The sequence below is a fragment of the Diadema setosum genome, chromosome 8, assembly GCF_964275005.1.
Source record: "Diadema setosum chromosome 8, eeDiaSeto1, whole genome shotgun sequence".
Taxonomy (NCBI): domain Eukaryota; kingdom Metazoa; phylum Echinodermata; class Echinoidea; order Diadematoida; family Diadematidae; genus Diadema; species Diadema setosum.
In genome coordinates, this window is record NC_092692.1 from 26,958,807 (window position 1) to 27,067,629 (window position 108,823).

At 39.8% G+C, this 108,823-nt stretch overlaps 4 protein-coding genes across 4 annotated transcripts; 1 reads left to right on the forward strand and 3 right to left on the reverse strand.

The window, feature by feature from the left end:
- Positions 1-7,596: 7,596 nt before the first annotated feature.
- On the reverse strand, positions 7,597-14,421 carry LOC140231526 (ragulator complex protein LAMTOR2-like). The gene is made up of 4 exons (XM_072311660.1): positions 14,239-14,421; positions 12,800-12,962; positions 11,927-12,016; positions 7,597-10,783 (listed from the first exon to the last, which is right to left on the reverse strand). Exons 1-4 carry the CDS (start codon positions 14,304-14,306, stop codon positions 10,727-10,729), a joined length of 378 nt encoding a protein of 125 aa, XP_072167761.1. The 5' UTR covers positions 14,307-14,421; the 3' UTR covers positions 7,597-10,726.
- A 191-nt stretch (positions 14,422-14,612) lies between these two features.
- On the forward strand, positions 14,613-27,641 carry LOC140231529 (protein ecdysoneless homolog). The gene is made up of 14 exons (XM_072311663.1): positions 14,613-14,817; positions 15,577-15,691; positions 15,966-16,053; positions 17,181-17,359; positions 17,836-17,977; positions 18,306-18,356; positions 19,086-19,214; positions 20,436-20,591; positions 21,226-21,311; positions 22,216-22,337; positions 23,358-23,651; positions 24,225-24,305; positions 24,852-25,030; positions 25,325-27,641. The coding sequence occupies exons 1-14, from the start codon at positions 14,613-14,615 to the stop codon at positions 25,622-25,624; spliced, it is 2,127 nt and encodes a 708-aa protein (XP_072167764.1). The 3' UTR covers positions 25,625-27,641.
- A 34-nt stretch (positions 27,642-27,675) lies between these two features.
- Positions 27,676-32,661, reverse strand: LOC140231872 (uncharacterized). The gene is made up of 3 exons (XM_072312022.1): positions 32,118-32,661; positions 30,037-30,239; positions 27,676-29,551 (listed from the first exon to the last, which is right to left on the reverse strand). The coding sequence occupies exons 1-3, from the start codon at positions 32,512-32,514 to the stop codon at positions 28,049-28,051; spliced, it is 2,103 nt and encodes a 700-aa protein (XP_072168123.1). The 5' UTR covers positions 32,515-32,661; the 3' UTR covers positions 27,676-28,048.
- Positions 32,662-38,620: 5,959 nt separating this feature from the next.
- LOC140231482 (ankyrin-repeat and fibronectin type III domain-containing 1-like) lies at positions 38,621-106,791 on the reverse strand. The gene is made up of 23 exons (XM_072311614.1): positions 106,496-106,791; positions 85,600-85,724; positions 82,951-83,090; positions 81,235-81,336; positions 78,162-78,388; positions 75,596-75,778; positions 74,229-74,362; positions 72,901-72,979; positions 70,354-70,467; positions 67,255-67,352; positions 58,443-58,533; positions 54,641-54,754; positions 54,163-54,265; positions 47,763-47,895; positions 46,589-46,801; positions 45,839-45,958; positions 45,033-45,239; positions 44,590-44,739; positions 44,035-44,155; positions 43,280-43,446; positions 42,387-42,555; positions 41,872-42,038; positions 38,621-41,493 (listed from the first exon to the last, which is right to left on the reverse strand). Exons 1-23 carry the CDS (start codon positions 106,656-106,658, stop codon positions 41,212-41,214), a joined length of 3,402 nt encoding a protein of 1,133 aa, XP_072167715.1. The 5' UTR covers positions 106,659-106,791; the 3' UTR covers positions 38,621-41,211.
- Positions 106,792-108,823: the final 2,032 nt, after the last annotated feature.

The following is a 108,823-nucleotide window of genomic DNA, read 5'->3' on the forward strand; positions in this document are numbered from 1 at the left end:
CGCCCGTTGCTAGGAGACGGATACCCCATTTGATGGGATAGATAGTTGTTGTCATGAAATATTAAGGAAGGAATTATGTTTTTTAGCATTTTTCTAAAAAGATACGGAATTTGGTTATAATGTTCTTTTCCATACATCTAATATGCATTTACAAATAACATTTGAAATTTCCTAAAATTATCCCCCAAACATAGCTATTATCATGTGAAAACGGCTTTCCAATACACCGATTCCTTTAAAAGTTACACGACATTAAAGGGGATAAGGTTCAATAGGTTTTACAGCAATATTTAAGGGTTATAATGTCTCCGCGCGCAATTGCGTAGGTTCTGTATGTGGGGTTTGTTGTAGATCACTGCTATCTATTGATCAAATCTCATCGAAATCGGCGAAGAAAGAAAGAAAAATTACACTTTCTATTTCTTATATGAAATAAAAAAAATTTTTTTTTCTATTCTGTGTTACCAAACTCAATCCATTCAGCTTCCCATATGAACAGTTTCTTGTCTTTTTGGATTCCCTCCAAAATCACAACTTATCTGATATTAAAAAGTTAAAGAAAAAATTTTGACGTGACAGTTTCCTCTTATTGGAAGATTAAAGTGAAAAAAAAGAAGAATCTTATGCTAAAAGCCCTAAGAAATAAAGAACTTGTTAAATGGCCTTTCAGAGCTTAAAATGAAACATGGCTATCTTATTTTTTCATAACAAAATAAAGGGAAGTATCTGTGTAGTTCATGTCGGCCCATACTGGGTTACTATTCTTCAGAAATGGTCCCCGTGCACCCCCCCCCCCAAAAAAAAAAAATCTACGATGTGTTCGAAGATCGTCAGAACCTGTATTTTGCGAATCTGCTTGTCGCCAGCGGAAAAAAGGGTTGCGCGTGCGTCTAATTTGCATACTTCTAAGATGGCCGCCGCCCGTTGCTAGGATATGGATTATTTTTGAATAACTTTAGTTAAGAATATCAAATTACCATAAAAATTGTATCATATTAAAGAGAATTAGATTTCCTACAAGTTAATACCCCGTTTTATGTAATAAATAGTTGTTGTTATGAAATACTAAGGAAGGAAGGATTTTTTTAATACATTTTCCCCAAGAAATACAGATTTCAGTAATGTTTTTTCCATACATTTAATTTCTGTTTACAAATAACATCGGAATTTTCCTTAAGTTAAACCCCATAAATAAGTATTATTCTGTGAAAGCGGCTATTCAATACACCAATTTCTTAAAAAGTTACACGACATTAAAGGGAAAAGGTTCAATACGGTTATACAGAAATTTAAGGGTAATGTCGACGGCCGCACTTGCGTAACGCGTGTAATACTATAATAATCATTGCAAGTGTGAGACCCTATCACTTCTTACATCCAAATTATTGATTAAATATCATTAAATCTTGTGGAATATGAAAACAAATTAAATTTTTTATTCGCTATCACCTTTGATCTACTCAGCTTCACTTTTAGTTTACGTCTTTTTTCATCAAATAGAATGAAGGCCTTACGAGAGGTGTAATTTCATGACGGCCGAAACGGGCTTACCTGGATAGGGGTTTCCAACATATCGATATTAATCAAACTTCTCTTCATCAACTCTCATTCTTCTGATCATCTTCACACACATACTCACACCTCCAGTATCGCACACAGGCATTCATGCAGGGGAAATGAGCTCAGTCATGAATTTCGTGAATTTATTCAATACGCCATTAATGCATTCATGGAACATCAAACTCGAATGCTTTATTTAGATGTCGAAATAAGAGTTACATGTATACCGCACAAGCGAAATATTTCTCACCATGCTCTAGCATGAAATCAATTTATTTTTTTTAAGATAAGATCGCACATACGTGTTCTCATTCTTTGGTGGTTCGCCTGATGGTTTTTAAACATATTGCTCATACGTTTATTGCCAAGAAACTAATAGATAGATTACAAATACCAAGGAATGGCATTGATAAAAACGAATAGTTGCAAGTCAAATCCAGTCGCTTTCAAATTCTGTGTTTTTTTTTTTATAAAAAATGATTTCATGCACTTAACTTTATTACATGGGTTGATTTAAATGCAATACAAACTTGGTTGTTAAATCCGTTAGGAGTGACTAATAATCAATATTATACAAAAATGAGAGAGAGAAAAAAAAAATGTTATGGTTAAGTAGACCTTAATGCATGGATCTATAAAACATGAGGGAAATGTCTGAGGGAACATTAACTATGCATGCGTGTATGTATGTATGTGTGCATGTATATACTATAACTATGTATATATAATATATCTATATCTATCTATATATATATATATATATATATATATATATATATATATATATATCACGTTTATATTTATGCAGGTTTGTATACTTTTGTGTTGTGTGTGTTTGTGTTCAAGGATGTATGTGTATGACTAATGTGTTAAACATTAGACATATTCAGAGTGTAAATGTTTAACCACAACGAATACAATATTTTCATGTTTTCCGCAGAAATTAGTTGCTAAAATGATTTGAAGTGTATCTGCTATAGGCGCATCTGACGTGCAATCCACTTTTAGAGCGCATGTAAGTTCCGCTGGAATAACATTTTAACTCATGCATGAATTAAATGCACCATCCAATGTTTTCAGATATCCATGCCCTACTCGTCCGCCGGTCCTTTTTAGATAGAGTAACTATAAATGTGCATTATTGATACCCAAAAGATTATTGACATTGCACGTTAAACACTTTCACTAGGTTGCCATTGTCGCGAGTCTCGATATGCTAATACTTGTATACTATCTACCACAAATCGATTCTTAGTCTACGAGTGACCGTGGTGATCTTATCATGGCTTATCACATCTTGAGGTCTATGGTGGTAATCGTGTTGATCGTAGAAGAATTATTGGACTGTTCGAAAAATTACTACGATCAACACAATGTCTTTGACTGACATCAAGATTTGATTATCTGATGATCAGCACGATTAGTCCCCGAGTAAGACCACGACTTCGGGCGAATCGAGAAAGTGGACCCAGCTTAGTGAATTCCACGAGAGTGGTAACGCACCATAAGGATAATCAACACGACAGTTTCAATACCGTACATATCAATATTTACATATCTTCAAAGATTACTTCACCTATGTAATCTAGATTCTTTTGTATGCCTCCGCCAAGAAGTGGTGCCGGAGGCATTATGTTTTCGGGTTGTCCGTCCTTCCGTCCGTCCTTCTCTCCGTCCGTAATGAATTTTGCGGACAGCGTAACAAAACAAAAAACAAAAAACCCCTGAAATTTGGCATGTTGTATATTGGGGGTGAAATTCTGCCTATCAACTTTTGGGTGCACATGCTCAAGGTCAAAAGTCAAAAGGTCGAGGTCAAATGCTTGAAATTTCACTATTTCCCTCATATCTCTGCAATGCCTAAAGATATTTTCTTGAAACTTAGTGTATACAGGTATTACCCAATTAAAATTCACTGGTAAAAGTTTGGGGTGATAAGGTTAAGGTCAAATGTGAAAAGGTCAAGTGAAAATGTTAAAATTTTACTTTTTTTTCTCTGTATCTTGGATATTGTTCAAGGTATCTTCATGGAGCATAGTATATATTATGCATGTACTGACTGGAAGTGATTATCTAGGGAATTTGGGGTTCATGGGGTCAAAGGTCAAGGGCAACACTTCAAAATTTTACTATTTCCCTCATATTTATGCAATGCCAGCAGGACTTTTTTTTAAAACTTGGTGTATGCATGTATAACCCAAAATAGAGATTCTCTGGCAATTTCTTTTTTTTTTTGCCAAAAAGGTCAAAGATCAAAGATCAAGAGAAAGTGCTGAACTTGCTTCTTCCTCCATGTCTCGGAAGTGGCTCATGGCATCTTGAAACTTAGTACATATTTATGCATGTTCTGCCTGACAGTGATTCTCTTATGAATTTTAGGGTCAAAGGCCAGATGAAAATGGTAACAATTTTCTACACAATACAAAAATTGCACTTTTTCTCCATACCTTGAAAATTACTTAATGCATAAACTTATGAAAGGGCCAAAGTCAAGTTAAAGTCCTAAAATCCCCAAATACATGCTCTCCTATTCATCCAATTAGACCTAGGTCAAGGAAGGTGACCATTTTGAATTTTGAATGGAAACAATGTCATTATCGTTTTCAAATTCCCAGTAACAGGGCATTTAATCTTGTTGCTTTCGCGTGGCCTTTCTTTCTATAATATACAAGAAGTAAATTTGTTATTGCTTTCAGCAATAACAAATTTGGGCCCGTTTATCTATATCATGACGAACCTCCGGAATAACGAACCTTTGGGAAAAAAAAATGAACCTTCGGAATAATAAACTGTGACCAATATTGTTATATTATACAAGCTACATCTATTAACCTACTATATTACTACTTTCACTCTTTGAAAGGAAACACGCCAACAACCAACGACACAACAGGAATGGAAACAATGTCATTATCGTTTTCAAATTCCCAGTAACAGGGCATTTAATCTTGTTACTTTCGCGTGGCCTTTCTTTCTATAATATACAAGAAGTAAATTTGTTATTGCTTTCAGCAATAACTAATTTGGGCCCGTTTATCTATATCATGACGAACCTCCGGAATAACGAACCTTTGGGGAAAAAATGAACCTTCGGAATGATAAACTGTGACCAATATTGTTATATCATCCTGTACAAGCTTTAACGCCGACATCTATTAACCTACTACTACTTTCACTCTTTGAAAGGAAACACGCCAACAACCAACGACACAACAGGAATGGAAACAATGTCATTATTGTTTTCAAATTCCCAGTAACAGAGCATTAATCTTGTTACTTTCGCGTGGCCATTCTTTCTATAATATACAAGAAGTAAATTTGTTATTGCTTTCAGCCGGCAGCATAGCTTTCGATGGTTTGTGATATCATTAGAATTAAAACATTGAGCTCTCCATAGCTGACAATTGTAAAGTAGTAGCCCGCCAAAGTTGGATTACCTTTTTTTGATACGCACTGTATAACCTGAAAAAAAAAAACAGATTTATTGGGTTTTTATCAATTGTACATTATAGCCACTCATATAATGATGTATTGTTTGAGTTAGTCTTCGTATACACCACTTAATTACCAACTGCTAATAATAGTCGTAATCTTCGTTGTAATATTAAACTAGAAATGTCGCTATGACGACTGGTATGCCTCCGCCATAATGCATGATTCTCCTAATAGGTCTATAGTACATGTGGACAATGTGTGATTACATTTTCACAAAATTGGCAAAATATTATAATGGCATGTTTGTCACAAATGTGTTGAATGGTCACCTTCCTTGACCTAGGTTTAATTGGATGAATAGGAGAGCATGTATTTCACTTGATCTTTGACCTTTGACCTATCGTAGATTTTTTTTTGGGGGGGGGGGGGGTGCACGGGGACCATTTCTGAAGAATTTATGATGTAACCCAGTATGGGCCGACATGAACTACACAGATATTTCCCTTCATTTTGTTATGAAAAAATAAGATAGCCATGTTTCATTTTAAACTCTGAAAGGCCATTTAACAAGTTCTTTATTTCTTAGGGCTTTTAGCATAAGATTCTTCTTTTTTTTTTCACTTTAATCTTCCAATAAGAAGAAACTGTCACGTAAATATTTTTTCTTTAACTTTTTAATATCAGATAAGTTGTGATTAATTTCACGTTCTTGGAGGGAATCTAAAAAGACAAGAAACTGTTCATATGGGAAGCTGAATGGATTGAGTTTGGTAACACAGAATAGAAAAAAACATTTTTATTTCATATAAGGAATAGAAAGTGTAATTTTTTTTTCTTTCTTCGCCGATTTCGATGAGATTTGATCAATAGATAGCAGTGATCTACAACAAACCCCACATACAGAACCTACGCAATTGCGCGCGGAGACATTATAACCCTTAGATATTGCTGTAAAACCTATTGAACCATATCCCCTTTAATGTCGTGTAACTTTTAAAGGAATTGATGTATTAGAAAGCCGTTTTCACATGATAATAGCTATGTTTGGGGGATAATTATAGGAAAATTCAAATGTTATTTGTAAATGCATATTAAATGTATGGAAAAGAACATTATAACCAAATTCCGGATCTTTTTAGAAAAATGCTAAAAAACATAATTCCTTCCTTAATATTTCATGACAACATCTTTTTATCCCATCAAATGGGGTATCAGCTTTTATGAAATTTAATTCTCTTCAAAATGATACCATTTTTATGGTAATTTGTTATTCCTAACTAAAGTTATTCAAAAATAATCCGTCTCCTAGCAACGGGCGGCGCCCATCTTAGAAATATGCAAATTAGACGCGCGCGCAACCTTTTTTTCCACTGGCGACAACCGGATTCGGAAAATACAGGTTCTGACGATCTTCGAACATATCGTAGAATTTTGTTTTAAGGGGGGGGGGGGGGTGGTGAACGGGGACCCTTTCTGGCTGCTAGACTAGTAGAGGGTGCACTTTTTTCGACGACGTCGTTATGTACAGGTGGGAGCCTGGGCTCTCCTCGAATACAGGTCACGTGAATTTAATCAGGTAAGGTGAATTGACTTCGGCAGTACCATGACAGCAAAATTGATGCATAATTTACGTACATTCCTTTCAAATTTTGTATTAGTAATCATCCTATTTTTTTTTTTTATTTTTAGGGGGGAGGTGTTGTCAGCATAAAAACTGATACATTTTATATCATGAGCAAAACTCCAAGAAATGAGCGAAAAGTGTACACTCAACATGATCAAAATTTGATCCGTTTGCCCAGTACCATTATCTTATAGAATTACTCAATGCTTTCCCTTTTAAAAGAATCGCATAGTTTTGGTCGAGACCTAATGTCAGGTTTATAACATTTTTTTTTTTTTTTTTTTTTTTTGGGGGGGGGGGGGTGAGACGAGAAACCTCTCGTGAAATATGAAAGAGTGTGTAATTTCAAGGATTCAACGTTTACTAGTATTTGATGAAAATTGGTCTTGAAATGGCCGAGATATCCAAAAAAGCGATCCTAATAAAATTGACAGGCCACGACTTTCATTAGGATCTCCTTGTTTTCTGATATCTCAGTCATTTCAAAACCAATTTTCATCAAATAAACTTTTGATTCTCCTTAGAATTGTACGCTCTTTAACATTTCATAGAGTGGTTTCTGAATATCTCGCAAAACGCTACAAGCTGAATCCTCACCTCAACCAATTCAAAGAAAGAGTAATTCAATTAAGCAACCTTCACTTTGCTGCTCTGTTTACCTTATTGGAGATTTCATTTTCATCAACTGTTTGGATATTTCCAGTTTGGTACGAATATACTGAGCAAGTTGTTTTGAAGAGCTAAAAATCCATTATCTGTCTACTCTTTGTCCGAATTTCGTTGTCATAGATATCAGAATGAATAAAACAGTTCAACACTTTCACTGAAGCAAAAGGATAAAGCATCACACACACACACACACACACACACACACACACACACACACACACACACAAGCATAATGAAGGCACAACTCCACAAAGCAATTGTTCACAGTAATACTCTACAAAGTAATACATGTTCATTTATGCATAGTATAAAGGTATTACCTTTTAATTTGTTTCATAATCTGTCACGTCACAAACACATGTTGGACATGCCATCAAGAACAATGGCAAAAAACAAAACACAAAGGATTATGTCTACGTACTAGAAAGCACAATGTTTGAAAAACAGACAAACATCATCTTCAAATATATATTTCCTGACTTTTAGTTTTATGACTCACTCACCCTCTCCCAAATACATAATTAAATGCCCCTGGTTGTACATTTCATGCATACATGTGATGAATGTAAATATAAACATCACTTGAACTCCAATCTACAGTGAGCATGAAGTAGGGATCTAACAGCACAGGTTTCTACATACACATTTTATCAATAAAGGAAACCTCTCATGCATATTCCACTTTGGGGCATTGCTTTCCCAAGACACACTGGATAAAACAGTCAACCTTGTGATGACTACATAGAAAAAAACAAACAAACTAGAAGAACAAACAATGCAACGAGAACATTGCGTTATATTCAACACAATAAGCAATTCATATGATTCATAAGCACATTTATGGATTTAACATCTTATTCTGGACCCCTCTGGAGCCTTGAGCTGTTCAGTTAAAAAAAAAAAAAAATCCTGTCTAGGCTAAACATGATCTCTACAATCATGATTCTGATTTATACACAAAGCTTGGATGCATTTTAGTTACAACCCAGCCATCTACTTGTCTGGGAAGTAGACAGTCAACTGATGGTAAAGGAACATCATCCAAATTGATTTCACCTGAATCAAGTATCTACTGGACACAACAGATTCAACATGCACAAGGGTGACTATGTTCCATCTTGAATTTCAGTCAAGGTGAATGAAAATAATACATTCGGCTTTGCTTCGTATTTTGTCATAATACAAGTACCATGAGCACATACAAAAGAAACTTGCTGATCACTTTGCAATGACCATTCTCAGGTTGTGAACATGTTGTCCACATTGAGCCAGATGATAAACATATCATCAGCAAGCAGTTCTAGGGCCTGTTTAACCCACGGAGGACGAGTCCTGAGTATTCTCGAACACGTATCTATGGGAAATGCGTGTTGTAGCAAAATCAGTCTGTCCTCAATGGGTTAACAATAAACAAATTTCATGACAATAGTGGAAAAAACTTGGAACAATTGCAGCCACCACAGGTAAATTATGAAACTGATCATTTATTCTGTAGACATTTTAGCTGCTGCTGCAATCACTGTCAATTCCACTTGTTGCAAAGTGTTTTTGCAAACTAGGCCCCTGGTTCTGTAGGGACGTACAGAGGGTATAGCAGAGACTTTTTCATTCTACCTCAGCAGAAAAAATGCAGAATCTTTGCTACGAGCCTCTTAGCATCATGATACAGTGCATACAGCCCATTTCTTAGTATTTTCCCGTAACAAAGCAAAAGGCATTTAAACGATATTGCCAGGTAGGACTTTGCTTTTGCTCTATAACAGATACACCACTTAAAATATATATCGCAACTATTTTCCATCTCAAAAAATCCTACAGACTCCACAATTGGGCAACATGTGTACAATCTTTTGCCTGGTTGACACTCTGCAATGATACATCACTAGATGCAATTATGCAATGTAGATTGATATATTGCTGACTCCCGCATGCGCTCAGTCATAACGACCGTGCATGAAATGCCCAACAACATAGCCAGTTCATAACTACTGTACGTTCATGATTTAGCTGCGGCCGATGCTCTGAGACCCTAACTGTAAACACCATGCTGCTCAATATTCCCCGTGCCACTAAAAGTACATGGATGTCACTGATAAGTGATCACACCTATTCAAATAACCCTTCTTTGAGGAATTTTTTTTAAAAATATTTTCTAATACTGTATCTGGAACTAAATTGAGATTCATGATTACATGTAGTAGATAATGGAAATGCACAGATTTCATACTTTCATACCATAATGCAGAATTCTGACTTTGAACTTTGCCCATTGCCTACCATGGCCACATGACATAGTTAGCTCTCAAGAAACTACAGAAGTCTGCAATTCTTCTATTAAAGCCATGCGGTACCAGTATTGCAGGTGGTAAAGCAACCTACTGTATACCGTTTAAAACAACATTGAGTAATCAATTATCACTGGTAAAATTTCAGGAGAATTTCAAAGGGGAAAGGGAGACATACACCAGCAGGATTACCTGCAGAATGTTCAATATGTGGAGCAAAAGATAGTGTCTGCAAGACTCTGCAAATCAGTCGACTCCTGTTTTAACAAAGTCCTTGGGACCAGCAGTTTTCTTTTGTTATGTTGGTATTTTCATCGTAACCAAACAAACAAACAAACAATGAAAAATATAGAGCAGTTGATGTTGGAGTCTGAATATTTACTTCGTTGTAACTGGAATTTTGTCATGACTGAGTTTGTTATAATGGGAGTGCACAGTACCTGTATTCATGTATTTCAAGTCAAGTCAACTTGTGTATTTTCCAGTCAAGACAGAGTGTCTGATAATTTCCACATTCATTGAAGTGGTGCTGATTCAGAATAACTGGAGTCCACTTTGGGTTGAACTGGCTAAAGCTCCAGGACAGGCCAGCGTCCAACAAACAACTGAAGTGGAAGATACAAAACTTTGATGGCAAATGCAAGTACAATACAAACATCACAACAAAAGTGAAAACCAACCGAAAGAGGTCCAAATCACTAACTCATCCACTCACATGTTGATCTTTAAAACTCTACTGCTGTTCAAGACTTACATCCAGAAGATTATTTTGCACCCAAAAATATATGTAGTGGTTTTATATACAAAGCACTGTATGGGTTGTTTTTCTTTTCTGTTATCACAAAAGCAAAGTACTTATGTCACATTCTTATTGTATAAGCTGTTATTTTCGCAAGGGTGTAATTTTCACGAATTTCGCGAATCACTGTTGGACCGCAAAGTCAACAACACATGAAAATGCCGCCATGCACTGGGATTATAGTGCACTTAGGACATCTTTAGGTGTCAGTTTGCGAAAACAAAATCTTGCAAAAAAGACTGTGACCACCTCATTCGCGAAAATATCTGTACGCAGAAATAACAGCTTATACAGCATAATATACAAAAAAAAAAAGAAAGAATAAAAATAAAAAATGAGAATTTCAGCCTCTGGCTATGTTGCGGCAACTGTTTGTAGAGGTTCTTGGAGGTACTCTGCTAGGGCTGTGATCTGTGAGGAGGAGGCAGAAATAAGATTATAAGATTATATTAATTAAGTATGAAAACACCATTTCAATCATACACTACTCAAAGTCCTCACTCATTCACATTATTCTCTGCAAAAGAATAAAAAAAAAAAATTAAAGTATATTCATAGAGATAATAGAATCAATCTCCTGACTTGCCCTTATACTTCATTATCAATCAAGTCATCAAGGGCCGTGTTTGATTAATAGAAAAACAATCTTCCTAAGGAAAAAAAAATGCCCCAATCTAAGAAATAATTCCATAGTATTATCCAAGACCAAGATGACAAACTTCGGGCATCTCTCATTCCAAAACAGCTGCACAGTTTGATGTGATACACTGTATCTTGGCTGCTGACTCTTAACCCAGCATGGGCACAACTTCAAGTTCTCTATCTCTTCTTACATGTTAAATTAATTTTGCTTTTTGGTATGAAAATTCTGTCACAATTTCACGGGAGGACCTTTTGATGATTTTACCTAGGACTATAAACTGATTGTCATGGACACTAACTGCAGTATATATCACTATATGTAGAGAGAATCATAAAGAGTATGAAATTCATACAAGTGTGATGCACTTCATACAAGTGTGATGCAGACTGTTAACCTGTTAACCATACTTGAGAATCAGCTGCCCCTGTACTGCACATACAAAACTGGCAAAAACAAAAACAAAATTGCCCTCTCAAAAATACTAGATGAATTGCACTCCTAAGCGTTTCCTATACACACTTTGGTCATACCACTCAACTGTTTATTAACACCCCCCCCCCCACACACGACCTCCCCCCCCCCCTAAAAAAAAAAAGGAAAAAAGAAGAAGAAATAAACCAGATTTTATACATATTCTAGCAAAACTGGTTACTGAAAAACCAGAAACATTCATGGCATGAAACTTTGCGCATGGCCACTGGCATCAATGCATCATGTAGACAACAACTTTTGTGAATCTTGGCTCCTGGCGAAAGTGTCATACACAAGACAATTTTTAGTTTTGCAGTATACATTGTTTCTCACCATTTAAGATGAGAAAACCTATTTCTCTTTTTTTCTTTGTTTCTTGCAACCATTGTTCTTTGGTAAATATCAAACTGTGAAATCAAGTAATTAATACGCTTGGGTACCTTCTTCTTCAGCATGCCGAATCCTACAGATGACTCTGCATGGATGCAGAGCAGCAAATTGGCAACCTTGGTGATGGCAACTCTTCCATTCTAAGTCAGTGCAGGAAGAGAAAAGTAGGTAAAAATTTGTGATACTTCATCACTTTATCAACCCATAGATTAGTTGTAGACACATTCCAGTTTTATCTTGCAATATTAAAGACTGAATTGCTTATTTCCAGGCAACATATCCAAGATGTAATCAAGAAAATAATGAAGTTTTAAAAGATAATGATGATATACATTGTAGGATAATGTTCTCATTTGGCTGCTAACTCGTCACAAACTTTCATGTTATAATTGACATCATGATCCGTACATTTCCATTCGGGAATAACATGACCCTGTAAGAAATCAATAACATACACAGTGAAAAGGGGTCTCAATTGATATTTACAATTCATGTTTGATAAAGAAAAGTGGCAGATTCGATGAGAGCGGATATGTTCCCATTCATTTACCTTTAATGTACACATTATGTAAGTAGATCATCCCTGGTATACTTACCAAATCTTAAGAACAAAACTTGAAAAATTTTGATACAAGGAGCAATAGCAAATTGATATCTATATCCAAGTGCCCAAACGAAAATTTGCATTAGAAATGATAAAACAAAACAACATGATGTATGCTACCTAATTAATGTGCAGTGCTGGAAAAACTCTATTATTCTGTCTCTTTAGATAACAGACTGCTCATTAAGGAAAATATTTTATGTTAGATGTGACACTGGAACTTAGAATTAGTTTTCAGATTTTGAATGACTTTGATGCAAAGGACAATACAGCAATCACATCTAGACGACATATTGTAGAAATAGTCAGCATTTCTTACTTCACAGTCCATTAGAACCAGTTTCAGGGAATCTTCTGAAAAGGCCACCTTGCCGTTCTTCTCGTACGCCGCCCAGATGTTGCTGGCTATGGCCGCTGTGACTCTCGCATCTTTGTCGCCGTACCCAGAGTAGGCCAAAAGGGAGCCCTCATTGTTCAGAAGTCTACAGAAACATTAAAACAATATGATGGGATGACTGTCAGGGTAGAATTTGTGCACATTAAAACAAAGAAAAACATGAATTAACTGAACTGACAAATGCAGAAGTAATTGAGTCAGAATTCTACTGGCATAGTAGCGTTTGATAATGTCTGCAAATCTGAGTATATTAGACAACAAAAATTGTGAATTTAACACAGAGTTTGAATATACATGTACATTGACATTTGAAGTCAGAATGATTGAATGCAGTACGAAAAAACATACAGTGTATGAGAGATGTGATATTGTTGTTGTTGTTATTAAGAAACTGCATGGATACTTTCAATGCTATGGGTGTTCATGAATTGTACACTTTCATTGCATTTCGTATAAATACATTGTATGCCTAAAAAATGTTGTCTTGCTGGCACTTCATGGCTCAGCAGAACTATACATCACAAAACTGTGATTTTTTTTTTCCTTAGTTTAAACGACATTGATTTGTGAGATGGGAAATCACAAAACTGTTGAGGCTAGATAGAAAGGGCTTATAGTCTCTTCTTATTTTGTCACTGTGAATCTCAAATCCAACCCCTTTGTGACATTGTCTTACTGACATGTCCCAATTTGCAACAACAGACAAAAACACACACTCTGAAAGGATGTAGAGTCTATGGATGGTGTAATCATGATTTATGATAACTATCAATCAAGTTGATGATGTTCTGAAATATCCTTTGATTTGAAACAAAGGAAGTTTACGTACATACTCGTACTGTACCGACTTAACGTTAATTCAAGAATAATCGTATCTCTTCTCGAATTAGGAAAAATATCCTCATCTTTTCAGAGATAATTCTATTTAATGATAGAATAACTTAGATCAGGAAGAAAGAAAATTAATCGATGAAACAGAAAGTCAAGGTCAACATTGGTCATGAGTCAAGTGAGTGAAAGTTGTCCGTAAGAGACTAAGACTAAGAGGACACTGGGCATTTTAATTATATGGAAAGTGACAAATCCAAACTCGATGCAAAAAAGTCAACCAAAATTGAAACACTTTTGAACTGATTGAGCGGCTGACATCGGCATGTAGATCAACATGTTGGGAGTTAGTCAAAACCTATGTAGACATTCTTTAGCTAGTGCAGTGCCCATGGAATTCATATCAATTGCAAGACTGCAGCTGCAATTTAGTCAAAAACAGTTTTGTCCTTGATCCTGGTTGGACCAATAATGCAATGCCAATGGGGACGTTGATACTCTGCAGCTCTGTCTAAAGAATAAATTGGACTCACAGAGAACTTTGTACACCTCCTGTGTTGGCTTGGCTCAGAACCTGGGTAAGTGCCTTAGGTTTTAACATCCTGGCAAATAGATGGAAGCTCTTTTAATCACAAGCTTTTTGGAAACAGGTACGATTTCGGCTGTTCTCGACGCTCCGCCGCAACAACGTAACTGAACAGTGCAGTGTTGATTCCGAGAAGATCGGTCAGCTGTCTACGTACAGTTATGCATGTGGGTAATGCAATGTGAATGTACACACCGAACGGTGAAGGTGTCATGTGATACATAGAGACTGATACCCTTTTATTGTGCTGGTACAGTATAGACTTCATTTAATTTCTACAAGCGATAAAGGTTACCATACATTTGTTGTGCAGGCTTTGACATGGAGTCCGTAAATCACGTGCGAAACGTAGTGGAATACGATTTATTTCCAAACGTCACCTTTCAGGGAGCTAGAGAAGATGACATTAGGTCACAACTAGAAGAACTCAGGGTGCAGCTCATTACACACATATCTCCTCTTCTTGTCGACTATATTTGGCAGAGAGATCAATTTAATCTCACTCCTGTCATTCCAACAGGAGGCGGTGAGTAGCTCAGTCCCATATATTGAGTTTCATGACCAGCCCTGAAACGGCTTACAAATAGATTTATACAATCTAATTTACTGCAACTTGATTTTGTTTAAATTTACCCGTAAATTACTTTACGTTATCTTAATGTAAAGTTTAATCGTTAAGTTAGTGAGCAAAACATGCTTAATATACCAGTCGTCTGTGTACTGTACATTTCGCATTCTATCATGTTTAGGTTACACATTGAATCAGTAAGACAGCAGTATTTACAACACCGGTTAACGTGGTTAATTTTACACCCTCCATGCAATCTGATGGGTGCATGCCATTTTAACAGTGTGTGTGTGTGCGTGTGTTTTAACTCTAATCTTTTTTTCAAAATGTTGAAGAAAATTTGATGCTGATGCTGTAAAATCTGCTTGTATGCTGTAGCGTAGCTTCTCCCAGCCTAGGCAAGCAAGCCTAGGCTATAATCCGTCGTGGTAAAATGACTTTGACTGTTTGAGGATTTTTATGTTAGCACACTTCACTTGTCTAATATGAAATGACAATTCCAAAAAGATATAGTGAGCCTTTTTTTTATCAGAATGCTGCCCAGAGGATCCATGATCACTCAGTAGAGATTTCACTGTTTGTTTATTGCTGTTTTCTTTTCTTTTTTTATATTCATACTTGTGCATGAGGAAAAAGTGAATTAATGTAGGGCAGTTTGGACTACAGCTGTACATGTTGATTTGTTGCTGATAATCTTTACTTCTGTTTGGCTTCCAGATTGTCCACCCCACTTGCATGGTGTTACAGACTTTGGAGATAATGTGGATGATGAATGGGTCATAGTGTACTTCTTGGCTCAACTCACAGCCTCATTTCCTGGATTAGTTGCATGGTGAGCTCTATACCAGGTGGAAAAAGTGTCTATTTCATTTGTGGTATGTTCAATGCAGAAAACTGAATAAATTTGAATTGAACATGTGAACACATGTATTGATATATTTTAAACAAATATACATGTATGCCAGTAAGTAAACTTTTTGAACTCATTTTGAGCAGTTGACTCATTTATTCATGTAGTGGCTAAATCGTTTGAGGTTTTTTTTTTAAGTCTGCAGACAGAACTCTATCTTAACTGACACCCCTCTTATTCCCACTGATGTTCACAGCGTCCAAGACAATGATGGTGATTTTCTGCTTATTGAGGCAGCCTACCACCTCCCAAAGTGGCTGGAACCAGAGACTAGCATCAACAGGGTAACACGCAGACTTCAGGCATTATAGTTTTTACACAGTTTTTGTTTTTCATAGATCAGATTAGAATATGCTTTAAAACTTTGCTTTCCTTTTAGAATTCTACAGGAGAATTTATAAAAGAAATGAAAGCAATAGGTTTTTGTGATCAAGTATGGCATTAAGTTGAATGTTTCTGTGTTTTTCATGTTTTCAAGTGTAAAATCTTCAAGTTTTTCATATATCTGAATTTTGTTTTACACAGTTTCAAGATACTCAGATTTTAACCAAATAAATTAAAAAAAGAATTATCTCAGTAAAGTACAAAGGAGCTAAATTGTGGAATTTGTTAAGCACGAAACTGAAAAACCGTTAACACACTGATTTTTTTTTTTATGACTCAGTTTAAGCAGCTTATTCTTAATGAAGTTTATTATATATTAATGAATTTTATTATATATTAATGAATAATGAAAATTGTGCAATTATTTGTAAACCTTTAACAGTCATTCTGCATGTTTTTTTTGTTTTTATTGTATTGTATTGTATTGTTTTAGTGTTTCGTGTTTCTATGATAATGTGTTGTTAATCTTGTAGCGGCCTCTGATTTCAGTTCTGTTTTTAGGTACATTTTGGCATACATGTTTCATTCAAAACTGTGATTTTAAACTATATATATTGTAAAGGAAATCTCCATTTCCAAGCCCTAGGCTTTTGCATGATTTCCTCTTTCGACTCACACATCTCTGTAAATATTTTGAATGTGATTTTATGAAATGAATAAATTGAATTGAATTGAAATTGAAATACTCAACAAACTTTGGGCAATTTTTCTCAAAAGCAGTTATCTTGACAAATCTGTCCTTGCCTTGATTTGATGAGCTGAAAAAAAGAAGACTTTTTGTTTTTATTTCATTCTTTATTTTCAAATGTGACTTATTTTCCATAAGAATACAAATTTTCACAAAATTTTGCCCAGCATGAAATGTCAGTGTATTGCATCGCTCAGTCTAAGAATGAGCATTGCTTTTTCATCATTTCTTTGCAAGTACTCAATTCCTGGCCATTGTTACAGTTTAGAAGTGCTTCATGATTTGATTTCAGTGGTGCAGTCCATATTTGTTTGTTTGTTTGTTTTTTCCTGCCAACAGGTGTTCATCTACGATGGCTCCCTCCACATCATCCCCAAGCCAAACAATCCGGCCGAGTTGGCCTTCCTCCCAGCAGGAGTCCCCACCAAGTCCCATGCAGTTCAGACTGTGAGACACCACTCCCAGAGAACACTGGCTAATTCTGCCATCAGGGAAGCAGTCAGCGAGAGAATAAGAGGGTACATGCTAGGATTGTTTTAACACTGTTTTTAACACCATACTGTAAAGTTGTAATTTTCGTGTATAGATATTTTCGCAAATGAGGAGGTCACAAACGTATTCGCGAGATGTCGTTATCGCAATTTGACACCGAGTCTATCATAAGCACACTAATGCCTGTTCAAATTTAATATGATCAATAGCAGGTGGCAGTATTTTTGAGTGTTGTTAAAGTTGTGACCCAACAGTGATTTGCAAAATTCACAAAAATTAAACCCTTGTGAATATAACAGCTTTTACACTAATTTAGGATATTTTCTAGAATAAGAATCAGAATACTTTGTTGGAGATATAAGATGTTACATCTGTGGAAGTTATAGTAAACTGACATCTAATTTAGTGTAGGTGATGTTAGTTACACAGGAAAATATTGTTTCATGGTAGCTTTTAAAGTAAACAATTTTTTTTTCATTTTTTTTTTTGTTTGTTTGTGCAGTTTTCCAGGAAAGATACATTCAAACTTCCACCACACCCACTGCCTGGTCCCTGCCAAATTGGCCACAGTTCTTGGCCACCAGCCAGCCTTAGTGGCCCCAGCAGTGGACGCCTTCTACCAGAGAGACCCACTTGATCTGAAGGTGAGAAACATATTTGACCTGTCCATTGTATGAATAACTTGTCATTGTCATCACTCTTAACCACCAAGAACTATTGAATATTAAATTAGTAGATATTTTGATAGGCAAGGGCTTTGCTTGACTTCTCTCTCTCCCTCTCTCTCTCTCTCACCCATTGTTCTGGTTTGTTTGGCTGATGTGTGCTTTGTGTGCAGCGTGTATCAATCATGAGGTGATCAGATCGTGGTCATGTTTGTTATAATCTTGTTGTGATCATTGTAAGATCATGTTTTGACCCTGTTGGGATCTTATGATCATGCTGTGTTGCATCTTGTATTGACCTTTTTAGGCTTGCAGAGTGATGAAGCACTTTCCTCCACAAGACCTTGTGATGACGTCGGTGAGTCACTCGATTGTTTCCAACCCTTGTTTCTTGGACCAGGTCATTATCAAATATTCATGATCATATCTCAAACTGGCACTGATTTTGTATACAAGCATGCTATCAGTGGTAGCCACAGAGTTACTGCATGATATACTCCTCACTGCTTTAATGGAGAATGTCCAAGAAAGTGGTTGCATCAATGAGTTTGAGGAAACATTTGAATAAAATAGAATGACGCTGACTGCTGGCATAGAGATTCAGAATAACGATGTCGGTGGTAAGGTGTATTTCAAGTTTATCATTTAATATCAATATAATTGTCTGTTTATAATATACGGCTAACAGATTCAGGACTAATGCAGAGTGTTATTTTTGTATGAAATAGGCAGTCAGTACAGGCAACATCAACATGGACAGACAGATATATCACACAAGATGTAATGATACTTAGAATCCTTAGGGACTTGGTTATAAACATGTACATATTCTGTGCTCCTTTCCCCATCTTCCTGTTTTATCTATCCAGTTGAGAGATATGAGAGATAGGTTATCCCCAAACTCAATTATGGAATTGCTGGTATTCAGTGGTAAAAAGACTTTGCAGTAGTGTCACCCACATTTTTGTTTTGGTTCCATAAATTATGTCGATTTGCCCTGTATATGCAGTTTTTCTTGAAGAATCATATGAATATCTCCCACTTGACAGTTAACAAAACTTGCCTTCAACTTCTTTCCAAAAACTAGCTGAAGTTTACCAGATGCCTCTATGCCCAACTGTCACAACAACACTTCACCCCAGATCGCCGAAGTGGGTGGAAGCTACCCCCCTCATCCAGTCCGAAGTTCAGATCAGCAGAACTTGGCATGAAACTGGTAAACTTGAATATGTTTTCTCTTGTTTGAATGTTTCTTCAGTGTTGCCAGATATTCTTGTGAATTTGATTCTAATTCCTGTGATCCTTACTCCATGTATGTATTGTATGTATGAGTGCCAAGTGTTGGAGCTCTACATCATTTGTGACCGTGCACCTCAAAACGAACATAAAGTCGCACACACTGATTTTGCGCGAGGACTGAAAATAAGTGAAATGGGTCAACCTAACCGAACTTGACTTTTTCATATTTTCTGAAAGAGCGGGTCTTCCTTTACATTATGCTAAAATTTGGTATCATAAAACGGGCAGGAAAGTGTGTTTTTTTAGCAGTTATCTCGAACATTTTTTTCTAAAATAGTGTGATTAGGTGTGTCTTTAGAATCCCTTTTTCATTTCTGAAAAACCTTGTCCACACTCTTCACTTTCAACTCTAATAACTTTTGAAAGGATAGTGCTACTGCTTTGAAAGTGGGCATTAATTATGGACAGAATGTGTTAATGAGGCGTGCTTAATTTCAGTTTAATCTGATAATCCCTTCATTGTTGTTACTCTGGTGGTTTACTTCCTGTTTTTTGTCCCATTCATCGCACAGCCAGCACGGTTTGGTAAAGATTAAGCGCTTGAATAGACACTGTACTTCAGAGCCTCTTTTCTCAGTTCACACTTTTCCTGAGTTTGTGCTTTCTTTCCAATATTTAGATAGGTTAGGACAGTCCATTTGATTTGAGTTAAACATTATTTTAAAGCTTAAAGTCTGCTCTTTCAGAATATGGTCTTCACTAAAAATTCATGTCTGGCGACTTTTTGTTTGTTTTGAGGTGCAGGGTCACATTTGCAAATTGAAGAGATTCATTTTATCTTGAAAGACAGAAAGAGAATTAGCATCATGCAAGAACTGATTTGATGTGATGTGTATATAAAGACACTCTTTGTTACAGATATTATAGCTAAGTTTCTTCAAGAAATGACAGTGATGGCTTTGAGTGTACTGTAGCTACGAGAGAAGTTAGTCTTTTTTGTCCATCAGATTTAAGAATGAAATGTTCAAACTTTCAAAAAAATATGTGAGAAATAGGGTATAAAATTGGGCAGAAAGATATAAAATATGAAAATATTACTAAATTGCGGATAGTGAGTATACTGATCTCCATAAACTGTGCAATTCTTCCTTATCAGTCACCAACAATCTCTCTTTTGTTTCTGCATTTTGTACCTAAGGCCCATGGATTTGAGATCCTATGTGCAAATGGTCACCAAGGCAAAAAGGCAGAGGTCAGTGGGTCAAAGGTTATGACCCCTGACCCAGATGATGTGGCAAGTGGAGTGAGGTGGGAGAGATTTCTGAAGAGTCTGAGGGAGAAAGGATTTTTCAGGGTGAGTAATGGTGCTTTTCATGGATGCTTTGTCCTAGATAAGATTAGGTAATGATATGCAGCAAATCTCTTTTTATATTGTGCAATTTCAGGCAAGTTATACTCTTATTTGAGAATCAGTAGTGAGAAAGGAAGAGAGACGGAGACAGAGAAATACTAAGACCAACAAATAGTTATACATACATATCCTTGAAAGTCCTGAAGTAGAATTATGGAAAGTCAGAGAAATAATGAAAATGTTGACTTGAGATTTTTGATATTCATTGTAATGCGTGAATCTAGATTTGATGCAGATTTAAAGCTGCTGGTGGCAACTCACAGATCCAGGATTCTACAAGAAATCAGTGGTATGTAGAGTTCTTTGGGAAAAAAAACCCAGATCAGCGAATGGAGGATCACTTTGCAAGATTTTGTTCTCATTAATCGTCAGGACTGGCAGTTTTCTTTCCATATTTTTTTATACATCGAAATTTTTTGATAACCAAAAGGAATTTTGCATCATAGAATTTTCTGATAATGATTTTGTGACCTGAATTTTTACTTTGTTGTAAAGAAATTTCACCGTAATCATGTTCAATGTAACAGAAGTGCCCTGTAGTGTAATGTGGACTGGCTACTTCTTGTTTTGACTGCAGGGGGAACTAGAGGGATCCAAATTACACAGAGAACTTTTGAAATCTGCCAAGAGGTTCTATGCAGAGACTTCAACAGCTCAGTCAAAGTAAGTTATATTATTGTTTTCATGGATATTGGTATTCTGCTCATTTACATGTTATAAACTGAATTGCATCTTTGTTGTAATGGCTTTGTATGAATGTATTTTTGTTTTTTAAGTACATGGATGTTTTTGTTCACTGAACACTGCACATGGACATAATATAGTCGGATGCGTTTCATGTCCTCACACAGTGTGTGCACCATCTTTACTCCCTTTTGGTATGCTATTTTGATGGTCTCAAACCTACAACCTGTGTGATGAAGGGTGGCTTTGTGGTGGATGTTGTTTTACAAATCACATCATAGCTTGATGCACTTGTGTTGTAGCAACATTGATGCATTGAAAGTTCTATTTATGCTATGGGCACACCACTTTCTGCAAAGGGCCTCCATTAGTAACAGTTCACAAAATCTTGCTTAACTGCTAAAAAGCCTTTAAGCAGGATGAATTCTTTTATTCCTTGTTGTAAATCAGAGTATCATGCCACTACCTAGTCTTTCCTAGATATGTTGTTGTAGAGTGTATATTTGGAAAAATTTTCATGGCTTTTGTGTTTGAACTTGAACTTGTATAAAAGAGCTTGACAAGCCATAATACCATAATGCTATACTGCTATGTTAAAAAAAAAATGTTAAAAATGACAATATACCTATGAAATAGAGCATGCATATTTATATTTATTCATAGGTATAGGAGTGAAATGAAGTGATGAGGTTAGTTCAAATTACAATCGTGTTCTAGCATAGGGGATTGACCTCCTTTGGCCTCCAGAGGGCCAGCCAGTCCCGGCTTTTGCAATGATAGTTATGACACCAGAGGTGAGTGAGGATTAATTACACCCCTGTAAATGGCCGGTTGCTGAATGGATTTCACTGCACTGCTCACTTGCTTTTCTTGTTTGGTGTAGCGACCAACCTGCATCATCGTCATGGCGAGAGCCAGCTCAACAGGTCTTCAACATCCTCGGGACTGTTCCCTGTGATCTCCAGAGGCTCAAGGAGCAGGAACGAAACCTCCCTCCTCCTGACAGTAAGAACCTGTTCCCTCCTGTTTGGTGTTTGTAGCTGTGTATTGGTTTAAAACTTGTCGCACAGTAATAACAAACTTTGTTTTGTTTTGTTTTGTTTGTTTTTTCAAATTCATAGGATAATGAGAAAATAGCATTTCTTAATGCTCTTTGGTGGAATTGTAACCACATCAGAAGTAGATTTTTATTTGACAGATGTGCAATGGAGACCTGTGACTCTTGCAGTTAGGAGGGACTAACACAGGTTTCCCTTGCACAAGGTTAAAAAAGATATGTTGTGTGTGCCTAGATTAAATTTGTATTCATTTGCAAAGATATGATATAGATTGCTTCTGAGAAAAGATTTTGAGCTGAAGGAAACATCAAAACCTTTGTGGAAAGTCAACTTAAGTCGTTCTTATGTGCATTGAAAAAGATCAAGTCGGGCAGGGATGAATATCTTCGGAATGCATGCAGTTAAACCAATGTCAGGAAAACTGAATGTAATAATTGGAGAATGCCACACAGAGATGAGAGATACTGTATTTATGCCACATATATATTTCTTGGGGTTGTCATATTCGTGAATTTTGTGATTAGGGTGCTACTCACAAATCAACAACACACAAAAAATGCTAATTCTGATCCTGACTTGTATGCGATGTGCAGGCATACACATTCCAACATACAGTACACAGTACTACATGAACAAGATGTTCACAACAATACAGTTGTACTACATGATCGCAAGTTCAACCACTTGTGAAATTGTGAGGAAGTCAGGATTCATGAAAAATTAGACTCGCTAGATACATGGCATATACAGTAGTCCTTGTCTGTGTATAGTAACCCTTGTGGATTCAGAAGGGAGTCATTTCACTGCAAACTGAACAGAAATCACACTGTGTCAATGCAATGCTTTAGTTTTTAAAACTGCAATATCCAGTTAAAATTAGAACCTACTATTCAACGGTCTCTTCCGTTGATCACAGCCCGTTGTGCCTTTGAATGCGACACTCACCATGATCTCTATTTCTTTGAAGGTGATAGCTGGATGGAACTCAGTGTTGAAGAGCTTGATGCAATGATTGCAAAGGCTTCTGGGAAGGAAGAGGCTGCATCGTCTGCTCGTGGCAGTGGAGCATCGATGAGGCATGACACCGAAGCCGATGTCAGTGCAGATGTTGACTTTGATCCGGGTAGAGTCACTGAGAGCCTGAAGTCCTTCGTCGATGCGATGTCTGGCTTGAAAGGCGCAGAGTTTCCCGCGGGAGCTGGAAACGGCAACATCGACTTCGATGCCAACGAGTTTGAGCGGGCCATGCGGAATATATTGGGTGAGAATCTACATTGTTTTAACAAACAAGAATACAGTTAAATGAAAGCAAGATATTATTCAGAGGGGTGAAGATTCAGGTGTGAGTTTCTTCAATTTGTCTCCCTCTACAAATGAAATTTGTTAAGATCGCAGAATGATGTGATAATTCCCTGTGTCACAAATTTGATTTTGAATTGTCAGATGTGGTTTCACCTCTTTCTTTCCTGCCATTCTTGTAAACATGTAAGAAAATAAAATTGTGCCTAACAAATACACTTCACCAGTCTGTAAGATTTTGTTTTTTCATGATGAGAGCTTGAGATATATTTGTAAGGTGTAAATCATGTGACAGCGTACAAGTTATGGCACCATTTAGAGACTTTGCAGAAAACATTTTCATAAAAAAACATGACAGAAATAGAATGTTGTTAGTACGATGTAGGAGATTTCATGTGAGAGCAGCTATGACACTGCATAAATATTTGTAAGGAAAACATGTGCAGCAAGATTGACTGTTAAGTGTCATTTAGTGATCATAACTGACAATGTACCTATGAAGATCTCCTATTTCTCTCGCTGTGTTTGGATCTCTCTCTAGACTTCCGGGATGTGGGTCGGCAGGAGGATGACTCGGACTCTGATCTGATGAGCGACAAAGATTACCAGATGGGAGGTAGGACTCTTTCATCTCTACCACCGTTTCATTATTTGTGGTGATAAGGGGAGCTGAGAATTGGCTTTAAACCATGAAGTTGGCCGAATTAAGCTTCAGAGAAAAAGTTGCTGGGACACCAAACATCATTTTGGCAATGCTATAGTTTGAAGAAAGAATCAAATTTGATTACAGAATCAAGTAGAAAAGAGAGAGAGAGAGAGAGAGAGAGAGAGAGAGAGAGTACCATAAGAGAATAAGGTTAAGTGAAAGACATTCGATTTAAAAATCATGTACAGGGAAAGAGTATGTGTAATGAAAGGAATACTCAAAACTGAATGCTCCCAAAGCCAGTGACAAACATTCTTTGTGGTGGGAAAATAAATTGGTGAATATGTTCAGAACTCATCCTCATTATCTCATAGTGCATGTAAGGTTAAGATGCCAGAGATTATGGTAGACTATGGTAATTACATCAGCAAAAAAACAAAACAAAAAAAAACCAAAAAAAAAAAAAAACTAAGTTCACGATAAAATTGTTGCACCATTCTCTCTTCCACAATCCAGCAGACAGTGATGATGATGATGGGGATGACGACGATGACGACGAAGCTGAGAATGATGATTATGGTGGTGAGGACGATGAGAAGATCAGAGAGCTGATGGAACAGATGGACCGGGAGCTGGCCAGGACGGAGGTTGGACAGAGCTTTGAGAAGGAGCCAGTGGCCACTGGAGACTCTGAGGTATGGGATGTACACTTTCCTTTGCTTGCTGAATTGTAACTGTGTGTCTCATCATAGATGAAGATAATGATGATCAAAATGATATCAGTAGTTTACAGTTATATGCAATGATGTAGGCAACCCTGAAGATTGCTGTGAGGAACATAAAATTCTGCAATTATCAGCCCACAAACTAAATGTGCACATATACATGAAGTGATATATTGAGATTAAGTTGGAAAGAAATGCCTTTGTTTAAACAACAAAGTTCCATGTTACTAATTTTATCAACTTTCTCTCCCCCTCCTTCTTCAGCCCCTGCAATCAAGAATGGATCAAGCCGGCCAAGCACTGGGCAATGCAGATGCTGCGGGACCATCCCACTCTTTTACAGGGAGGAGAGAAAGGCATAAGGAGGAGGAAGTGGAGGATAAAGATGAAGAGACAGATGGTGATGCTGATGATGCATATAGACCAGTAGAAGTTGACCTCAACCTGTTGAAGAACATTCTAGAGTCGTACAGCTCCCAGCAGGGTCTCGCTGGCCCCGCCTCCAACATTCTCCACTCCATGGGGGTGCGTGTCCCGATGAATGCTGACGAGGGCGACAGGTGACGGTGAAGAAGCCCTAACATCCACCTGGTGGAAATACTTCAAAAGAGAGCTATGCTTCTTTGCAGAAACTAAGAAATGGGTCTGCATCTCACAGGAGATATGCTTTGCTGACTGTAAAATCCCCATTGCAGAATTTGCACAAGTACAGGAGCCACAGTGCATTGCCAAGAAGGATTAGAAATTATTATAAAATGGGTTTTAGAATCTCTGCAACCTGATTGGTCGATTGTCATGCATTGATTTTTACTGATCCACACTGAGCCATGCGTCCGGTAAAATCTGAACACATGGCTCAAATCTTGTATAGTATTGTAGGTGTACCAGACACCTGATTGGAAAAAAGGTTGTATTTCATGAATTAATACGGGCCAATTTTGTAACATAGTGATGCACAGGCACATTTCATGGATCAGTGAGAATTGGATGCTCTTGTTTAACTTTGTAACAGTCTAAAACCCACTCGCTGCTCTCGTGGGTTTAAACAGTTCCAAAGTTAAACTCACACTTCCAATTCTCACAGATCCACTCTGTCCTGTGCATCATTTGTATACGAACAGATGACAAGATCTGTTGTTATTCTGAGGGTCGTGGTGATGATGAAAAACTAGCAATTGTGAAAAACAAACCAAAAAGAAACAAGCTAATAACTTGGCTTGCCACTACAAAGGAGATTGTATTTAATTGCCAAGAGTCTGGGTCAGTATCTTGGTAGAAACCTTTTTGTTAAGTGTCTTTACAATAATACTGTCAAAATTGTTGTGATTTTAAAAAGTTATAATTATTTGAAAGACTCTCAAGTCTTATTTTCTTTAAGTAATTTCACTGGCAACATTCAAATTTTTCTGTTTACAAGCTTTCTTTAGATTTCTTGTATGGACATACCCTAACCTTAGATGCAAATAAGCTTGGCATTTCAAGGTACATGCCTGATGTAGGTATCTTATCACATCAAGAATGGTAGCTTTGCCTGGTTCCATGGCTTTTTCTTTACTGGGGTTTTGTGGGTTTGTTTGTTTTTGTGTAGGAACAGAAATGTCAAGAAGCTCAGACCATGCACTGATATGAGTTGTCAGGTTCATTTAGCCCCTCTTAGAGGAATGGAAACATAACAAGAGTGTCTACAACACAGACAACATCAGACACTTTTATTTTTTTCTTCTCCTGCCCCTCCTTCTACTCCTCTTCTTCCTCCTCCTCCTCCTCCTCATCCTTCTTCTTCCTCCTTTATTATTATCTTAGTAGCTGGCTCCTCTTTTCAGACTGCATGTATTCCAGCACCAACTGGTTCATAAAATCTGATAATAGCAATCCCCTTGACAGCAGCATAACCAAGACCCAGGGAAATTCTTTGTTGTTGATGCAGTCTGTCTAGAATCAAGGAATGTATGTGGATAACTACCCTTAGTAGGGAATCCTTTGATCTGAATTGTAACAGGTGACTGCACACATTATTCATGTACTAGAGTACTCTCAGAATACTAGGAATGGGTAAGCATGAAATTGTGATCCAACAAGTGTGTGAAAATATCTAATTTTTTTCTCAGCATTGTTACTTGATTTTGCCTCCCCATTCTCCTGGTGTACTGGAAATAAGTTACTAGTCTGTGGATAAGGGATGGGTTGAGATCAAGCCTCACTCTTTCAGAAACAAAAATTGCTAACCACAGTTTTCATTCAGTAGTGTAACTTATCCGTGAAGAGCTTGACCAAAAGAAGTGAAAAAAAAAAGGACAACCCTGTGATATATGACATATGAGCAATACTGTACATCCATACTAACATTTCTCTGTAGCAAGTTTTTCAATGAATCAAGTGAAAGAATGAGAGTTCATATACATGTACAGTAGTTCAGTTGAATACATCGAGTACGGATGCATTTAGTGCTGATCTAGCTTTTGGATCATGTTTTACAATTTCTGTCATATTCATCACATGCTTCTATGATTGCTGAAGACCAGTCGTGGATGTTCTTTCATTCATTAAAAAAAAAAAAAAGTGAATGAAAAATGAATAAATAAACTGCAATGACAAGCAATGAAAGCGTAGCTGACAAGCTCTATTGAGTGTTTATTTGTTGCTTTCACATTGTTTTAGTGTGGTGATTCCTGTAGATAAGAGAGTGTGTCCAGATGTGCACATACCATATCAACATCTGCTTAAAACGTTTTGGTGAAAATGCAGCTACTGTAAGATCTAATTAAAGAAATATCAACTGGAATCTACATGGATTATTCCCACGTTTACCTTATCGATTTTTTCACTAAAACAAACCAGGCAAATGATGCCTACAAACAGTAAATATCAACCAAGTTTGTTGTAGAAAATATGACGGAAGTGCCATAAAATCCCAGATTCGCCATCTGACTAATTATTTTGTTATGTTTAATAATGTTACGGTAGTCAAACCAGTCAGCGGGATAGATGCTATTTTTCTAGCGTGAATTCATCCGTCTTGTACTGCCACTTCATGAACCCACCGGCGGGAATTTTATTGATGGTGATACTAGTGATCGTCTTGTATCCTCCAAACGTGGTTATCTGCTCCTTTCTGATGATGAATTCTCTCGTGCTCATCTGGCACTGGTGCCTAAAGCTCGACACGGTGTCGGCGAACCCCGCTGGGAATTTGGGCGTGGCTTCCTGAGAGGGGGAGGGCGTGTCCTCCACCACGTCAGCGAATCGGAGTCGGCGAACCTCGCTGTGCTTCGTGACGAAAGGGAGAGGGCTGGTCGCGCGCGTCACCAACTGCAGACATTGCTCACACTGTGCGCTCTTGGTACCATGCAGCGGACAGACGGATTGGGAAGCACTAGAGCCAGTAGTGGTGGTGGTGGAGCTACATGTTGGTTGGTCCGCTAGAAACTTGCCAAGGACGTAGTCCTTGTCAGTCCCCTGCATATCAAGTTTTCGCATGATTTCCTTCGGAGTGGGCTCTTTTTGCTTGCGCTTCTTTTTCTTGCGTCGACGCACCTGGCGCACTTTCTCCAAGCTCCAGTTAATGAAAAGTTTCTTGGTGTCAAACTTTGCGTTGCCTGCAGTGGATCTGGGCTGGGATAAACACGGTGCGACCCGCTGCACGACATTGATGTACTCCAGGTTAGGCGAAAACGTGAGTTGCCGCTTTGAGTCGCCTCGCTGTAAATCCGTTTTTTCTGCGTCTTGCGAACGTTTGTCCTTCTCTTTCGTAGCGTGATTGCGGTGGTTAGGGTTAGCGTTGCCATTGTTAGGGCTAGCAAGACAGCTGCGTAATGGAGACGGGCTATCACCGCGCTTATCGAGCGCGGACATCAACTCGTCTTTTCGTGCCGTGGGTGTAATGGACGGGAGACACAGCGGTTGGGACCGCGTTCCAAGCGACGCGCGAACCACCTGCAGTGACGATTTGTAGCCTGAGGATTTAGACGAGTCCCGCGTAAAATAGACGGCGCTGCAGGGCATGCATTGTGTGCTGGCTCGCCGACGTTGGAGGCACTTTCCTTCCACGGTCATTTCGTCATCATCGTACGACTTTATACCGAGTGTGAAGCGGTTGCGTAGAACCAGCGGGAGGCTGTAGTAGCTGGATGGATACTTTGGAGCGACATTTCGCGGGCTACCCTGCAACGAAAGCTCTTTCCGTCGCTTTAGCATCGTCTGGGTCGGGACCAGCGACGGTGTTGGCGAGTTTGGCGGGTTCACGGGCGTGGCCGGTGTCGCGCGCGTCATCCTGCTCGAGTCGCCTAGTGCTGTCTGTCGCTGGTCCGGGGTCCAGCCGAAGTCGAGCGGGGTGTCGGGCGACTCGCCCGTCAGCTTGAGGTAGCTCTCGTTCTTCTCAGCTAGTGTGTTGATGCCTACATTAGACCCATGGTGGCGATAGATGACGTCACTCAACTCCTGCAGACTCGCCGCGTAGTACGTGAATGTTATCTTCACCGTTTCAGCTCCATCCTAGTGGGAGAAAGTAGATGATTCAGGTATAGACGTAATCTACCTTTAAGTCTACAGAAGCTTGACTCATTAACTTATAAGAGAGAAGACAAGCTATCCTTGTAGAGATCAATCATGTTGGATGTTGCTTCATGGAAATCATTAGAACAAATCAAAGAGACTTGATTTTCAACCAAGCAGATTCTGTCTATTCATACGAGTTTACACTATGAGCTTTGCGATAGCATACATTAAGGCGCCAAGTAGACGACAGAAGCTGACAATAGAGCAAATCAAATAATATTTCATTATGATATATGAAATTGAGAGTTAAATTATAATGATAAGTCATGATTTACTGGGAGCTAATGTATTCTACTAACATATCGTATAATAATGAAATAGATTTTCTGATTACATACACTTTCAGGGCACGTAGGGTACTTGTTTCGATTAACGTGAATTTGTCTTTGTCGGTTTGTTAGTGAGAAGCATAGGCCTATTACCTTGTCGTCGGCGTTCTTTGGGCGAGTTGACGGTGTCGTCGCGACGTTGCGGCGGTAGACATCGGTGACGAAGGAGAAGACTTTCCGTTCCGTCAGCAGTGAGTAATAGGCGAAGAGCAGACTGTCGAGTAGGGCGCCCTCTGTAACTCGTATGGAACTGAATTTACGCCAGGCCACCGAATGTACGAACGGCCAAAAATTCTCTAAGGTCGAGGAAAAGATAATGCAAAAAAACAAAACAACAACAACAACAAAACAAAACAAACAAACAAACAAACAAACAAACAAAAACGAGAACCGTGAGTAAACACGTCTTTTAGAATTTATAGAATTTTGTTTTAATCATATATATTATATCGCTCTCCCTTTGTAGAAGTACAAGTTACGTAACCTCCTGGCTCTGACATGTCACCTGACGTCCCCAGAGACTCCAACCCTAAGCACCTTCTGATCTGGAGATTCTCCCGCCCGAAACCCTTAGCAAACGGGAGATTCCAGCTTGATGTGCGCGAAGGGCACATCACGAGCGCGAAGTTCCTTGCGGTCTAGGGTTCTAGATGCTCTCTCGCGCTATCTAAGGTTTATTTTTCAACATACAATGAAATTAAGTAAGAAATCATTTCAAGCAGGAGAAATTAAATCTCAAGCGGGAGAACGGGAGATTCTGCTAAAATGGGCTTTCGGCGGGAGATCTGCCGTCGAAAGCGGGAGAGTTGGAGTCTCTGCGTCCCCCTGATTTTTACCCGTCGAATCACTGTTCGCTGGCCTCACATGGGAATATCATCAAAAAATTACGATGCTAAAAGAACATCCCGTGGTAGGCACCCTGTATAGAATGATTCTTAACTCACAAACGCTAAATACAATTATATATCCTCAGCTGTTTTTGTCTATTTCGTTTGTTTGTTTGTGTTTTTTTTCTTCTGTAAGTGTGCATACAGGATGGGGGGGGGGGGGGGGAATCCCACTCTCTTCGTGTTACGACGAAGTGTTGATGCCAATAATCGCCTAAAACGAGGATGTAAACAAAGTAAAATCCAAATGGCAATGATTGATGGTCGTGAATTCCGAGGTTTGTCATTCTGGAACACAATATTTGTGTACTTGATGCATGGTTCGTTAATCGCGAACACAATATTTGTATACATGGTGGTTCCCGAACGCGTACAATATGCGTATACCTGGGGATAATACCGATCACAAAAGTCGTATCCCCGGTTGTTTGCCAATCCCAAACTCAATTTTCGCATTTCTGTCGGTGTGTTAATCTCGAACTGATTATTCGTATACCTAGTAATTCGTTGATACCGAAAGCAATGTTAGTGTTCTGGTACCCGGGAGGGGGTCGTTCAAACCGAAAATAAAAAAAGGGTGTATCAGGATATTTGCTGCATTCATCCGAATTTTTGTTATTACGAAGGTTCGTCATTCCGACGATCCGTTATTTTGAAGGTGTGGGGTTTTTTTTCCCCGAAAATGACAGTGTTTTGAATAACCAAGGATAACAAAATAAGCCATGGGTTGCGGAATGTTTTTTTTTTTTTTTTTTTTTTTGTGGTGGTGGTGGAGGGGCGTTGCTGGCCGATGGGGTCGAGGGTATGATGTAGACAAACGGCGTTGTCGACGTTTTTTTTCCTCAAAAAAGGAGGGTGTTTTTATTTTTATCGTCATTTAGGGATCCTCTGTCACGAAAGAGATTTTTGTTTGTTTGTTTGTTTTTAACGTAATAGGTTTTTCACATTCACTTACCGGTATACTGCAATCATGACATGCAAATGTTGTGAATGCAATTAATTCTGATAACTGTTTATGTAAGTGAATCCCTTATTGTGTTTCAGGAAAGTCTTATTTTGTCGTTATTTTCCAACTAGAAGTGCAAGGAAGCATTTATTCAAAACGCCATTTAGGGTATTGTACTTGGTATCATTACGAATTACGCCAGTTAGGATCCATTTCTAATGTGTCTTGATGCAGGTGGAGAACACAATCATGCCATTGTCTGAGAGCGACCCCCTCCTTGGATATGTGCAGTGCAGGTAGGCTACATGTATGATTCATATTTTGTGAAAATGAGACCATACCTTCGTTGAGAGTCTTGCTGGACTGGAGATCATCCATGTCGAACCTCTCCCCCCACACGAGCGAGGCAGGGGGAGCCACGCCCTTATACCGGTCGTTCTTCAGTCGCTTCAGGTCATCTTCTAGGTTGCCCGTCTGGTAGAGTTTATGGTTGACGCTGAACATGACGCGCTTGGGCCGACTTCGCAGATACACGCACGCCTTTTTGTAGAGTACTTCACGATCCCCCTCCTCCTCCTTCTCCTCCACATCCGGGCGGCTAGCCGGGTCGGCTTCCAGTACTTGCGGTATTCCCCTGGATATTTCCATGCGCTGCCTGACATTGTGGTGCCGAGTCGTGCTGCAGCCAGTAAAACTCCGGACTTTACGCGGAGATGCGGGATGAATGAGCGATGCCATAGGCAGCTATCCCCTCAATTTACTGTTTAATTTCTTATTGTTTCCCATGCTCTATTATTCAGTCAAATATTGTTCTTTTTGCTTCATGAAATACGAGTTTTCATTTTTGTGTATACATTGATATAAAATTGTATCGTCTACAGTGAAAGCACGCTGCCGCCCTAGTGCGTAACACATGCACTGTTATTGACGGATTATTTCCATAGAAGCCAATGGCAGGTGCGCGCGTCCCCATTGTCTGGCAGAACTGACGTCATGAATAGGATTCGCGCTATCAGCATAAGATGTAGAAGGGTTACCGATGGCACTGTTTCGTAAAAATATGACTAATTACTGTATAAGGTGGTGACGTGATCCTGATTAGATGATTGCCTAAGAGCAATCATGTCATTCATATTGCCTAAATACCTAGCCGGTATTCCTTATGACCGGTACTAAAGACGCTGCTAACGACCGCTTGGAAATACAATTGCACAGAAAACGTGACTTTGTTCATTCAGTGGCTTGACGTAATCTTCAAATGCCTGGACAATTAGTCCACCATAGAAGATTGGCCCACAGTGTTGAATACGTATGATATACTGGCAAAAATTTAATTTTCGGCCGAAAGTATCTGTGGTCGAGTTGTCTCCCTACCTGTTTGGTTTATTTCCAGGGTGACGATCGTCTGCGCTCGGCGGCATCGCCTGTTTTATATGGCACTGTGTATGGTTTGGAGCTGTTGCTGCTGGCAGTGGCGTATCTGGGGGGGGGGGGGGCAGAAAACCAAAACAAAACATGATGATGACGCGGACAAAATGACAATGTTTATTGTGTTCACACAAAAATTCCATGTTCTGTGAGCTGAAATACAACAATTTTCGGCTCGCTCGCTGCGCTCGCTCGCCAAAATTTATATAAAAAAGAAGGTAAGAACAAAACGTGATGATGACAAAATGACAGTGTCTATTGTGTTCACACATGTTATTTTATATCTAGCAGGCAAAATGTTTCACGGAGCAGCGGCTGCAATTTCTTTCGTTCTGAAGTGATCGCCAATTGGATCAAAAGAAGGCGCCAACAGGGGGGGGGGGGCGCAAAAAACCCAAATCAAACAAGATGATAACAAAACGTAATGATGACGCGGAAATATACAAATTTCGGCTCACTCGCTCGTACTAATTTAGAGTATTTTTTCAAGTCCTCAGTTTGTTGGTATAAATCGTTATCTATAAGGCCATCACTATATCTTGATTAGAATTGTAAGATTCAATAAGCAAAAAATGACAAGAGTTTCATGATTTGTAAGCTGAAATACAAAAATTTTCGGCTCGCTCGCTACGCTCGCTCGCCAAAATTTGTAAAAAAAAAAGAGAAGAAGATAAGTGCAAAACGTGACGATGACGCGGACAAAATGATAAAGTCTATTGTTTTCACTTATGTCATTTTATATTTAGCAGGCAAAATGTTAAACGGAGCAGCGACTGCAATTTCATTCGTTCTGAAGCGATCGCCGATTGGATCAAAAGAGGACGCCAACGGTTTCGAACATACGGGGGAGGGGGGCGCAAAAAAAAAAATCAAAAAAGATAAGAAAAAACGTAATGATGACGCAGAAATATACAAATTTCGGCTCACTCGCTCGTACTAATTTAGAGTATTTTTCAAGTCCTCAGTTTGTCGGTATAAATCGTTATCTATAAGGTCGTCACTATAATTATGAGATTTAATAAGCAAAAAAATTACAAGAATTCCATGTTTTGTAAGCTGAAATACAAAAATTTTCGGCGCGCTCGCTGCGCTCGCTCGCCAAAATTTATATATATAAAAAGATAAGAACAATACGTGATGATGACGAGGACATATACAAATTTCAGCTCACTCGCGCGCACTAATTTAGAGTATTTTTTAAAGTCCTCAGTTTTTTGGTATAAATCGTTATCTATAAGGCCGTCACTATATCTTGATTAGAATTGTAAGATTTGGTAAGCAAAAAATGACAAGAATTCCATATTTGTAAGCTGAAATACAAAAATTTTCGGCTCGCTCGCTGCGCTCGCTCGCCATAATCTATCAAAATTCATTACATTTAAATCACCCTCAAAAGATCCCTTTTAAGTGCTTGAAAAAGCATCATGTGGACTTAAAGTCCCTACCGGGATGGGGATGGGGTTGAACACTTTTTCAGAAATTAGGGGCGCAATTTTCGTGCTTGCCCCGGGCGCCGTTTTCCCCAGATACGCCACTGGCTGCTGGTCACTGGAAATTCTGAACAGCAAAGGTATAATCATGTCGCATTTATCAAATGACAAGGATCCATATCACCATTAAAAAAAATAGTGCATTACTTCGTAGGGCGTTAGTAAGGATTACCCACCCTCTGTAACATTGGGACAGTCAAGAACATACTCGCGGCTCTGCCTCGTATGTTTTAGACTGTTCTAAAGTTACTGTCGGGTCGATAATTCTTGCTGACGCCCTCTATAGTGTTTGCTTGTTTGTTTGTTTGTTTGTTTGTTTGTGTTTGTGTTAATTTTTTTTTTTTTTTGGGGGGGGGGGGTATATTATAAAATGTCATACCTTACTCCTTCGTATGGTATCATGGAACTTCACTATTTGTTTGACTCTTCTCTCTTAAATTCAAGTATAAATTGCATTCTCCTGATGCAGGCTGGTGGCCCACATGAAATTCAGTAATTGTGTTTGTTTATCTTCTTTTTCATATCACAGACAATGTTATGATACTGCAAAGGTGCTTGGAATGATATTATGATAACGTATCTCAATAACAAAATGGAAGTTTTTCAACTGAATTCATTGTAATGTTCCTGCATCTGTCTTCCTGCAAATATTATTTTATTCAATTGTTGATATATTGATGAACTAGCTTGTGTTCGTTACTTATCTTTATATCTGAATTCTCCTACATGTTTGCTTCGGTGTAAAACTTTTAAAACTTTAAAAATTTACTAATGCCTCGTAAAAAAAAAAAAAAACAAACAAAGACAAAAACAAACAAACAAACAAACAAGAGACCAGGGCTCTTGTGCTCATCTGAGTATCACAAGTTCACCTTTCACGCAATGTTGTAGACTCTGAAACTACTACAGTATATAGTATAAACTTATCTCTGTCACTTTTGGTTCTAGAGAAGATTTTAAAAGATTCCTGAATTTATTTACTCATTATCTTTTCTTCTTTTTTTTTGGGGGGGGGGGGGGGGAGGAGGAGGGATGGGTTTTGCCCTCCTAGGGGCTCCAGGGAGAGCACGGTGCCCATTTGAACAATTGAGGTCCTGTCCCACCAGCGATGCTATCTGCCAAGACTGGTGAAAATCCGTCATGGGGTTTTCAAGAAGATGAAAATGTAAGATTTAGGCCCCAATTTGAAATGAAAACGTTTATGCAAGACGCACAACACACAATGGATGACACACAATGCACGCCGGATGAAGAGCTCATGTGAGCTAAAAACCAACCAATCAACAAACAAACCACATCATATCAATCACCTCTGATTGTCAGTCTGTCCGTCTGTCTACCATACACCAGGGGCCCGTTTCATAAAACTTGTCATCAGTGACAACTGCCACATTCCTATGACAAATTTGTTCTCAGCCAGTGAGAAGCAAGGATTTCAGTAGCTTGTCATATCTGTGACAACTTGTCACTGATGACAAGTTTTATGAAACGGAGCCCCAGGAATCACACACAGCTGCTATTCTGCCTCAGTGAGAGACCACAGTGAAAGACAGTAATACGGTGGCCACTAATTCATTTTCAATTGTATGTGATTTATTCCAATGTGATATTATAAATAGTAAATCTTCCTCAGTATTTACAATGTTGTCCATGCACACCAGATAATAATTGTACTGCATGATATGTACAATCCAGGAAAACGTTCTTCCGATCTGTGAAGAGGGATTATGTACATGATCTAAATTCCAATAATTCATAAAAAATGAGAGAAAAACACAATCATAATACATTGGCAGTCTTGGCTATTGTTATAATTTATCACATCTGTGTGGTGTCTAGTTTTCTGAGCACTCCAATTGAAGATGAGCAAAAAACGTAAGACTTTGAATAAGAACTGCAGGTCTGTCACAACCTGACATATTTCTGACATGACACGTACACACATACACACAAACACACACATACATACATACATACATACATACACAGACACACATACATAGCTGGCAACCACGGTAGGGTAGTAGGTAGGATGTTCACTGTTTCACACACTGAGATAAATACATCAGAGAACACAATAACTTTGGTCTCTTGCCATTTGACCACCATCTCCTAGCTGAACGAGGGCGTTGGTGCCCGCCAGAGAGGACATAACGAAAAAAAGATGTTTTTCTACGTCTCTTCTCTCTGCTTATCTACACTTTCTTCATATCGTAGAGTGCTATTTCACTTGGTTTCAAGTGGAAGATGCTACAATTGCAGAACGTCGTTACATGGAGAGGGGGGAAACATTTCAGCCACTTTACACGTTGATTGATGAAAGAACATAGACGATATACTATGATTACACATGACCATACCTTTCTGCTTGTGCATAAAGACAGCAGTGTAGTGGAAACAAAGGAATAAATACATATATTGCAAAAAGAAGGTATTTTGAATATTGACTGCATTCATTGCACATAATGCCACACCGAGCAGGTAAGAATCTAAAAAGTTCTGGTTGTTGAAGTATTTCCAGCAAGATGCAGGACAAGAGGTAAGGTAAGATCTAAATTGTATGAATATCACCCTGTAACTACAAGATGAACCTAAGAGAGCAGTTCATTATAGAATTACTTGCACACACAGCCACCATAATGGCATCTTCAGTGGTTGATTGATATACAGAATGCAGAAGGATTTAAATGTTTATTCTTGTTTTCTTTACATTACTGCCAAATTGCTCTACATCTGACACAAAGACACAAAGTAACGGGTGCGAGTCTCTTTCAAAAAGTCTTAGATGGTTGGTGAATTTGCTGAACAAAACCAAACTAATTGCAGCTAAGTGGGAAAATGTTTTCCCCTTCACTGTATTAACTTGTTTGTTTTTTAAAACCTTGTTTAATTTACATAAACTAAACATCACCTAACAAACCTTTAGAAACTCTTTATGATGGGTTTAGGATGAAACATCTACTGCAAATCGACAGTGACATTAAAATTGTGGTGACCTTATTTCTCTGTTGTTGTTTTTTTTTTTCAAAATAAATTGCAGAGTGTGAAGGTAGCAAATTAGTATAACATGCTGCTTCTTTCATCACCTACTGATGAGATACAACCTATCACAATTTGTAAATCGTGCCAGTAAATAACGATAGAAGTAGACGAACACTTCTTGTCGACAAGTTTTGCAAAATTTAAAGCTTTTAAATTGTCATGCAGATTGTTTTTTTTTTTTTTAACAATTTGAGCGCCCTCGTACCTAAGCTTTGCCGCTGAAAAAAAACCCCAAGACAAACTGAATTAAAAGAAAAGAAAAGCATGTTAAAATGACCACTGTTCATCACTCATGTCCACCATCCTGCAATGAAATGAGGTAGATTATCCTTATAAAGTGTCAAAGCGTACAATCTCAAAATGTGCCAATAAGGAAGGTATCTACGCAGTAACAGAATACGCAGTTTCCACAGTTGAGCACTTTACTACTGCTGTGATGTTCAGATCATTTATACATGGCATTCCTGTCAATCAGATCAATTGTGATTGCTAACAGAAGGGATTATTTATCCTTTTTTTCAGTTAGTAAATTTAAGTAACAGATGGTGGTAGTTAAGTGAGGCATGATGATAAGGTATCTTGAACAATAACTTTTTTTCTTTCAGACTCAATGCAAAATAAAGCTGATATTACTGTTGACATGGGTCACAACAGTACTTCACTTTTCAAGGTCCAATTCAACTCTACAAACACAACATGAAACATCTGACTTTGGCACAGAATAACAATCGACAAGAATTTGAAGTAAGTTTAATGACACTTGAGAACAAGTTTGAGCAATTCATAAAAAAAAAACAACAAAAAAAAACTATCATATTACCACTGCCACAAATACTGCTCTTCCAGTCAGTTTTTGGACTAAAGTATATTTTCAGGTAAACTCTATTATATGCGATATAATTTCTTCTGCCGTTAGTAAAATGCATCATCATACCCTACAATTTGTAAAATCACTGGATAAAACTGAATGGACAATCATATTTGTAATAAAAATGTACTACATATTTCACAATTAAAATACATCCCCATTATCAGTTTGGGAGCTTTTAAAGTGGGATCATATTTGTCACAATTTTAAAAGTAATGCAATGTCTTGAGCTTCCTCTAGGACTACAGTTACTTGGCATGCTGGCAAAAAACACAAAACAAAAAATAACACAAAATGAAACAAACTGCTTGGCAATTGGCGCGCTGCTGTCGGCACTCCGTATTGATGACACTCCAAACTCAATATGGCATGCTCCTTATGATCACTTGGGAGCCCTCTCTTCTTAAAATGGCACACTGACTCAAAATGCTTGAATTCCAAGAAACGTCCAGTTTCTCTTGGTCAAAGAAATGTGCAACAGCATATCAATCATAACATACACACGCTTTTTTCTTAACATGTTCACACTGGAATATTTCACCACAGATTTTTCTCCCCCTTCAAATATCCTCTTTACTGCCAAGAGAAGTCTTGCAACCAAGTCCTGCCTATGAATCAGATGACAGTTGCAAAGTACTTCCGTCATTCTCACTATTCCTTCCTCTTCAGAACTTTTTCGATCATTGCATAGCACACACATTATCATACGACGTCACTTCCTGATAGCAAAGCCGTTGAATGTTCTGGATAGCTTTCTGGCTTCTATTTCTGCTGTACACTGTACACGTAAGGTCACTTTTCTAGTTCTCAGCTTGGATCAAATACAAGTGTGGAACAATGGAAAACATTTGGTTGTGACAAAACAGTCATGAAATCAGAAGGAACTACTGTAATCGATGGATTTCCCTCTTCTTTTTTTTTAAACAACATAGTTTGTGCAATAAATGCATACTGAGACTTCTGCAACAATATGCAGTGAATAAATGGGGCAGGTCATTTTTGTTCCCACCCACTTAAAAGATACTGAATGACTCGCGGTGCATTCAACTTTCTTCATGATGGCTATGATTTATTGCACATTACATCATCTTACACATCAAATGAAAATAACGACCAAGCTCTGTATCCATTCTAGACTCTTCAGTGTTCATAGTTTCCATGTCACCTAAAGCTCAGCTGAAAAATTCAACCTTCCAATATGACTAGAAATCACTTGAATGTCCTAGTCTTCCAGTAAGTAAGTTGTGTTTTTCTGTTTCTATTTGCTCATATTAATCACAGAAAAAAAAAAATGCCTCTGGAATGCTTAAAAAACCCACATGAATACATCAGCCAAAATGATTTTCTTTATGATGGGTCTAGATTGACCACACGGGATATACATCTCCATGTCAAAAGCTAAATGTCCAGGGTAAATATGAATATGGCTGTATATTAAAGAAGAAGAAGAAAAAAAAGACATTGCCAGAGATTCATTCCACAAATCATATGAATCTTTGATTAAATTGGCATTAAAAAAGAGAGTAAAAACAGGTTGTCAAAATCAGTACAACAATGGATATAAGATTAAAAAAAGGTAACTAGGCTAGAAGGAGCCTCATTGTGTTAAACTGCCAGGAAAGAAAAGTATTATCATAGTTTAAAGCCCTAAAAAGTACCTCAGTAATGTATGGAGGCCATGGCAATCTAATTCATAGTACATCAAGTAATATGGGGTACAAACTATCTTAAAGGCATAATATATGTCTGAAAATTATAAACATGGCAAGAGATCTACCAGACACCACCATAACCTTGACATTTGAATATCTGGTTCCCGAATATTAAGTGACAACCTGTTTTGACTGTTAAATCTCAGTCACTGGTGAAAAAGAGGGAATGATTTTTAGTTGTGCAATTTCTGCTCATGGCAGAGAAACGTTCTGTTTGTCAGAAATTCTTTGGTGTTGAAGGGACATCGCTCTCCCCTGCCCAGTCCCCGATGAGCGGCCATTCTCCGGCGATGCAATCCCTGTGGTATGGCCGCAGTCACTGTACATGGCCTGTCCATCAGTTATCTCTCTGCCCTTGTCAGCAAAGAGCACTATTCCTCTGTTGCATAGCAGTGTGACCGCTTGATAATATCTTATTGCTTGTGCCGTTGAGGAAGTGTCCTGTCCAGGCTGCGACCCCTTCTGGCCAGAGAGAGCGAGAAAAGGTGCAATAATCCCCATTTCCAGGAAAAATATAATCCACTTTGTACCACAAGGCACCTCGCTGTAGCCAGCAGTCTCTCTCAATTTGGTGCTCAGATGATATCGAGGAATTCAACGAAAGTCAGCTGGTGAGATTGGCTCAGTGACACACTCCCAATCTGGGGGAATCAGTCTTCATCTGCATCACCTGACGGCATTCAGGACTCAAAAGGGCGTGGCAGAACTGGAACCAATGTACAATCTTTCTGCCCCCGCGCCCATTTCCCCCCTCCTCCGATCCCTATCCTCCTGATCTCCATTGCACTGATGATTCTTGAGGAGTGCACACACTCACAGCTGCAGGCAGAGAGAGCTGTCCAAAGTGGATGTGTTTTTTCTTTGAGAGATGGATGGATGGGGGGCAATCCTGGCATCATACCTCCGTCGAGGGTCCAACGTTCAGGATCGCCCTCTCCGAATCCTTGGGGCGAACGAAGAGCTGGCCTTTGGTCCAGGGGTTTTGGAGCTGGAGGGGGCAGAAGTGGTCCTGCAGCGTGTACTCCTTGCTGGCGATGATGGCCACCAGGCAGAACTGGGCGCTGTCCTCCGGCGAGAAGGCGGGCGTCTCCACCCCGCTGCTCTCCATGGCCTTGTTCAGCTGCTGGACGACGAGGCTGACGATCTCCTCGCACGTCGTCCTCGACGTCACATGGAGCTGTGGAGTGACAAGATGAGAAAATATTAGACGGGCTGGACCGTTTGGAAATTGTATGACCAGACAAAGCATTGATCCTTATTCAATACTACTTCTGCTGCCATTATTACCACCACTACTACTACTACTACTACTCCTACTACTCCTACTAATACTTAGTAATATTACTACTACCACTACCACTAAAACTACCCTTACCACTACTTCTAATAAAGTTACTCCTAATATTACTACTCCTACCACTACTGGTTATAATGATATCTCTGTTTGCATTGTGCCTTTCAACTGCAAACCATAAACCCTAGACTCCCAAAAATATGACCTTTCTGACCATCAAAATCTGGGATGAGGACGACAATTACTTCATTGTGCTTTTACCTTGACGCTCGTTCCTTTGGCAAGACCGGAATTGTAGGCGGGGAATACTCTGAGTATGCCAGACTTGAGGGTGCTGTCTGCCACTGACTCCACGTTGAGGGGCAACGTCTGGCAACCGATGCTGCTGCTGCAGGGAGGGGGTGGCAGCAATGTGTGGTTCTGGGAATCTGAGGAGAAAAAGGCAAGATACACAAAACAGGGCACAATTAACAATTGCATCACCAATTATGATCACTACTACTACTACAACAATGGATTCTGGCAATAACAAATTCAGTGGGACCAGTGAAAGCACTTCGTTATATTAAAATTTTGCTGTATCAGGGTTTGACAAAACAATGGTAAACACAAAAACTCTGGGGAGAGGGAAATACAATGCTAAAACAGTACTTTTGTAATATCAGTGTTCTTAATGATGGGAGTGAGCCCGTTGAATTCCCATCATGACATACTATATACATGTACTTTCATGAATCTAAATTCTCTCCCCTATCAGCAGAAATGGTATCACCCACCTTTCATACACTGCCCCAGTGTGGCAAGAATGTCCTCAGAAGCGTCCACTGGCGAAGGGGGAGGAGCGTAGAGCACCGAGAGGGGCACACCCCCTTTGATCTGCTTGTCCCTGGCATACTGGAGGATGTCCATGATCCATCGCATCCCTCTCCACATCATGTCCAGTGACTGAGAGGCAGAATGACAAGTATGATGCATCACACTTTAGTAAAGTGTTAGCCTGCCCTCTACAGTTCAATTGAACAAGTTTCTTTTCTTCTTTTTTCCTAGCTTAGTCTTATCTACTAGACCCCACACTATATCCAATGACATGACTTTATGGCAGAAGATCAACACACACACACTCCAAAAGAAAAATACAAGATCAAACTTGGTCCTATTGCAACTGATTGACTAACTGCCCTACAGCCATGAAAATAAGCACAGATTATTCAGTGTTTTAGAAATACCCAGAAGCCATGATTAAAAAAAAAAAAAATTCATGGCATACATATTCAGAATGGACTCGAACCAACAATCTCCTGATAGACAGGCATCGATCTACTAGACTATCGACCTTTCAACCAACAGCTAGAGTTGGTTTTTATCCCTTATAGCAGCGGGTACTATATTAGCGGTCATTTTAATTTCAAGAAGCTCAGGTCAGCTCACTAGTGTCCAGTGTTCAGGAAGGTTGTCGAAAAATGCTACCGATACAAGCTGTCTTTCAGTCATCTTAGAGGAGAATTCAAATAAATATGCAGAGAGAGAGATTGCTTGCTTGGTTTTATATATTGATCATGATTCACCAAAGATTACTCCCTGCCCAGCTTTGAAGCATCCCACTGCTCCTCTCGAGACTGTCATCATCATCAAAATCATGATGCAGTGAATTACGAGGCAGCGCTCTCACCTTCTGGAATTCCTCCACTTGAGTCTGCCGCTGCTTGGCCTCGTTGAGCTCGTCGTTGGAGAAGGCCTCGCGGAGCTGCTGCTGGGTGATGAGTGCCTCCGTCTCCATGATAGACGACAGCCGGGCGTAGCGTCGGATGAAGTCCCCATGGTATGTGCTCATGTGAACTGTTCAGTCGGGGGTGGGTGGGGGGGGGGGGGAACAAAAACGTGCATGCCATTAGGTAATTGGAAGATTGGGATATCTCATTCCTGTCAGCTGGTCTGACCGGAGTTCAACTCTTTCAATTTATGTGTTGTTTGATTGATTTTTCAATTTATTAGGACTGGAATTAGCTGCATCATACTCGTTTCCAAGTGCTTGTCTGAAGAGAAGCAAATTCTTGGTGATATTGATATTGTTGTTGAGGACCTCATTCCTGCAAACCGACATGAGTCACAGCAATAATCCACTTGTATACTTGGAAACTACAGCTTCAATTTTGCTGCCTAGAATTTTAAGATCATACTTGACTGCATTTATGCAGTCATGACTACACGTATCCTCTTCATTTCAAGAAAATTCATGTTTTAATGCATGCCTAAGGTGATGATTATTATTATTATTATTATTTTTTTTATATATCTGTATTCATCCTGCAACACATTTCTCACACACCACATAATCATGTGATTCTGCCTTACACTGGGTCAGGTGACCTTTTTTTAAAGGGCACGTCATGTGACTTTTCAAATTGGGCAGGTCATGTGACTTACTCATTTCAAAGATGGGCACTGAGATGGAGGTGAAATCTCTGCTGATGATCCAGTCATCGGATGGTGTCCCTGGTCCTATGCAAACGCTGCCCAACGGCGGGAGCAGCAAAATGAAGGCAATCTGTGGACAAGATGGGAGAGCAAAAAGAGAATGATATGGAGGAAGGCTCGTCTATGTGATGTCATGCTAAGATTCTCATCAGCTGCTACAACATATTTCGTACACTGCTAATTGCAGTGGCAGGGAGGAATATTTAGCAATTGATGCTACTCTCCAACAAGTCTGTTTAAACCCCTTTGTTTTAAGTCTGTTTAAGCCCCTGTAAGTACACAACTGGTGTTATATTGGTGAGACTTTAATGTAGGAGTAGAAAATGTTCAACTCCAATATTTCACTGATACTCAGCAAGACAAAGGGACCTTGTATGTAGATTTACTGCAAGGTCTATTAGCAGTGGTTTATTCCACGCCCCGACACAAATTTCTGCCTAGTGTTCTCCTGGTAGAGCACCTCTGGAAAAAAAAAAAAAAAAAAGTGCCTAAAATGTGTCTCACCTCGTCACTAAGCTCCACAACCTCCAGGTCACACAGTCGATGCGTGATGGCCTCTTCCTCTGTCACCCCGACTCTCGTCAGGAGTTTTCTCGTGGCCGACGCGAGCTGACGCTGGAAGTCTTCTTGCACTTTGGTTGCTTTCCTTTTTACCTGATGTCAGCAAATTGAGAAAAAGGAACAAAACACCTGATATTAAAACCTGTGCACATGCTTCTACATTCACTCATACTTTGCATGTGATGTTTTGTTGATAAAAGTTTATCATCATTCATCCGAAGCCTTTTCTGGTACAAGATGACTTTATCTCAAAAGAAAACTGTATACAGTAAATCAGAAATGAGTGAAGGAAGAAAATAGAAACAAACCAACCAAAAAAAAAAAGAAAAGAAAAAAAAAGCCAAAACAAAACATGAGCTCGGCAGCCTAGTCTACCGCTTCCGTACCTCGCACTTGTCCAGACTGTGTAGCCAGTCCCACTCCTCCTGCGAGACGTTGTGGTTGTCCCGCACCTTGATGTGGGGCAGCATGCTGGGGTGCTTCTCCGGCACCTGCACTCGGATGTTGTCCACCGAGCTGCGCAGCTTGAGGTAGCCCACGTAGAGACCCCGGGAGAGGGGTGTGTTGCACACCTGGTGGTGCAGGATCTTCTCCTGCAAAGGTCAAAGGTGAATTTGAGAATGGGAGAATAGTCAGGGCATAGGCCATTTCAAAGACGTACGTGTATATGGCGACTGTGGTATTTTCTTTTTCCTTACAGAACAGCTTTCATCATGTTTGCTCCCAATGCTTTTGTCCGATAATTACAAAGGCATTTCAAGATGTCTCTATAAATGCCTGAAATATTGGGACAGAGTACGGTTGTCCCTAGCATCAGCATGATCAAATCAAGTGACTGTGGTGATAAAATGGCACTTGGCACTAGCATCTGACATGATCGAAAAATGTTGCGAGTCTTCAAAATGACTATAAAAATAGAGCAATTACTGTGACATCTTTATCACTGCATTCATCTGCAGAATGAACACACACCAATAATGCGCTACTCTTTGTCAAACTTTTCTCATTCATGGGTAAATATTGCCGCTATTAACACCATCATCAACATTGCTCATCATATTCTAGTGCATATGCAATACCATTGCTGTTGTATGGACAGGAAAAAAAAAAACAAACCAAAAAATCAAACAACATCTTCAGAACATTATTTCGCTGGTGATAAGCTTAGAGTCCCTGATGCAGTCCCACTCACCGGTAATGAGGTAAGGAGGAGATCAGCTGCCACGGGACATTCGACGCTCATCGACTTCCTCTTCTGCACTCTCGTCATGCTCACCCACTTCAGAGCTGCACTCTGGATCGTCCTTGGGTCCTGCAAGAGAAGAACAAGGGAAAGAATTAAAAGAAAATCATCACTGATGCCCCTACCAACTCGTTGCTATGGAAACAGGGCTTAGGACAAAGCCTCCTCAATAGTCAAGTCTCCCCATGACAATTGCCTACAGAGGAACGAGTGAGAAACCACTGCATATTTCATAGCTCCAATTCTCGAGATGGACAACAAAACAAATCCTCACCTCTTGGAGACAGTCTGACCCACAATTTGCACTGCTCTTTATGGATTAAAAGTCAGTTTTGGACACCATGAGCATTCCAAATAAATTAATACATGAAGGTGTCAATGATGTCATAACTCCACTTACCTGGGCCTCTTCAGTTTGCACACTAAATTGTTCATTTAATTTCATTTCATTTTATTCATTTCCAAATTTGCATTAAAATGCAAAAGAACAATAAAGGTGAGAATATATTATCACAAGTGATATCAACAAATAAATATATAAAAAAGAGAGAGATACTACACAAGAGAGAGAGAGAGAGAGGAAAAAAATGGAATTCTATGAGAGAATATGGAGGAGCCAACAGAGGCCATTGACCCTTCTATGGCTAGCATTAAGAGCACCATGCGTTTCAGTGAGTGGAAGTGGGCGTGGCCGGTTACCTTGACGCTGTTGATGAGGGTGAAGATGAGGATGCCCTGGCTGTCCCTCACAGGCTCGTAGTAGAGCTTGCCCAGGTCCTGCATTCCCAAGATGCTCTGCAGCTGGGCGGCGGCCTGCAGGAGGCGGCTGCGGAAGAGGACAACTGGGGAGGAGGCGGTGGACTGGGTCAGGTCGTTGCGCAGGAGGTCAACGTCTTCCCATGTCTGGGCCACCTGTTGAATGGGAGGAGAAGACAATGGCAAAAATACCATCAGTACTAATGGAATTCTGAGTCTCTTTGTGATCTCTCTTTTTTTTAATTTTTTTTTAAAATAACCATCAGCCTTCAACATTACATTCTGATACAATGCAATGCACATGAAAACTGCTACATACAAGTTCCTTAGTGATCAGTTTTACATGCTTATGAAGTATTCTTGGCATGTTTGGCCACTTAAAAAAAGTATGTCCAGTCTGCACATGGGATTTACATCACAAATAAAACAATTCCACAGATGTTGTTAGACTTTACCTTGAAGGAGCTTTAAAGGGATAGTACAGTTTTGGTGGAGATGAGAATTGGGTTTTTAACTTTTTGCGAGATACCAAGAAAACACTTATGATACAGTATAGAACATACCATTTTAAGAGGAATTCAAAGTTTATTCGACAAAAATCGGGTTTGGATAGACTGAAACATCAAAAAACAAAGTAAAACAAAGCGATCGTAATAAAGTGTGGGTCCCACACTTTATTAGAATCGCTCTTTTTTATATCTCAGCCATTTCAAAACCAATTTTCATCAAATAAATGTTGAATTCCTCATAGAATTACATGCTCTTTCACATTTTATAAGAGGTTTCTCATTTTATAAGAGGTTTCTCATTATCTCACAAAAAAATGTTAGAAACCTGAAATTAGGTCTCAACCATAACTGTACAATCCCTTTAATGTAATACTCAGGAAAGACTACTCACTCTCTCAAAATTAGCATGCTTTCAATCTTACACATTTCACAGCAAGTACAAATTTTTGATGACATTATAAGAAGTGCAATTACACTCTAATTTACTTGCAGAATAGATGGAACTATAACATACTGCAGGAAAGCATATTATGATGTATTTTGATGTTGCAGCCACATCTACATGTATTCTCATAATAATGCTTACTAAAATTCACACTCCAACCCACCTTCATGAACCAGAGGAAGTCCTGTTGAATGTTGCTGGGGAAGTTCTCGTCCACCTCGACAATGGGCAGGTAGTCTTCTGTTGTCACCAAGACCTTGTCCTCATTGTAGATGACGGAGGCGATGTACACACCCCTGGAGAGAAGAGAATTGAGACAAGCATTGTACTGAATCAATCACATGAGCAGTGGTGCACAGCAAATATACAATCTCTCGCCAGTCTCGGGAATCCCTAGGGGTCTCCTTGCCAGTGATTATTGCAACTTATGACGACTGTAGCTGCCACATTAGGTATGCTATCATTGTAAAAACATTTTCAAAATTTGGGTCATGAACATGGCAGGGTCTCTTCTTTTTGATTCATCATTCTCCCTGTAAAAAAATGTTGAAACATGGGTCATGACTGTTCGCAAAGAGCTGACCCAGGCATGTAAATAAATATAGCATGCTTAATATGTGCAAAGACCACACACAAAATGCCAATTGCTGAAACTGAAGGCAAAACATCACTTCTCCAATCACTATCACTTTGTTCGCATATATGACCATTTAACATCCTGAACTGACTGTTTACATTCCCAGTCCTTTTAAAATACAGATGAAATCCCTAAACATCTTTTGTTCTTCTATGAAAAAGAGACACACACACAGAAAAAATAGTCGAGCAAATAATACTCTCGTAGTGATGGAAAAATCAGCTTATGTTCTCCTCGAAAACGTGAGACACAGGCACGTGGCAAAACAGGTTTGGTTGTCTCTTTTTGTTAGTGCTAACTCTGACATTTACACCGTGATTCTGGAGCGTGTCATTGCATATCATGTAAATAATGGTGTCGTGAGAGGAACACCATCATTAATCTCTGCAGCCTAAGTAATGTAAAGTCCATTAGTGTCTTGCGAATGTTCCACTCTTTTTTTTTTCCTTTTAATTTTGTGGCGACAAATGTCTGACGAAGGGGAGCCCACTCAAACTGTCGTTATTCATGTTGCCGGGAGAATGACATCTGCTATCGACCCTAATCAGTTTATCCCTACACCCTGCACCCCGTCTGCGCAAAGTTACACCGTTATGGTTAACACTCTTGCGTCTCCACGCCAGAAAAAGTACCACAGAACACACTTGCAGGTCAGTCACCCCCAGCCGTGGCATACATATTGGTCATTGCCTGCATATCCTCAGCAAACAAACATCTATCATCCCTATAATTAGCGGTCTTAAATAAACACCCAACTCATAAAGGCATAATCTGTCTGCCAGACAAGGGAGAACATGAGCGACAGACAGACAAATTATGATATTGAAGTGGGGAAAGATAACGGACTGACAGAACGAGAGAGAAAGGAGGAGGGTGGGAGAGAATGTTAATGGGGAGGAATATGAGTGAGTGAAAGGAGAACAGGTGTAACAAATGGAGCGACAGAGAAAGGATAGTAGGAGACAGGATAAAAGACAGATACAGGAACAACAATACAGAGTGACTGAAAATAGCTGTGAAGAATGGAAACAAATTGAAAAAGTGAAGCTGCAATGAAAGAGATAGAGACAGACAAATATAGACTGATAGACATAGATAAATAGACAGGTAGACAGATAGCTAGATAGATAGATAAAGAAATGGACAAATATAACTAGATCTCTAGATAGATACATAAACAGATGGATAGACCGATAAATTGGGAATAGATGAATGTACGGTGCATGATGGAGAGACCGAAAGTGAAGGAAAGAATGATAAAATTGTCAGAAGAGTGGGAAAGCTGCAACAAGAGACAGACAAATATAGATAGATGGAGAGATAGATAAGAAAAAGATGAATACATAGTGGAGAGACTACAAATGAAGGAAAAAAGTAACTGAAATGTCAGGTAAGTGGGAAAACAAGGGAAAGAGATATACTAATCAGAAAAAGACAGACATATAGATAGATAGATAGATAGATAGATAGATAGATAGATAGATAGATAGATAGAGAACAAATTAATGCCACTGAAAAATTGGTTGCACTAAATATAGAAAAGTATGAAGAACTGAGAAAGAAGAAAAAAAAAAACATGGAGATGAGAGACAGAGCATATTAAAACAAAAGAAATGTAAGACGTGCAATAGCATGAAGTATCCATACCCATCACCCTCTCTAACCCATCATCTCGAACACCACTGACATTCAACACAAGTTTGTCCCCACTGGCAGTAAGAGACTTAACGGGGGGGGGGGGGGGGGAGATGATGAGAAAGAGACAACTCATGGCTAGGAACTATGGGAGGAAGTCTCATGGATACGTGATCACACACCACGTTCGGTTGACGCATTGCCGTCTGTCAAATCCTTGACGCAATCTCACCTCCCTTCCCCCTTCTTTTAACTCTTAAAACCCTCTGCGGTTCCTTCCTGCCACCCCTGCCTGTGTGTGTTTCCAATGCCATCAGATTTAGCGGAGGGGGGAACCAATTCATCAGGGGACGTTTCCCTCTTTTTTCTCTGGGAAATCTCGGTGGTCACAGTGGATACAAGTTGGTAATTGTGTGATAATGAGAACATTCCCCCAGTCATTCCTGGCTACCGGCCGCTTTGGTTCTAATTCATTGCAATCTTCCTTTTTGTGTATGTCACCATGGAGCACCATGATCTCATTGTGGTTGATGTTGTTGTTGTTGTTGAGTTTTGTTTGCCACTTGTCAGTTTAACATGACTATTTATGCCCTGACAATCCTCGTGGCTGAATGGGAGACACGCTTTTAAACTCGAGAGATATCAATCATGTCGCGGTTGCTGAATAATGCGGGTACAAATGTCCATCAATTTAAAGATTTTTATCTCCACCCCCCAAAAAATTGATTGCTTGCCATAATGTACATCACGCTTATATGAAATCAGCCGGAGAATATAAAAAAGAAATGTGCACGTAATGACCTTTACAAAATTTCTGGGAGCTTGATAAATGAAGAAAGAAAAGGTTAGATGCGCATTGTGTTCCTGATACAGATCACAACCTCACATTAAAGCCATGTTAAGATCGATACGTGAAGGGAAAACAACACACAACTTTTAAATCTGGATTGATGTGAAACCTGAGCACTTCCCTTTTATTTCTCACAGAGCTGACGGCTTCGAGTAAATACTCTAGGCGCGGAGGAGAGTAGGTGACGTCATGGAAGTTCAAGGCCTCCTTCACGGAAGGAAGGGATATACTGCCGTAAACACCAGCGATCTCCGAATGCGTAGCGTCGTCAAACCTCAGTCGAACGTTTGTGATTTGTCTGCCAAGCATTTGATGTTGCCAAGGCAGACAGTCTCTTGTTATATACTCTGATTTTGTTCCCTAATATATCCCCCTCCACCCAAATATGGCACACCTCTTGACATATATGGCTAATGAAACATCCACTGTGTGCTTTTTCGTTGATGTTTCCATGGAAACGGGGGTGGGGGGAGGTGGGTGGGATTATGAGGTTTTTGTAAGTATTTTTGTGAAGTGGAAATTAAGTGCCTCAATCTCTGCCTGCGAAAATAAGATGAGGTAGATAAGCTTTCGTATATGTCCTGCCCTCCATCCCTACCTCAAATCAGTGTGCCACAAAACCATGAAAACACTCGTGTTGACTAGCTGACATTTGACACTGCAAAACATGTTTGATGACATTTTCCTGCTTGTTGAGTATCTTGTTTTGATGCCATAAGTAGAGGTCAAAATCACCCACAACAAAATGATAACCTTGTTTGGCAGAAATGTGTGTGGGCCGTATGCACAACGTGACACGCGTTGCTCAGTGACGACCGTCAGCCGCATCCGAAACGTGCCGGAGAGGAAAAGGCCTGCAATCTGTTCATTCATTACATTAAGTTTGGGTGGAGTACACTTTAAGGGACAGTGACCGCCAACTCCCTCTCCAATGCCCCATCCCCCTCTCCAATGCCCCATCCCCTGGTCTTAACTTAACCCCCCCCCACCTTCTCCTCTTTGTCCAGTCATGTGATTGTCCCAATTATCACCCACTGCCGCGAACAAAACCACACAGCATAGGCTTCCTATAATTGTCTCTACTTCACTCCCCCCCTTCCCTGTTTGCCTAGGTATTGGATTACCAGCTCTCTCTCTCTCATTGCATGATTGCTGATGCCAGTTATTCAAAACTCTTGACGACGATCGACGAAAACACTTTTTGAACACTTGAGTTAAAGTAGGCACGACTCGTTCATGTCACTAAGTGGGCTTTTGAGTAGGGTTTCACATAAATTCACTTAAGGCATATTGCCTGGTATTAACTAACACACACACACACACACACACACACACACAAAAAGAACCGATGGAAAAAATTCAATCCAATCAGCATTTGATGCTGCAAATGGCATGGTTTCCAATAAAACATTGCAAGTAAACAGGGACAGAATACAAAACTGGTGCTCTTTACTTCTTCCATTACATTGTGCCTTCTCTTTCATTAATTTTGTAGAGCTTTTTTTGGTGGGGGGGGGGGGGATGAGAGGAACCCGATGACTGTGTTTACGCACCAAACATTCTCGGATGTGTGACCGGAGAATACGCAAGTACATGGTTACAATCACGCTCGGGACAACTTTGTAAGTCAGACGACGTGATTTATGCTGCATTTTGCGCCACGAGAGATTGTTGCCGGAAACAACAACTGCGCCAGAGTGCAGGTAACAGAGAACTCCAAAATTGGCAGACGAGTGACCCAAATTCTTCACCTCCTTACCATCCCAACAAACTTACGATCAAGGGTAAAATTGAAAAACTTTTCACTCCCTATACCCTTTTTCTTCAACAGACCGGCAAAACAGATCAATTCCCCACCAAAATCATGTCTACTTTTGCAGCGACTGGAGGGGGAAAAGTTTGCTTAAATTGGAGTCACTCGGCAACCGACTAGGAGTGATGAATACTAATTCTGCAATCCTGCACCTGCTGATTCTATTTTCGAGCCGTAAAGACACCGCGTATCGCTCTCACTTATTTCGGGGACATGTAAACAGACTCAATGTGCGGATGCAATCACACTGTCAACCTTACTCCCGATCTTGACACGATTGTACTGACCCACACTGCTCATCAGAACGGGCAACTCTCAACCCATGCTCTCGCACACCAAAGATTGGGTAGACATTCGGCAGTACACATGAAAAGTGCTATGATAGGGTTCCTGCACCTTTTACAAAAATAAAATCAATGATTTTTCCATGCAGAAGTTTAGAAATCCAGGATCCTTTCTCAGAAAATAACTTTATTAAGACTGTAAGTGGTTGGTGTAAAAACAAATGAAAATTACTATTAGATAAACAGTGACCACGCAAAATTCCAGACAATGTGTCTACCACATCAACACTGTCTATGGCAGATCAGTTGGTCTGATATGATTTGATAAAATGCTTTCTGTAAAATTAAAAAAAAAATTGAATTCATAGATTTCCATGACTTTTTTCCATGATATGTTTGAAATTCGGCCTTTACCATGACTTTTCAAGGCCTGGAAAAACATTTTCAAAATTCCATGACTTTTCCACGTTTACCATGACTGGAAAAGCCCTACTATGAATACCACCAACAAAAGTGAAATTACATATCATAGATGATGACACTCAGCTTATTGACTCACTCAGTTACCATAGCAACAGACAAACAGCATGCATTCACATCTCATCCTCAGTCACACACATTAAATAACTTATTCTTTATGCCCTGAAATTCTTCTCTCCATTTTTTGTTGTTGGAAATAGTCAAGTAACAAAGGAATATCATCAAATGCCATTTCCATCACACTGCCATATACATCAATTTGGCTGTCCAGGGTCCCGTACGTTTCATAAAACTGTTATCAGTAACAACTGCCACATTTCTATGACAAATTTGCTCTCAGCCATCGGATGCAATGATTTCAGTAGCTTATAACAACTATCATAACATGTTATTGATAACAAGTTTTATGAAACAGGGCTCTGATCTTCTTTCACACTGAGGAAATAATATTTTCAACTGATGCCTCATAATGTCACTCTTCACTGAACGACCGCAGCATTCATCGACACAGTCATCAAAGAAAGTAGTCATATAAGCATGCAAAAATGAATCCTGTCTGATTGATGTTGTTAATTCTCTGTAGAAGTACCTTATTTCAACGATTTCAGCATATGTGCTGCAGCCACTATAATATATGCCCATCAAAAGCAGTCAAGTAGAATTGCATAATCTTTACATCAAGGGACTGACTGAAAAACATCAACAAATGTGTCTGTGCGATTTACCTCACAAAGAATTCTATGCAAAAGCAAGTTGCAGCACAGTCTAATCTGTGACTCATTCACAAAAACAAATGATTATCATCTCTCGATCAATAAGAATTCAGGAAAGGGGGAAGGGGAATGATCAAGACAAGGGTCTCACCTTCGTAGATGCTTCTGGAATTTTGGGGCAGACTGAAAGAGGTTCTTAAGGCTTTTCCTGACTGTCTTCCTCATCTGATTGGGTGACGCTCGCGGTGAACTCGCTGTCGGGGGGCAAACAAGAAGACACATTAATTAAGAAAAGATGAAAAGTGTAGAAATCACTGGAAAGACAATGCAGTCAGGAACAGCTGCAAAGATTTTTTTTTTCTGTGACTGAGTAACACAATATATGCAAAGACTTTTTTAAAATCATATCATAAGAGGTTATCAATAGATCGCAATCTACACAAACAGCTACTAATCATATCAACATATCTAATAATATCACATCACACATTTTCATTGACAGCAGCGACACAACAAATATACAATACCCCAACACTCCAAAAACCACCATCTCAAAATACTTCTGTACAAAAATGATTATGACAAGCCTATGACGAGAGATTGACAAAAACAAAATGTGCTATACTCACATTTGATTTCTGCGGAGTCGGCCGGTCGTGCGTCCCTCACCTGCTGAAAGAGCTCATCGATCATGCTTAACCTTCCCCACGATCTCGGCTTACTCCCATCCACATCTCGCCAACCTGTTGCCAAGGCGAGAAAATTTTGAAAAATAAAAAAAGGTTAAGAACCAAATCATATTACCAACCAACTAATGATGGAGAAACTTCAGAGAAGTAAAGGAAAAAAAAAAGAGAAAAAGAAAAAGAGGAGACTTGTGATGTATGATGCTTTTGTAATCCCTGGGGACAGCAGAAGTGGACTGATATCACAAATTCTACAAGATATAATGCCACAAAGTTATAGCAATCTGGCCCAAAAATATGATACCTTTCTTCTTCCAAAATGTGGGTGCCATTGGAGCCACCTGCTACTGCAATGTACTCCTGTGACTTTTTCCTAATGAGATGTGAAAGAGTTGGAAGATGCGTACAGCTCACTCGCTTGCTCGAGACACGAATGAAGACACAGCGGACACAGTGCGTACATTCCGGGCGGAGAGCGAGAGAGAGAGTGCGAGAGAGTTATCAGCTGACTGGAGCCCGTCTCTGGATGGATAGTAAGTATCCGCGGAACGGCGTGCTGCCACCGAGTGCTGTAATCGACTCGCACTGCGCCAACTGGGGATTCCTCCTTCCCGCTAGTGCCTTTAACTACATCCTCCCTCTTCCCACTGCGTGTAGTCTAATCTCCCAAGACCTAGTTTCTTCTTTTAATTTCTATTCCCTGTGTGAGCCTAGCTGGCTACGAGAGAGGGCAGGGTGTAATTATATCCTTGAACGATTTGATTTGACCAGCCACTGGAGGTGTAAGACCAGGTTGCACAAAACAAGGGAAAGTGCATTTAGGGAGGGAAATTAAACTCTTCCTCTATCGTTCAAAGTGTCCTTAAGAAATGGTTTCTGCCCCGGAGGCAAGATCACTGAAGTGTACGTGCTACGTGTGGCGTTTCCCGACCTCGCTGGGCTTGAACAAAGTGGGGAGCAGTCTGACACTGAGACTAGGAATGACAAGAGTTGTTTGGGAGAGGAAAAAAGCTACTGGAGTCACCACAAAAATGAAGTCAAGTAACCCATTCTCCCTAATGCCCTCTTCATGATGGAAACATTGGAACAAGCTCTCATTCTCTCTTGGTCTCTCACCAAACGAACGTGAGCCAATCTGAGCGGTCTCGTCACGTGGATGCCTCCTTAACACCGAAATCGCCGCCATACACGCGTACCTTGGCTCACGTGTCAGGTAGATCTGACACGTGTTCCCGACACGTGAGCTACCGAATAGGATGTTTGTCTGGATGGAGTTGTCTCCCCTGTCTGAGATTCCCCAAAGACCGACGCTGTAAAGCGCACTAATGCGGCAATGCCAAATCTGCTTATCCCTCCAAAATATCAACAGTAAGATGTCAAACGGGTGCGTGTAATCTGGAATACCGAAAGTAACTACAAGTCACGCCCCCGCGGATGTCACACAAATAATGCGGACATCGCTGTTCCTTGCCTCGGATTGGTACGAATCAATCCATAGGCATCTCAGACAAGCTCTTGGTATAATATAATGATCCAATTTTTGTTACAAGAGATGGACACCACCTACCACCACCACCTACCACCACCACCTACCACCTCCACCTCCCACCCACCTCTGCAGAGAGGCCACCCTGTAACACATAACCACCAGCTTTCATCATCATCATCATCGTTGCACCCCTCCTGTATTGTGGCATACGTCGCACATATTTCAAGCATGGTGTCACGGCATATGAGGTTCTGAATGGATCTATTTTACAAATTCCTGTCGGACAGATTCCCTTACATACCGCACACGTCACCAAGATATAAGGAATCATTATTTCTTTTTCTTTCTTTTTTTTTTTTGTCGGGAGGGGAGGAGCTAGCTATCCTATCTCATGTAACAAGGTTTCTTATTTGCAATGCCACACCACTGCGATAGTTATCTAGACACGAGCACAAATTTATTTTGGACATGTAAAAAAAGGGGGGTGTAATATCAATTTCATGAGAATCTTGAGTAAGATACATCACTGCCCACATGTAAATCCTTTTAAACATCTTTATACTCCATTTCCCTTTCTTTTCTTTTCTTTGTCTTTGCTCTTTTTTTTTTTAATACTAGTCTTCATTCAAGATACATATTGGCACACATTTTATACTTGATGTGATGAGCTGGAAACAATCATGGTGCAATGGCACTCTAGTTTATTTTTGTTCTTGTTATCTTTTTTTGTAACTCATTCTATTCAATATCACAATTTTAATATTTTTTTTTTGGGGGGGGGTTAAAACAGGAATCATTCTACAGTTGCAACAAGAAGGGAAATACATATGTAATGATTGTCAATGAAAAATGTAGTAATTCATGAATACAAAAAAAAAAAAAAAATGGGGACATTGTACATCCACAGGAATTTGTCCTAAGTCTACACCATACCCCTGGAGCAGACATCATACAATTCATCATGTCCAATCAGAAAAACTGCAAATATTGGAATTTTCCGCAGTGATCAAGCACACTCAGACAGCCCTCGGCACACAATCGTGCCGGTTGACTGAGTTCATATCTGTGCTTCCGCTCACGTTGCCAGCAACGTATATTCTTGTGACGATAACGAAAACGAAAGCAAATAATTTCCAGCAAATATTTGATGCTTCCTGGTGATGTATGATTTATTTATCATCCTTTTCTGTTTTTGTTTTTTTTTTTCTCGAGGTGGGTGAAGAAGGTTTGGTGGAGGTAAATACACGCTAACCACAAAAATCTGTGCATCAAAGAAGTGAAGTTACAAACTACTATAAAGCATTATATATCCTACAGACTGTAAGAATATACATCTATTGTATTTCGGTTAAAATCTTCTTCTTTTCTTCATCATATTTTTCCTCCTATACTCTGTCTCCTTCTACATATGTATTTTTTTTTTTGTTCCTTCCTCTTGTTAGTTCTGCTCTTCTTCAGCAGAAGAGCAGAACTGCTCTTCTTCTGCTCTTGTTAGTTCTGCTCTTCTTCAGCTCTTCTTCAGCAGAAGCACAGCCTGAACAATGAATCAAAGAATAGTATCATCTTTAGATGTACGGAAGGATGCAGCTTTTTTCCAATAACTACTCTCTAGGCATGGTCAGACTGACAAAAGTTTGAGAAGTTTAAGATTGCGATCTTTAAGATCTCAAAGTTTTGCCCGTGTGACTGCAAACTTCCCTCAAAACTTCCCGAAAAGCTTCTTTTGAAACTTCCCGCAAAGCTTCTTTTGAAACTTCCCACTCCAACTAGGGATATCTCCCCCTATGCCACCCCGACAAACTTCTTGATCGTTTTTCAATGGTGTGACTAGACGACAAAACGACAAAACAACAACAACAACAACAACAAAAACGCAAAGATGATATCTTAAACTTCTTGATCTTTTGCTAGTCTGCCCACGCCTTGTGATGGAAAATTGCACTTAAAAACAATAGTTGGGGGAGTGAAAATTTCTGGAAGTTGATCTGAAGTAGACTTTCTACAAATCCACACTTCTCAGAAGCACTAAAATGGGATGGAAAGGGTATTGGCATATGACACTTCACATCCAGAGAAGATGAGGATTATGATAGGAATGAACATAGGTATTTCACAGATATAGAGGGGGCGCTAGCTGACATTCCACCATTAGCTTTTCCAATAATTCCTCGCCTGGTGAAACAATACGGGGAACACGAGACAAGACAATGACCAGTGGTACACTCTCCCGCCGCGGGGTACAAGGGGCATACTTACAAGAAGGAATGGCGTACGGCGGAGTGGATGTCTGGGACGGTCCGAAGCCCTTCATGTTGAACGCTGAAACTCTCACGTAGTATTTGGCACCCTGTGGGGTAGAAGAAGAAAGGGGTTGGGCGGAGGGGGGCGAAGAGATGAGGGGAGAAGAGGCAAAGTACGGGGGAGAAGAAGAAGAAGACGAATAAAAAAAAGTTAAAGAGGTCGTTTCTGGCTATTTTCACACAAAGCATAAACAGTCAGTGCCCTGGAGATACGTCTTCCATATTTAGGGTAAGCATATATAGAACTTTCTAGATTTGGTCCATGAAGACCTGTCTTTGACCATCATCTTTTTGTTTAAAGTGATTCCCGCAAGGGCTCTCTATCAGAGGCATCAAGAATTCGTAATTCTCTCTTGATTTTCAACAGCCAGCATGAGCAGGCAGGAAAAAACAAAAGGGGAGACCCCAAATGTACAAACTTTTGTAAACATTACTGGGAAAGAAGGAAATCCTACGCGAGACTGCATGATGATGACCTACAGTAGCAAAGGCGCAAGATGCACCACAACTGACGTCATTACACAGTGCGCTGTGAATCATCAAGTGAGGATCAAATCTTTACTCTCTCATCGCCTCTATCTATTGTATCAACGTCGATTCTCCGTTCTCTTGGGGGGAAGTGTTAGGATTCAAACGCTCCCATCACATTACTTCAAACCTTACAAATAATTCAACTTCTTCATCCTTGCCGAACATTTCCTCAAAATGCCACGCAAAGAAAACAATGACCCCCCCCCAAAAAAAAAAAGAGAAAAAAAAAACACCACCCAAACAAACCCAAAACAAAACGGGAGAAAAAGTTTAACATCCTGGCGTATAGGTTACCGATTAATCCACTGGTGGCATATGGCAGCTGCATAAGTCAGTCTTCCTAAATCAATTACTACCTGGCCACTGATCCCTTTCCCTTTGTCCGTTTAATACCTCAAGAATGCACTGACTCAACTGTGTTTGTAGTCAGATTCTGATCATCACTCCAGTGTGCGATAATCGACCAGTTCTCTTGGGTAACTTTCAACTTCCCCTCTCCCCAGCTAGCCCTCCTGATTCTACATGGTAGTTCTCAATCAATATTCTCTTCCATAAGGATTAATATCCCTCTTTAGCAAAGCACTGTGAAGTGTCTATAAAATCAACAACATCAACTTCACCGGAAATAAACAACAAAATCCTACGAGTACATATCGCGAGATCATTCAAAAAGTTGTACAATCTACCTAAAGAGACATATATTTATATTTATCAGGATTGGAATTGTGTCACTTAAATTGTGATAATGATCAACTTATGATGTATACAGGATTGTCAATAAAATAATTATAGTGAGTGTGACAGACGTATTATATATGATAGGTATACAGGTTCATAGCCATAAGAAGTTCAGCAGACAACAACAGTAACAACAACTTTCAAACAATACGTAACAGGAACAACATCAATAATAAAATGAAACATGTTGTCAAAAAAAGAAAAAGAAAAAAAAGAGAGATAGGGCTCATAAGTTCAATGATAGTGAAAATGGCATCATGCCATAATATCTTGCATATTTGTCATTCTGGCATGGCATGTGCATCCAAATTGACTCATATACACTCCAAGTGTATGTCTGCAGTAATGATTGCAAATCACTCGACAACACATCATTGTATAATCATATCATGTTTATGTTTTGTCATTCAATTATGTGTCTTCTCATACTTTAGCCCAACAAACAGACACTCCAGTAATTGTCATTTAGAACCTAGATCCCCTGCCACCTCTTCTTTATCGATATTGAATAGAGAAGAACGAACATGAACACACAGTCTTCATGTCAGCACGTAGCGTGATCTATTCAAAATGACAACATGATTCATAAAGTGCGCAATATGTCAGACAAAGAAATTTTTCCACCTGCCCTGTGCGTGATAGTGTGCCACAGATACTTGCAATAAATCTCTGGTGACTAAAAAAAAAAAAGATTTATTCATCACGATGGATCCAGGACATGGTTCGATCTGAAATCTGTATCATGCTATCATGATGTCAAATGCAGTTCATCACATGTTATGGGTCCACAAGGACACAGCATGGAATAAGCAAGTGACCAAGAAGTAAAAAAGAAGAAGAAGAAAACAAACAAAACAAAGAAAGAAAAAAAGAGAAGAGCATTGTGAAACCAGAAGTCCATTACTGTGCTACCTGGAAGGGCTGCCAAATTAGGGTCCCAAAGTACCCTGGTGTTCGTGCCGAGTAGTAACAAGGGTAAGAAGACTCAAGGCCAGGAGCATGTCATACAATAATGCCTTATCTCAAGTATTGACACCAAAGCACGTTTTGAGGATCTTGTATAGAACAGAAAGTATGACCCACTTTAGTTTTTAAACCACCAGATACAAGCACACTCGTATGCCTACAAGGTGATGCTGATCTTAAGAAGATTTACTTCTTTTCTGGAGGAGGGGGTAGAGGATGATTTCAATTGTCCGACTGAGCAACCAGAAAATAGAGTTTCCTCTGGGCATTGTATGCACTGATGGAAACACACTCTGTGGGAAAAACGTGTGGCACAGAACATGGCCGATTCACAATGTATAGTCCTCAAAAGGGGGGGGGGGGGGTATAAGGCAACATGCCATAATGTTTCAACATTGCCTCAATCAAATCACTACTTGCCTTTCCCGACCAGCTTGTTGAGCGCTTCATCCTGCATGCAAAAACTTGACGTTGCTGGAAAGAAAATCCATACACAGCCTTCCCATCTTCAGGAGAGCTAGAGAGTCGTTATCCGGCAATCTAATTCCCAGCGATTGCTCTGTAAAAGTTCCTCACTTCACACCAAAATAGCAAAGGCTTGCTCCTCCTCCGCCTCTCTCTGCACAAGGCATAAACTCCACGGGTTGGCGACAGTTTTGAAAGTTTGCGCAAACACGCCAAACGTCACTATTTGCTAAATGTGGAACGAGGCTCTCGCCAAAAATAACGTCCCGCAGTGAGCAGTTACTCACTGTTTGCCGACTACCGCCTGACATTTACAGCCCCTCCAAAGAGTGGGGCTGAAACTCGGCAACAAATATTGCACATCACGGTCCCTCTGCCCCTGTGGAGTGGCATTGTGGAACAAAAGAAGGGTACGCCACCGTTCCTATGTGACTACACCCTTTTGTGTTGACCTACCCCCTCCATCGCCGTGTCCCGAGGCACTTTTCTTTCTCCTTCCCTTTTTTTCTTCTTCCGCACCCAATCAATCGGTTAGACATGGACCGATGGACACAGCTAAGACGGCTCTGTATGGTATAGAATCATGTCGCCCTCTCTCCAACCCTTTTGGTCAATGGCAACAAGGATTAGCTAAGCTGTCTCTAAGGGTTTCTTCACTCTCACGTCAGTTTTCTCTCTTTTAAATCTCATCACCTTCCACTATGATTCATGATATATACTCCCTTCTTCTGTCTTGCCACATTCCAACCATGATCATGACACATTTTTGTCTGCATCCTCCTTCGACCCTTGTCTCTCTCTGTCTCCACAAATATTATTCTTTGCTGAGTGTTTCTTAAAGCAGCGCTTAATGCAACGGAGACATAAAAACGATCTTGAAGCATCAGCATGGTAGTCTACTCAACACGAGACTTGCATGACAGATTTGCCTTTTGGCTATGACCTCTGTTTCTTGCACCTTCAAGGTAGGCACATTCACGAGTGAAAGGAGAAGAAAAAGCAGAGGAAGAAGAAGAGGAATTAAGAAAAGAACAAGAAGAAGGAGGAGAAGAAGAAGAAGAAGAAGAAGAAGATGAAGAAGAAGAAGAAGGAGAAGGAGAAGAAGAGTAGGAGGAGGTAGTAGTAGTAGCAGCAGCAGCAGCAGTAGTAGTAGTAGTAATAGAAAGAGAATTATGAGCAGAAGCAAAAATCAGAAGTAATAGAAGAAGATGGTGATGAAGAAGAGGATATGGGAGAATGATAGAAAGAATGAGAAGGATAAGAAGGAACTGCATGAGAACAAGATGGCAAAAAGGGAGAAGAGGATTGTGGAGAAAAAAAAGAAGTACCAGTAAAAACCCAAAAGCAGTTTTCTTATCTCAACTCGATCCCAACCCTTGAAACCCTACAGTCCCACCTGCGCCAAATACAAATGAGATTCCATCAATGGCTGCAACACATTACAATCTTATTCTGCATTTTGTTCACTCTGATTACAACTCCCCCTCCAAAAAAGAAAAAAAAATTAATAACACCTAACGATCTCCTTGAGAGTGTAATCTTGTTTCTTCTCTCTTCTCCCTTTGAGAAGCCAATTTTGCCCTTTCTTCTCACCTGTTGGCACTGCGACAAGATTCTATTCCCCCCATTACCTAAGTTTCTACACCCTTCCAAAAGCTTTCTCGCCCCAATCAATGCCACCAAACCCCCTGTCTGATCTTTCTCTCCTTTAAGTCTCCATCCGAAGAAAGGCACAGTTGGCTAACCTGTACCACTGACAAAAGCTACCCGGGCCAGACAAAGGAACTGCCAAACAATGGAAGAAACCCAACAGTAGCAAGCCAAAAGGGCTTGCGACATCCACTGTGCCCATTCAAAGCTTTTAGACCTTGTCTCCTTTCGCCTTCCTCACGAGTGATCTACCCCCCTCCTTTTCAATCCGGCATTCCCACCAGATTTCACAGACGGGCGCTCGTTCAGGAGCACATGATGTCGCTCACCCCTTCCAGTCAAGGACTGGTGGAAGGATCGGAGTCAGCCTGCTGGACGCAAACCACGAGTCAATAAAATCTATGTGAATTTGAATTACCACCCAAAAACCACTTTCTTTTCTCTTTTGCAACTTATTTCACTATATTTCATTGTAAGTATAAATGGCCCCCTGTCTCGGTAATATTTCTCTGAGTTCCACTCTGTCAAATTTTCCAACTGCACCTACTTGGAGCCCACAAAATTTGGAAACTTGATACTGACAAACCTGGTGATAGATGAGCAAACGTCCATAAGACTATATTTAGACCAGACATTTTTTTTTTTTTTTTTTTTAGCATACGTGTCTGCATGAAACTGGCGAGAGCGAGGTGGAAATATCTCTTAAAAATCTGAATGTTTATTCACCATCGCAAATTACCTGTTGGATTGCAAGCTGTTATTTCATCGTTCAACACGTATCAGCTATTGAGGAGAGGAGAAAAAAATCCTCGCGCGAGAACATGAAACCGACGAGAAATCGTCTATGTTTGTTTACGCCCGGTCATTTCGAAGGTGGCAATACTGTCTCCAATGGGACAGATCAAAGAAGTCAAAGTGATACCCAGACCCAAACAGGAAGGCGGTGATATATGACCCCAGTATCGCAGAGGCTATTTCTGGCCCTCTTAAGCAGCTGGGGTCCAATATCAAACTGCCTTGCTATATTTACTGCGCCGAGAGTGACCCCTCACAAAAAGGGAGACCATAAAAAATGGTCAAAAACAAACTTTCTAAGTGCTTTCATGATCTTTTCTATCAGGCTATGGCAACACTTTGAAACCAAAAGGCCCTGAAAAGCAGAAAGCCGTATCTGAATTGATAGCATTCAAAGTTCTGATCAGTCACACAGACTTTACAAAAATTTAAAAGGGACATACCATTTGTGACACATTCTAATTTTGCCACAGCGGTATTTGTAGTGACGTGTCAGATTGAACAACATCACAAAACTACACAATCAGCAGCAGAAATGGCAAATTACAGCTTGGAATTATTTTCACCCTCAGACACAAAATATACAGACCTCCCCTGTCGTATGATTGCAAAATCTTTATCCAAAATAAGACTTATGTTTCCTAATGAAATGTGACCGTGCACCTCAAAACGAACATAAAGTTGCACACACTGATTTCGCGTGAGGACTGAAAATAAGTGAAATGGGTCAACCTAGCCGAACTTGACTTTTTCATATTTTCTGAAAGAGTGGGTCTTCTTTTACATTATGCTTAAATTTGGTATCATAAAACCGGCAGGGAAGTGTGTTTTTTTAGCAGTTTATCTCGAACATTTTTGGTAGAATAGAGTGATTAGGTGTGTCTTTAAAATCCCTTTTTCATTTCTGAAAAACCTTGTCCACACTCTTCACTTTCAACTCTAATAACTTTTGAAAAGATAGTGCTACTGCTTTGAAAGTTGGCATTGATTATGGACAGAATGTGTTAATGAGGCAAGCTTAATTTCAGTTTAATCTGATAATCCCTTCATTGTTGTTACTCTGGTGGTTTACTTCCTGTTTTTTGTCCCATTCATCACACAGCCAGCACGGTTTGGTAAAGATTAAGCGCCTGAATAGACACTGCACTTCATAGCCTCTTTTCTCAGTTCACACTTTTCCTGAGTTTGTGCTTTCTTTCCAATATTTAGATAGGTTAGGAGAGTCCATTTGATTTGAGTTATACATCATTTTAAAGCTTAAAGTCTGCTCTTCCAGAATAAGGTCTTAACTAAAAATTCATGTCTGGCGACTTTTTGTTTGTTTTGAGGTGCAGTGTCACAAATATAACAGATCATGTGCACGTTCATTAATGACATTGCTAGACTCATTTGTGGCTTTTAAACTTATTCACATTTGATTACATTCAATATTCACAGGTTTTGCTAGCAGGCACCATGCAACTTGACCCATTAAAACAAAAGAACATTAGAATCTTCCTCGAATAGGTATTCAAAATGTCTGGGAGAGGTCTTACAAGCTATGGGTGGTCGCTCATTTCTTTTCCATTCGTCTTTTGCGCAGTCCCAATATCACAGCGCACTAGCACAAATCTCGACTCTCAACCCTGCAAAGTGCACGCCGCACGTGCGGAGATTTGTTCCGGCCGATCATCTTGCGCCACAGGATGACTTAGAAGGCCCGTTCTGCCAGGGTGCTTCCACGATGGGTTTAGGTGGCTTAGAGGGACGGGGATTAGAATACAGTTGCTCTCTCCCTTTCCTTTCTTTTTGAAAGTCAGACGTTGTAAGCTGATGAGCTCTTTTGGATGCAGCTCTTGGAAAGGGAATGAGATATCCGCTTTCAACTGGCTTGGCAGTGTGACAAAAGGGCGTAACTGACTCGATAGGGATCAAGAGCACGGCAGGAGGACATAGGGTTTTAGAGCTTTGGGAATGTGGCAGAAGGGCGTTACTGACTTGGTGGCAGGTTGTGATGTATGACAGGAAGATATTAAGGGAATTGACGGCTTTGGAAATGTGGCAAAAGGGCATTACTGACTTGTCAGGGACCGAGAGTGTGACAGGACGACGTAGGGTCTTGGCAGTTTTGGGAATGTGGCAAAAGGCCGTAACTTACTTGATGGGGTAGGGATTGGAGCATGACAAAAGGGCTTAATGACAGGACACATGTGTTTAAGCTGTCACTTTCACCCTTGACTCACAGTATTGTGTTTGGACAGATGCAAGCACCAGCAGAACTCTATTAATTCAGATAGCAAAATGGACCACAGTGATAATCGCCAGTGATATTTCAACAGATGCTGCGAGTGCTGGTATTTAAACCTCCCAGGGTCCACAATTAATTGAAAGTAAACTGATTAGTGTCTATTCATAGTGACAACAGGAAATCCACATGGGATGGTTCTCATTTGATGATCTAATACTCTTCTAAACAACGTTGACCCGCTCTCCTGGATTATCACTTTTTTTAACGTCCTGTTCAGACTGAAAAAACTGACCCGAGCACCTTTCTTCAAATTGAGCAGGCCTATACACTCTTCTACATATCTGACAGGTCGTGGCGTATGACCAAATAAAATTCACTTTCTCAATTTCTGGCTCAAAAACGTATAATCATTGGCAGACAACAGCTCAAAAAATGATTGAATCTTCAAGCTTAGACTGCAATCAGTAACCCATTCAACAGCTATAATGTCTTCTTGCACAATGCATGTTACTAATTCATCTACACATAACTCTAAAACTGATTTGGAAGAAAAAAAAATCATTCACCAAAAATGTATCAGATCACCTGCAGTTCAATTTGGAGAGAATGTACACAGTTCTCCCTCAAGTTTTGCACAAAGTCAAGTTACTTCAAAGCAATTCAATCAAATTAAATCTGTTGTACCAAAGTGATTATGAGCACAATATGTCATTGGTGGGTATCAAAGAAAGCTATTTCACAATACTGCCTACTGATTCTATTTTTTATTCTCTTTTGCACTGTAAAATTATTCCAGATCTACTGGTAAAGAATTCCAAAACAACACACACATTATAGATTGATAATTCACAGATTGATCATCCAATTAAGTTTTAAGCAATCAAACTTTTTCACATGACGACATGACATCTATCCATGTAAACTAAACAGAACATCTCCACATTTTTTTTTTTGATAAGTTAATTGAATTATGCCCTAAATATCCAGAATTAACAAGTTAACAACATCCAATCAATGCGTATCTACTGAAACTGAGTAAATTCACAACAGCAATCCTGCAGTCACACACACAATTTACATCATTTCTTACACAGAGGAAACAAGAAATCATTCATTCATTCAAACCTTGTCTCTCTACTCTAGCTAGTCATTTTCTTCAAAGGGGTACGTGAGTAAGATTTCACTGACAAAAAACAACAACAAAACGATCAAAACAAAACTCTGCATGAAATGAAGAAATTAAATGCCTTGGTAGCTCATAGTGAAAAGTAGAAGCTAAGAAGAAGAAGAAGAAGGAAGAAGAAGAAGAAAAAGATGAAGAAGATAAAGAAAAAGGAGAGGGAGGAGGAGGAAGAAGAGGAAAGCGGGAAGATAGTAGAAGAATAATATTTCTTACCTGTGAGAGTCCTTGCACAGTGTACTTCAGGCTCCTGAAATGGTAGAGTATATGTTCCCCTGACAGAGGACAGAAATCTTCATTCTGGCTCCATTCAACTGAAAAAAAAAAAGAAAATATGATACAAAAATTGAGATGATTTGCTCATAAATTTGGAGAAATTGAAAAAAAAAAAAGATTGTCAGCTAAAATTTCAAAGTAAATTATTTCAATAGCCCACCTTATTGATGCCATTTTTCATGACACTCTGCACAAATTTTAATAGCTTATTTACCTGATTAGACAGCATTTCAGTAACCTTTACAGCACCAACAAACACACATAAACATTCTAAATTTGAGTATTGTTTTGATAATGATTTGAATTTAAGGTTGTTCCTTCTTTTTCAATCTCTTTCCATGAATATCATGAAATTCTGTCTTGTGGAAACATCAGTGATATTCTGTTATTGTTATTTCAATTTTCATGTTTCACAAATACCTTATACTCGACGTACGCGTCGCTGGGGCGACAAAACCTCATATCTGAAATTTTGGTGAAGATCACTTTTTCGGATTAATGGTCAGATAATCACTTAAGTGATGTCCTGTCCAAATCCTAGCTGTCTTACCCCCAAAAATGAAGCCACAACGGCATGTGAAAGGAAAGGCTCTCCCATTTGATACAGTGCTTTGGCTGCCATGTTTTTTTTTGCTCTCCTGAACATTTGACATTTTGTAGATATGAGGGCTTGTTGCCCCAGTGACGTACGACGACATGAATGGGCAACCCCTCCCCCCAAAAAAAAAAAACAAAAACAAAAACAGGAGTGCAAATATATTCCTGTTTCAATGTTTATTTAAAATAGAGTGAGAATACCTGCCATGGACTGGAAAGGGTGACATTTGGAATATATCTTCTGGTCTCATGAAGTAAGCGAGTCAATGAGAATAAAATGGATAGATAAATGGATGGATAGATAGATAGATAACTAGACAGATAGAGAGATAACTAGATAAATAAATAGATAGATATCTAGATAGAGATGCAGAGAGAAAGAGGGGAGAGATAGAGAGTAAAAGATAATGCCTATTTTGGTCAATAAGGACTATTTTTGTGCAAGCGCTGTTTGCTGCCCATGCACCGCCGCAACAATCTAAAACAACCAGAGGCTGATGGGAAGTACTTGGTGAAATCTGAGATGCCAATAACAGGAGGTAGTAAGAGAAGAGAGGCGGGTGATAAATATATGTATATACGGGCTTCTTTCTCTTCTACTCTTTAAGACTCGATTGGGGGTGAGAAAAATGGTGTCAGCCCCGACTCGTGCGTGACGTCGGGACCAGCACGAGATGAGCACGCTATAACAGAAGTGGTGCGAGGTGAGAGTTCCCCAGGAATTGGGTTGATCAGATTTGCATCAATGCCATCGCAAGAATTCTGCATCGAGTGCGCGGGGGTATGCCTAGTGGTGTGTGTGTGTGGGTGGCTAGTCTTCGTGAGGCATACTTGAGGAGGTGTTTACAAGGGAATAATACTATGAGAGGTGTAAAGACAAAATTTGACACAAACAGAGTAGACGGGAAGTGTATGAAAGACTTCACATTCTAGTCTAACTTTTCACAGAAATGGCAACTTATCGAAGAGAAAAACTGTGCAGCATTAGCATATTGAGAGAACAGGGGAAACTTGAGAGTGAAAACAACAAAACATGAAGATAACAGAAACTATAAATACGCTGTTGCTGAGTATTCACACTTGAAAGTGGGAGAAAAAAAAAAGAACCCATCAAGAACCCTTACTGTGGGGTGTTCCTCCTAGACTCAAGAGACTAGAGTAAACACGTTGTAAACACAGTGAGAGAAAATACAACAGACTGACAGACAGGAAGGGAACAAACACCGCACAGATATGAAAAGGTGCAAGAAGAGGAGGAGTAACGGAGAGTTAAAAGAAAGCGAGAGATGAAGTATAGAAAATGAGAGATAGAAAGAGATAGAGAGAGAGACAGATAGAGGAAACGGACAGACAGAGCAAGGATGAGGGAAATAGATAAGATAGTGAGATATAGAAGAGAAGAGAGAGAGAGAGTAGAGATACAGAAAGTAAGAAATATGGAGGAAGAGATGGAGATCAGATCAACAAATGTCTCGGTAGAAAACAGATAAAAAGAACCTACAGATAGACAGTTAACGAGAAAGATGTGTAAATGTATAGAATTTAGTCGAAACAATATGGACAGAATGATGAACTGGCATAAAGAAAGACAAACAGTAAGATGGGGATATTCATATATAATATATATATATATACATATATATATATATATATATATATATATATATATGTATATATATATATATATATATATATATATATATATATATGTATGTATATATACGTTCAGAGCAGATACATAAACAAGAGAAAATAATCTGAAGCATAAATTTGGAGAAAGATAAGCCCACAAGAGAAGGATGAGAACTACATGTATTGCAAAGGCAGTACATGCCACACCCACAAATCTTACGTGACAAAAAAAAAAAAACCAACAACTAAAAGATTAGGCTAGAAAAGCACTCGTAGAGCACAGACCTCCGTCAAGCATCTTCTTTCCACCCACATACATATATGCTGAAAATGGACATATTTCACAATGATAACAAATCCTTTCAAGTGTCTCTACCCTAGCATCCTGCTGTGCCTTGAGGGCATGATAAGTACGCATAATTATGAGCACCTAAAATATGTGCAGCTTGAATTCCCTCTTTTGTTGGCCGAAACTGCAAATAATTAAAGAATCCCTGATTTTTTTTTTTTTTTCAAACTCCTCGATTCAGACAGCGATCCCGGTCACTAGCAAAATTCAATCATCTGTTCCTTGTGCCATTATCAACTTTTTCAGTAAGTGTCATCCAAAACTCTTCATAACTTTTTGAGTTATTTTGCAAACAAACAGACAGCCAAAAAGACAAACAAACCAGCACCAGGAATAACAGAACTTCCTTGGCTAGGGTAAATTGCAATCACAAATACAAATATAGCAACCACTGGGTGTTAAAAAAAAAGAAATTGTTTGGTAAAGAGAGAGATATATAAAACAAGGAGGTTGCTGCTCACTTTTGTATCTTGTTGCTGCTGCTCCGTTCATGTTGAGCGGCTCCTCGAACGTGACGAGCAGAGATGAGCTGCTAGCCGTGTAGACTCTGACACCAGCTGGTACGTCAGGTACTCCTGGAAAGGGTGAGAAAGGTGATACCTTACATTTGATTTTAAATTCTTGGCACGAAGTTTACTTTGTGGCTGCATGTAATCAGAAACCCTGAACATTTCTGTGGCTACTCATGTGCTTTGCTCCTGCTGTTTATCTAAGAAAGCATATACATTTTTTAATAAGAGGGAAAAAAGATTTTAGACAGTGAGATCACACTGTCACAACCTCTCTCAGCTAAACTTGCCTGAGTTGTTAAGTATCAAATAGAAGTAGAAAAGGGGCTTTAAAAAGAATCGGAATACTTGTTTCTTTTTTAATAACATGGAGATGAATTTCTTGTCAAAGTTCTCAATTCCCTGTGGTTTGAAATGACATGGTAGCGACTTCCTGCTAGAATATTGTAACTAAAACAGACAGTTGATTTTTTTTAAACTCCAAAAACAAAATAACACTTGTCTGAAAAGAAGCCAAAGTAATGGCATATACCGAACATACAATCAATTTCCTTCGTTAAGATACCCACAGCGCAACAAGGTGCTCAGATGCAACTTACACGACAAAACAAAACTGAACCGAACCAAACAAACAAGCTCAGAAGCAATACATCCAGGAAGTTATCAATTGCACGAGTGACTGCCGTACGTGTGACTGCCGTACGTGTCACATGTAGTTTACAGACGTGATAATTGCCAGAGTCCACACAGGAAATGCAGCAATCGGGGTCGTACATTTGTCAATCTTTGTCTGCTCGCACAAATTGAATTTGCCCACTCTTTATCACTCCTCTTTTCTCTTAGAGGATTGATTTTTATCATTCGTTTATCTATTCATTTACTCAATTACTTCTCTTCATTATCAGCATGATTTTACGCACTCACATATCGAAAGAGGCACAAAACATCTATTATGCCAAAGTTTTTATGGCAAGTCTGTCTAAGTTATCTGAATTAACAATATCTCTCCACTAATCAACCCCCCCCCCCCCCCGGCTGATCTGTCAGTTTTTTCTTTCTCCTATAAATGATAAAGAAGCCTTCCTAGAGTCTACATCATCAGCTTCTTGCATGCTGCACCTCGAGTATGCGCTCAGTGCATGTATGTATATCTTAAAAAGGCACAGCTTAAAATCCCTCCTTTGTTGGCCCTATTTGCCGACGATTATCCTTCAAGAACATTCAAAAAAAATTCCTCGATCTAATCATCTGCTCCTCGTGTCATTATCAACTAACTTTTCCTGTATGTTTCATCCTAATTCGTTCACAACTTTTGAAAATATTTTGCAAACAGACACACAGACAGACCAACACTGGCAAAAACATAATCTCCTTGGTGGAGATCATTACAGAATAAGGAAGATATAAAGTAAGTGAAGAAAGGAGAGTGGGAGGAAGGACATACATTGCGTGAGGAGATAACAGGACCTCCAGATCAAAATGGGAAAATGGAGCGATGACAATGAAATGAGTATTCTAGTCCAAGGCTCGTTTTGTCTGTGCATGTCATGTGACCAAAAATAGTTCTTCTCGGCTTGTAATTGCCTCAATCAAATGCTCCTTACCTATTATTAATACTCAAAGTACCTCGTTGAGGCTTATCTGTATCAATCTAATTTAATGCTGAAACCCTGCAAACATGGACTGACCCCCCCCCCCCCCCCCCCAGCCACACTACTGTCCTTTTTACTCCCACTTGCGCTATTTTTAATGCAAGGAAAAACTGCTAATATTCTCTATTCTCAGACATAATCCTATTCTGTCACCGGTTAAACTGATCAAATTTGATCAACATTCCTACAACTTCCGACAAATAATCCTTCATCTTATCCATAAAGTGCTTGCATCTTGTGAAAATGAAAAGTCAAAATATGAATAATATTAGTATATATATATATATATATATATATATACATGGATCAGTTACTGCTTGCTTTTCACTGGCAATATTCACGCAAAAGTCCACGCCCCTGCATTTATCTTAAGGGCACAGAAACTGCAGAGTTCTATTTCTGTGATATTTCTACGATCTACCACAGACCAAGGAGAGAGAGATGGAAACAGAGAGGGTGTATGTGTGTGTGTATGTATGTGTATGAGAGAGAGACAGATAGAGAAAGATAGAATGACAGAGAGAGACAGAGATACAGACAGACAGACAGACAGATGGAAAGACAAACAGACAGATAGATGGAAAGACAGACAGACTGACATATAGAAAGACAGACAGACAAACAGACATATGGAAAGACAGATGGACAGAAAGACAGATGAAAAGAGAGACAAAGTGACAGATGGAAAGACAGAAAGAAAGACAGACAGGCAGACAGACAGATGGATGGACACAAGGACAGACAGACAGGCAGGCAGACAGACACAATATAACAGATAGAAAAAGAGAGCAAGGGGGGGGGGGGGCAAAAGAGAAACACTTTGGTAGCTAAGTACTTGAATACTCACTCGCTTGTTCAAAGCCTGTCTTCATTCTCTTGAGTAACCTGTATCTCCACTCCCAATCTATCAGCTGACGATCTGCGTCCTGTGAAATTCGCAAAGAAAACATGAGGACAAATGACCGGAAGCTCTCCTACAGTAGAAATTTATCTCCTTCACGACCAAGGTTATACAGAATACATCTACAGAATTGTAACAAGACCTCGATACATTAAAATCTGAACTAAAGACCTACAATTGTATCTTTACAGTAACTTTCCAGCAATTAATGTGTGACACACTGTGGGAGCCGGGCGCTTCTGAATGTTCTGTACAGATAAACGGTGCTATGAAGGAGCTGTTCATCATCATCACCATCACCATCATCAGGACGTCTTGAATGAAACAGTGGTTTCAAAGTCTACTGGAATGTGAAGGAGACTGGAAGTATTGGTAGATTATGTAGGTGTTTTATAATGCATCTTTTGCAGAGTCATGACATAGAATAAAATCAATAAGTAGAAAAAAAAAGATTGTGGAGTAAACTGGTGTACCATCTCAGCCCAATGCCCAAGAATTGAAATGCTCTCACTTACATGGTGTAGAAGCACATGAGCTCATGTACAATTGAAAGATATGATGATGTTCTACCATTTCATCTTTCTGAGGACTTTTAATACTCTTTCACTCTGCTACCTGTCTGACGCTTGCCTTCTCTTCAAGAGATGGCACCAGACAGGAATACGAACACTTCACCAGTTTTAGCGATCAGTGCTTTTTGTTGCGATCATTGGAGACAACTAAAAAAAAGGCTCAATATCTACGTATACAGCTCTTGCGTGCGTGTGTGTGATCAAAAAGTTTATGAATAATTCATAAACTGGAATAGAGTATTACTCATGAGGTGCAGGGCAACACCAATTCATCTTTCCATTACACCGTGAGCTTGGAAAAAAAAATCATCCCAACAACCCCCCCCCCCCCATACTCTCACTAAACATATACTTGGTACAAGCACTGCTATCAGGCTCTGCTCATTGTAGTTGGGATAGAGTAGACTGGCATGCCAACATATTAAAATGTGATGCCTCAATATTTAGATCGACGGCATGATTCAACAACTATGGAGCTCGTTGAGAGAGTTTTTGTGGGGCACAGTGACTAAATTGGTTAAACTGCTTTGAAAAAACAAAAACAAAAACAGACTCTTCCAAATCTAAACCCGTGGAAGACGAGTCCCGAGAATACTCGGGCAGGTGTCTATGGGAAATGTGCGTTGCAGCAAAATCAGTCCGTCCTCAACAGGTTAAGATCTATTGCCAACAAACAGATGAGCACAGCCGCGCGGTCTTCACCTTGTTGGAATTTGACGTAGATGCGTTGTTGTTGCCGGAACCGTTGACCACTCTTGTGGTCAGGTCTTGGATGACCTGCTCGGCTTCGTTGATGAGGGTGTTCAGCTTGTTTAACCGGACGTCCTTCAAGAGGACTGTGGTTGGAGAGGAGAGAGAGAGAGAGAGAGAGAGAGAGAGAGAGAGAGGGAATGAAACTCCAGTGAGAGTTAACATAGCAAGTTATGTATGCATCAACACTTAAAGTTTGTGTGTCCCTTTTGCAGCCCTGAAAATTAGATTTCTTTTATCAGCTTGTACATTGTAGAGGTAGGTAATTCAGACGTTTCCTCAGAATAATTAAACTGGAAACTTCTTTATGATGGAGGGGGAATAGAGACAATAGATTTCCAATTTATTCAGACATCCCCCGAAAATCCAACCAGTATTCACGGGACAAAAGGGGAGCATATTTATGTGAGACATGAGGTCAGTTTTTCATTTCTTGGCTTCTTTTAACTCTGAGGTGTACTACTGCAAGATTTTATACACAATGTTGGAAGACATGAATGTTCAACAATGCAAAATTTTGTGACATTTGCAAAAGGGATGTACGGGCTTTAAGAGAATCTCCAACATTTGGGATGGCAGTCATTAACTCTCACCTACATTTCCAACGAATCACCAATACTGTCTCTCGAAAACCACAAGGGCATTAAGTTGAGAGGGTGCTAATGACTTTCTGTTTCTCAACTGACTACACTCTCCTTACCCTACATTCTTTTTCTTTTTGACACTATCACCATATGCTCGCAATATGTAGCATCATCAATATCATCATCATTGTTACCGTGCAAACAACAACATTCACTGACATTGCCTTAATCCTGAATGATGATGATGCTCATGCAAGTTTATGATTAATATTTCTTCAATTTCACCATCACTTAACTGCCAGCTCTGTCTTCTTTATGATCAAAATCAACTCCATCCATTCCATCTTCATCAAAGTCAATCCTCCATCATCACTTGCAGCATCAGCTTCATTGGGATCACCATAGTAACCATCAACATCCTCCGCCCCTTCCTTCATCATTATCACCGTCATCATAAACGCCATGACGACACTGCACCATTGCTATCATCACCACCATTATTGAATTCACAATAATCTCACACCATCATCATCTCCATGCTCATCACATACTTTGTCATCTTCATCTATATCACCATCGGCAACAATGCATCACTGTCAGCGGTTACATCCTGATACACTTCTTCATATCCATACGTCTCACCATTACCACCGTCATTATTCTTGTCACCATCAACATCATCATCAGCAACATCGACATCATTGTTGCTCTCTTCTTCATTGTCCTCTCACTCACATCGAGGATTCTCCCGGGCGCCGTATGACAGCAGCAGCCTGGACATGGGCATGTTGTTGGTCATGACTGCGATGTCGAGGAGCGTGAACTCGTCGCCGTTGGGCTGGTTGAGGTCCAGGCCGTCGGAGTCGAGGAGGAGCTTGGCCGAATCGAGGTCCTGGTGCTCGACTGCCTCAAAGAGAGCTGAGAGGAGCAGAAGATGATCATTTTGGAGTTTACATGCACAATGGAAAACAGACAGAAGAGCCATCATAATTTGTATGGTAGTTAACTTTTGTTGGTTTTATCCATCAATATGTACCCCATGTGACTGATTTCCCTTCCATGCCCAATCCTCATCGATGCTTGAGGCATTTCTTCAGTTTTATTCCAGGAATTAGTCACACATTTTACAGTATGTATCTGAAGTCTTATATATTTTTCACAGCCATGACTAAACCCAGCGATGAGCGCTCTGCTTAAAGCTACGCAGAGATGAGAGTCGGATAAACTGGAGGATAAGGATAGAAAGAAATATACCAGACTGATTTCAAATCGTCATGCAATTTTTGGAAGGAGAACTTTAATAAGCTTAGAAAAGACTTTACCAGTTAAGTGCATTGACTTGATATATCAACTTGATAACACATGGCAATCATACAGTTACTATAGTGGACCAATACCTACCATGACAAAATTGGAGAATTCATCATACATTACACGGGCATGCATAACCAGTTGTGCTTAATGCTGGCGGTGCCAATTTTTTACTGACTCTTATATATCTTGACACCCACTTGAAGTACTGCTGACCTCTCTTTGAATAGACATCAGGAATACTTAAGTGCAGAGCACTTCCAATATGTTTTCAAACACATGGTAAGGTTTTTTATCTCAAAAATCTTGTCCATATCAGAAAAAAAAAATATGGAGAGTCCAGGACAATGCATATTTCTGCATGAAAACCATAATTAGATTCCCACAGGAAATGAATTTCAACGTCTGATTCCTTCCTGTTTTTTTTTTTTTTTTTTTTTTTTGAATGTGCAGATCTCTTCGCTTGTGGCCTTGATTGTCCATAGATGAACTAAAAATAGTTCTAAAAACCCAAGATACTATCATCCCTCCGACATCGCACCATTACATCAAATGACATTTCTTTCACCGGCTCTACATGCACTGAAAGGTGCACATAGAATATTCATGAAAGCAGCAAAAAGATGTCCCCATTCCTCCTATTCCCCCCCCCTCCCCACCGGCCTCCAAAGCTAGACAGAATTGATGGAAGACCAAGGTTACAAAGTCACTGTACTCCCCCTAGTCTTTTTAAACATTGCACAAATGCATGTCATGTTATCAGTATCACTTCATATATCTCTCAATTTTTTTCTCTCCTTTTTATATATTATTATATCTTTTTCTGTCATTCTTTCTCTCTCTCTCTCTCTGTCTCTTTCTCTTTCTGATATTTGTATGTCTGTACTTCATTCCTTTTTCATTACTTTATTTTGTTATTTTTTTTTTTTGTGGTCATATCATACTCAATCAACTTAAGCCTGGTCTGCTCTCTAATTTGCGAAAGTAGCCAGGATCAAACAGCCAGGGATGTCAAACGTATAGGGATTTCAAGGACTGCAAATGCACCAAAAAGCAAAGGAGTAAGGCTCTGTAGCTATATTATACATTGTGGCTGCTGATGGAATCCATTTTGTCACAGGCACACTACATAATCCATGAGTTAAAGAAGTGGACAGACAGAGAAGGGGGGGGGGGGAAGCTGAGGGAAAAAAAAAAGGCACTCAACAATCTATTGAGTGGCAAAGGGACTTTTACTAACTTCTTTTAGTGTACATATGCCCTTGTTGCACTCGAGTGCAGGCACACCTGTGTTCAAATTTCAAATACATATGGCTACATGGGTAGACAAATGGAAAAAAAAGAAAAAAGAGGCCATAGAGATGGGCAGAATAAAAGAGAACACTCAGAGGAAAGTGATACGCAGCAAACAAGGCCGAGGACGATGCAAAAATAGAAAGAAATTACACCAGGAGAGGAAAACAACACCCAAGCAAAGAGAAGGGGAAAACCCGAATTCAGCAGCCCTGCTTTCAAATACAGCGAGAAAATGATCACCCTAAATGGTTTCCCCACTCAAGAGAAAATATCCAGCAATTTACATTGTAATTTACAGGTAAGGTATTCTCATTTGCAATTTGTTTTATTTTCTTTTGCGTCACAGTAAGATATTATTCTGTTCCATGACGTCCCTGTTTCTTTGTAATACAGATGTGAACTTTACATGTGTGCCTTGAATGGTAATATTAGGAGCAATTTGTAGTAGCAGATCAATGCAGAGTGCTTTGAAGAAGCTATGGATGATATAACAAGAGGCTGCAAAAGGAAAGAGTATCATAGTACTGACAAAAGAAGAGGAAAAAAGAAGGAACCTGACTATAAAAAAGAAAGATATAGCTGTTGAAGATAAAGCTGTAGTCGTCATGTGGATACCTTGGAAATGAGAAGAAAGCTGACCAAAAAGAAAAAGATGGTTTTCAGAAGATCAAGCCGGAAAGGACGCGATGCGTACCTTGTAAGTCACTGATGTACTTGGAAGACCGCCTGCCCTTGTCCTTGTCCGACCGGCCTCCGAGGCCCGTCGAGTCCACCTCGTTGGTGCTGGCGCCCCTCTTCTTGCCGGACAGACTCCGCTGGAGCTTGTTGGGGGCCAGAGGGGACGGCGGGATGGAGGAGGATTTGCTCTTGTCCCCGCCCGGCACCAGGCTCTCCATGCTATGGGCCTTGCGCACGTCTCCACTGGAGGAGGGGGCAAATGTAATGAGAGGAAATATATAAACATATATATATATATATATATATATATATATATATATATATATATATATATATATATATATATATATATATATATATATATCAATCGCATGTATATGCTTACATACACGCAGAGGACAGCATACACCTACATGAATATGTGAAATATATGAACGTACTATGCTTAAACTTTCAAAAACATAAAAATATATGGAAGTATTGATCATATGAATTACACAAACATACTGAGCATACAACTGCATAAGTACAGGAAATATATGGATTGTACATATGACTGAAGATTCACATTATATGCATAAGTGTATTTGCTTTTAAATTTTCTGATGGAAACATACAGGCATACGATCGATATATTTATATATATATATAACGAAACATGGATTTGAATTGCAATTTGATCCAAAAGCAAATATAATCAGTGAGACAATAAATATACGAGCATATCTGAAGATGAGGTAAAATATTTCGTTTTGGGTGAAATCTGGGGGGCATTTCATGAAGGAACTTGTCGGATCAAATATCTGACAAGTCAATTATATCTGACAAGTTTTGAGAAATTCTTTAGTCTGATTGGCTGATTTCTCTGAACTTGTCGGATATAATTGGCTTGTCGGACATTTTATCCGACAAGTTCCTTCATGAAACGCCCCCCAGATCAAAACACAATTTCTATCAAACTGACAAAACTATATAGAGAGTGCTAAATGCTCTTTCTGATGGCTCCTCAGTGATAATAATAATAATAAAAAAACAAAACAAAACAAACCCAGCAAACCCCAGGCCTACAAATTCACACAAACACACACACAAATGTATCCATAAAGAGGATTAAGATAATCTCTGCCGGAAAGTATGAAGATTGTCATATCAATGATGCAGTACAATGGAAGACAATGAAAAGAAACAAATGTCGTGACTAGATATAAACTGCTTTTACTACTCTACAATCATGTGTATAAAGTGGATGGAATTCTACAAAGTAGCTTCAAGAAGTCGAATACAACATGATGCTGAAAGGCTTGTCTTTGGATTAGTACGTAGGATGAATAAAACAAAACAATAAATGCAAGAAGAAACGAGCGCACTTACTTGTGAATTTGTGAAGATTTACATCTCAATAATTTTATCTCAAACAAAATCTTTTACGAATTAGTATAAAATACTTTATATCTCAACCATGCTTAAATTGAAAATTGACAGATTACACGAAAGTAGGCTTTTACGAATGAAACTTTTTTTTTTCCTCTGCAGGAAACATATAAAAAATATTTTACTATTCATTCTATAAGGGCATGACTGAAAAACATCAAAATGTCTGCAATGGATAATAACTACAGAATCATATCAGTATACTTTCTTTTTTTTGCTCTTTTTAAAAACTAATTAGGACTGAATATGGAAAGAAATAACAAGCAAAGATAGATAACTTCCCAATTTCCCGTTCTGAAGAACAGAAATAAAAAGCATGCAAAACAAACTGAATATTACGGAACATACACACATATATATACCAAAACTCAGACAGACTGGCACATATATTAGTTCAGTTGGAGCTAATCACATGAAAACACATTGTCAAATGCTGTAGAACCATATGTCACCCTCAAAGATACAGACAACAAAGATCATTTAAAATAAATTTTGGAGATAAGAAACATCCAACAATCCAAACATTCAGCATTACAAAAAAAAAAAAAGAATTAATGTCAATAAGAATATATGAAAAAAAGTTAAGCAAACTATTTGACATATTAACTATTTATACTTCTTGATTAATAGAAGTGAGAAAATGAAGTAAAGTTTTCAGGACCTATTCGTGGAGTAGATGACATAATCTAAAACTTTTATTATTGATACCCATTCTGACCGATAGATTGAAACTCGTAGTTGCCAGTGACATTTGGCATCAGTGCTGCACTGATTGAGTTCTGTAACATTATATGATTTCACAGGGGAAAAAGGGGAAGACCTTTTCTCACAGAGGAAAAGGGGAAGACCTTTTCGAGTCTGGCTTCTTCCTGACTAATGCCACTTGGACTCCGCAGATTTAGTGCAACAAAGTCTTACGTGGAATGAGCCAAGCATCATACCAGGGGTGAGTTTGTGTCATCGTCTTGAACCGACGATCATGACGAGAGAGGGAAAACACGTCATGGCTCTAATCTACCTCGGCCCAGCAAAATATCCACGCCGATTTTTCTCTCATGTAATCCAGGTTCGAGTTGGGGGCAGGTTGGGCTTTAGGTTGTCTAGATTCATTAAGGTAACGATTAATTCCCAAACTGGCAATGCCATCAGAAATGTACAAAGAGCACACAAGGAAAAAAGATGTTATGCGAGGTTAGAGGGACTCTATTAAGCATTAGTACATAGCCACACTAATTTTGTATGCATATATATTGGCGGATGGCATGATGTTTTACTGTATTGCTAGATGAAAAAGCAAAAGGTCATTAAAGCTGAGGGTTTCATGCTTCCTTCTGCTTCTAAGGGAAATGACACTTGATGTAAAAGCGATGCAGAGTTAAATCATCATGCATAAAGAAAAAAAAAAAAAACAGAGGGTAATTGATGAAAACACAATGTAAAGAACACATTTATGTCATCTACATATGCATCCTTCTAATCTGCATATGTCATCTGAGTAGGTTAGTCAGCTATAACAGACCATGCAAGAGCAAACTTTCCACCCAAAGGCTCACAAAAATTTCACAAGAAAGCAAGAAATGATCACATGACCCAGAAAACAAAGACCCCCAGCGGAGCCAAGGAAGAGGAGGATGTCATGGCGATGAGGGCGCTCTTACATGGACACTCTGCGCGGCATTTCGTGGTCGTCGGCGAGGAGCAGGCTCCACAGCATGTCGGGGATGGCGTTGGCGCCGGTGGCAACGTCGGACTCGTAGTCGCTGCACGCGAGGGGGGACAATGTCACACAATAACACAAGCATGCAATAACCTACATTGCTACGTCAAGAACATACCTACCCACAAATCTCTTCTCTCTACCCCTAATCTTCTCTAATCACAACCCAACACCAATCTTGAAAAAACAAACCCTTTGTATCACTATAGAAACAAAAATGATATGTAACTGCAGTAACATACCTAGATACAAACACTCTCAAGAAGTCTTTGGATAAGTTTGTCATTGCTGTCGCATGACTCCAAACCAAAGCAAGCTGCGTAAGTGTTCTGCGTCTGTCTGTGAGCTTGCTTGCAGAATTTTACTGTGCCTTCACTGTCCGAGAGTCATATGTTTTCTATCCTTCTCCCCTGCCTTGAATGGGCTTTAAAAAGGTGGGAAGGAGTTGCCGATGTGACAGACATCAAGAACAAGCGTCTCTTTATAGATAGCCCCACCTTTTCTGTCAGGACTTCCTGCACTTATATTACTGTCCTTCCGCGATGCTATCACTTTTTTTTTTTACCAATTCCTGTTCCTTATTTAGAGCTTGATGATACTTTACCAATTGCTCGACAACTTCCACAATAAGCCTGACATTCCCAGGATATCTTTTGTGTAGGCTGTTCAAATCCTCAACTTCCACACCCACTTTCAAACTCCAGCTATCTTTGCAGTCGACAGCACTGATATATATATATAGGAAGAGCGCGTCATTTTTCTTTTTCGCATACTGTTTCACGAGCCCTGCTTGACTTGTTTACCTCCAAATGAACTTGGTTCCAGAAAAAAAAAAACCACTTTGTTGTTTTATCAATACAAGGAAGCTCACATGTATCATCATATTGCTTGCAGTCTCCCATAGAAAACTCAAAATATTTTGACAATCATTTCCCACAGCTAGTGTGGGTGTCACTTGAATATGGTGAACCACTTTCTTAGTCTATCTAAAGCCTTAAGCTAGGACTCCAAATCTGCCTAATGTGCATGTACACTGTACATACATGTATAAACAATCTTAGAAAGCATCTGCAAAACCTCCCCCCTAAAAACAACCCCAACATCCCAAGAACAACATCAAGTAATACCCTGCCTACTTGTATAAAAACAGACACATAACTGAACCAGTAAGTGACAGACACACAAACAAACAAAAAAATACATGCATATACATTAAGCACTGATCTCTCTTTCAAAACATTATTGAATCAAAGTAATGCTATTAACAGTGCTGCACAAAAATAATACCAAAATGTCCAACTACAAGCATGTTTGGTCATGCAATATTCAGCCTTGCTGTAAGGAAGAGATAGAGGGCGACAAGGCAATGTGAAGCTCATGAGGATACCATGCAAAACTCATGCTTACAAAAGAACAAAAAATAAAATGACTGCTGTGTTTTCTGTAAACAAGAGGACTCTTCCATTTTTGTCCCAGAGTTAAAAAAATACCTTACCTTCTTTTGCTTCCGATAGAATAAGAAATAAAGGAGTTCAAGTTCTCAGATGCTTGCAATGGGAGAGAAGCTTACAGGGGACTGGAGTAAAAGTCTTGTTAAGATTTCATTGTCCGATCCATTTTCTTACAAAATAGGGGGTGAGGAGGGACTATTTCTCACCTGTCCACACTAACAGATCGCTGCCTGCATGGCGGCTTCTCCCCTCGCTCACGCCGGTCACCCCTCTGGCTGAGTCGACGGGCCAGCTTGGCCAGGCCTCCATTGCTGCTGCTCGTCCTCACTCGCTCTGTTTCGGGCGTCTGAACCGTGTGAGGGAAAATAGGAAACCACAATTAAAGGGAAGGTAAACCCAAAAAGCAATGTGGATTGAGTGAAAGCAGCAACATTAGTAGAACACATCAGTGAAAGTTTGAGGAAAATCGGACAATCGATGCAAAAGTTATGAATTTTTAAAGTTTTGGTGTTGGAACGGCTGGATGAGGAGACTACTAGAGGATATGACGTATTAGTGGACAACAATACAAAGAAAATATAAAGGAAATTCAACAAAAATTCATTTTTCTAGAATTATGAAAGAGCAATGGACCAACCTCTTTCAGAAAGCAGGGGGAATAATTGCTACCCTTAACATATGTCAATATCAAGCTGATGGAATTTGTAATTTTCATGAAAAATGGATTTTTGTAGAATTTCTTTATATTTTCTTGGTATTGTTGTCCACTCATACGTCATAACCTCTGGTAGTCTCCTCGTCCAGCGGTTCCAACACCACAACTTTAAAAATTCATAACTTTTGCATCGATTGTCCGATTTTCTTCAAACTTTCACTGATGTGTTCTACTAATGATGCTGCTCTCACTCAATCCACATTGCTCTTGGGGTTTATCTTCCCTTTAAAGCATGTCATTGGCTTAAGGGGAAAACCATCAGAAAAGAACATTCAACACTTTTGCTTACCATATCTTAAATGTTGCAAAAAATCAATATTTAGTATAAACATTCGTCAATACATTTGTGAGCAGACATTCTAACCTAGATAAGTGTTTGAATCCATACTAGGCATAGTATGTGCACAGACATTGATATCACCAGAAATGCATGGAAAATATCATGCTAATAAGACTAGTTATACAGATCCCTATTAAACCAATATATTTGGTTTGGTTTGGTTTATTTTCGTTATCTGAATTTTTCAAACACAAACAAAATTGTATTTTATAAACAATGTGAAACATGACACCGAGTGGATATGTAACTGAATGCAAGGTATAATACATGCAATACACAATGAATATGATATAATGAAATGAGAGATAAATAATACGGCATACACGCGAAACTTAAAACATTTCCATGAAATCATGCCATTAATCTCTTGGAAATGATAACTAAAATATATATGAGACGGCCCATCGCCATGACAAGCAGTTGCTATATTTCAATGGCAGCAACGGGAAAACAAACTATATGGATTTTGAGTAGATAAGGGAAAATATACAAAAATATGATGATGAAGCACGAGAAAATAGAAGAGAGAAGATATGACTGTGGTATGCGAGGTTTCCAAGCCCACTTCTACAATTTTGTGTTGATTTGTCACAGACACGCTCCAGAGTATTCAGGAAATTGCATATTTCAAAAAAAGGCGAAAAGAAATGATAAGGACACAACCGAGACAAGAACTGTTGCATTACCACCCTGCCAGTGGGGGTAACAGAGCTTAAGTCTGCCATCACCAGTGGTGAGCCGTTTCTAGTGTATTGCTAATGGCATTTTGAGATGGTGGGTCTGTGGGGGTTAAACATTGAGAGGGAACTCTGACAACGGGGAGAAGGGTACACCGCACTCTCCACTTAATGGACGTTAGCAACGGAGAGGCGTCATATACGATGACAGTGACAGAAAGAACTGAGTGTATACTGCTCTCATGAATTTTCATGGGTCCGACTGTCTGCGCGAGTGGAAGTCACTTTGCATTTACAAAGATCATATTCAGAAAGAAAAACTCCGACCCTTCCCTCCCCCTCCCCCCAACCACCACCACATGTAATAATGATGCTGATACCTTTTCACCTTTATGATGCAAATAGGGGTAGATATCATGAAAGGAAAAACTAGGTTGCAAAGAAAAGTTTCTGTGGTATGGTGGCCAATGTTAACAGTCGGTAATGTATCGTCTGTCTACTAATCAAAAAGAAAAAAAAATTGTATTTGGTCCTTTAAGGGAGAATTAAACTCAAATATACACATGAATAGAATGAGCGCAGCAATTTCAGTAGAAAATATCAGCAAAGTTTTAGGAAAATTAGGTGATCTGTTGAAAAGTTATGAATTTTTAAAGTTTCAGTGCAGCCACCGCTGGATGAGAAGACTACTACAGTTTGTGACATCATGTATGGAAAATGACATAAAGAAAATATATACAGAATTCCACAAAATCTCATTTTTTATGAAAAGTACACATTCCCTCGGCTTTGTTAATAACATAATATTTTAAGGTTATTATCACACCCCTGCTTTCTGAAAGAGGAAAGTCAAATTTTCCTTAATAATGCTAGAAAAGTGGAAATATGTTGAATATCCAATATATTGCTTTCTATTTGTAACATCACAAAGTGTCATAGTTTTCTTATTCAGCGAAAGATGCACTGAAACTTTACAAACTCATAACTTTTGAACAGACTTTCAGATTTTCCTCAAACTTTGCAGATGTGATTCATTAATATTGCTGCATTCCCTTAATCTACATGTACAGTGAATTTGAATTTCATTCATCTTTAATTTGGTGGAAAAGTTAGCTGCTCTCACCGTGGGTCGAGGGGGAACGGGGTAGTACAGCTGGGATGACGTCTGAGCGAAGGGCGTGTCCTCCAGACAAGGGGTGTGTGGTAGGCACCCTTCCTCCTCCTCATCCTCCAATCTCCATGCTGCACCTGTACAATGACATTAATAAAAACACTGATCACACAGTTCTCTCTCTAGAATAGTACAATGTACCTCCGAGAGGTTCAATTAGTTATTCATCATTTGGTATATTGCTGATTATTACATCTTCATAACAAATTCTTTTTCTTCTTCTTTCTAGAGCAAAAGTCCATCACTTTCTTTTGAGAGCTACACTCATTAGGGAACACCAATTTAGTTCTTGCCTTTTCATCACTTTTTATCAATTCCAAATGTATATTTGACAGAATTCTATTTTGATACGGCATCAACAGAATGAAACTGATGAAAAATTGCGCAAGTATGCAAATGACGGGGAGGACACCAACTCCAGGTGGGGAGTTAGGCCGTAGATGGCACCAGTGAAGACGACCTCGTATCGAGACCGATTAATGGATGGGCAATTATTCTGCCCAATCTTGTAATGCCGCCATCAAATTCTAATGTATGTATGGCATCCGATTCCATTCAAAGCAAATGATCTTCGCACTTCAATCGCCCAGAAGGCTGTTGCCTAACAGCTTCTATGTGATGCGTCCCAGGCGACCACTACCAACGGTCCAATGAATCTTTTATCCCAGCCTTGGACGCTAATAACATTAGACAAATTAAAAACCAGCTGAATGCCACTGGTCCACACTCTTGAATGAGGTAGAATCTATGGACAAACGCATTCTTTCCCTACCAAGCCCCCATTAATGGCATGCCACAGTTCCAGAGCTTGTAAATTGCTACTCTTTTTTCACCAATATGGCCTTCATACATTAAATTAATTTCATTAGATGCAGACTCAAATATTGTATCTGCATGACACCTGAAACAATAGTTTCAGACCAACCATCATGATTAGCTGAAAGATTGGAGTGCATTAAAGAAGTTTTATTTTCATCTTATCACATGGATAGAATAAAACACACAAATAAAGAAGTACATGTAAGGGGTTCCCAAGTAATGGCACAGACACACAAGGCATAAATACACCCATGACCATGGTAATGCACTTAGGAACAAACAGATCAAATAACTCCATACTACACCTTACACATTCTCACGACACATCAACACAGTGCCAAGGAGCCCGGGAAGTGATTGTTGATTTTACACAGACGATCAAACAAATTTTACTGGTGTGTCAGGCGTGTGGTAATGGAGGTTGGTTTACCATTCTACTCTTTTGGAGGGAGTTACTCTTAGTAACACCAAGTAGCATAAGTATTCCTGTTGATCATGTGTTTTACTTTTTCTTGTGCAGTTTCGTCAGTCAAGATGTTGTAAACTGTTATTCTTTTCTGTGTTCAACATTTCACTTCTTGACAAATCACTTTCCTTTTAAGAAAACATTTGTGATACTATCACACTAACCAATTATGGTATCATGTAAATTGCTGAAACAGGTATGCAAAGTGAATCCCTTGTTTCTTACTGTAACAATGCATTGCAGGACACAAATTCACTTTTGCCAATGAAAGATAGATTTCCCTCTCTTGCCTCTTTCGATAGTCACATACTTTTTCTTTAATTCAGAATTATGTTCAGTATTCCCACATCAACTGTGATATTCTGAGAAAGGAGTGATAATCTATTCAGCAGTGTAACTATGAAACGAGCTATACTTTCCTTATTCATGCCTTTCTCTCTTCTTTTAATATTTAGACTAGCACCTCTCCCCCACCACCAACAAAAATAGGGTTAACACCTCGAGTGAAAGAAATGCGTGCATTTTCTCCATGTTGACCATGGTAAGATTTATAATTGTTATCCAGCCGCCCTCAAACCTCCGTAGATAGGCCAGGCCGTCATTAATGATTAAAGATAAAACCGCGGCGATGGGGTGCACGCATTCGTTGCGGCGTCTCCCTTTTCTCGTGTGCGGAGAGCCATCAAACTCTCCAGGCGACACTATATCTTGCGGGGCCGAGAACTCTTCCAACAAGATGAAGCATGAGCCGACAATTATCAATAGCGTAACGAGGGGCCTCGCCCGGGGGTTGGTCGAAATAGGGATGCGCAGCTGGAAGCTCATCTACGCCATCTCCGTCATAGTATGATATTGCTCATTTCCAGTTTCTAAAGGGTTGGGGGGAGGGGAGAGAAAAGAAATTGTTGTAGTAGGGTATCATATGAATTTGTAATCCTTCTTTAATTGCCATCACTAATGGATCCTCCTGAGTGAACCTCAGGTCAAGCAGGACAAGGTCCTCTTCTTCTACGCTGCAAAACAACTTAAGTATAATCCTCTAAGTATTAGTATGAGAGGGAAAGGGAGACAGTGTACAACAATAATAGCATCCAGTGTTTAACAGACTGCCAGAATGCAAACATCAGTCATACAAGTGACAGTCACAGTGACCCTCACTTGTAGTCCCCCCCCCCCCCCCGCCCCCCGCAAAAAATTTGTTCGTGAAACAGATTTGCATCTGAGAAAATTGGCTAGAAATGAGTTTGATGTGTTTGGCTGTTGGCTGGGAGTTATATCCCAGCAGGACAGAGTGAAATTCACTTGATGGCCTTTAACCTGTCCGCACCACCCAATACGTCATGATATCACCCAACGGCTAATGCGGTTTAATCACCCAGCGGTCGGTCAATGAGCGAAAGAGGGAGAGAGTTAATGAGTGCTTTGCTTGTTTCTTGATATGTCGTTTCAAGCTTCATCGTGCATTCTGCCCGGTGATAGCTGGAATTAAGATGAAACGCTCCCCCATTGGTTGGAGGGCATCTCGCCCGTCTTCCAGAAAAAGTTGTTGCATCTTTCATGGGGTGTGAAAACGAGATGCGAGGGTTTGGCGGGGAACGGTTGCGTGGCATCCAGAGAGCCGGGCGATGCATAAAAAATGCACCATTGCGTCACTTGAAGACAGGATTCTATCTCACGTCACAACAGGAGATTTTCATTATTAAGCCATGAACATCTTTTCTCTCCCTCTCTCTCTCTGCAACCCAACCTTCTCACCTATTCCTTCCCGATCTATTCCTTTACTGACCTATGTACTTACGTACATCTTTATATTCTAATCTATTTACTAATGTATCTTTTTACCCATATACTTTTTTTCTCTCTTTCTCTAGTTTCCAAAGAATAACAAATATATCAAATAAACTATCTCCTTTTGCCTTTATACCCCTGTAAATATTTGTCTATTACAGGTGGTAGTTTAATTACATGTATATACTTTTGGTTTTAAACTGGCTATATTTTTTTTTTAAATAAGAAAATCATAATATATATCTATATTCATGTAGCTCTATTTTTTTCTCTGTTTTCTTCTCTTTCTCTCTCTTGCACTATATCTCTCACAACTTTGTATCTAATCATACATGCCCTGATAATCAGCAAGTTTTTGTTTTGTGTTTGTTAATTGATTTGTTTTGTTTGTTGTTGTTGTTGCTGTGTTTTGTTTGTTTGTTTGTTTTAGGAAGGGAGAGGGGTAATTTGTGGGCACAGTCATGACAGTAGAGAAAGGAAAGGCATCATATTATCTACAGCCCCCTTCTAAGGTTCTGTCCTTTGACCATAAGCTGGCAAATCATTTGTCACTAAGATGCCCGAGTTGTTCATCTCAGCATTAGCTCAGACAACAGTAACAACAGCATAAAAACACAAGCAAGAGAGTGAACGATCTGCTCTGACGTGGGGTGTAGACATTCCACTTTCGCCAGTCATCAATAGTTAACCATTCGGACCCCCCACTCCCCACCCCACCCTTCCCTATCCCCCCCCCCCCTCCTTCGGGCCAAGTAGGTAAGACGTGGCCCCCAGTATGGAGAGATCTCGCAGGCAGGCGCTGAGGCTTAAGAGACATTCAAGAATAAATTGTTTGTATTTGTTTTGTTGTCCACTGAGAGCTGTTGACAATCTGTGCTTGCCCCCATGTCCCAAAATACCACACAGTTACACAAACACGCAAACAAGCCTTTGCAGCCGCACATACACATACACACTCACACACACGGACACACCCTAAAGAGTACAAACAAGGCCACTTGTGACGAAAATGGATTAAATATAAAACTGGCACAAACAAACAAGTGCATTTAAAGAAAAAGAAAAAAAAGATGAAGTGAACAATAACTGCGTGGTGTTAGAGTGCTATTTATGTCCAGGAAATGGGCCGACTGAAATAGAGGCAAGGGGGCTGGATAGTGACGAAAACGGAAAAGTGAGCATCAATAGATCAAGGATTTGCCGATGGATGATATTGTGATTGCTTCCTAATTAAGTACTGCATCAAATCCTACATCAACAGACATGATGGAGAAACTTACACACCGTAAAGAGGATTCTTGCTCTGTACAAACACCTGATCACAAATTCCTCAAATTCACAGGTTATGTATTACGATCTCTAGATAATTACACAGCAGATAGATTCTGTACTTACTGTATACTGTAAGAGTGGATATTTTCGTGTGAGTAATTTTTTTTTTTTTTTTTTTGCACTCGGCCGGGTAAGATGAGCTTCACATGTTTTTAATTCAGTGGAATCAAGACATCAACTACTGGAACATATGGCAAGCAAAACTATTCATATACTTTTATCTTTGCACCAGTTTCTGGTTACGCGAAATGTGCGAAAATTGCAACACCGCGAAAATTTCCACTTTTACAATACAACATATACTTTGTAGGGTTTTTACTTTCACGAATTTCACAAGTCGGGTGCCATTCACAAACTTAACAGCATACGAGAATATTAGCTCTGATCCCAACATACATGCGATGTACATGTGTATAATATTTCTCCGTTCAACAATAAACTTAACACACACAACTCCATTAACAGTCCCATGCATCCCCGCATCATATTCTCAACCTCATTCTTTAACCTCCCCCCCCCCCCAACAAGAAAAAAAGAAAAGAAAAGAAGTATGCATTATCTTAACACAGTTGTTGGATATTAAAAAAAAGAAGAAGTAATAACAAACTTGGGTCACAATTCACAGCCTTCTCTAGTCCCATCCTACTTTCTCCCATGTTGGCACTCACACATGGCTGTGCCCAGTGTCAAACAAATTTGCCTTACTAATGACAATCTTTACCTGTGATGAACAATCTCATTAGGCTTACGCGACATCCTCTGTTGCTCGTTTGGCCGTGGCAGCCAGGCGTGGACGGTGGATCATCAGGAGCCGTGATGGTCAAATGACCACTGGCCGACAATGAACCCAGAAACCTTTCTCTTCAATCTGGCCTAGTCTTGCAAAATAGACTTCCTTTCCTTGTGATGAGCATATACAAGTATTCGTACCAGGACAAACAAGAGAAGAAATTCAATTGTCTACCATTGGTGGCAGCTCGGTTGCATGAAAACTCAGTCTAAGAATAGTAACAACAATGGAAAGCGGTATGACAACAAGCCGAAATAGTGAAAGTAAGTGGGCTGTCTGCCTTGTGATCACAACATTTACTGATTCCTTTCATAGTGAACTTGGGCCTGTCATGTTTCTGATTAGACAAGATCATACACTAGTTTAATTCCCCCAGGACCACCAACTTGATATAGTGCCAATGGTATCTCATGCATTACAGTTGTCAGTTGAAGTTAAAGGGTTAATAAGTCGACCCCTCCACTTTCGGTAAACGACCTGCAAATGCATTCCTCGCAAGGCAATCAAAATGGTGAGCATGCCAGAATTTGCATCAAATTGTTCCCTCCTACTTTACAGCAAATAAGACATTTCTCCTGCATATTCCTGTTTCTTCCCTTGGTGGTGGCCTCTTCCATTACACTCATAAATCACAAACATGTACAATTACCCTACCGACTTTTACGCTCAGTGTGTCACAGATGAAGACGTACAATGCAGATGAGCGATTCAACCAATGAGGACTACATCTAGCAGAAACTAAATGACGCTGCTAAGCATACCAAACTTGCCACATTTTTGTTTTGTTCAAATGACAGAAATCGTGTTTAAAAGTATATCTCAAACCTTGACACTGGCAATAAAGTGATAACAGAGAAGGGGGAAAAAAAGAAGACAAAAATTTTGACGATGAGACAGCTTACGCTCATCGCTGTATTGACTTTTTCCAATTTCACGCACGGCCGGGTAGATCAGTCCAGAAGGCGACATCATGGGAAGACTGTCGGGGTGTACTGGATGATGACGATTCTTCCACTTTCACACCACTTTCTCTCACTGTACTCCACCCGGATGGTCGGCCTCATTTGGGGGGGGGGGGGGGGTGATGATCAACCTCGAGGGGGAAAAACTGTATCATCATATCATCCTTGACGCCACATTGGTGAGGAGAGAAGGTGTCATGACATGAAAATCAACATGTGGTAAATGTGCCACTTCTCAGGTGTCGATATGACATGATGATATTCGCTGGCGGATCACTGCTATCGTTATTGCTCGTAAAGTTTTAAAGGCTGGAATGTATAAGTACGTGCGCGTGCCTATTGATGTACATGCATTAGATATTCATGCCTGTGGGACTGTGTATGGGTGTGTGAGTGAGTGCGTGTATGAGCACTCGTATGTGTGAATAAAACAATCTGGGTTGAAAGTGTTAAGTATGAAACAGTTTTTGCACTTTATCATATTCTCTTTGAATGTTTAAAATGTCTTCTAGCAGCCTTTATACACACACACACATGCACACACACATACCCCACACACACATACCCCCCACACACATACCCCTCCCCACACACACACACACACACACAAGATTTTGTTTAAACAACAGCCATGAACTTGATGTGGTAACATGTTCACCTTGCGAGTGAATTATATCCTACAAATCACTGTTTCATCACTGACAAAGTTATATAGCAGCAAATGAGTTAACATCTACTGCTGAAGGTACCAATGACAACAGTGGTATCTCCAGTGGTGCAGTAACATCAATGTGGCTGTGTGGGACTGAGCTTTAAGAATCATTCTGCCCACAGTACTTGTTGTACTCCAATATGAACAAAGATTCCAGCAAAGTGTAGCACTGAGGTATGTGGTAGTTTCTCAAGACAGGTAAGACACATTTCTTGTTTGTTGTCAAAAGAGGGCTCTCTACAACATACAACTGGAATGAAGCAGACTCATGAGTGGAATACACCTGACATGACAGGCAGAAGAAAGGCAGGAAAGGAGTGTATGTGTGCAACACACAGAGAATGGCATGGATAATTAACTTATCAACGATATTTCACATCATGGATCAAAATGTAACAGGAACAAATGATTTTAAAAACTGTCGGAAGCTATCCTTATAAACATTCAACCAAGTGATAAAAAGGAGTTCTAAATTAAAATGGGATCTGGCCACAGCCAAAAAGTAAAAAAAAAAAAAAATGAATTGCACTGCAAAGAAAAATGATGAGACCATGACCTGGAAAAGGATGGCAATGCAACATCCTAACCATAAACTTGTTTATTACAAAAATTAAAAAACATTTAAAGAAAAAAAAAAACAAAACTGTTTTTCTTCTGTTTTTACATCCATAAAATTTGCAGGAGTGCTCATTAGCTCTCCTTGAGAGGCTCGTGGTACTGACTGACGAACGTAAAGTGACAATGACATTAGGTTTGACCAGGACTTGACCCCCCCCCCCCATCACTGAAACAGAAAAATGAAAAACTGAGCCGCTTATTTCTGCTTTGGCCATCATAAACGTCATGTCTCCAGTTAAATTCGAAGTCTGTTTGTTTTGTTTGTTGCAGTTTCTTTGTGCGTGTTGGTCTGTGTGATTTTCCTGCAAAAAAAAAAGTCCCCCCCCCAAAAAAAAAAAAAAAATCCAGTCTTCCATCATTTTTCTTGTTTGTTAGTATTTGGATGGATGACGCTTTCATGTCATAAAACAGTTGGCGTTACTAATGACAATTTGCTTGTGATGAACCACCTCATCAAGGCTCACACGTCATTTCCCCGGCGCTCCTGCAGCAAAATGCAAAAAGCGTCACCCAGGCGTGGTCGCCAGGATAATCACGGAAAGTGATGGGCCAGTTAGCACAGGCCAGAAACCAGGGTGGGCAACCTTTCCGCCCTTTGTTAGTCTTGTCAACGAGACTGGCTTGTTTGTCTGTTTTTATCTCCCACTTGTCACACTTAAACCATCAGGCAAATTGAAGGGTAGAATATGAATAATGACGATACACCCCTTCTTTGAGCGAAGTTTTGGACTCATAAATATTGAAATTATGTTTCCAGCTACCTCACAGGGAACTAATTCTCCACGAGCCTAGGAAGTCTTATCATTTTAGTTTTATTTTTTTTAAGTAACTAGTATAACCTAATGCCTGTCAGTTGTTGTCTCAAATGAGTAATCTACATGGTATTTGACTGCAACCACTAAAAAAATCTAGTGAAATAGAAGTATGTCAAGTTGCTAATAGCCCTTGTTTTTGCCTAATGAGCACAAATTAATCCTAAGTTTGAATCCAAAGACATTTAGTCCATGGGCCAGGCCAGATATTGGTACCATCTGAGGTGGCAATACCTTTTTGGTGTCATTTTGTTTGTCGGGCATAGATATGCTTATCAAGCTATGATAGCATTTCCAAATGAGTAGCTTAGTCATAATGAATGAATTTTAAACCAATTTGGTCTCGTTGTTATATCCCTGTACTTCTGAATCGAGACCAACCGCTATACAAAGAAGAGCACTGTCTTCTTTATATTCACAGGTGTTCTGTTGTAAACACGGTGTGCTTAGTCTTTATTCAAGGAAGCGAAGGGAATATCCAAGGGTTATGATGTCCACAGCGCTTAGTCTAATATTCAAGACGGCGAAGGGAATATCCAAAGCTTATAATACAGTGTATATCCCTTTATCTAAAAACAACAACAACAAAAAAGCAATTTCTCGAGAATTTTAGCGTATTTTTCAATCATTTATCATTTTCCGGTGAAAACGCTACGGTGAAAATGCTAATACCACGCCAAAGTCGCTTTATTTCCATCCAACAATGAAAGATTATGCAAAAACAATGTACCGGTACACTACAATACATTATACTTAATAATGTAAATGAACAGAGTGATTTTTGTTTAAAACTGATGTATTTGTTGAGAGGGTGGTATAAAAACAGTATAGATAATCCCTTTTATTAGGAACTTTAGATATGATAGCGGTACATTGTTCTAGATAAAGACTAAGTGCACCGCGTGACAGCTGTGGACATCATAACCCTTTGGATATTCCCTTCGCTGCCTTGAATAAAGTCTAAGCGCACCGCGTTTACAACAGAACACCAGTGGACATACAGAAGGCAGTGTGTGCCACAGAACTCTTACATCTGTGGGCAGTGCTCGTATTTTGTATAGCGGTTAGTTTCGATTCAGAAGTATAGGGTTATAAAAACGAGACCAAGTTGGTTAAAAATTCATTTATTATGACTAAGCTACTCATTTGGAAATGCTATCATAGCTTGATAAGCGTATCTATGTCCGACAAACAAAATGACACCAAAAAGGTTTTGCCACCTCGGATGGTACCAACAACCCATTTTTCGGGTCTTGGCCCATGGACTAATTGTACCCAAGCAGCTCTAGTAATCTTTTGTCTGTTCACACATAGCTTATTGCTTAACTGTGCCTTAAAATTTCCCAGCTCCACGCTGAAAAAAACAAAAAACACAACAACCTTGGATCAATCTCCCCCACCCCATCCCATTCAACTCCCGACCCATCAAAGAGATCTTGTAAACTTCTGGAAGAAGTTATACATAGACCCTCACACTGACACTCTGTGGACAAGGCATGTTGAAACTACAAACTAACATGATCTTGACTGAAAGCTGATCACGTTTGTAAAGAATGATGCTGATATTGTCCCACAAAGGCTACACAAATCTGATCAAGACTAAGGCACTCGGGTCTCTGGGACCCTTTCCTCAGCTTTTTGGGACTTTTACCTGTTGTTTGACCAGCAGAGGGGTGCAACTTCCTAGACATGGCACCTAAAGGCATTACCTCTTCATTCTAAAACCATGTTTTCATGCACCCCAAAGTTTACACCGAGGCAGATATGCACCCCTTAACGCTTCAATATCCCTCCTTCTCCCCTCCCCTCCTCCTCCTCCTCCCCTTCCTCCGTCTCTCCTTACACATCTCATCTAATCGACTTGAAGCAAGAGCCGGAGATTGGAGAAACAAAGTCTTTACGGCGTTAAAAGTGGAACACATTTATCTCGTGCCCGCATTCTCCCCCCTACCCCCCAATGCAATTGCAATTGTGGGGCGATATGAACATTTGCAGAGAATGTGAGGTTGCAATTTGCTCTGATATCTTGGTGAGAAGTATGCCACGTGTGACCCGTGTCATCCTCCCCTACTTTCTTGTCCCGTAAATGTTTGTCTGCTATGAGCCTCGTTGCCACACAACGGAGATAAAAAAAACAGGAATACCCGGGCAGCCGGGGAATTGCGCTGACGTCACATCAAGTGCGCAATTGCGAGATACATTCGACGGGGTCGCTCTGGAGGAGGCGTTGCCTGCGGATACCCAGAAACACACACACACACCCCATGCTTAAAACATATAACAGATATTTTTGAACATGCGAAATCCCGTCACTGATTGTATGCTTATCTCTGTTATGCTCAAAAAAGTTGAACCCTACACTACTCAGAGAGACTAGCATAATTAGCTGATGGGACACTGATGCATTGATGTGAGTGTGCACTGGCAGCCGATCGCAAACCATGATTGGGGCAATAATGCAACTTTATGCAAACGCCTGTACGGTAAATTTACCACCTCAATAAGTTGTGGCTGTGGTGCAAAAAGTTGCCTTCTTTCTTCAGCAACGGTCAACTGAGAATATTGATGACAATTGAGAAAATGTGTTTCAGACTAAACTGCTATGCCTACCACATGTTTGAGCTAGTATCTGGCATAAACTTTTCTCATGTCCCTTTACATCTTAAGAGAAATTACACTTACTTTCAGCAGGTAAAACTATGTTGCTGCACTTTGAAATAATTGATTAAGATCAACAAAGAAACATCTCAAATCTGAAGATTTGATGACAATGACCACAAGCACATACCCCGCAGCTCAATCATGAGTGTTCATACTGAACAAATAGACATCGCCTGACCACTTAATGCTCTTCACCAATGATTAGGCAATTAATATCAACTACTAAGGATCCCTTACAACCTTTGAACTCATCAAGACCTAGAAAAAAATTCTTGTGGTTTCATGCTGTGTCTTTCAATGGAATGTTTACTATTCACTGACAGTGCTTCACAAGGTTTGGGGCCCTTCTCTGTTCAGATATTGTTGTTTATTCCTGTAGCAGAATTTTTCAAAATCCACCTGATTGCTAAAGCTGTATCTGACTCCCAAACTGGCAACCTTTTTTTTTTCATGTAAATTTCTTTCAGATTTCAGTTGGATAAATTTAACAGGTGACCTCCAACCTTCCTCTGAGACAAGATGTGCATTGAAATTCAAAGGCACCGTGATAAAATAAGCAAGACTCCCCCCCCCCCACACCTTCCTGAATTGACAGGTTAAAATGACGCCCTTTAATCCAGTTTACACACATTGCAATAAGATCTTTTTAAACATTTCCATTCCAGCATAGAGATGATGAAGCTTCTCTCTCTCTATCATTCTCCTCCTCATCATCATCCTCTTCTACCTCCCCTCTCTCCCCTGCATCTTTTCTCTTACTTACAAGGTGCAATTTTGATGGCAGGTGGGATGTGCTTCTTGTTTTTCTTTCGCCGAAAACTCATCTCGCGCTTGACGACTTGCCATCCGCTGCTGGTCAGAGTGGTTGGGAAGCGCTTCGGCTCAGGCATTGAGGCGGGGTCCAATCGTCTGCACCGGGGGTAAGCTCTCTGCTGGCGCACCGGATCGGAAAGGAGAAGGGACCCGTGCCAAAGGTGAATCGATCGTCCCAGAGCGGTCTGCTCGACCGCGAGGGAAATTTCCGCAAAGACGGTCCGAGAAGGGACGCATCAATGGCCTTCCCTGGTCCTCAAGGCGGGGGCAATATCAGTGGTGCTTCGGCAGATGATATATCCTTGTTTTTTACTTCTCAGTAATCCCATCTCACAGTGGTAAGGCAAGAGCTAACAGCAATCACTGTTGGCATAGATGATATTCATTAGCATTCTTCATTTGTTGGATTTTCCGAATGATGCCTGCGCACCGGTGGGCCAACTGATCTGCTAACACTCCAAAACTTGTTCCCTTCATACATGCGACAACAATTTCGAGAAGAAATCACATCCTAAATGCAAAGCTTCTGTGGCTGTGTGGGAGAATGAACTGTGTCAGCTTGCTGATGGTTAATTCCCTCCCTAAAATAGTCTTTCATTTGACCAAAGAAAAAAAAAAGAAACGATCTCTCAGGAAGGAATGGGCAAACAACTCTCCATGGCAGTCCCATAAAACTCCATTCATATTGGCACATCTAACACAACAGCTTCATTCGCCCGTCCGTGCGATGCCGGCTTTTCTTCAACGGCACCACAGCGCCTTACTCCACTCAGTGATGTTTGAGCCAATGAGAGAGCCGGAGCAAAAATGAGACAGAGACCTTAACCTCAACTCTGAGTAAAAGCTAGAGAGAGAGAGGGAGGGGGAGAAAGAGAAAGAGATAGAGATAGGGAGAGATGGGTGAGTAGTTGAGGGAGAGTGGGTTCAGAGATGAAGAGAGAGAGAGCAGCAGCACCGAGAACTGAAAATGAGCTCTCTCCACAATCCACATACATTCCTCCGACTTCAAACTTTTGACGCAAGTTTTTCCCCTCACACTCCCTCGTGGCTTGCACAAATTGCTAGGGTGGTGAACCACACCGGTGTCACACGTCGAAGCGTCAAAGTGACGTTTTTGAAATGTTAGTCAATACAGGATCCGGTCGCCCCGAACAGTATTACATCACAGGCCTGCGCTTTCTTTCTTGGGGGCCCCTCTAAGGCCTATCAATATTCAACATGTTCAGCAACTGCTAAGAGTTAAGGTTAAAGAGTTAATAATTGAAGTTGCACAGTGACACGGTACACTTGTTTTCCATCTTCTTGCGCATCTGCACACTGTTTGTTTTTGCCGAGACAAAATTCCACCACAGCCTGCTGGCAAACTGGCAAAATATCGCCAGCAACTATTCCCAATCACAACACAGCCAGACTAATGTTTACAACTGACGCGATGATTCCATTTCACGATGCGGATCCAAATGTTAATGATGAAGAGACCCAGAAAAATGAACCTCTCTTTAATCGGACATGCCCATCAAAGGATGAATACTTCATCCACCTTCCCACTTTCTCCTTCCACAGCACCTCGGGAGTCAATCTCCGGTGGGAAATGTTCCTCCTGGGAGCATAAATTCAGTATGCATCCTCACAGCATTATGCGACATGCCAATCTAATTAAGCGGGCTATTAACCTGTCTATCTTTTGAAATTGTCAACCACTCCTCACCACCGCTTGGATTCTCTGTGGCTTGTTGTAACTTGTACATTTTCCTTCTCCAAAAAATCCATGCATTACTGCAAGAGTTCAGAGAGAGAGAGAAAATAAAAATAAAGGGAGAGAAACCGAGAAGATTTTATACACTGTACCAGAACTGGGCCTTCAGAAACTGTGTCGTAAACACAAAAAGTTCACAGGCGTATTCGGAAGAAAGGAGTGTAGCTGTGGCTATTCAATGACCAAGGTCGGACAAGTGAGACAGAACAAAGATACCGTGGCCTTCGAAACCCTGCAAATATAGCAGGGAAAAGCTTTCTCCGGTCGGATGAGATTAATGAAAATTGAGTGACATTGCGATGCTCTCACAGTCCCGGCGTAACACTATCTCGTGCTCATCTCTTCTTTGATATCGAAGCAACTTCCAATTAATTCCTGCCTTCTCCCGGTAACGCTCCGCCTAATATAGCGCACATCCCACTCGGTGAACCGGAGCTGCAAAACAAAAGGTACATTCCCCACAATTCTGTCGTGACAAAATAGCGCGGCGCAACAAGGGCCGCCTCAGATATTTGATTCCAACGGCTCTATCCCCTCCCCTCTGGGTATTCTGATATGAACGCTCAAAATAGCCCCTCGGTTTCCTTTTTTGGGAGGCATCCCATCCATGATGCTATCATGACAGGGATTATCTCTGTCGACCAAAATAGCTTCAGATCGACTAAATCCGCAAATTAATTATGATTTCTTGGCACAGTTTGATGCTAGTTAAACCCCTTGCTCTGTTATCCATCTTTTACTTTGAGCAGTGGTATCCACATCTAATCTACTATACGGCACTATTTTTCATCAGCTGACCTGTGGCTACCATCAGGTGAAAGTCTACCTACAATGCAACTACACAAGACCCGTGCTCAAACATCTCTTGCATGGTATCAACATCATCATACACTACAAAAGTACCTTCGATTCAAGATTTACATTAGGAATGAGCTCGATGACGCAGGAGAAAAAAACGAGGACAGACCTGTATCATGCAAATCACCCTTACTACAACCATGGCACTATAGCCGCTACTTCGCATCTTATGTGAGTGTCCAGCTTGGTTTGACCCATCTCTGCTGAGATTCCACTTGCAGTGTGTTCTTATTATAAAGCAAGGTGATGCTGCTAAAAAGAAAACAACAACAAAAACAACAACTCCCACTTAACACAGGTGGGTGTTGTCTTGCAGAAACTTTTGCTCCAGAACTGTTTGAAAAACACATGAAAATCTGTTTATAAATATTTGAACCATTTCCTCAAATACACACAAATATCACCCCTCCCCCCCCCCCCAAAAAAAAAAAAAAAAATATGTGTGTCCTGTGTGCAAGAAGGAAGTTAGCAGGTGGAGCATTGGATCTGTACAATAATGAAAACAAGATAAAGAAAAAGTATTGTAGCCTAAATACAGCAAGGTACTTGTGTACCTAAAAGCACAAATGCTCATGAATAAACACAACCCCCGCATATTAAACATACATACACACACATAAGCAAGTAGGTCCAAATAAAGGGGGGGGGGGGGGAAAGAGTGTGTCCTCAAACGGCCTTGCGTTTAGATTTGAGAGGCTGACCCAGGGGTCCTTGCTACATCTCTCCATTGCACACTGATGCTTGCTGAACGGCGCCGCTCCCGCAATTTATCACAAGAGAGGGAGCAGGGTATTGGGGGGGGGGGGGGAAGGGAGGGAAAGAGGGGACGGAGAAAGAGGAGCATGGGGAACAGAGGGGTGCAAAAAATGAAGAGCCTATGAGGGTGAAAAGGAATTAGAAAGAGTAAAAACAGGAAAGAAAAGAAAACAGAGAAAGCTAGAGGATGGGTAATGAAGGGAGTCAGAAAAAAAGAGAAAGTGAAATATAAAGATGATCGACCATTTAGCAAGAGCTTTCACTACACTCTATTTCTCCCCTCTCCATCTGTCGATCTGTTTTGCAAGAGAGGTAAGTGGTTAGAGGCCTTGCTGATACTCACCCCCCCCTCATATTTTTTATACTTTATTCCTCTATTTACTGTCCTTCTCCCCGCCCCCCTTTATTTTTCTCATCTCTCTCCCCCCTTTAGAGCATTTTTGTGTCTCTGCCTCTGTTTACTCAGACCCCTCACTCGACAACCTCTCTCGGCGCTCCGTGACGGCACCGTGAGATGCTGCGAACCAACCATGCATGCTCCGCATCGCTTCGATGGGATGAAATTATGTCTGTGTCATTTATCCCACTTGGATATTTTTCTATCCTCTTCCTTTTTTTTTCTTTCTCTCCTAATCTCTCCTAACTCTGTCCCTCTCTACCTTTCTTCTCTCAAAGTAGTGTATGGTTCCCCCCTGAACATGGCGGTTCATCTGCGTTTCATTCCAGGCGCCTCTGCTCATGCATAATGATGCAGATGAGAAGCTTGCAGCAGACTACTGGTGTGCACATTTCATTAAAGGTGCAACCCTCCATTGGCAAGACAACCTCAGAGACAAATAGTGCTGTATTAGAGTTATTATGTTGAAATATATGCTCAGACAGACATATTCATGAAGAGATAGATTGATCTATAAATCGATAGATAGATAGATAGACAGACAGATAGATTAATAGCATAAATATATTGATAGATTGCTGATTGATGGAGATAGATAGATAAAATGATTGATTGATTAATAGATGAATAGAAGATATACACAGATGGATGAATAGAAGATATGCATAGATAGATAAATGGATAGATTGATAGATAGAGAGATAAATAGATAGATATATCATGCAATATTATTGAAATGATGACAACGCAACAGAAGCTATTGAGATTGCATCGAAGTGGGTAGAAAATCATCAGCATCTCCACTCTACCATACTGTCACTATCTCTTCAGTCAATACCACACATCACCATTTCCATCACAAATCCCTATCACATTAATCATGATTAATATCAATATATCATCACCATGAAGACCCTGGAAAGCAGCCAGGGTGGTGGAATTTGCCAAGTCTTATGTCACAGATTCTAATCATTATCACTTCAACAAAAGTGCTCTGACCTTTGCACTTTGAACCTTGTGCCCAAATATATACGTCAAGAGAAATTAAAACAACAGAGAAAAGCTCCTACAATCACAACAGATGAGAACAGAACAATACAACATGCAAGCTGCACTCCTTTGCTGTGAGTGCATGGTTTATATCAAGTGCACTATTTCAGGTTGAGTCCAACACAGGATGGAGCATCAATAGGGCACTATTGCTGGAGATGCATAGCGCCACCTTGTGACGGAAACAAGAAAGGCAGCATAAAGTGGGTAAATGGCCTCATGCTTGTCCTGAAGTTACTCCCAACAGTACTCGGTTTTGAGAAGTCGACGGAGTGTTCAAACTCTTTGGTTCATCACAAGTCTGTATTCAATGAACAACTCACTATGTAGTTACAGAAGGGCTCAGCTATGAACTGGATGAGTTAATCAATTCCTCACTACAAACAATAATCAAACATGTGCAAACAAAGATTTCAAATTAGTCTCCTATCACTTTTCTAAACTTCGGTTACTAACACTGATCCATGTTACTGTGTATTCAATTCCATGTCACTTGCAAACAATACTATCCAATTGTGGACAAATTATTCTAAATATGCAAATTTTGACAAATTCAAGTCATCATTTTGCTCTTTTCTGATAGGAAAATGCACTAACAAAGTCTGGTCTCTCTTTTTAAAACCCCCACAAATATATATATTTTTTTACTTATTGATTGTAGACAGTGAACTAGCCAATTTCAGTTGGGGAGACAATGCATACTGTATCACAAAGTAAATCATTGCCAGGGATTTTCAATATTTCATAAAACACACATAACAAATTTCGCATATTGTCCACACAGAGTAACAAGTAATCTCACGTCCAAACTCATCTCTGTGCACTGCGATGCTGTTCTCTTTCAATATTTGATGGAAGAAAATTGGAATTCAGTGTACCCCCAGGCTTACTTATGGCATGTGCTATGACAGAAAATATCTTCCTTGCACAAGGGATGGCAGAATAAACTAGAAAAGCACTTGTAAGAGTGTAGACCTCTGCCATGCAGCATATTTCCACCCATAAATACACACATACTGAAAACTCCCAAATTCCTTATATAGAAGCCTTTTGTTTATGTCATCAGCTTCCAACTGCATGGCGCCTCGCTCGAGCAGGGCATGTGCTTTGGAGTGCGTATGCAAACCACAAATAAGCGCAGTTTGAACTCCCAAGTTCAGTGACCCTATATGTCAAAAGATAAAAGAAATCCTTCAAAAATTCATCAAAAAATTCCCTGAAACCAAAAGTTAATCATCTGTTCCTTGTGTCATTCTCAACCTTTCCTGCAAGTTTCATCCGCATGTGTTCACAACTTTTTTGAGTTATTTTGCATACAGACAAACAAACTAACGAACGCCGATGAAAACATAACCTCCATGGCTGAGGTAATGTGTTGGTTGTGCTGTCAATTGCGCTACAAGTATTTCAAACACATCCCACTTTTAAAGTTCTGGAAAAAAATGATATTCTGCAGGCCTAAAAGAAAAAAAAATCAAATAAGGGAGATTAGAACGATGGCAACAAACTACTAAGGTGGCAACATGATAGTAAACCAAGAGTAAACAAACAGTAAACAAACACCCTTTGCGATGACGCACACACCTAGTATGGAGGAAGGAAATCGTGCACGCGTGTCTGTGCACAGCCACGTGCCTCCCGTGACTTGCGCAATCACTGGCTTTGCTGGAACTCGTTTTTTTTTACACGCATATCGCGTATCGCCTCCTCCCGGCTTCGGGGAAATCTGGTCCCCTGTGAAACTAAAGACGCCATCTATTTGTGGCCCGCTCTAATCGGTTGCACATTTTCTTTCCTGCAAAGATGGGAGATTGGTTAGTCGGCAGATTAGCTGACAGAATGAATAAAACAACAACAACACAGAGACAGAAAAAAAAAATCAGAGTGAAAATGAAAGAAATATGTGGTTGAGAAACAAATATACATAGTGAGATATATATATAGATAGATTGATAGATAGATAGATAGATAGATAGATAGATTGATAGATAGATAGATAGATAGATAGATAGATAGATAGATAGATGGATAGATAGATAGAGAGAAAGTGAGATTGATAGATATGCACAAGACAGAAAGAAGAATATAAGAAAAGGAGTCTTGATGATAGAGGTAAATAGAGATAGAGAAAGTACTATGTTACAAAATATTGAATTTGAAATATAGTTATATATAGTTATAAATATAACTCCAGCATTGAAAGATGGGGAGTAACCTATTTCTAAAAAGACAGTATGATATTACTATTTCCATCTCGCATGTGGCCTCACTAAGGAATATACATTCCTCATTAATCCGTTGAGAACGAATCCTGAGTATACTCTGCGAAGTGTCTATGGGAAATGGTTGTTTTAGCAAAATCAGCCCGTCCTCAACAGGTGAACAGTAAACATGGGGACTGTGTACTTGCATATCAGTAGGACAGTGAGATTATTTCTGCAGACTAAAATGAACTCACTTCATTTTTCCCCCTTTTACAAGCAGCTACAAACACATGAAAAAAAAAAAAGAAGAAATCTTACACAAAGACGTCATGTCTTCTTTACTGCAAGACAGAACAACAGACAATCCCTGATGCAACAATTACACACGTGCCATTGTTTTCCGCCTTGCTTTTCACGTGTGTCGCATCGTGTCAACTGCACATTTTCTGGTCATTTGTTTCCCCAATCATATGCCTCTGCCTGAGGGTTTTATCCGATTCACATGTCAGAAATGCGCAAAATTCTCCATTCTCTCTCTCTCTCTTTTCCCATCGTTCCCCATTCCCCTTCTACGTTGTAATCATTCTGGCATTTTATGACGCATTTTGTGGCTCGCAATTCCATATACACTGCATTATCTAATTAAATGTCCTTTTCGCATCGTTGCACCTCATATTTTCATTGTCAATATTTCATTCTTGCGCGTACATGATGTTCGGTTTAATGAGGCGTCGGTGCGTGATATCTATCGACGACAGATGATGATCATCCTCCCGTACGCTCAAACACCCGTGTCCCTTCAAGCTCACGTACGGAATGGTGAGACAAAGTCGTAAAAAGCCAGACACATGTTATCATCATTCCTGTCACAGGCAAAGACAGACAGACAGACAGACAGACAGACAGACACACACAAACCAGACACAAACTCCGCATACACACAAAAACAGAGACGTGCACGCACAAACACACACAAATGCACACACAAGTCCACATGAGTCCACATGAGAAGCATTTTTTTTTGTTTTTTTACAAGTGCACATTTACACACCAAGAATTCAAACAGACAACACTCAAAATGCACAACTGATCGAATGAATTTCAGCGAACATTACACCATACTCAGAATCACCAAAGCGAACCATTTTCAGCAACAATAACCAGTGGAAGTTAAAGTAATTCCTGATTATGATCTATATCAAAATATTAATCAAAACATGTGAAACTGTACAATTCCATAATCTTTAGCTCACAGCTTAATTTTCATTGAAAAAATTCTGCTTATTGTCTGATTTTACTTTACTACAATTAATTTGAACATAAAAAGAGATTCTCTCTTTTAAAGGTCCAGTTTACCTTTGGAAGTGCTGATTTCAAAGATTTTCAAGATATCAGATTTGATGCACATGTGTGGGTCTGTTGTATCACAAAACATCCTACCATATAAAATTTTTGCAATAAAGCCTATAATATGAGGAGATATTAGTGTTTTTCTCAATAAACCGTAACTGTAGACGGTTTAATCCGGAAACATTTTTATTATAACTATTGTTCACATTTTGTGTATTTAACAACACTTAACATTGATTATACGGATTCAAATTTTTACAGTGGTTGTTTCTAGCCCTGACTCACATTTTAGAACTATTTTGAAGCATCAATATTGGGTATTGTTTCATCTGCAAATGGTAAATTATGCCTTGAAGTGAAAAACAACAAAGCATCATAATGCACTCTGCACACTAGTAAAATTGAAAATTGCGTTATTCAGACATTTACTTGACAGCAGCACGAAGAACAGTGAATCATTGATAAGAAATCTTCAAATCTACATTCAATACAACTGGCTGCCCGTCTCTCAAAGTATGCTAACATCTTACTGGCTATGCCTGAATCTGATATATATCATGTATGGCCAGTTTAGTTTTAAGGGAAATTGAAAAGTGAAAAGTCACATTTTGATCTTGGCAAGGCTTAATGAATTTTGGACATTACGATCTCTCACGATGGTGTGCGGATCATGTGACCAATTATTCCTATCCCACGTTACTCACCTACTGAAATGCTTGTGTCGGTCACCTCTTGCAAGAGGCGACGATTCTTTCCCAGCACCTTCTTGAGCGCCAGGAGCCAGCGCTCGTGGGCCCCGCGCAACCGCGGGGACCGGCTGCCGTGTGTCTGGCCAGGCGCGCCCTTGTGATTGTTTCCGCTTCGCATTTTGTGCCGAGCTGGTTGTCGGTTTCTCTCGAGCGTCTGTCCTCTTTTGAGAAAAGTTTCAAGTGCACTTTTTTTGGTCCTCACAAAGAAATACCCTCAGTCGACTTCTTCCTTATCTTTGTTGGGCCTTCATGAGGATGAGCTACTACGGTCTCTGGTTGCTGGGGTTTTCTCTCCTAGAAGTCTGTATCAAAGAAAAAAGTTGGGGTGGGGTTGGAGAGAAGACAATAGAACAGATAAATGATATTGGAAATAGGATAGGGATTTCATCGAGGAAAACAAAAACTAACAAACTGCTGGGATTAGAAACATGAAGACTATAACAATGAATTGGAAGAGAAAATTTCATCTGACACCCAGCATTTGCGGAATATGGCCATGAACTCTCAACTTCCACTTCTGATTGGTCGACATACAAAAGTCACTGATTGCCCCTGACTTGCAATAGAGTTTGGGGTTTGGCTAGGGTTTCATGCTCAAGGGTCGTGGCACAAAATGATGGTTATGACTTACAATGTGATGATAGATATTATCATATTCAATTCAATAAAAGTATACAATACCAATATTTTGAGATTAATAAATAACATATCTGTACTTTGGACTACTTTGCATAAATTTCTTTAATCTCAATTATCATAATTCATAAATGATATTAAAGAAAGATGGCTATGTGATATAAAAGAAGAAAATCACAGGCAGGAAGAAAAAGACAGAGGGCTCATCCTAGCGACTATGGCTGCATCACGCAATGAATTACTGACCAAAGGAGACAAACTGGACAGCTACAGGCCACATCAAAGAGGTGGTCACTCTATGAGGGTCATCGACACATTCTGACTCTCCAGAGGAATTTCTGCAATGGCTGCACAAAGCAGGTGACCACCATGAAAGGGTTGACTGCAGTAAAGTAAGCAGTTTTAACTGATGTGATACTCTTCACAGTCACCATAAATACTCCACTCAGGGCATCTATCTCTGAAGGGCTCCCTCTTTAGACTCTGACAGGTTAGTCACAGTACATAGGAGGAACACGTTTGTATCTGGCATTGATCCTATTACTCTTTTCTGTATCAGAGAAGTGGTCACTACACAGAGTGTGTGCATGCTCACAGATTGACCGAACATGGAAGGGGTTATGAAAAAAAAAGATGCCCAAGTTTACATATAATTTGTTTTAAGGAACATGCTTCACACATAAAAAACAAACAAACAAGCTAAACAACTGCTGTCACTCGTTCAATAAGAGATTGTAATTTGAAGCAATATCGATGAAAAAACAACAACCAAACAAACCCCAAAATGAGACCAAGAGCTTTCAAAGAATGTAAACTATGTGACTGTCATTTCAACTCCTAATGTTGATGTGACATTTGAGACTGGGTTATATGGAGGTAGAACTCGGCAGATGCGTCGATGCCTCTGCCAGACGAATTCGGCTAACGAGGCAAAACAGATGTGAAAATCACAGCTGTGTTTCTGTCAATTCTCATCAGCACTGCTGATATTTTTCCTCGCAATAATCTATAAATGAGCACATCTTTTCGAGAACTGATCCATCGAACACAAGAGCGTCGTGTGAGCACGCCAATGTCAAGGGCAAGAATTGCATGAGCTCGTGCACAGACGTCTACCTTCTTTTAGACGACAAACCGTGCTGCCTACAAATAAAAAAATCTGGAAAAATCGACATTGGATTCTGCAGACGTGGTATTTGTATGCACACATGACGTAAAGTCTGTCCGCTTCTCTACCTTCCCCACGTCTACAAAAAGAGTAAAATACTACAGAATACACATCAGCTCTATAATATCTGGAGCTCTGCTGGTGTGATTATCAATGTCACTGTGTGGGCGGTAGGGGAAAAAAATCCTGAAGAAGAAGGGAGGTAAAACATAAGTGGCAAAATATGAAACAGTAGAAGAAACGGATGGAGCAGAAGGGAGAACCGAGAAATTGCAAAGGCAAAACATGCATAAATACCAGGTGCCTTTTCATAAGCTCACACTATCCCCTCACCCCCCCCCCCCCCCCCCATTCTCTCTTTCTTCTCTTCGGCAAGCCCTGGATGTGTTGATGTGCAAACAATATAGGGCCGACTTCCTCCGCAAAGACCCGGCGATAATTAATTGTAACACCAGACCTGACCGTTCTGCACCCAGCCG

What these genes read in the sequence shown, in the direction of transcription:
- LOC140231526 (XM_072311660.1), bottom strand. Translation starts at nt 14,306, where the DNA reads ATGTTAAAACCTAAGGCACTTACCCAGGTTCTGAGCCAAGCCAACACA. An exon ending in TGGTTCTAATGGACTGTGAA is followed by an intron (nt 12,017 to 12,799) that starts GTAAGAAATGCT and finishes GCACTGACTTAG; the next exon opens with AATGGAAGAGTTGCCATCAC. An exon ending in TCGGCATGCTGAAGAAGAAG is followed by an intron (nt 10,784 to 11,926) that starts GTACCCAAGCGT and finishes TCCTCCTCACAG; the next exon opens with ATCACAGCCCTAGCAGAGTA.
- LOC140231529 (XM_072311663.1), top strand. Translation starts at nt 14,613, where the DNA reads ATGGAGTCCGTAAATCACGTGCGAAACGTAGTGGAATACGATTTATTT. An exon ending in TTTCCTGGATTAGTTGCATG is followed by an intron (nt 15,692 to 15,965) that starts GTGAGCTCTATA and finishes TGATGTTCACAG; the next exon opens with CGTCCAAGACAATGATGGTG. An exon ending in ACTTCAACAGCTCAGTCAAA is followed by an intron (nt 21,312 to 22,215) that starts GTAAGTTATATT and finishes TGTTTGGTGTAG; the next exon opens with CGACCAACCTGCATCATCGT.
- LOC140231872 (XM_072312022.1), bottom strand. Translation starts at nt 32,514, where the DNA reads ATGGCATCGCTCATTCATCCCGCATCTCCGCGTAAAGTCCGGAGTTTT. An exon ending in CAGCAAGACTCTCAACGAAG is followed by an intron (nt 30,240 to 32,117) that starts GTATGGTCTCAT and finishes CCTCGACCTTAG; the next exon opens with AGAATTTTTGGCCGTTCGTA. An exon ending in CAAAGAACGCCGACGACAAG is followed by an intron (nt 29,552 to 30,036) that starts GTAATAGGCCTA and finishes TTCTCCCACTAG; the next exon opens with GATGGAGCTGAAACGGTGAA.
- LOC140231482 (XM_072311614.1), bottom strand. Translation starts at nt 106,658, where the DNA reads ATGCGAAGCGGAAACAATCACAAGGGCGCGCCTGGCCAGACACACGGC. An exon ending in GTACATCAGTGACTTACAAG is followed by an intron (nt 75,779 to 78,161) that starts GTACGCATCGCG and finishes TGCTCCTCTCAG; the next exon opens with CTCTCTTTGAGGCAGTCGAG. An exon ending in AAGTGGAGGAATTCCAGAAG is followed by an intron (nt 42,556 to 43,279) that starts GTGAGAGCGCTG and finishes TCTGCCTCTCAG; the next exon opens with TCACTGGACATGATGTGGAG.